Below are 144,179 nucleotides of genomic sequence, written 5' to 3' on the forward strand. Positions count from 1 at the left end.
AGATAGTTTCAAAGAAAATAACAAAAAAAAACAACAAAAAACTACGACGTTTCGATCGCAACACAAGAAATCGTCATTAGGAGAAAAAAGAGCGTGAAAGCTGCTGAGGCAGGATGTCTTCAAGTTTTCAAATGGATGTCGCCCAAGGGTCATAAACGAAGTGGGCGGGGCTAGCAGCAGCAGGGTGACGAAGCAACAAGAGAGCTTCACCATTCTTGCCCGACGAAGCTGATTGTAATTATCAGCGAAACGTCGTACTCAAATTTTAAAGAAGTGAATTATTTTGTCCTTTGAAAATCGTGACACATGTTTTACTGTTAGGCCGTGTCGGGTGGTGGAGGGTTACGACACATGTATAAATAACGCGATCTGACCCAAAAACCTATATTATTATAAATTGCTAAACCTGTTACCATCTTTGGGTACGAGAGGCATCAAGACAATTGGCAAACCTTTTTCTTCACACATGGCCTATAATGATACCAATCAACCACCAGGGGGCGACGTTGCCATATAAGATAACTCTCCGTTGCTGAGTGTTGGAAAGCAACGCTTTGGTGTCATTAAATACACCCAACCATAGTCTCAGCCAACTATTAACTGGCCTGGAATTTAAATAACTTAAAAAAAAGTTGTCTCTTGTGGCCGAAACATAACTTATTGGTGCTGTCATTAAGATCACTCAAAGCTGTGTCAAATTTTCGATTTAAGATGACAGTGGGTGTGTGGGTGACTTAAAGCACTGTTGATGTATGGATATTGCGATGCAGCTGCATTCAGAAGCTATTTAACTCCGAACTACTGCACAGTATTAAAATTGCTTTTCATATGAACTTCATTTTAGCGTGACGATTTGGTAAAAACAACCAGTGAAAGGAAAACGCACAAACCCATTGAGCCGACAGGACTCAACCCTCTAGCGTGACTGATTCATGGAGTGCAACGCAAACATTCAGGGGGGTGGGCAATAGAGTTACTATTAAACAAACTTTAAACACATGTTATACGCTAAACATAATTGCATGTCAGTTTATATAAGGTTGTACTAATTTGTTGGTGATGCTGTATTGACAGTGCTGCACAAAACACAGTTAACACAAAAAAAACCCCTCAATATATAATAGGCAACGTTTCAGGACATTAATTATACATTTTCTTTTAAGGCAGTGTGATTGATGAATGTAGCTGTATGACCTTTTTGCCAGTATCAATATATCATTCAATCCTCTCACAATATCATTATGCCAGAAAGAGAAAAGCCTTTTTGAAATAATTCAATATTCATGAATGTGTTGAGGTTTAAAAAAATATACCGAACTGGAGAACTTTTAATATAAACTGCCACTGGTGTACCTTGAACTTCTTTCGCACCGTACGTAGCCAACCGTGTTAATTCATTCCTAATCGGAGGTGTTATATATTGAACGGGGATGAGTCTTCAGCAAGGGTAATTCAGTTCTCTCCAGCCCCCCCCCCCAGCCGACCATCTTACAGGGGCTGGGCTTAACTCAAACACGGTAGTCATTATGCATCTGTGTGGTCGAGCAGTAACATCCGGGCTCACAAGCAGTGCATGGGCACATCGTGAGGTTGGCTGGCTTCCACCCAAATCCTACCACCTGCATAGTTAGCCACTTGAGCAAGTGGGATGGGGACTGGTGCTTATATCCCTGGCAGTAGGACCAGGCTATAAAGTTATATAAGTGGGTAAATATATAAATAAACCCCCTTCCTTTTTCATGGACTAATGAAGCAGTTGCGCAATTGCCCCTGACAGGAGTGTTTTGTTCTCTGTGGCTAGACTTTGAGTGAATTAATGGAAAAAAAGGAACAGCAAGGCTGATTAGAAAAACCTCTGACGAGAACAGAGCAGACAAACAAGTTATTTTACTGATTTCTGGGCTCCAGGCCAGAGGGTAAATTAACAAAAAATAAAAAAATGGTGGGAAGCTGCAGGAATAAAGGGAGGAAAAATACTTACACGAAAGTTCTTGCAAACCACCTGCTTTTCCTGAAGTGTGAGACAGACATCACCGACCTTTGACCTCATCCCTACCTCCTCAGACCGCTCACACAATAGGCCCCTGATGAACGAGTGCAAATGTCTGCTTCACGCTGGGAGCAAGCCTTCCCGTCCATCACGGTCGAGAAAACATGGAGACCTTGCCCGTTTATTATGATTTCCTTCCGCAACATTTCCGCTTTGCATTGGCCAAATAATCAGTGCGGCACACGTGCACTTGTGGATCAGTTTGCACCTACAAAATATGATCATCGATTACTTGACAATGACAAGGCACAGTCCACTGCTGAATTAAGGTCTCCCCATTCCATGTCGCGGTCATAGGGTTGTTTGACCATTCCTAACCACGCTGGCCAATGTGAGCTCAGGAACAATCCAGATAACGCGCTGATGTTTCCAGGTTTGTAGCGCAGCGCACGAACCACTGTGCCAATGCTCCGCCCCATGGATTATTTGGTTGGAAAATCAATAATAAGAACAAAACAACTTTGGCCATTGAGCAACGGGGTGGGTGGGGGTGGCAAACTCACTTATCGGGCATGTAACGTCATATATTTTTGTAATACTGTATCGCAGACCCAGGCAGGAACAAACAACTGAATTAGAGTCCCCGCTGAGGAGTTAGCAGAAGATGGCAATTGTACGTGACCTTGACTAGAGTGTGTGACGTCAGCCATCCCCAGGACTCCTGCAATCTTCGGTTCAGTTGGGTGGGTGGGGTGAGTGGGTGGGTGAAGGGCAGCTACGCTGGCCCTTAATGGGCCAATTCAGCCCCGCGGAAATGCCACGGCGGAGCCATTCAAGTAGCTCTTCCAAGGACCTACATCCACACACTCTCTCACGCACGAACACACATGCTCGCGTACACAAACAAGCAGTCAAACGGCGGGGGGGGGGGGGGCTTTTTTCTCAAAATGCATTATTAAGTGCAACTTAACTTTCATATCCCTTGGACCTTGAATGAAGGGGACGTTTCATGCAAGCCGCCACTCCCGCCACCTCCCCCAACTGCTTTTCCCTCCACTCCCTAGGGTGGCCATGGCCACTACAGCGTGCTGCCTCCCAGGGTCAGCCTGTCATGCCGACGCACAAAACACCGCCTGTTACCCCGCACTGCACCCCACGCGGCCACGTGTTTGACCGATCCAAATACACAGCCGTGCATTGCTTGCTGTCGCGCATAATTTGCGGCCAAAAAATGTAAAGAGTCAAAAGGCAGCGTTTCGCCCGTGCACTGGTGAGCATTGCATGCTGCTTCTCACCATTGACTTTCCCTGAGCCAGTGGTGGGATTCCACATTTATATGGTAGGAAAGAGTTTTTTTTAGAAAGCTTATGGTGAACTTTCAGGATGGCATATATATGGTGCTGCATTTGTAGTGTCATAAATATTTTAAACGTAAACGTTTTTTGTAAAGATATAATTTAAATCTTCAGCATGCATGCGAAAGGTACAGGGTTGAAAGTACAGTATAAAAAAAAACCTTATGTTTTCTCGTAACAATCTGCATGTGGTTAGGTCTTAACATGCATGTAATTACCACAATTTGCTACGGGCCAAAAAAAGATGAACCATGAACAATAGAAGCAGCAGCCAGGGAGGGGGGAGAGAGGTTCTTTTAAAAAGCCATGCCCCCTCTCTCTCTCTCTCCCTACCACATACCTCCTTTGCAATTCCCCACTGCTCGCAACTGAATAAGTTACAATTCTTTATATACCCAAGAAAGCCTGAGTCTCAAGAAGTTTTTTTTTAAAAAGAAGGTCCTGCTCTGGAATGTTTGCCAAATTTCGTGGACACTTTTGCGTACGTAAGGTACTCGGATAAAACCCGTGCGTAGTAGGAAGTAAGATGTAAACGCTGGACTGATGTAATCAGACACATACTTTCTATGACAAATCCTGCACGCACGTCGTTAACCTGCAAGGGTGTGTTCCAGGCACAACAATGCTCAATCTCTGCACGATCCACCAACCTCATGCCCAAGCCAATGGATACCAGTGGTGGTCCACACAGCCCGAGCGCACCTGCAATGCCATACATTCTCCTGCTCGACGAGCAAACTTGTTGTGAGCCACCGACACGTTTTGTTGGCTGGATAATAGCCCCAATTATCGCCGGGCTGCCACTCAGCACTAACAAGCAGGGCAGAGCGGCATGCTCGCTGAGAGGTGGATTTGGCGTGTGCGCACAAATGGAGAGGCCTTTTGAGAATGTGTTTTCGTAAAGTTTCAAAAATAATGCTTTTATTTCTTACAATTACACGGCAATTAAATACAACACCGAATGCAGCTTAAAGGAGATTTATCATGCTTAACAAAAAAAAGGACAAAGTAGACTGAATGTTAATTTATGAATTATATATTAAATTATTTGTTTAAACAGGGGAAACAAAAAAAATGACGGCACAGGGGCAACACGGCCGAACTGTGAATATACCACTGACGCGTTTCGTGTTCATTTCCTTCCCCCTCTTTATTGTAAGTACCATTAAACGACTGACTTTGCATAAACAGGTAGGTGATCTTCTCCCCAGCAACAAGGATAATACCATCCATCCCTCCATCACATTTGGATTCCCCAATTCATTTAGATCCTACTGCACAATTTCCACAGCACGAATCATCGCGTATCGGTTTTAATTCTATTGCAAATACTGGCGAGTGCCTAACGCACACAGTGCCGTACATTAAAATGATTCCTTCATATCATGCATTTAACTAAGGCAGGGTTTCTCAACTTCCTGTCCCCGTGACCCACTGTTCACATTTTTCCATGAACACCAATCTTCCCCCCTTCGAACACTCCCTTCACATACAAGTCGTTCCACGCTGCACGCGTCTGATGATTGGTGAACACGCCCACGTGACGAAGAAAGGGCCAATTCAAATAACAATGGAGATTCTAGATTTGAAGCTTTCGTGACGGCAAGGATTCATACTCTTAGGTTCTTCCGGTAGAGTCACGTAGGTAAAAATAAATAATAAAAAGAGATAATATAAATAATATAAATAATAATATAAATACAATTATTGATATTAATAAAAGAATAATAAAATATGTATTTCATAAGAATGATTTTATTTCTATTATTTATATTGTTTATTATTATTTATTTTTACCTACGTGACTTTACCGAAAAAGCCTAAGAGTAACAATGGAGATAATGTGCAATTTAAGTTGCATGTGTGTGACTCGCACGAAGCGGCAGTGCAGTGGTTAGCGCTCTGTGCGACAAAACCCAGCGGCTCGAGTTTGATTCCCGCTCACAGCCAACACCAGGTGACGATTATCTAAACCGGCTGTGGGTCTCCCCGAGGTCGACTCAGCCTCAAATGAGTACCTGGTGCTGTGTGTAAACATCTCCACGAGGGAGACATAGGCTGTCGGGCGTGGTGCTGGCCACCCACTCCCTCGTGTGCCGTGCCGGCCTTCATCGGTGCTCACTAACAGCACTTGCCCCTACAGTCTGTTAAGGCTATACGGGGGATCTTTGTCTTTGTTGTTTGTCTCCCGTGTGAAGTAAAAACAGCCTTTAAGTTGATGCATATCTCAAAATAAGCCAGACTCTGCTGATGAGACACTGTGCGTCGAAACCGGCCCAGTTTGCTCGTCTCGAAACAACGCAGCTGAAATCATGCACTCCGACAAGGCTGTGCGGCTGGGTCGTGTGAGAAATACTCTGACATTTTAACACGGAGAAAGGCATACGTGAACGAGGCGTATTGTCTGCTTGCTGTTAATCTGAAGCCGTGTCCTCTACGCACACACACATGACCTCTTATCTTAATTTTATTCAGAGCTCTCTCTGTCACGGGGAACAAAAACGCAGTGCCGGATTATCGTAGTAGCACAAGTAGCTACATATGCTACGGGCCCCGCACTGTCAAGGGCCCAGCGCCAAATGCTTTCAAGCTATCAATTCCGAGTCAGTGACTCTGCGCTTGCTCTATTACTGTAGTACTATACCGCCTTCAACTTTTACGAACGACTGTGTGTTTAAGGTTAGCGATTTGTCGTATTTTCTGGCTGTATAGCAAATGAAAAAAAAACAATTACTTTACTATGCGAGTTAAATATGTGTTTTAATTATTAAAGTTTTTTTTTTATTTAGGGCCCCTTTATAACATATGCTACAGGTCACGTACTAGTTTAATCCGGCACTGTACAAATGCACGCTCAAAGCACAAAGCCATGTCCATCCCGATCTGAGGTGGCGTTCTCTGAATAACGTTTTTACCAATCATCAGGCGCACGCAGCTTGTAAGTGACTTCATCTGTCATCGAACGGAGATCAGTAAACGACGTGGAAAGGCGGACAATGGTGGCTCACCACGAAACCCCGAACTACGGATTGAGGGGCGTCGCACGCGGTCCATCGCCAACACCTCCACTGATTGTCTTCAGCCGCGGCACGCGACGTCTCGCGCTTCTTGGGTTTTCGTTGATCGCATTCCTCACTTTCGGGCGCGCGAAGTGTTCACAGGCGGGGCAATGTTGAGTTTCGACGACCGCACCGCCTCGTGCTTTGAAAAGCAACTCTGGAGCGGCTGTTGTGGAATCCAGCGACGGGCGCACACGCGGTCGGCTGAACAGGCGGCCGCGCAGAGTCCGTATTGCGAAGAGTCTTCAGCAGCAGATTTGTTGACGAGTGCTTATTTAAAAGAAAGGAAAACCGCAGAGGAGTGACGCATCCCGGTAACAGCTCCTGCACGTGCTGCTCGGTCCCCCGCGTCTCAAATGATTCCGCTCTTGTTTCGCAAGCTTCGATATTCATTTGTTCTCGTAATAAATTCATTTGCTAATGTTCCGCATCGGTAAAAAAGTATGACGTTCGGTCATCGATTCCGAATGCGTAGCTATTCACACAGACATTTCTCTTAAACACAACGAAACAATTGGAATACTGCTGCGATAATGATTTAGTCCACGAGCTAAAGAGCTCAACCCTGCTATACGTCGTAACAAACTTTACAAAAAACTTTGCAGCATCGTTGAAGTTTTTCTCGTAAGGCACTTGGAGGATCTGAACGGCCGTTTCTTCTTTAAAGAAAAAAACGTCTCGCGATTGCAACAAATGAAATAGTCTAAGTGCATCTTTGGTCTTTGTACGCAGACGATGACAACGGGCGCTGGAGGGTTTGCGAGTGGGGGCTTCAGCGGCAAAAACGACCCGGAGACAACAAGGAGAGGTTCACGCCGACGTCTTCATCACGTTTCTCGAGCGCCACCGAACAACTTGTGTGCAAGTGGTAAAAACAGACTGAAAACCCAAAGTGACAAACTCTATATTACAACGAAGAAGTTCCTGTGACGTACATAACACACTGTACACAAACTTGCGCATCGTGCATATATATGTGAAAACACACACACACACGCAGATAGGCACGAGCACGCACGCACACTGATTTAACGTGTGCACGGGCGTTTTCGCACACGCGCGTGACGCTACACGGTGGTCTCGTTCTTCCAGTGGCCAGTCCGCACGCTGGCCATGCTGTCGGAGCTGAGCAGGCCGATGCTCTGCCGGCTCCCCTGAAGCGCTCCGTTCTGGCTCGCCAGGTTGAGGCCGTGCGAGCGCCGCTCCCGCGTGCCCAGCTCGATGGTGATGGTTCTGTCGGATGTCGTAGCCGGTCCTCCTCCTCCTCCTCCCGGCGCCCGGTCCACCGCCTCGGTGGACGAGGGCGAGCGGAGCGGCCACTCTGCCAGCTGGCCCGACCGCCCGCTGCCCTCGTCGCTGCTCCTGCACGGCAGCGTGCTCGCGTTGTCACTGCTCTCCTGCTGGCTCAGTCCGGTGGCCGCCGCGCCGGGCCTGGCGTCGACGCCCGTGGCCTGCAGCGCCTCGCTCGAAGCCCTGGCCCTCGCCCGCGTCTTCAGCCGGCACCTGCGGCTCCTGCCGTGGCTCGCGAGCGATGCCGACGTCGGCGCCGTCGCCCTGGCCGCCGCCGGCGCCGCCGTCGCGGCCGCCGCCGCCGGGGCCGCCGCGGCGCCGCCGTTGCCGCGGCGGCCGTCCTGGTCGCCGCCGGCCGCGAGAGCGGCGCCGCCGACAGCGGCGCGGTCGCCGCTCTCCTCGCCGTCGACGCTGGTCGGCACGTCGTACGCGTACTCGCGCAGCACGGCCAGTCGGCTGGCCCTCTGCTTCTGCGCCTGCGTCTGCTGCTGCCCGTGGGACAGCGAGCTACTGCCACCGCCGCCGCCGCTGTTGCCGCCCGCCCTAGAGCGGCTGCCGCCTCCGGATCTCGCGCCCGAGTGGCGCCCGACGTGCCCATTGCCGCTGGCTCTGTGCTGCCCTCCCTGCACCGCCGCCGCAGACGCCGCGGCCGCCATGGCGCACTCCACGGGAACGACGTGCATATTGAGGTCGCGGTCGATGGAGTGCTCCGTGAGGCTGTTGGCGTCACAGGGCAAAGGCGCCATCGGTGCCAGGCCTCGGCTCCGCGCCACCTACGGTCGGTGGGATGGCACAAAGAGGAACACAAAATTCTAGATTTGATTGTTCTCTTGCACATTGACGACGTTTGCCAATTTCTCTTGTAGCCCCGCCCACCACCCCCACGTTCCATTCACTGGCTACCACATTCAGATAAGCCCCTCCCCCCTTAACTTGTATTTAAGGGCTGGTCTCTTGGAATTTTGCCTCACTTGATGCAGTAATTTTAGCTATGACGGTCCCACCTGATGACGGAGACTTGTGTTGCCTCCGAAACGTCGTGATTTATTATTTTATTTATATTATTACTTTTAGTAATTTTATTTTTTACCTACGTGACTTTACCGAAAAAAACTAAGAGTAGGAACACAAAAATATTATTAAACATCTCATTCCATTAGTGTACGACCCTCTGTCAATACGCTGATTTATGAGGGCTTCGCCATCGGTCACGGGGTTTGTTGATCATATCACACTGGTCAGTAGCAGGTTGATGAAGGGAGAGGCCAAGAACTGGTTCAATTATCATTTACCACAGATGTCAGGTCCGGTGGGTTCTGAACGCAGTTCCCTAACCACTTCATCAACTTTTATCATGGATTTGAACCAAAATCCATATTTAACTTGTCTGCTGGACAAACACGTGAACCATATTTTGCACCTTTTGTGGCTTTGTCTGCAAATTAACGTTCCACATTGAGATACTGCTATTGCCACAACGTCGTCCAGTGCGCCACCCACCGCGCCGACGCTCCGAGTGAAACGCACGAGGGCGCGTTATCAAGAATCACAGGCAGAGAGAGGAAAGCGACGCCGCGGCAAGAGGAGCGCAGGTCACCTGCAGGTTGGTCAGCTTGCTGCCGTTGGTTGCAGTGGAGTGGGACTTCTCGGCCACCGACGAATCGCCGCTGCCGCATCCGGTGGCGGGGCCCGAGCCGTTGATGGTGAGCGACGTCCCGGACGGCAGCCTGGAGCCGGTGCCCAGCTGCAGCGTGTAGTCGCGCCCGGGGGCCCGGCGGGGGCAGCGCGCGCGCCAGCACTGCCACACGTCCCTGCGCCGCGCGCCGTGGTGCGCCAGCAGGAAGAGGCCGAGCGCCGTCGTGGAGGCGGCGTAGAGCGCCGCGTACGCGTGCGACTCGACCCTCCCGTCCCGGTGAGCGACGGCCAGCGCCCCGAAGGCCCAGGCGGCCGTCGCCGCGAGGAACGTGCCGGCCAGCCCCGCGAGGCGCGCCCCCGGCGGCAGCTCGTCCTCCGGCGCCTCGGCCGGCGCCTCCGCTTGCGACGCCGACGCCGAGTCGGTCGCTTCGGGGCGAGCGAGGGCCTGCTCCGGCAGGCTCACCGGGCCGACCGGGCCACAGCCGCCCCGTTCTTTCTCCTCTTCATTGTTGTCGTTGTCTCTGCCGTTGGCGACGGCGATGACGGTGGTGGCGCCGCCGATGGCCTGCGACTCCTTGAGGGCCTCACGTTTGCATCGAGAGCGCATCCTGCGCAGGCGGGCGAGCGCGCAGGAGAAGTAGATGCACGCGATGGCAGTGACGAAGGCTGCGGGGCCGTAGAAGGCTCCAAGGCTGGGCTCCCACGCCATCCAGCAGCTTCGCAAGCGGAAAGCAAACAATGCGGAAGAAGGACAGGCTTCAATCAATTGTTTATAAGGTGACCATTACGTGTGTAAAGATTAAATGAATCGTTTAAGTTTTTCGTTAACAATTTGAGTGATAAGCAACAGTTATTTTCAACTTTGTTGTTAATGTAGTGGTTCATTGCTGAGGTTACATCATAGCCTATGTGCCATTAGAAAGGGGTGAATGACAATGGGAACACATAACATTTTAACACGTACAAACGTTGTATGATTGTATTGATTCCCAATGCTATCTCAATGGTGCTCATGGAATGATGTAATCAGTCAGATTCAATTCAGGTCCCTTACAGAGCAGTCCAAAACTTCTCGTTTGAAAATGGCCCGGAGAAGCAGATATGCCGGAACTACTTCTGAGATCCCTTCAAGTGATCTCTCTGGTCCGTACGGTAGTGGGGCAGCACTTTCCCACTTGCTCTGCCACTGACAGCAATGCTCTTTGCATGACAGTCAAGCTGATAGTTTTCATTCTCAAAGCTGGCATTTAGCCAACCCAATCCTTAGCTTTCATTGTGAACGTAGATATCGATAATAATAGACGAATCGATCGTCACATTCCTAAATAACCACCAGCTTATTTTACCAGATAAAGCCCACTGAGCTATACAGCTCTTTTTCAGAAGTGACCTGGCCACAAATGATAGCTCAACAAAGTGGCTTATCGTGTGGAAATTTATAGCAGCAAAATAATCTAAACGCACGTTTCTAAATGTGGAGGGAAAAACCGGAGGACCCGGAGAAAAATCCACGCGACCACGGGGAGAGAGACGTGCAAACGTCAAATATACCGGCGTCGGGGTCTGAATCGAACCCACGACCTCCTGCATACCAAGCAACGTAGTTAACATCTCGCCGCCATATAAGTCGGGCGACATGGACAATTCTTTCCGTGGAACGCGCATTCCCACGCGACGCCGTGCGCCAACACGGAGCCACTCACTAGGCAGAGCTGTCGGTGCTGCCGTAGTTTTTGATGTTCGCCGCCGCCGTGATGCCGCATATGATGATGGGAATTCCTCCTCCGATCAGATAAAACCTGAGCAAAGCAAAGGGGCACCGTTAACGGGGCGCAATTCAAAGCACCGCTGGCCCTGGCCGACGGCTGCCCGCAACGTGGAACGCGCGCGAAAGATTCTGATTACGAGCGATAGATGTAGCGCTCGCTGGCACGGGCCGTGTTGTGACAGATGGTGGTGCTGCCCGCAGAGTGTGCGGGGGGGGGGGGGGGACGGTATCGCTGATAAAGTGACCCTGTGGCTCGGCTTACACAGCACCAGACTCGGTGCCTTAAACTACAAGCACGGACGGACGGTGTGTAACAACTTGCATTGTATTCAATCGAGATAGCGTAACAAATCGCAATCACTTGATTAAACACTTGGATTTCAAAAGGAATTTCTTTGTAAATAAACGTGTCAATGAAATGGAGCATCTCGGAATTGTACAATTGGATTTAGAGAGTCCCTGGGTCATGGGGTAGAAAGGACCATACTTCACCACGCTGATCAGTATGGGTTGGTGAAGGCAAGGAGCACAGGTGAGGCACCATAGAAGTACAGTGCAACAATTAATTTTGCTGCATTGCCCTCTGCTGCCGACAACCCCAGAGCTGTTAATTGTTGGTGGCCACCCATTCAAGCACCATCTCGGCTCAACGCTGCTAAGCTACCTAGACCTGACGACACATTTAACGACACACAAAGATGTGTTCATGTACAGCTGGAAGACGCAACTCCCATCATGCTTTGGATGCAAATCATTTGACAAAGTGCGATGTTCTCAAACAGAGCTGGACGTCTGGTTGGAAGATAGTTAAACATCTGACCATATCAGCCAGAATACTCCATTGCAGTGATAATTGAAACTATTAATTTTTTTACCAGGTAAGACCCACTGAGCTATGGAGCTCTTTTTCGGAAGTGACCTGGCCACAATTGATAGCCCAACGAAGTGGCTTATCACGTGGAAATTCACATCAGTCAAATACTCTAAATGCACATTTATGAATAGGGAGGGAAAACCCGGAGGACCCAAAGAAAAATCCACACGACCACGGGGAGAACATACAAACTACAAATATACAGGCGTCAGGGTCTGGATTTAAACCACGACCTCCTGTATACCAGGCGAGGTAGTTAACATCCCGCCACCGCGGCACCCCTATTGAGAGCAACAGAGCGGTGACGTTGGCGATTTGCCTCGTCTCTGTTGGGGCGAGCTCGCCTCACCGCCCGCCGCTCGTGTCTCACGTCCCAACGTACCGGAGCATGGGCCGGGGCTGCGGGCCCAGCGCGGCGTCACCGGGCTGGGGTGGCGCCCTCCAGCCACGCAGCTGCTTGCACAGGTTCCGCGCCAGGATTCCAAGCCACAGCAGCGACGCCAGCGATGCGTAGTGCAGCGCGATGCCCACCTGGCACCCGTACGACAATGACGACGACGACGCGCGTCAACGGATGGTGCCAGCGTAGCCATCGAGCGAGCGGGTGGCGCGCGATTGTAGCAGGGCCCACGGGGCAGAAGGGGCTCAGCCTTCGGGGCTACGACGAGGGACGAGATTTGACGAGGGTATCCCCCCCCCCCCCCCATTTTGCTCCTTTCACCAGCGCCGATGCTGACCGTGCTAGGCCACTGAACGGAGTCTATTGTCCTTCTAGTTCAGGGGTGGGGAAGGTCCGGCCCGCGGGCCGTGTAAGGCCCGCGAAATCATTTGGTGTGGCCCTGCCAAGGGAACCGCAGGCGGGACTCGAAATTCAATAAATCTAGGAGCAAACCTGGAAAAGCAGTTGCGAGTAGCAGCATCATCAATACCAGCAGCTAACATCAGACGCCTCACCAAAGAGAAGCAGTTCCTGCCCATCACATTAGGGGTGAGTTAATCAAATGTTTGACCAAATATAACAGGCTAATTTCTAAGTTGATAATTTTGTATGGCCCGCGAATGATGTTTAAATATCCAAATGGCACCTTGACAGAAAAAAGGTTCCCCACCCCTGCTCTAGTTGAAGCAAGGATCACGTGGTCAGTGCTGCCTTGACGGGTCTGTCCAGTGCTCGCCGAGCTGCAATAGCTTCCGGTTGCCGAACGAACACATTATGAAGCCGCACTCATTACACACACAGTGCTTGCCACTAAGGAACCACAATGCCATGCTGATATCGTCAAGGAGCGTGAACCATCACACAAACTACGGTCATCCTGGCAGTGGCTTTTGGCTAACCGTCGAACAAAGACGGTCACTGCATCGTGCACTTTCAGATGTGCTTCTGCAGCCACCTGGAACGCTCTTCCTTCTGATATTAGGTAAGGCACTGGAACTATGCACTTTTACATCTAAATTGAAAACGAATTTCTTTAGAACACCTTTTTGCGTTTAGTTCGTTGTCCTTCCCCCGCACCGTACGTAGCACGCTTGGCTACGTACGGTGCGAAAGACGTTTCAACGTACAGAGATGCCGTTGTCAATCTCCCGCAGAGAATCAAGAGACATTAACTCCAGTCGAAGCCACGACGCACATGGGTTAGATATCATTCGGAGCAGTGACTCGAGACCTTGGTTCATTTCCTGGCCACAGTCTCCATCAGCGATGAGCAGTATCTGAACTGGTCCTGGGCTGCCACCACGTTCAGCAAACCGCAAATGACATTCGTGGTGAAGTACGGTCAAACAAACTCTGTAACAGAGGCCTTCATCCATATGGCACTTTGTCAATCCACTGCTGGATGAGAGCCTCCCTACACTGCGTGGGGTTTTGGGGGCTAATCATCATTATCATCATCATCATAATTAATTATAGACCAACTTAAATCATAAACAACATCTCTCGCCTTCTCTCTTTGAAAAAATCTTCAACCGGGACAAACGAAATGAGAGTGAAAGCCACGCACGCAGAGCGAAATAAAGCCGGACAGACGATCGCGCCCACTCACGGCCTGGCAGACGACGGCGGGCTGCGTGCGGTTGATGCCTCCCGCGAAGATGGCTGTGCCGAGAGCCAGGTGCAGCCACAGGCTCAGCAGCATGTGCCAGCTCTTGTGGCCAACGCGGATCACCCTGAGCACACAACACACAAAGGATCGGGAACTCTCTCCACGTCGCCTTAAGAATTAACAGCTGGGGCAAGCGCTGTGTCGGCGAGCACCTACGAAGGTCAATGCCGCGGCACGACGGGGTGCAGTGGCAAGCATCACGCCCGGCTGTCTTTGTCTCCCAGGGATGATGTTTACAAGTACTCATTAAAAGCCGAGCTGCCCGCAACCGGTTCACTGATATTGGCCGTGATGGGGGGGGGTCACCGGGTTTGTAGCACGGTGGCTAACCCTCGACACAATTACCTCCAGACACAGTGACTCACCACCACAAAGACAAAGATTCCCCGTAAAGCCTGAACAGACTGTTGGGGCAAGTGCTGTTAGCGAGTGGCACCTATGAAGGTCGGTATGGCACACGATGGGGTGGACGGCCAATACCGTGCCCGGCCGCCTTTGTCTCTCTCGTGGCGATGTTTTACACACCGCACCAGGTACTCATTTGAGGCTGAGTCGACCTAGGGGAGGCCTAGGACCGGTTAAGATAATATAATCGTCACTGGTGTTGGCCGTGAGCGGGAATATAACTCGAGTCGCGCAGCGCGCTAACCGCTACACCACCGCTCCCCACACTCACCACTCCACACACGCATGCGCACCTCTTCTGCCTATGCCTGCCTCTTCATCTGCCAAGTGTCTTAAGTGTAGTATATACAGTGTGTTCTACCCGTGACGTGTTCGGCGTCTTGAGTAGCAGCTACATTTAGAGGCGACAAGTTCTGTACTGGCTTAGGGTTTGTGTGCAGCCAACCTCGGCACCTGGGGCCCACGCTGCCACAGGCCACTCTGCGGTGTGTGGGTCAGTGACAGACCCCTGTGACGAGTGCCGCCCCCTGACCGGACCCGGCGGTGGAACTCGGGGGCTCTGTCATCTGGCTCGACAAGACGAGCAGACGATACGATGAGAATAGCACTAAAATGTAGACGCCAAGTGAAGCGGAACTGTGATCGTCACAATCACCCCCTGTACCCATGGACAGTGCCACCGCCGCCACTAGCAGACCCACTGCCACCACTATAATAACTATGTTCACCATGAGCATTGATGAAAATAATGGATTTATGATGAAGGTGGTTCATGATGATTATTATGAATGACGATTATTGATTTTGACAATGACGATTCATTGACAATAATGACAATATTGGGCCAAGACGTCTGTACAAAGTGAGTGCGTGAAGCTCCTGGCATCAGGACTTGGCTGAGCAAACACATAGAGACTGGAGCCTAAGAGTGAGGCCATCGCAGTACCTGGGGTGGAGCGGTAATCGCATTACGCTATGAAGTCGGCGACCTGAGTTCGATTCCCGGCCCTGAGTTTGATTCCAGGCCACGGCTAACATAAGTGGCGAGTGATATCTGAAACCGCCCACCCACCCACCCACTCACCCACCCACCCACCAACTCTCTTCACCCACCCACGCTGAGTAGCCAGGTGAGGAAGGTCACACAACCAAGATGGCCGACATGGTGTGTGGAGGCCTTCATCCAGTCCTGGATTGATACGTGTGTAGTGACATGGAATGGGTCACTACGTAGAATAGCGCGGGTTGCTGGTATATAAGGGGATTTGCAGTTGCAGCAGCCCTGTCTGTCAGCAGGTCACGTGATAAGTCGGAGAGAGAGATGTAGGGCAAAGGTGATAGAGGGGGCACGTGAGGTAAGTCCGGGAACCCGTGAGTAGTTCTAGCAGGGTCGCGTGGCCGGGGCGGTGCGAGGCCACGCTGGGAGGATAAAAGGGGACCCCGAGGGAAGGGTCGGGGCTGTTGCTTGGAGTGGAAGGCTGTTAATAAATTGAGTGCATCCTACTCCGAGTATCTCTGAGTGCATCACTACACATGGGCTGTATGCTACAAGTCACAACAATAACAGCATCCTTTGAAAAACCTCGCCAAGTCTCAAGAATATTTTTCAGGAGGGTCCTGCCATGTATTTGCAGTAGTGGGCGATGTTACTGCTGCTGTATGTAATCCCAACTAAGTAATTCATAGTTACATATTCAGTATTGGATTGTTTAGCCAATACTAGTTACGTAATATTGCGTTTTTTTAGGCTAGAGGAGGAAACTGGAGAATCCGGAGAAAACCCATGAACAACAGTGGGGGAGAGCATACAAGCTCCATGCAGAAAGGCGCCCGAATTAGGAATCGAATTCAGGCCCTTATTAACTATTTTTATTTTACCAGGTAAGGCTCACTTTGCTATAAAGCTTTTTTTCAGTGACCTGGACACAAATAATAGCTCAACGAAGTGGCTTATCATGTGGAAATTAAGAGCAGCCAAATATTCTAAATGCATTTAAATTTAGAGGGAAAAACCAAAGGACCCAGAGAAAATTCCACGTGACCACGGGGAGAGAGACACGCAAACTCCAAATATGCAGGCGTCAGGGTTGGGATCGAACCCACGACCTCCTGCATACCAGGCGAGGCAGTTAACATCTCCCCTGCAGCACCCTGCTGCCCAACATAATCTGCCACAACAACGCTCGTGGCATCAACACTCGCACAGCAGCAAAGTTGTCGGCCGCACCTGTGATGCAGGACGTAGGTGGTGATCAGCGCGAGCAGGCACAGCAGCAGCAGGGCCGAGCACACGTACACGGCCGGGTGGAGCAGCCGCACTGCCGCCTGCTCCCCCGCGCCGGCCGCCACCACGTCCTGCGGGCACAAAACGCACGCACGGACGGTCGCGTCGCGGCGCGTCGGCAAGGCGACGTGTCACTCGTGTCCAAATTTTGGCCGTCTTCGTAGCCCGGCGGCCCTATGACCTCCGCTGGAACGTGGGGTCCCCGATGCAAATCAGAGGTCGCAAACGGGTTTGGATTCCTTACCCGTACCCGGCCGCACCAGGGTCGCAAACGGCTACCCGTACCCATACCCAGCCGGGTACGGGTAGCCGGGTATCGGGTAGGGTACGGGTATTGGGTACCCGGTTGCGACCTCTGGTGCAAATGCGCCGTCTGCGACACTCACAAGCTGCTCCACTGACTGAGCCCGAGAGGAGTGTTCGTCAGGCTCGATGAGCGCCACGGTGTTTGATCAATGAAGTCAGTTGCGCAACATTGGTAGCATGGGCCCTGGAGCTGAGAAATTAAATGGGGTCCCCTGTCTGATCCCTACCGCCCACCTCCCCCAATCGTATCTTGTAGCCAGGTGCCCTGTGCCCCCTCCAGCCTATGGGCTCTGGTGCAGTTGCACTGCCTGCACACTCAACAGCTACACAGCAGTATAGACCACCAGCTTCACATCGAGAGCCTCAAGACTCGTGTAGACACCAATTGACTTGCACCGAGGCTCACAGACTCGCACCGGGACGCAAACGTTTCATGAACAAGAGCGCCCAGGAGGTGGAGCGAAACGTCAGACACCATCCAGAACAACACGCGGTAAGATCCGGAACACACGTCGGAGAGAAAAATATTCTAAACTACAACTATACTATTTTGATTTTACTAGGTAAGGCCCACTGAACTATATAGCTATTTTTAAAAAGTGACCTGGCTACAAATGATAGCTCAACCAAGTGGCTTATCTTGTGGAAATTTGTAGCAGTCAAATACTATAAACGCGTGTTTATCCTAAATGTGGAGGCAAAACCGGAGGACCCGGAGAAAAATCCACGCGACCACGGGGAGAACATGCAAATTCCAAATATACAGGAGTCAGCGTTGGGATCGAACCCACAAACTCCTGAAAACCAGGCGAGGGAGTTAACATCTCGCGCCACCGTGGCGGGATGTTAACTCACCCACCGTTGTGCCTGGGATTTTGGTGGGGAGTCACAGTCGTCATCACGCTTGGTGTCCACTCATGGTCACCTGTGGCTAAAAGAATATATATTTTCGTCACTGATGTCGTTTTTGAAGACGTCGCGGAGCTCAGGGGGCGCGCACCATGAGCACGGCGTAGTTGCCGAGGCGGCCGCAGCGCAGGGTGGTGACGTTGCCCTCCGAGCCGTCAGGCCGGCAGCCCTGCAGGCCCCAGGCTCCGCGCCCGCCCCGGGCCTCGGGGTCCCACAGTGCCGCCACGGGGTCCGTGCCGGGCGAGAAACGGCGCAGCGACACGGCCACCCAGTCCACCAGGTCGTCGGCGCTGAGGCCGTCTGAGCGCAGGAGAGGGATCGCGGTGAGGAGTGGGACTGAGATATCGAGTCGTGGACGAGATCTTTCTGTTTTGCCCAACTGCGTTGGCAGTGCTGCATCAGCACAGGTAACGAAAACTCAAAACATTCGTCAATGAAACTGGCAATTGCTCTTCTTCATAGCCTGCCTGCTATGCCTGAAATGTCACCTATTTTATGCTTTTTTTTTTACTTTTGTGGCAATGTTATCGATGAACGTGCCGAGTGTCCGAGGACGTTTCTTCTTTTTTCAGGAGGGCAGTTAAGCAGCAATGTTCCTACTTTTTGACTCTGTATATATGTATTTCACACTGCCTAAACGTGAACTGTTTATGTTGTAGATTCAAATGTGTTTGTGTACGTGTCGTTACGTGTGTTTGCTCTGCATGCGTCTCTCGACTCCCCGGGACACCCTTGCAAAAAAGATATCCCAGCTAAAAATCGATATTTTTTCACGAGATAAAAATAAATAGTTCACGTGTACGTTCACGTCGGCGTTGGTGAGTGAGGCAGTGGACGGCTCCAGGAGTAGCCTCGCGGTGAACATCCAAAACGATGCCGGCGAATGATCAAAATGGGCTGCGGTGTACTGTGTAGTCCACGATTTGAGATAGAGATAGCGTAGAGATTCACCGACTTACATAAAGAACCATACACTACTAGTCTACGGCTGCAAAGTCACGTCCCATCTCGAGGCCTACCCCGTGCTACCAACCCGGAAAATATTATTGCACCCGGAACACCACATCTAGTATACCTTCCTCTGACAATGACCACTGTATGGTCCTGCTTCTAGGCCTACGCCATGCTAACAGCGATGCAGAAAACCCTCGGTGAGAAACAAAGCTGTGGTTACACTGCAGAACTGAGCAGCAGAGCAATCGATCGACCCCGCACTAAAACGTGCGCACGTTGAACTTCTTTCGCACCGTACGTAGCCAACCAAGGCCATTCGGCGGCGGTGGGGGAAGGACAATGTCCGCAGTCGCGCATCGAGCCACCCACCGATGTTGAGGTAGAGCACGGGCGTCACCACCGCCCTGCGCCGGCCGGCGTCAGCCGCGTCGGACGCGTTCCCTGCCGGCGGGAAGAGCCGCCCGTTGCGGAAGACCACCAGCTGCAGGAGGCAGGTGTTGTCTCCGGGGCTGCCGGGGAGCGGCACCGGCGCGCGGGAACCCCAGCCCGCGCCGGGTCCCGCCGGGCCGCCCAGCAGCGTCGGAGGCAGCTGCACCGACGCCTCGGCCACCGTGTTCTGGGAGTGCGGAGCGCCCGACAGAAAGCGTTTCGGTGATGCGTTTCGGTGATGCGTTCACTCGCGACGATGACCCCCCTCCACCCCCTTCCACCTGCTCTAACTTCTCAGGTGGATGAGACCAAACACGAAAGCCACAGATGCCACCGCACCTCGCCAGCTCTTTCTACCCTCCACCAAATCCTACAGGTGCTGCACACTGTGGACATGTGACCTCTAGAATCTGCCCTAATGGTATCCTGCCGTCTGCTTTTCAGGTCTTCTCTTGCCCTTGGTCACTGGACTCATGGTGACCACTCCAATGCCTTTTTGGCCCTCCCCCAATCCTGCACATACGTCCCACCCAGTGTATGATTAATATTTTTTTTACCAAATCATATCTGCAATACTCACCTGCCCATTTGAACTGTGTATTTTTACATCTAAATCGAAAACACATTTACTTAGGACTGCATTTTTCCTGTTGTTTCTCGCGGGCACATCTGAATTGCACGCTTGGCTATGCATGGTGGGGAGAGAAGATCAACGTACATAGATAACATACTGCCATGTCTTCTTGGTTCTTTCGGTAAAGTCACGTAGAAGAGAAATAATAAAATGATAAAAATAAAACATAATAAATACAATTCTCACAGTGAGAATTCTCAAAGTAAGAATTGCATTTTATTATGTTTTATTTTTTATAATTTCTTTCGGTAAAGTCACGTAGAAGGGAAATAATAAAATGATAAAAATAAAACATAATAAAATACAATTCTCACTGTGAGAATTCTCTCTCTGTGAGAAGATGAATCCCTGCAGTCACGAAAGCTTTAAATCGAAATTTATACTGACATGTGCTCTGCCAGACTTCTACATCGTGTATCCTGCCTTGCCCTGCGTTCGTACATCCTCTGGTGCGTCTGCCTAACCAGTGCCAGCCACTACCTTGCCGGGGAAGTGGAGCAGCGAGTGGGTCAGGTTTCCCGCGTTGCACTTGAAGCTGAGCTGCTGGTCAAAGCCGCCGCTGCCGCTGTAGCTTCCAGAGGCGCCGACGCTACCGCCGTCGGCAGCGAAGGCCGCGGCTTCCCTGCCGGCGCTGTCACGCGGGGCGGTCACCGCGAGGCGGTCGTAGCTCGCCGTCTTGCGGAACGCCGTGCACGTGATGCCCGAGAAGCTGGACGGCTTGATGCGCAGGGCAGTCATCGCGATGTTTGCCGAGAACTGCAGAGGAGGAGGAGGGAGGAGATGGAGCGTGGGATAGCGTGAGGTGACGACTGCTTACATGCACCTCCGATTAGCGCGGTTGTCTACGTATGGTGGTGCGAAAGAAGTCAACACGCATCATGTGTACTTGTACAGTCCCTTGTGTTAGTCTACTGTTGGACGAGGGCCCCCCAATTGCATGTGTGTCCTGCTGCTCAGCACTAAGCCCCGCGTCTCCTATTATGGTGGTCACCCAGCCCAGCAGAATCCAGGCTCAACACCGCTCAGCTTTTGGGATCTGACGAGGTCGTAAAAATGTGTTCTGGGTAGCGCTGTTGCTCTCTCTCCTCTTGCCCGTGTTTCCCTGCCCGGCCTCCCCCAGACCCCTTCTACCCTCATGTCAGTGTGTTTTTTCCTTCTAGTTTGTAACGCGTCTTGAGGTGTGATTGCATTTACACGTTAAATATTGTTCCTGTTGATTGGATTTCAAAGTTAAGTCGGGTTGCTTTTGTGGCAGCTCAACTCGGTCAATAGTTGTTGCCGTTTCTGGCTGCCTTCCTGGTCTCGTCCGTGGTCTCCCACGCCTCATTCTCTCTCTGAGTGTGATCGAAAAAAACCGTGCACGCTACAAATTCTGAATTGTATACAAAAAAAAATTCCCAGTGGCCCAGAATCGCAGCCCCAACCCCTGGCAGTAGCTCATCGGTGAGGGGTGGTGTCGCGCGCCCGGAGACCTTATTGAAGTCCTGGGCCCCCCCGAGCAGAGCCTGGCGAGCGAAGCGCTCCACGCTGGCCACGATGCGGCTGCAGGCCCGTGCCTCGGCCTGCGCCGCGACAAGCACCGTCTCGTCGGCGGCCATCGCGGCGCTCGCCATGTCCACGATCAGCTCGCCGAGCTGGGCGACAAAACAAACCCGTACTCTTAGTTCTTTCGGTAAAGTCACCATGTAGGTAAAAAATTTAAATTTAAATTAAAAAAATAAAACAATAAAATCACGACGTTTCGGAGGCAACACAAGCTTCCGTCTTCAGGTGAAACTGTCACAGCAAAAAAATCTGTATCAATATACTGGTTAAGGGGGGAGGAGCCTGGAAGGACCGCGGTCAGGGCCAGAATGAGTTAGTTTTGAGGGGAGCCCAGCAGAGATTCATGAAGTGCGCAGCCTCCAGGCACAGGCAGTCTGCGGCCCTTCAAAGCCACGATCACAAAATACCCCAGAATGCCTTTTCATCCGCACCTTTAAGAAGCAGCATATGTACAGCATTGTCATCTTCGGGGAATATGATTTGCTAGACACGGCTGGTCGAATATTCCCCTTGCTTCCCCACCTGTGGATTTGTTTTGAAGGAGATCACACTGTTGTTTTCATCTCTCTGGACTTGGAAACATCATCTCTTCGACATTGCTGTTTTACACAAAGGGTAATCGTTTTACACACTTTACTGCGCTATTCATCTTTGACGAGTACGTGCTTGGTGGATTTTAAACAAATATAGTCATATATATGTTAAATTCTCTCCTTTTGCTGTTTTACTGCCACCCACGCCTGGTGGAAAACACTCAAATGGTATTTACTTATATTTTTTATTTCAATTATAGCATTTCAATGTATTTGTATGTATGTGTACGTATAGGATGTGTGAGACATGGGATGCACATTGTGAAGAAAGACCTCTCTGTTCCTGTCCGAAAACGTCGTGAACTTCTCCAGCATCTGCGCCACGAACACAACGTCCATCTTGTCGGCGAGGCCTGGCGCTTCCGAGATGCACGGCAGCAGCTGCTGAGCGAGCGTCGGCGCCGTGGTGGCGTTCACCGGCATCTGCGGTGCGAGGAGGAGGTGGAGGAAGAGGTGGAGGTGGAGGAGGAGGTGGAGGAGGAGGTGGAGGAAGAGGAAGAGGTGGAGGAGGAGGTGGAGGAAGAGGTGGAGGAAGAGGTGGAGGAAGAGATGGAGGAAGAGGTGGAGGAAGAGGAGGTGGAGGGTGAGGTGGAGGAAGAGGTGGAGGAAGAGGTGGAGGAAGAGGTGGAGGAAGAGGTGGAGGAAGAGGTGGAGGAAGAGGTGGAGGAGGAGGTGGAGGAGGAAGAGGTGGAGGAGCAGGTGGAGGAAGAGGTGGAGGAAGAGGTGGAGGAAGAGGTGGAGGAAGAGGTGGAGGAAGAGATGGAGGAAGAGGTGGAGGAAGAGGAGGTGGAGGGTGAGGTGGAGGAGGAGGTGGAGGAGGAGGAGGTGGAGGAAGAGGTGGAGGAAGAGGAGGTGTCGTTTATTGTGAAAATTCCGTCACAGTTCCTATGATCACTGTTTCATTTTGGTGATTTCGAAAAGTTTACTGGTTTGGCCACGTTTGTTTGTTGTAGTACGGAGTAAGACTGATGGCCTTAATCTAAGTTGTCTTGTGGTTGTTGTTGTTGTTTGACTTGCATCCCACTGGGATTTTTGCACACAGCGTTGGTGTACGGTGCTTTTTTTGCAATATTTTGCTGTCTTTTCTTGGATTTTCTGTTTGCACTTAGTCACATATTCACTTTAAGATGTGTTCTTGTTCATGTTTTTTTTGTTTGTTGCGGTTGCACCCGATTCAAGAGCCGAATGGCTCACAGGGCTATACCTAATAAATGAACTTGAACTTGAACTCTCAGAGGAGACCACGAACAAGTGCCACCCGAAAGCAATGGCCTTTTCCAACCCCCAACGGCCACCTACCCTGGCCTTGTAGTGTCCATTAAATGGGGCATCGAATGCCCCCTTCATTTCAAAGAGGACATGACCCAAACAATAAACAGCTCTTATCTTGTATATATCTATAGTGTACATGCCTATGCTGTGTCTTTTCGAAGTCCGACACTGGTTTGAAATTTTGTGAATGATTAAAAAAATCAAGCAGTCGTGGGGGTTGTTTGACCATATTTCACCACGCTGGTCAGTGTGGGTCGGTATAAAGGGTTCGGGAGTTATGGATCGGTTTCAGAATCAAAGGGGCTTTCAGCTGTGGCCAGGAATCAAACTCGGGTGGCCAGGCTTACGGTGCAGTTTCGTTTCCCATTGCACCACGGGTCCACCAAAACATATCTCCATATATATAAGCAAAGTTGTAATTATGTGTGTCTGTTTAAAATGTTTAGCATACTTCCCGACATGCAACAAACTTGAAATGTGCCTTGTGGGTAATTTCCAGACTGTACAACCATGCAACAATTATAAAAATACACTTTTTTTTGGGGGGGGGGGGAGCTCAATAATGCATCTATTTTTTACACGGCACGTGAGCTGTGACGTCAAATCTGTCACGTGACCCACGCGTGTGGAAGCGTAACGCGTTGTAGTGCAGTGGGTAGCCCGCTGCGCTACGAACCCGGCGACCCGAGTTCGATTCCCGCTCACGGCCACCACCGGTGACGATTATTTTAACCGCTCCTGGGCCTCCCCTAGGTCGACTCAGCCTCACACGAGTAACTGGTGTGGTGTGTGAACATCGCCACTGGGGAGACAAAGGCGGCCGGGCGTGGTGAATCCAAGTCCCGGGCGAAGCCGGGTAGTAAAGTTAGTATATACAGTATATTTTAACATGATAGACATACAGTTTGAACATTCCTGGGGCTCTCCCAGTCAGCGATTCGTGTCAGCTAGGTCTGTTCCGAAAATATGTCCGCACCCAGCACGCCACATCCGGTCTCTGGGCCTACTCCAGACGACATTCTCAGTGAGACATCCAGCCCTGGAGCCAGCGCGGTTATCGCCCTCGTCAATTGCACGCGTGTGCGTTGACCTTCTTTTGCACCGTACGTAGCCAACCGCGTTAATCGGAGGTGCGGGGGAAGGACAACAAACTATAGACAAAACAGCTGATTTTTAAAGAAATGAGTTTCAGTTTCATTTATTTGGTATAGCCCTGTGAGCCATTCGGCTCTTGAATCGGGTGCAACCGCAACAAACTAAAAAACGCAATAAACAAAACATGAGGAGGGTAAGGAGGATGGAAGAGGGTGATGATGGTGTGATTGGTGATGAGAATAGTGAGGAGGGGGGTGAGGAGAGCAAGCCGGGTGGTTATGGTGAGTAGGGCGATGATGGTGGTGATGGTGAGGAGGGTGAGGTGGGCGAGTGAGTGGTGCTCACAAGTGCCACGAACAAACTTGCATTCCCTGTCTGCGTCTCGTTACCCAAGTGTTTAAAAAAAAAGTTTTCATTAACCATATATTTAAATAACCTCGCTCAATTCACGCAACGCTTTCGCTTTCATCCGTTGCAAACTTCAACCGTGCTGACCGTCGTCGCTGGCCGCTTGGCATTTTGGTGCCTTAGAGCCTGTGGGGTTTGGCAACCCGTCGGTTGGAACAAAAAACCCAGATCGCACAATCGCGGTGACCGTCACGTGAGAAAGCGTCGCGGCGACCGCCACTTGGCTGCACCTGAGTGAACGTGTGCAGGAGCCGCGTATGCTCGTTGGCGTACTGGCAGCTCGCGTGGTCCCCGTCCACCCACTGCCCTGTGCGGTCACACCTCCGCGACGCCACCAGCGCACCGGAACCACCACCACCACCACCGCCGGAGGAGCCACCGCCGCCGCCGCCGGCAGGGACTGGCGAGCCAACGAGCCCGACGGATGCTAGCGGCTGGTGGTGGGGGCATGGCAGCGTGGCCGTGATGCCCGCCAGCGTCCGCGGCCACCTGCCAGACATCGGCGCATTTTGTTAACGGACGCGACGCCTTTCATTCCCATTTTTACTCCCCCCCCTGGGACATCCGAGTCAGCGAAGGGCACACACGAATAACAGGCGGCTCGTTTTGCACCACTGATATTTTCCCCAAAGCCGGAGCCAGAACAAAACCGTGAAATTCCGGTGTAAACAAGACATCTGAATCTGGCTCGGGTCACGGGGTTTCTCATTTTCAGTCAGACTCGTTTCTTGCGTTCGACGTAAGGGGCACGAGCTCGCTTATTCGCCGGTGGCTGAAACAACACGTCCACCTCCTGAGCCGAACCAGGCTGGCACAGCAGCTCGGCTGTGCAGTGGAAAACGAGAGGCAGAAGGCGACGGGGTGGTGCCACCAGACGATTGGTAACCTGCTGGGCACGTTCATCGGTTGGTCCCGTCCCTCTGCTGGGCACGGCGCCCGTGCCTCTACTGGGTCACAGCTTCGCGTGAGGAATGCATAAAATTGGAAAGCTTGCGTGCCAGATGTTGGGCGGACATGTGGCGTGAATCACGGCAGGGCATGCCAGCCTCCTAATGCAAACCACCGGTCGTCTCCGGCACGGCTGGCGAAGGGGTACGGCTCTCACCGCTCGGCGCCGAAGAGGCGTTTTGTTTCGTGGATAACGGAGCGGAGTGAAACCAGCCCGATGAGCTTCGTCGTAAATTCTGCCCCCCCCCCACACACACCACCGCAGCCCCCCCCATCCCACCCCCAGGAAAGAGAGCGCAAGGTGGCCACCGCGAGGCGACAACGACAGCGCTTGCTTGATAGACTTACGGACGTGTCTGCTGTGGAGACTTAACAATCCTCCGCTTCAAGAACAACCATTTCCTTGGTGGAGAAACATTGGCGCCGTTTACAATGGGGGTTTGTGCGTTTGCATCCACGTTGCGTATGAAGCTGTCACAATTCCTGGACGTGGTGGTGGAGCAGCGATGCAGTGGTTGGCGCACCGCGGTATGAATCTGGCAACTTGAGTTTGATTCTCGGGTAACAATGAGTGGTGAGTGATACCTGAACTGGACCTGTCCCGCTCACCCCTGCCCCCATCCACCAACCCCTATTGACCAGCATGGCGAAGAATAGTCAAATAATCCCCATGGCCAATGCGGCGTGGTGAGGCCTTCGTCCATTAGTAGATTGACAAAGAGCCATTCATAATTATTATGATCATCATGAACTCATGTACGGCATATTGAAATCGCATCTTAGACGGTTCACGTTTCAAAATTGTATGTTATAACAAGTATCTGATATTGGGGTGCTTAACATTGTGGTTCGGGAGATCCGAACAAGCCTGCTCGTGACCCACATCTGTTGCTCGTTAGGCCGCTCGTTAATGTCTCCACACCTATTAATTCCAGATATGCTCCATAATCCAAATGTGTACTCGGCGGTCAAGCAGGTTACGGTATGGACGGGAGAGAAGCAGAGAGGACGAATCCGAACACATCTGGAAGCTGCCCGCATATCAAAAGAAGACTGTAAAAAAAAGAACGATAAATAACAGCTCCCAGGTCGCCGCAACCGCGTTTCTTCCACTGCCAAGTCCCACCTACCCCGTCACCTGATGATATGCATTACCCAGAGTGCATTGCAGGTGCTGCCCTCTTCCCTTGCCTTAAAATTGCTCGCAGATGCCCCAAAACAGTATGGAAACTATTACATTTCTTCTCTTTATAAAATTAAATAAAAATTGTCCCCCCTACCTACAGCCTACCTCTTCATTGCCTACAGAGTTTATTACGTACGGAGGCTTTCAAGTAAAGTCAGAAGATAGCCCGGATACTGTAGTAATACTCATGTGCAAAATATCCCGATAATAGGATTATGAGCGACACTGACGGGGCGGCGCTTTGTGGGGGGTGGGGGGGCATGTCAGTTCATTCTTCTTGAGGTCTTCAAATATTTTTTCTACACATTTGGCTATCGGCAGATGTTAAGCCATTACCAGCACACTGCGCCGGTACCTGCAGCACTCACTTTACTATCGCTCCTGTTAAAATGTCGGGTCGGAGCTGGAGTGCAGTGATCATCACACTCTGCGCTGTAGACCCGGTAAACCTGAGTTCAATTCCTGGCCATGGATAGAATTCCCAGCCATGGCTGTCTGAACCTGTCCCGGACACCTCCTTCACTGAACCGCACTGAGCGGCGTGGTGAAGCACGGTAAAACAAACCCACGTGACCAACGCAGCATGCCTAGTCGCTGTAATTTGATAAATATCAACTTAGCCAATGGTTCTACCTTCGGGGAATTCTCTAACTTTCTGCCAACCGCAGCTTGTGGCACCGGCGGTTTTCGGGATTGAGATGTCGTCGTCATCCAACGGGCATTGTCGGCTCGGCCAGAGCTCACGGACGTGGTTGGGCGCTGCAAGCCAAGCGGGAACATTTGTCGGAAGCAAGTTACGTTTGTTGGTGCCATGCGAGATGTTAACTACCTCGCCTGGTATACCGGAGGTTGTGGGCTAGATCCCGACCCTGATGCATTTATATATAGAGTTTGCATGTTCTTCCCATGGTCACGTGGATTTTTCTCTGGGTACTCCACATTTATACTCATGCGTTTAGAGTATTTGGCTGCTATACATTTCTACGTAATAAGCCCACTTCGTTGAGTTATCATTTGTGGCCAGGTCGCTTCGGAAAAAGAGCTACGTAGCTCAATGGATCCTACCTGGTAAACTCAAAATAGTTTCATTTTTTCTTGTATGCCAGGCTGCTGAGCGGGTAGGGCGATCAAACAGGTGATCGAACGGGCGAGTGGACAGGCGGTCGAGCGAGTGAGCGAGCACCTGAAGTCGCCCTTGTTGTTGACGAGCCGCTCGGCGGGGCAGTGCAGCGAGGAGTTCTCCAGGACGATGATGTCGACGGCGCGGCTCGCGTTGCCACGCGAGGTGCTCACCACGCACTCCCAACGGCCAGACATCCCCACGCTCACGTCTGGCAGCATGAGCCCACTGTGTCGGGACACGTGGTGGGGGGGGGGGTAAAGGCGAGGGAGTGAGAGGGGCCGGACAGCCGGGAAGTAGGGGCCCACGAGCGATGAACCGCGCGGGCACAAATTGGGATTGGCCGTTGGCAACGTACGGTGCGAAAGAAGTTCAAAATACATACGCACGTACGCCCATCAAGACTGAGTCTTCGTTGTTATTATCATCAGTGCCGTTATCATAACTGTCATCGTAATCATCAATTTCAAGAAGTAATCATCAACAATGTCACCATTATTGTCATCATCATCATTGTCATTATCACCATCATCGCCCAATGGCATCGTCCTGCGATGATAATAAAAAATAATAATAAATTACATTTATAAAGCTCCTCTCTACAAGGTACTCAAACCCCTGTACAGTGTAAAAACAAGCAAATAAATATGCCCATGACCAAATAAATGTTTGGCAATGCCACAATTAATGTCACTCCTCCACGTGAGCTAATCTCATCACTCTATCTCCACGGTGGGAGGTCCTTATCCCTGGAGTGTTCTCTTCTTTGGCTGTAATTATGTCGTCAGGCTTGTCCATCAGGCATCATCCCTTCGACCAATGATGCATCCCTAACCAAAGTCGACTTACTTTCCTGAACGGAAAACATTTTGCAAGTGATTACATATTAATACGATACATCCCTGTCCAAACAGTATGCCAGTCAGGCAAACGAAAGCCTCACATTGGCATTTGCATTTTAAACTAGCGTTCCGGCCTGATTCTAAACAGATGGCTGTGACGAGAGCTGCGGTCTGTTAAATAAAAAAACAACAAAAACAGTATTTCTGATCGACTCTTGCGATTTTCATGTGGTGAGCGATGCCGGGCCAGCGTGAATTGTCGCGATTTGAATTCGCGATTCGAGGTCACGATTCGCTTGCGACGTCTCGTTTTTGTGCCTTCTCATTTTTATTGGAACGTCTCGTTCGTGCGGTTTTGTTTGAGCTATGGGCCTAAATGCACACATGCAGATGTGATTTGAATAAATAATGGTTTCTCGCACACACACGATGCCGTGCACGTATTATACCATCTATGCATGTTCGTTGAACTTTTTTCGCACCGTATGTTAGCCAACCGTGCTAATCGCAGGTGCGGACGAAGAGATGAAGAATAGATCATGGCTCACAGCAGATGGAAGGTGGTGGGGGGGGGGGTGCCCAATGCATGGGCCTGCCTCTCAACCCACTCTGACCCTTGTCCCAGGCATGACATCTAACCTTCGCTCATGACCCGAGTTGACCACTACCCCAGCCGTCACCCTTAAACCTGGTTCATGAACCACGCTGACCCTTATCCGAATCATGACCTTTGAACCCGGCTCACGATCCCGGCTGACCGTTACTCAGCGCGCGACCGCCCCCCCCCCGCCCAACCTCCGCCACCCCCCGTGTGACCTCCGACCTGGAGATGAGCGTGCAGTCGTGGACGGTGCTGTTCTCAAGCAGCACGGTGGCTCCGTCCACCGTGGCCCCCACGGGGTTCCCGTCGAGGTGCCACTCCACCCTCGTGCTGGCGTCTACCCACGTGGCGGTGCACTGCAGCGGCAGGCGGTCGCCGCGGAACACCACCTGGTTCGACGACGGGATGAGCTGCAGCGTCGGCAGCTCCAGGGGGCCGTCTGCGCTCGTGATTGACGACCGGCGGAGGGGGGAGGGGGACGGTGCGGCCAGTAGAGGCGGGTGGAGGTGGTGGGGGGTGGTTTGGGGGATGGGGGGGTTGGTGGAGTTGCGGGTGGCAGAGAGAGAGAGCATAGGAAGAGAGAACGAGAGGTATGCGATGAAGCGCACGGCAATTGGTTGAAGTGGGTTTCACGCAGCAACGACGACTCACGAAGCTGCACAGAAATTAAAGAGCTTCGTGAGTGTGAGAAGGGAGGGTGCGATGTAACACAATTATAGGTCAGTAGAATTATCCGTAACAGTTCTACTGACCTATAATTGCGTGACCTATAATTGTGTTACATTGCAACCGACTCCTCCATTACCTCCCTTCTCACACTAACGTGATATTTCTACTGGACTTTTCAGATCACATCTGTGGTTTTACCCAATAGCCACAGGGTGGCTAAGTCTTTGCGTTGAGTTACAGCGACGTCCACTCACTCCCATAAATATCTGTGAGCTACAGCGACCTTCACTCACTCCCATAGAAATCTGTGAGCTACTGCGACCTTCACTCACTCCCATAGAGATCTGTGAGCTACAGAGACCTTCACTCACTCCCATAGAGATCTGTGAGTTACAGCGACCTTCACTCACTCCCATAGAGATCTGTGAGCTACAGCGACCTTCACTCACTCCCAGTGAGACCTGTGAGCTACAGCGACCTTCACTCACTCCCAGTGAGATCTGTGAGCTACAGCGACCTTCCCTCACTCCCATAGAGACCTGTGAGCTACAGCGACCTTCACTCACTCCCATAGAGATCTGTGAGCTACAGCGACCTTCACTCACTCCCATAGAGATCTGTGAGCTACAGCGACCTTCACTCACTCCCATAGAAATCTGTGAGTTACAGCGACCTTCACTCACTCCCATAGAGATCTGTGAGCTACAGCGACCTTCACTCACTCCCATAGAGATCTGTGAGCTACTGCGACCTTCACTCACTCCCATAGAAATCTGTGAGCTACAGAGACCTTCACTCACTCTCATAGAGACATGTGAGCTACAGCGACCTTCACTCACTCCCAGTGAGACCTGTGAGCTACAGCGACCTTCACTCACTCCCATAGAGATCTGTGAGCTACAGCGACCTTCCCTCACTCCCATAGAGATCTGTGAGCTACTGCGACCTTCACTCACTCCCATAGAGATCTGTGAGCTACAGAGACCTTCACTCACTCCCAAAGAGACCTGTGAGCTACAGAGACCTTCACTCACTCCCATAGAGATCTGTGAGCTACAGAGACCTTCACTCACTCCCATAGAGATCTGTGAGCTACTGCGACCTTCACTCACTCCCATAGAGATCTGTTAGCTACAGAGACCTTCACTCACTCCCATATAGATCTGTGAGCTACAGCGACCTTCCCTCACTCCCATAGAGATCTGTGAGTTACAGCGACCTTCACTCACTCCCATATAGATCTGTGAGCTACAGCGACCTTCCCTCACTCCCATAGAGATCTGTGAGCTACAGCGACCTTCACTCACTCCCATAGAGATCTGTGAGCTACTGCGACCTTCACTCACTCCCATAGAGATCTGTGAGCTACTGCGACCTTCACTCACTCCCATAGAGATCTGTGAGTTACAGCGACCTTCACTCACTCCCATATAGATCTGTGAGCTACAGCGACCTTCCCTCACTCCCATAGAGATCTGTGAGCTACAGCGACCTTCACTCACTCCCATAGAGATCTGTGAGCTACTGCAACCTTCACTCACTCCCATAGAGATCTGTGAGCTACTGCGACCTTCACTCACTCCCATAGAGATCTGTGGGCTACAGCGACCTTCACTCACTCCCATAGAGATCTGTGAGCTACAGCGACCTTCACTCACTCCCATAGAGATCTGTGAGCTACAGCGACCTTCACTCACTCCCATAGAGATATGTGAGCTACAGCGACCTTCACTCACTCCCATAGAGATCTGTGAGCTACAGCGACCTTCACTCACTCCCATAGAGACCTGTGAGCTACAGCGACCTTCACTCACTCCCATAGAGATCTGTGGGCTACAGCGACCTTCACTCACTCCCATAGAGATCTGTGAGCTACAGCGACCTTCACTCACTCCCATAGAGACCTGTGAGCTACAGCGACCTTCACTCACTCCCATAGAGATCTGTGAGCTACAGCGACCTTCACTCACTCCCATAGAGATCTGTGAGCTACAGCGACCTTCACTCACTCCCATAGAGATCTGTAAACACGCCCCTGTGCATCTGTGGTCCAAAACTATTTTTTAAAACGAAAAACTATGTTTTATTTTATTTTACCAGGTATGGCGCACTGAGCTGTGTAGCTCTTTTTCAGAAGTGACCTGGCCACAAATGATAGCTCAACCAAGTGGCTCATCACGTGGAAACTACAGCGGCCAAACACAACCAACGCACGCGACCACGGGGAGGGCACACGAACTCCAAAGACACAGGCGTGACGTCAGGGTCGGGATCGAACCCACGACCTCCTGCGTATCAGGCGAGGTAGTTAACATCTCGCCTCCGTGGCGCCCTAAGCAATGACCACCGGGAACCATTCGCTCGTGGGACTCCCGCAACTTCCACAGTGTGTCCACGTGGCGCGAGAGAGGGAGGTGGAGGATACGGCGACACGAGCCGCCGCCGCCTGCCACAGCGCCGCGCGGTTTGTTTGTGGGGGGGGGGCGTCGAGGGCTGGCGGGGGGGGGGGCAGCAGGGAAGGGGGGGGGCCCACCGCTGAGACCTGTCAGATGATCCGCGCCACCCTGGGGGCAAGTGTAGCAAGAGCCCAACCAAAACGTAAACATAAATAATGCTAAGCAAAGACATTGGCGTGGCAAAAGCAAAAATAACATAATGGGGCAATAAAAACACCGATTTGCTGGTGCGACGTTTCTTGCCGCGACGTTCGTTTGTTTGTTGTTGTTGCCTTCGTTGTTGTTGTTATTGGGTTTTTTTTATTGTTGTTTAAAGAGACTTATTTATTATTGTGCCACAGTTTGGTGCCCTGAGCCCGCGGCTTTCAAACTAAGTCACGATGATCCCAAAGAATCCCGCTTAGCCTCGTCCCAGCCACACTCATTCACACACAAGTACTCACACATAAGTACTCACAGAAGTACTCACTCACTCACACGCACTCACACACGTACTCGCACAAGTACTCACACGTACTCACAAGTACTCACACAAGTACTCACACAAGTACTCACTCACTCACACGCACTCACACACGTACTAACACAAGTACTCACACAAGTACTCACACGTACTCACAAGTACTCACACACAAGTACTCACACACGTACTCACACAAGTACTCACACAAGTACTCACACGTACTCACAAGTACTCACACACAAGTACTCACACACGCACACTCACACACAAGTACTCAGACATACTCACAAGTACTCACACAAGTACTTACAGAAGTACTCACACACGCACTCACACAAGTACTCACACACGCACACTCAAGTACTCACACAAGTACTCACACACGCACTCACAAGTACTCACACAAGTACTCACACACGCACACTCACACACAAGTACTCAGACATACTCACAAGTACTCACACAAATACTCACAGAAGTACTCACACACGCACTCACACAAGTACTCACACAAGTACTCACACACGCACACTCAAGTACTCACACAAGTACTAACACACGCACACTCAAGTACTCACACAAGTACTCACACACGCACTCACAAGTACTCACACACGCACACTCACACAAGTACTCAGACATACTCACAAGTACTCACACACGCACACTCACACACGCACACTCACACACGCACACTCACACACGCACTCACACAAGTACTCACACACGCACTCACACACGCACAAAAGTACTCATACACACGCACACTAACACACAAGTACTCACACACCCACACTCACACAAGTACTCACACACGCACACTCACACACGCACACTCACACACGCACACTCACACACGCACTCACACAAGTACTCACACACGCACACCCACACGCACACTCACACACGCACTCACACAAGTACTCACACACGCACACACCCACACGCACACTCACACACGCACTCACACAAGTACTCACACACGCACACTCACACACGCACACTCACACACGCACACACCCACACGCACACTCACACACGCACTCACACAAGTACTCACACACGCACACTCACACACGCACACTCACACACGCACACACCCACACGCACTCACACAAGTACTCACACACGCACTCACACACAAGTACTCACACACACTTACACAGGTACTCACACGCATGCACTCACGCAAATATATGCATAAGCATGCGCTGAACCAAACGCGCACTCATACAAGCACACCACACACACACCACACACACACGTGTGCATACGGACGCATTTTGACGAACATTTACACAGCGTACATTCATGCATGCTTGCATGCAATCACAAACCAAGCCAAGCACGAGCATACACGTACACACACGGACACGCGCGCACAACACAAAACACAAGCGTGCGCTGACACAAGCATCCACACGCATATGCATCCACTCAAACGCACACAAAGGCAAAGATCTTCCGTATAGCCTGAACAAACTGTTGGGGCAAGTGCTGTTAGCGAGCACCTATGAAGGCCGGCACGGCACACGAGGGGGTGGGTGTCCAACACCACGCCCGGCCGCCTTTGTTTCCCTAGTGGCGATTTTTACACACCGCTCCAGGTACTCATTTTAAGGCTGAGTCGACCTAGGGGAGGTCCAGGACCGGTTCAGATAATCGTCACTGATGTTGGCCGTGAACAGGCAGGTTTGGAGCGCAGTGCGCTAACCGCTCCACTACGGCCCTCCATCACAATGACACACACACACGTATGCACGCACACACACATACAGGCACACGAATGGACGAACACACGAGCCAGTACATCTGAGCAACATGTGAAAGTTCAACACTTTCGGGATGCGGGAAGTCTCCACTGATGTTCTGAGACTGCCCCCCCCGCCCCCGATCGGGATCGGAACTCAAACGTTCCTAATGAGAGTTGAATGCCAACCGCCCCAGACTAACACGTGCATGGTAACAGCGTTGATAGGAAAAATGCATTCAACGTGGAGCAGCCATCTGTGTGGATGCCTGACCATGCCGCGCCAGTCATGGGGGCTGTTTGACCATACTTCACCACGCTGGTCAGTGCAGGTTAGTGAAGACGGAGGCGGGTGGGGAGGGGGGCATGCCTGCTTCAGATATTATTCATTCATTCTTTGTAAGTTTGTCTTGCCAGTTGGCCAGGATTGGGCAAAACCGAGCCCACTTTCACCCAGGCAACTGGAGAACACAGACTAAGTGTTACTAACCTCACATTGAAACTAACAACGCCATATTTAGGAATTACAATTTGTCACTTGCTTCTGATATTCACCGTGGCCGGGAATCGAACTCGGGTTCCAGTTCTGTTGCGTGCTAACCACTGTGACACTTCACCAAGCAGATTGATCAAGGATGGGAGCATAGACTATGGAGCACAGTACAGTACAACACTGTGTTTTTTTTCTGCACGGGCCCCTGCTGCCTACCAAATAGCCCTGCAGGCCCCTTGAGAATGATTTGATGTACGATGGTTGCTCGTCCGAGCGCTATCCAGGCTCAACCCTCCTTAGCTTCCCAGCTCTGACGAGATGGAGGGCATGGCGAGTGAATTGGTCATTGGTAAGGGTGCAGCCCTGCAATTGTTTACTGGCAAAAGGGCATCCGCTAGAACCCACATGGTCCTCATTCGCGCATCACATTCATCACTCCACTGTCGGATGAACTTAATCCCCCCCCCACCCCGTTCATTCATCCCTCAAAGGCCTCTCTCTCAAACTCGTAAAAATCTAAATAATAATAAGGTGAAGGTGCAGCCCTGCAATTGCTCGCTCATGACACTGTTGGCGAACAGTCCCTCCTCCACCTCCTGTCCACCAATCGAGGCAGGTAACATCTCGCGTCAGTCCTTCACGTGGCTACCAGAGTGCTGGGCAATGAAGCAATGGGACCCACGGCTGGCGGAAGAGGAGGAGCGAGCACAAGACGTGCCCCCCCCTGGACGCAATACGGGCAGGGTCACAGTGGCCCAACGTGAGACAGGGGGGCAGGGGAGCAGGGGGCACAGTTCGCAAACGGGTTTTGATTCCCTACCCGTACCCGTGCCCTACCCGAAATGAGTGACAAACAGTTACTCACCAGTGACTCACGGCCTACCCGTACCCGACCGCACCAGGGTCGCAAACGGCTACCCGTACCCGTACCCGGCCGGGTACGGGTAGCCAGGTATCGGGTAGGGTACGGGTATCGGGTACCCGGTTGCGACCTCTGGCAGGGGGGGCAGGGGGGGGCAGGGGGGGGAGAGCTCAAGAAGCGTTCCGCTCTGTCTCAACTACCGCGCCGCCGGGTGACACAATGCGACCGGCGACTTCTGGATGGCAAGCCCAGTGCGTCCGCGCGTCGTCGCGAGCGCGTTGTGAGGGGTGGGGGGTGGAGGCACGGGAGATGCTCATCCTGCATAATGCAGGGGCATAATATGACTTTGAAACCCCGCCGCCCACCTCCTACGCATTTCACAAGTAGTACTAATCACATACCTGCATTTCCCATAAATATGCTAAATTCCTCTTGATATGCAAATTATTTTGTCAAGGCGCCCTTCCCCCCTTCCAACCCAGCTTAAATATACGCTCCAAGCGTGGTGGTGTTTCATTCAGACGCTGTCTCCCCGACAGACCTGGTCTTCACCTGAGGACGGCTTCTTGCGTTGTGGCCGAAACGTCGTGAAAATTGTTTTATTATGTTTTATTATTATTTTATTACTTCCCTTCTACGTGACTTTACCGAAAGAACCAAGAAGATGCTCACCGCAGTTGAGCTGCGTCTCCTGCAGCGCTCGCACGGGGAGTCCGCGGAGCGCGCGGGGGTAGGGGCATCGCGTGGGCTCCGACAGACGCACCGAGCGGTTGCGCAGGTGCCCGGGTAGCCAGCGCATCCCGCAGTCGCACAGCAACCACTCGCTCTCAAACTCCCTGCGGGGGGGGGGGGGGCAGGGGCAGGGGGGTGGAGAGGATGCAATGGGAGGATGGGAGGGAACGCACAGGGGCGGTTGGTCAATGTCAGCGGTAGTGCCGGGCAGTAAGAGATCATCCGTAGCTAGTTCGACAAGCACGTTGCAGGTCACGGCACTTCTCATTCTGGATTCATCCCTCGCACTGCTCTCAAGTACAACTCCCTCCCGTCGTCTTTTTCTCCCCGAGTTGTGACAATGACCTTGCCCACTTCAAGACGCACATCAGCGCTCATCAATTAACGCATTCAGTTGACCGCCGATTGGCATTTTGGGCCTTTGGGCCTGTGGCCTAGCAACCGTGATTGAATAATAAAAAAAAGACAAAGCAAGCAACTAAATTAATAATCTTATTTAACGAATGATCACGCGATGGCGTCAATACGGGCGTCGATTTCCATCGCCGATGACCTCTGCGACGCCGACCGCTGGCTGCTCTGTGACAAAGAGTGCTGGGGGCGTCGGAGAGGCGAGCGAGCGGTCGTGGTCGTCTAAACGTCGACGACACCTTTCGCAATTTACACGTCCTTGCCAATTAAGGCCTGACCAGGGCTTAATTTCAGCCAGGTCAGCAACCCGGAAAACACCACATCCAGTATACCACCACCACACCCCTCCCCTCTCCGCCTCTCTCTCTGCGACTGTGGCTACTCGTCACGTGTAGAATCTATTCCAGCGGTCTTACCAGCGGCCCGGAAAACATTCAGTGAGAAACGGAGCTCTGATCAAGGCGTGTACGCGAGCGTCATCAGCGTCAGAATCTTTATTTAGACTGCGGGAGGAATCCGATGAGGTTTGGAGCTCTTTTTCCACAGATGTCAAATAGGGGCGGGTCATAAAGTGACCACAACAAATAAAACAAACAGATGGTTCGGAGTGCAACGTCTAGGAAAGGAAGAAATCACGAAGCAAATGCTTTACTTTACTAGGTAAAGCCCACGAAGCGATTGGCTTCTTTGTCTGAAGTGTCCGTGCTGACACTCTGGTGGCAGAGGCGGTCGGCCTGTTTAAGATTACGTGGACACAGAGTAAGATGTCAACTACCTCACCTGATAAACAGGAGGTCGTGGGTTCAATCCTGACTCTGACGACTGTATATGTGGTGCCAGATAAAAGGGTAAAAACATATTACTATATCTTGCTACTGGCAAAGGAGGTCTCCTAGTGTAAATGCTTATACTCCTAGCTCTCAATACTCTGATAGTGCGCTGTTTTTCAGTTGTATGCCTTGTGGCGTCATCTGGTCCAACATCGGTGGAGACTAGGCTCTAAGAAAAGCCGTCTCGGGTGTGGACCAATCAATTTCAAGGACAGTGCATATCATTATCAGAGTTGTTTCTTTTTGTTTGCATTTTGACTGCTTGTGTTGTGGTTATTGCAAACATGATCCCTTGTATAAAGGTGTCAGTTTTGGTGCCAGATAAAAGGGTAAAAACCTATTACTATTACTGTATACGCGGAGTTTGCATGTCTCTCTCCCCTTGGTCGCGTGGAATTTTCTCAGTTTTTCCCTCCACATTTGGAATCATGCGTTTAAGAGTATTTGGCTGATATACATTTTTCACGCGATAAGCCGCTTCGTTGAGCCATCATTTATTATAGCCAAGTCGCTCGGTGGGCTTTACCTGGTGAAATAAAAAAAACAGTTCAATAATCTTATAGTGTATTCTTCAATGCGGTACACCCGCTTCGGGAAGTATATTCCGGGTCGCTGCTTCGTTGGAGGTGGCACGTGACTCGTCGTAGTTACGGGGAAGGCCAGAGACACCATTGATACGATGCGCTGGGCGACGGAAACAAGTCCTGGGTCGCCGACATCGACAGACCCGGCTGAAATTCAAGCCTCGCCTTGTGCCTTCGTGGTTTTCAGAAGTCAACTTTATTCGTGTTTTCCTGCGTTGCGGTCTTCAGCGACACGGAGAGACCTGGGCGACTGATCTGAAGCCCATTTGTGATAGCCAGGTCGCTTCTGATTAAGACCTACATAGCTCAGTGGGCCTTACCCGGTAAAATAGAAAATCGTTTATTTTAGCGAGTGGGCAAAGCGTGAGGACCCACGCGACCACGCACGGGCGAGACAGAGCGAGCGCCGTGCCCGTGCCATTGCACGGCCCAAATTGGTTCGGTGTTTTTCTTTTGGTCCCTTTTATACGGCAAAGCATAACGTTTCAATTCTGGCCTTCCAAACGGGGGCTAAAAAACACTCGTTTTTCCCTAATGGGTTACCGCTGGGCACGTGGGTGCGGAAGGCACTCGCCGTGCTTGTGTATCGATTAAACCGCCGGCAGCTTCAAAGCGCGGCAGCCCCGCACCTGCTGGGAATTGTACAGAGCGCGGAAGAATTCGGCCCTTTCAAACGAACCGCGGCTCCAACCTTGGCCTCGGTTTAAAACAGCTCGCTGCGCCACCCCCTGGAGGCGAACGGAGGGGGGGGGGGTCCCGAGATATTTTGGCACCGACTCTGAGGATTAAGGTTTCTTCGTCGGCCATAGGAAAAATAAAGTGCGTTTAACACTACATGTGTTCCACATTTCCGATTGGTTGTGTGTGTGAGAGTCTCTCTCTCTCTCGAGTTGCTCACAAATTGGGATTTGAGTGGCCGCAGCTGATTTGTAAACAGGATTAAACTCCGTCGTCATGTTAATTACCAGCCACCAACGTCAGAATCATCTACCCCCTCCTCTTCCACCATTTCCTCTTTTTTCTGTTCCTCTTAACATCATTATCATCTACCGACTCACACCAACACACATATCAATCACCATCAGCGTCTATGCCATCATCGTCATGAACGAGCAACATTGCAATCGCCGACACTTCCATCAATCGCCGCGTCCGTCATCGCAAAGCATCACCCGCAGTCATCGTACAACCGACGCTTTGCCGAACGAGACCCAAACGCACGGACGTCACCGTGCGGAGGGGCGCGCAACAAGACGAAACAAAAGGAAACGTCAACATTAGACAGGAACACTGCCCAGGGCCAGGCGAAGCACGCAGCAGCGGCGGCAGTAGTACAACAGCGGCAGCGGTGGCGACGGACGACGAGGAATCTCCTGCGCCGCCTCCGCCCTCAAATTCTCAAAACCCTCCACCGTCGACGCAGCCGCCGCCAGCCAAACTTAGCTCCCCATCAGCCGCCCGGTGCCACGCGGAGTCCCCAGACACGCACGCGCGCACGCACGTGCACGCGCGTGCATGCTCGCAAAGATCCCCCGTGAGTGGGTATCGAACTTGAGTCACCGCAGTGTACGGGGCTAACCGCTACAATACCGCTCCTCGCAAACACGCGTGCAAACACAAAGACGCATTACATGCACGCGTGCACACACGCATGCATACGAACATATACACGTGCACACGCGCGAGCGCTTGGGTCCACTCGTGCCAAATATGGCGTGGTGCGTAATGGTCAGCAGCTGCCGCTGCCGGGACCGGCCGCGTGTCGGAACGAGCGGTGTCTGCGTGTTCATCGTAAAACCAAAAAAATACCCGAGGATCGGCTGCAATTTCGTGCCACGGATTCCGTGTGTGAAACATTTGCCGCGCTTGCGTGCGTGCGTGCATAGCGGTTAGCGCGGTGTGCTGCGAACCCAGTGACCCGAGTTCGATTCCTGCTCACGGCCAACACCAGCGATGATTATCCGAACCGGTCCTGCGCCTCCCCTTTGTCGACTCAGCCCTAAACATCGCCACTTTGGAGATAAAGGCGGCTGGGCATGGTGATGGTCACCCACTCCCTCGTGTGTTGTGCCGGTATTCATGGGTGCTTGCTTAAACAGCACTTGCCGCAACAGTCTGCTAAGGCTTTACGGGGCATTTACGTCCCTTTGTTTTATTTACATTTACCTATCTTGCACCGAACATGGCGCGTGATTACGATCATCGGGCGTGATTACCAGTGCTTCAGCAAGGGCCAGCAGCTGGGAGCTTCACTTGACGTTTTAATCGCGCATCTCTGCGCTGCATTATTTCTCGTGCCGGGAAAGGGTTACGATAACAGCGAGAGAAAGGGACCGATTCTGCAATGCGAAGCACAAAAGGGGGGTTAAACAAACAGGCTTAGTCCAGAGTAGAACGCAATGTTGACTCGCAGGCGGAAGGCGGAGAGAAAAAAATCTAGCCACTGAGAGTCTGGGACTAACCCTGGTGTTCTCATCTTTGGCAAAATGAGCCAATCTTTCTCCTTTGGCCAAAGCGGCTATTGAACAAAAAAACACAAATTATGTTTATTATTGCAGCGCCATACTCCAACTCACCCCATGTTTGGGTTTCAGGCCGTGGAAGATGTATTTCTTGTTAACGTGTAATGATAGGAATAAAAAGAAAAACGGGGGCTCCTAAATCACGGTGCACTGGAAGTTCCTGGGCCACTTGGTTCTTCTCCGAGCCGGAGTGTGATCGCTGTGACTGGCCGTCGTTCGGTTTGTGCCGCCGTGTGGCTGTTGATGTGTTGCTGTGCCGCCGTTCCCCACGTGAAACTCGACCGTTGTGGCCTCTCAGCCGCGGTGGAAATGCAGCTCCGTCATCGCACACTGAGAATGTTTCTTTGTGCGCCATTTGGCGTCATCTGGTCCAACACCATGTGAGACTAGGCTCTAAGGAAAGCTGTCTCGGGTGTGGACCAATCAACTTCAAGGACAGTGCATACATTATCAGAGTTGTATTTTTTGTTTGCATTATGACTGCAGGTATTGTGGTCTATGCAAACATGACTCCTTGTAAAAAAAAGGTGTCCGTTTTGTTTCCAGATAGAAGGGTAAAAACCAATTATCATATTTTTTACTGGCAAATGAGGTTCCAATAATGTTTCTCAAGTTGCAGCTGCTGCCGCTGGAACTGCTGTTGTTGTTGTTGTTGTCACCTCAAGCCTCTGGCAAGATCACCCAGAAGCCACTCCGGCAGCCTTCACTCAAGGTTTTCGAGATAAAAAAAAAAGATGCGGACAGTCTGTTCTCCGATAGAGTGGTTGAAGAACATCGTGTAATGGAACAATCGCGTTATAATATATAATATAGGGTAAAGCACAGTCCGCGAGAACACGTGAGATGCGAATGCAGATTTGAACAAAGACCGAGGCGCGTGGGTAGCATCTAGAAGCATCCAGCAGCATCCCGCCTTGTGTGATGCTACGCCGATATTCTTAGGTTTTTTCAGTAAAGTCACGTAGGTAACAAATTAAAATTAATACAAGTAAAACAGCAATCGTGCTGTGACGGTTCCACCTGAAGACGGAAGCTTGTGTTGCCTCCGAAACGTCGTGATGTTTATTTTATTTTTTATTTTACTTTAATTCATTTTAATATTTTACCTACGTGACTTTACCGAAAAAACCTAAGAATATGAATCCTTGCAGTCACGAAAGCTTCAAATCTAGAATGCTACGCCGAGGCAGTCGTACAACCCTTTATTTCTACTCACTCGATCGCGATATATGGAATTCGCATCCCCGTTACAAAAACAATCTTCCCGAATACATCTACCGTGTTAGATCGAATTCGCGTTATGAAAACAACATGCGTTGTAGGATAACAGAATTAACTTTACAGCGCGAAGTTAAAGATTCCATAACCAAATCACCCGCAATGCACCAGCAGTCACGCCTGATTTCACAGACCAAGAAGAGTTGAGCTGAGCACTTGCCAGGGAGGCTGTCTCGGAATACCGGGCGTTGTCGGCTTGAGCAACGCGGTGGCTAAAATATGGCAGCACATCAATGGATTCCTGAATCTATCTAGAGCGGAGCTTCGAGTGCTACCAGCTCGGGCTGGAAACCCGGGGAAAAGATCGTCAGAGCAAAGAGCGTCCGAGCGCTTCAAGATATTCCAGCTTGAATTGAACGTCCGTGTCTATGTGTTGTCTACGCTGCCCCTCTTTGCACGCAAGAGTTTTCTCCGGGTACATCGAGCTTCCTGCCACATCCCGCACGCTCGTCAAATGCATTTGGCCAAACATCCCGAACACGGGAGAGGCTCCAGAAGAAAAGCGTGAAGGCTCAGGGAGGCTTTCTCGTTGCGTCGTCGCCCGAAACGACAGTTCTTGAGCAGCGCAGGGTGCTTTAATTAAATTCGGAGCCATTTGTGTTTGTTACGCGGGGGACGGCACGTGACATCGACCGGCACCAGCGCCGCGTTCGCCAGCGGACTCCGTCACGCATCAGAACCCGAGCCGCGATGTCTAAAGAGCCGTGATTAAAAACAAAACCGCAGCAACAGGGCGGCACAGCTGCGGAGGATCGCTTTACTAAAGCGCAATTAACCAGGAGGGATCGCCGGAGCGAGTAGCAAAAAACATATAATAATAATAAACGACTATGAACAATAATCTGGCTCCGCCTGAATCGTGCTCCAAGGGGATGGCTCGTGGAATAATACCTGGCAACCTGCACACACGCGGTGGAAAATATCCTCGCCAAGCCAACTCCTGCGTGACCACGGACCGCCGCGACGATCTATACACCACATCCCCCCCTTAAACACGCACGCCACACACAAAAACAAAGATCCCCTGTATAGCCTGAACAGACTGTTGGGGCAAGTGCTGTTAGCGAGCACCTATGAAGGCCGGCACAGCACACGAGGGGGTGGGTGGACAACACCACGCCTGGCCGCCTTTGTCTCCCTAGCGGTGCTGTTTACACAACATTCCAGGTACTTATTTGAGGCTGAATCGACCTAGGGGAGGCCATGTTCAGATAATCGTCACTGGTGTTGGCCGTGAGCGGGAATAGAACTCGGGTCGCCGGGTTCGTAGCGCAGCGCGCTCGCTGCTACACACACACACGCAGGTCCCCCTCCTACACACACACACGCGCACCCCACACACACAACCCGCCCCCCCGGTTGCCGCCCCCCCCGGTGTTGTGGGCTTCGGCGAATGCGGCTGCTGGCACGGTGTGGACAAGTGAGGTCCTCTCCCGAGCGGCGGTGTCTTCACCTGCCAGAGTGGCGAGTGACGCCGCGGCTGGGCCGGTCGGAGCGACTCCCTTTGTAGCGCTAATGAGGGATCTGCTCTTGCACGTGCCACTGGGTGTTGATACATTTATATATATTTATTTTTTAAAACACAATTATTTCACCATGCCGGTCGTGATGGACTGATGAATCATTGTGAACTGGTGAAGCCGGGATGCTCAGGGTCAGGTCGGATATATCGCTCGCCACTGATGTTATCCGTGGCCAGAAACTGAATTCGGATTTCCCAAGCCAACAACACCGATAATATTCGTGCCAAATCTACTCAGCAGGCTCAAGCCAGCTTAGCTGCTGAGATCTGATGGGCCGCGGGCACTTGCAGGGTGATCTGATCACCTGAAATGTCCTGTATCTGCCGCCCCTGCCAGCGGTCTTGGGCTGTGGTCGTCCTCGTAACAGAGTTGAGACGCTCAATGGAGTCTTGTCAGCTGATATAATTATGATAATAGGCAGTAGATGGCACAGTTTTGAAATTCCCTGGAGAAAAATAACAATAAAATAAAAATGGGCGGATCAGCTCAGGGCACTGAACCGCTGAATCGGTGAAACTTGGTTCAGTGGCGATCGCACCGAGCGTCTCCGAGCCGTGCGCTGTGTCGTGCCCTTCCCCTTCAATTCCGATTAGCACGGCTGGCTATGCACGTTGCGAAAGAACTTTGACGTACACACAAGCTGTTCGTGCACATGCACACGGGCGTACCGGCGCACGTGCGCACGCGCGCGTGCGAAACGCACGTCGTTCGTATTGTTGTAATTACTGCGTGCCAGGGTGCAATTTTCAGAGCTGGATGGGACGAAAGTGAAAGCCAGCAAAAGCCATTTGAAAAGTCACTGCCCAAAGGATTTTTGCGGTTTTCATCTGGACACTGGGTTTATATATATCTTCTATTCCAGCCCTGATCCAAATAACCATACTCGGGCCAATCCATCTGCTTTCAATAAGCGTGAGTAGGGGGGGGGGTGGTGGCTGCGATGTGGCTGCAAGGCTCCGTTTTTACCCAGGGAGATCGGCGTTCAGGATCGGTGCTCCGGACCGACTCGGAGGGAGTCACCGGGGTCGGATTCCCCTGAACACGCGACCCCCAGCCGTGCCCGTCCGTCCACCCGCCCTCCCGCCCGCCGACACAACCACCCTCGGTGTAACCGCACTCGCTCGTGTTTATAGAATTACACCGGGGGGGGGGAGGGAGGGTGGCGGGCGGGCGGGCGGGCGGGCGGGCGGGGCGGGGGTCATTTTTTTTCCAGGTCATTTTGATCAAACGACGATTCCGTGGGGAGAACGCCGCTTAAACCTGTTCAGAAATAAGTGAATTACGTCGCGGCTTTTCTTCGTGCCGTTCTCCTGCCGAGCGCTGCGGAGAGGAGGTGAAATGCAATACTCTCGCAAGGTACCACCACCGCTGGCTCCGCTTTGCACATTTGCGAGGCTGCAAGGCGGAGCAGTAAATTCCAGGAAGTCGACTTTATACCGGGCCACATGTGCGGCGTGGCAAAGAGCGAGGCGTAGCGGTAAAACGGGCCGAGGATCGGGCCCCGCTCTGCACCACCGTGCCTGCTATCTGGGCGTACGTTTGGACTTCCAATGGTTTCCGTTTCGTGCGGTTGTAAATGACTGGGGCTGCCTCTTAACTGTAGATAAGGGTATGTAAGATGGAGCGATGAGATAAACTCATGCGTATGAGCGAGATAGGGGAAGCAGTGCTGGAACGTGAGCGGTGGTGATGGCGAGCGGTGGCTTTCATCCAGCAGTGGATAAGACAATGGCTGATGATGATTATTATGATGATGATGATTAACAGGTAGTTTGGAGGTTCAAGACGATGAGTGACATCAAAGCCATTGAGTCAGAAGTGCTGGGTTCAGTTTTGGTCCTTACGTGCACCGAGCTCGATTGGGTATCAGCCCGGTCACCAATGACACACAACAAAACCACGCTTGGTTTAGACTTGAATTTGACCTTTTCACAGAGCGTATTCAGTGGACACACACGGGCACGCCAACTCGCTCAACTGCACAACTGATGCAAAACAGAAGCCAGGCTCTGCGAGGATAAGGAAGGCCCTTACAGGATGTCAGGAGCAGCAGGAGGAGTAGGAGGCCTCTGATGTCCCTTTCGGGCCAATCTGCCGAAGCGAAGCATTTCTCTGCTTCGTCGGGAGTTTCGGAAAAGGAAAAAGGCATCGCTCTGCCCCCCGGACGCGGGTCTATAATGGGTGTAAGAATCGTAGGACGAAAATAAAAGGCAGGTGCGCAAATAGCCGTCGCGCGGGCACGCACGTACGTCGGCACCCGTTGGTCACGGCGAAGGGCGGCGAGCGGGAAGTACTCACAGGAACTTGAGGCCTTGAAGGACGTCCAGGGTCCCTTGGGGGATCGTGTTAAAAATGTTCCCGGACAGATTCCTGCGATAAAAAAAGCACACAGCCGCAAAAAAAAACCCCAACAACAAAAGGGCATTAAATTGGCACCGTGCACCCACTGCAGAAGTAGGAAAAAAAAATTCAAAGGTGAATGGAAAGCACAAGACGCATTTTCGGTGAATGAAATGCGTCGGCGTGGTGTGGGTAGGGGTCAGCGCGGTTGAATTTGTGGCGAACTGACCACGAAACAAAACAATTACAACCGGATTCTAGATTTGAAGCTTTCGTGACTGCAAGGATTCATATTCTTTGGTTTTTTCGGTAAAGTCACGTAGGTAAAAAAATTAAAGATTTAAATTTATAAAAGTTAAATAAAAATAAAATAAAAATCACGACGTTTCGGAGGCAACACAAGCTTCCGTCTTCATGTGGAACCGTCACAGCACGATAGCTGTATCAATACGATAGCTGTATCAATACTTGTGACCAGGACTTTATGTGAAGGAATGACACAAATGCACACGCTTTCTCATTAAAAATAGGTACATTTCAAAATATCACTGTTCTGGTCCCAAAAGCAAAGTTTGTAGGGAATAATAGCTATTTTCTGTACTTTTGAAGCATAGGCAATTAGAAAAAAAACACAGGGACAAAAAAAATGTTGTTACACAGTGTAATGTTGTATAGTTCCTTCAGGGTTTTCCCTTCACAGCGTTAGTTTTTTCTGGTGTATAAGACCCACTTTTCCCCCACTGTGTTTTAAACCAAAACATAAAATGGGGAGGTGGGGGTTGTTGTATAATCCTATAAGCATGCACGCGTGTGTACGTGTGTATACGTGACGATATTTGTAAAACATCATCGACACCAAGGATGAGAGTGGTCGGACCGCCACCGTGTGCCTCCACGTGCGCGGGTCGCTCGCGATGCCCCGGGTTACCGCAGGGCGTGCCGCGGCCTCTGCCACGTGTTTTGTCGTGGGGGTTTTTGTTTTTCTTTCTTTCTTTCTTCCCTCCCCCTTCCCTTCGCCTGGCGGAGGAACGCGAGGAACGCCCGTCCGGTTGCAGCCCCTCGGCGGGGTCGGCACAAATGAGGGGCAAGCCGAGCTTGCCACAATGACAACGCTTGACCGTACTCTTCACAAGAGATGCGCTTTGATGAAATGTTGGTATTAAAAAAAGAAGAGGTGTTAAAAACTAGCTTTGTGTTGATTTTTTTGTTGTTTTTAAGGGACGGCCTCTCCTCCCGTCTCCTTCTTTCCTCTGCCGCGTCTTTAAAAAAAAAAGTAAAAAAAAAGAAAATCTTTACACAGTCCGTTAAAACTAAAACGTTGAGAACAAAGTACAACTTCTGCAGCGGGGTCTTTCAGACATGCAGGAGAGGCGCGCAGGCCGCCATTCACCGTCGCTGGCATTTGTGGAACGGTTATTTTCCACATGAGTGCCAAGAGGCCTTTCCTTTGTTTGTTATCAACATTAAATGAAACATCGGCAGCGGGAATGAGGGAAGGAATACTCGGTCAACAAGGCCATTCAGACTACATCTCATCAGGGGAGAGAGAGAGAGAGACAAAGTAAAGAAAGTTAAATTTAAAGCGCTTAAAATCAGTACCTTCATTCTATTATCGCACAATGGTAGGAAGCACTCGAGGCTTTTTTATTCTCGTGGTGTAAGGTGAACAATAAAACAAATTCAGGGCTAAGGGCTAGAAAAACAGCAATTATAATGTCCTGAGTTTATGATTATTCATCATGAATTGTCACCCATTATATTTGTTCATTATTTATTACGCCTATGAAATATGTAAGCATTATTGCGGTTTTTAGTTATGGTTTAATTTAATCTATATCTCTAGTTTACAATTGCCACGTTGGTCTCCCTTGCAAATAAGACCTTGCGTCCCAAAGGGTTTTCACTTGATTATGAAGAAATCATGTTGTTCATTATAGAAAAAAGTTATTGAGTCTTAGTTTAAGTTCCAGATTTGAAGCTTTCGTGACTGCAAGGATTCATATTCTTAGGTTTTTTCGGTAAAGTCACGTAGGTAAAAAATTAAAATTAATAAAAGTAAAATACAAATAAAATAAAAATCACGACTTTTCGGAGGCAACACAAGCTTCCGTCTTCAGGTGGAACCGTCACAGCACGATAGCTGTGTCAGCTATTTTTATTAATTTAAATTTTTTACCTCCGTGACTTTACCGAAAAAACCTAAGAATATGAATCTTAAATTTCGATTTAAAGCTTTCGTGACTGCAGGGATTCATCTTCTTGGTTCTTTCGGTAAAGTCACGTGGAAGGGAAATAATAAAAGAATAAAAATATTATTATATTATTTTATTTTATTATGTTTTATTTTTATTATTTTATTACTTCCCTTCTACGTGACTTTACCGAAAGAACCAAGAAGAATTTGAATCTTAGTTTAAGCTTCCACCTCCTCTATAATTACATCGCTGCCAGCGTCGCCTCACGAGATGGAGGCATTCCCGATCGGAACTCGGCAGCGACGAGCAGCCGTACCGACCTCTGCCAAAAGAACAGCCGTGGAAGGGGGCGTCATAGAACTACTTCTGAAGTCACATCGTGAGACCTCTCTATCCACACTAGCGCTGCACCTGAACTAGCGCCATTAACCTAACCATAAACGACGAGCAGCAGAAGCAGCAGCGGCGCTCGGCTTGAGGATAAACCCACGTGCACCTATGCTGGCGCAGAGAGTTGTTCCTCGTAAACAACCTTTAGAGTCCGATCTACAGTTACGCGTAAATCGTTTAATCAACTTATTCTAATTCAATTAGCTTGTCGTGCTTTGTGTGTTGGGGGCCACTCTGACCCTGCTCGCATTGTGTCCAGGTGCTCCCTCCTCCTCTTCCGCTAGCCGTGGGTCCCCGGGAGCGCGTCGCGTCATCGCCTGCGTGCGTGCCTCCCTTGCAGGGCCATTATATCTGATTGAATATTTCCCGGCTCTCCGATGGCCACGTGATGGGGTGCCGTGGTGGCGAGATGTTAACTACCTCGCCGAGTATACAAAAGGTCGTGGGTACGATCCGACCTTGACGCCTTCATTTTTGGAGTTTGCATCTCTCTGCCAGCGGTCATGTGGCTTTTTTCGCCGGGTGCTCAGATTTTTCCCCTCCACATTTCGAAACGGATTGTGTGTTCAACTTTGTTTGCACCAAACGTAGCCAACCACGCTAATCGGAGGTGCGCGGGAAGGACAACAACAACGCGTTCAGAGTATTTGGCAGCTACATTTCCACATAAGCAACTTCGTTGAGCAATAATTTGTGGCGAGGCACTTCTGAAAAAAAGGCATACAAGCTCACTGGGTCTTCCCTAGTAGCATAAAAAAATTGTGTTTACTGGTTACATTCCTCGAATGTGGTTCGCAAGCTTCGGAAATATGTTCCGGGTCGCTGCTCGCCTACAGGTGGCACGTGACTCGTCGTAGCCACGGTTCAAGGTGAGAGGCACACTTGATGTGGTGTGCTGGGCGCGGAAACACTTTGTCCTGTTGGGTCTGTCGAGGTGGCTGACCTCGACAATGAGGCCCAGCTTTGTGCCTTCGTGGTTTCCAGACGCCAACATTATTCGCGTTTTTTTCCCTTTTCCCCACGATTTCTTTCCTCTAGCGATGCGGAGAGACGCGGTGGCTGAATTGAAGCCCCCCAGGGCTCTAGACTTGGGGGGGGGGGGGGATCTGACGGAGCGCCCTGTTGCGCCCTGAATCGCGGCAAGCGGTTTGCGAGCGGTATGTGTTTGCGCCGACCGAGGGTCAACGTACAGTCGCGTGAGGCTGGCGAGTCCCACAAACGTCTCCGAGCTCAGGCAGCCGATTCTGTTGTTAGAAAGATCCCTGCAGGAAAACAAAAAAAACACCAAGAAATCTCCGGCAAAAAAGGTTATTTTAGTTTTGTCTCGAGCCAATCGGTGTCCGCGTGTGTCGTCGTGCCGTGCGCTATCCGGCAGTTGAGTCGCGGGAGACGAGCAGATATACGTTCGTGGTATTGGAATAACATTTAAAATAATAATAATAATGCCCTTTGCTCACGCAATACATTTTTTACTGAATCTCAAGACTCGTGTTCTGCGCTAAGAATCCTTAAATTATAATTTGACTTCAGGTGGGAGGAAAGGAGTGTACCCTCCCTGAGTGAATCCATCAAGCAAGCATACGAGGGGGTAATACTCAAAAAGTAGATTTTTTTTTATAAACCATTACTGAGCTGGAACATCTACGCAGCTCGCTTGCGACCGCATCATCGCGAGCTCGCGAGAGGCACAGACCCAACAAGTGTAAGAAGCGGCGGTGTGTGATTTGCATCGTCTCCTCCAGGTACTCACAGCCGTTTGAGCTCGGACAATCCGAGAAAAGCCCCCGGCTCGATCGTGCTAATGAGATTGTTCTTGAGGTCCCTGAAAAGAAGAACGTGGAACAGGACACACGCACGCACTCGTCACACAAGCGCAGTACTCACCGACAGGGAGCTGCCTCATCGGGCCGGGGTTGGAGATCACAACAAGCAGTTACCCGTGTACGTTGTTGATGAGCTGAGTCTGATAATTGTTTTTTTACCCTTTTATCTGGCAACAAAACTGACACCTTTTCTTACGAGGAGTCATGTTTGCATAGACCACAATACCTGCAGTCATAACGCAAACAAAAAACATAACTCTGATAACGTGCACTGTCCTTGAAGTTGATTGGTCCACACCCGAGACAGATTTCCTTAGAGCCTTAGGACAGTGCACATTATCAGAGTTATGTTTTTTTGTTTGCGTTATGACTGCAGGTATTGTGGTCTATGTAAACATGACTCCTTGTAAAAAAAAGGTGTCAGTTTTGTTTCCAGATAGAAGGGTAAAAAACCAATTATCATATTTTTACTGGCAAATGAGGTTCCAATGGTGTAAGAGCTGAGTTTGTTTTATTTTTATAAAGGAGTCGTAACGATTAAACCCCAATCGCCTCCCCAATCCCCGTGGTTCAATGATCTGTGACATAGCTGGGCAGCCGCGGTGGCTATGCGCGTGGCCTGTAATCCAGCACTGTACAGGCAGCAGCGAGTGGTTGGTGGATCACTGCACTCATGTCGCTCAGCTACCTTCCCCGTGGGTGATGAGGAGGTGCTGTACGCTTGTTCATACTCTTTTGTTTTGTCGGTAAAGTCACGTAGGTAAAAAACATAAATAAAGTCACAGATAATTATCGAGACGCTTGAAGACGGAAGCTTGTGTTGCCTCCGAAACGTCGTGATTTAATTTAGTTGTTTTTTCATTTTTCTTTTTTTACTTTTACCTACGTGACTTTACCGAAAAAAAACCAAGAGTATGAATCCTTGCAGTCACGAAAACTTCAAATCTAGAATTAATGCTGCACGCTTGTTCACCAAGAGAAGACGGTACAGCAATGTTCGGACTAATATCGCCTGTCCCTTCTGTACGGGATCGAGCGTTGCCTTCTCGCACGTCCGTGCTTCTGTATGGGGTGCTCCAGGATACGCCCGCAACGTAGGGACGCTCATTGATCGGCTGAACACATCTTAATATGTAGAGGACTGTAGAGTTTGGGTATTTTTTGGCAGCGCTGGCTCAACCACCTGGCTGCCTTCCAGCTCGTCTGTGGTTCCTCGCGACTGTCAAATAATTAATCATCAGGAACGCCAGGCTGTGATTCTGTTCATGAATATATTCGGGAAGACAACATTGAAACAGTTTTCATCTTGCAGCTACTACATCACGAGATTGTGACACGTGGCGATGGCTCGGAGATGCCTTGATCCAGCAGTAGATAGATCATGGGAGATGATGACGACGACGATGATGATGATGGTGATATTGTTCCTGTAAGGGGCTGTGGTAAACTCGACTCGCCCACGCTGCATGAAAGCTGCCGATGAACCCAAGATGCTCAAACCACGTGATGCGTCAATCCCCGCGCGACGCAGAATTAACTCAAGACACAACCTCTCAAAGCAAGCACCGCAACCTTTCCAAAAAACACACTTGGAAGCCCTTATCAAAATAAGTGAGTACAACTGTGAAGAACCGCGATTAAAAAAAGATAAAAGGGCTCAGCGCTAGTTTGTTCTATGAGGCATGCGCTTAAATTGTGTTTCAGGTTTCAAGGACAGGTTTTTTTGCATGCGGGGGAGGGGGGTGTGGAAAAAGTAGGTGAATTCCTGCCGTGTGGATTATACCACGGGGGCTTTAATTTCAAAGACGTCACGTACGATCAATGGGCCAACAATGATACGTGTAGGCAATTGCTCGAAAATCCCGCCGTTATTTTCGTCGCTTGTAAACCCGCCACACTTCCAGCGACACCAACTCGCGCCTCCTCGCGTCAGGGGCTCGCCTCTGCAACGATCGTGCAGTGAGAGACCAGGGACACCCTCAGCCCTCCACCCAGTGGCTTGACCAGCAAGCCCTCCCTGCCCCACCACATGGCCCCCTTCCACGGATCACACATCCATCACCCCACTCAGTCGGATGAACATCAATATTTTTCCCCCTCCCCTTTCATTCGGCCTTCCAATGCCTCCCTCTCCAACTGGTTTCGAAACCTTTTTTTGTCGTTGTAAAATAAACAAAAAACAGCAATAAGGTACAGGTGCAGCCCTGAAATTTCACGTCACACGGTACTGCTGGCGGAAAGACCCTTCCTTCTCGAGAGGGTATTTGGCCTACTTCTTCACACCGGCCAGATATCTTGCAAGAGGTGTAAAGTACCCACACTTTACTCTGCCCGGCACGAGCTGTCGATCGACAGACCGTGGTTAACCCATCGTGCACTGCTGTGATCACTGGGGCGATGGGAGCGATGGGCGAGGAGGTGGATTGAAGAAAACTTGCACCATCGCCTCAACTGACATGCAGGGAAATCGAGCCCTGGGTCCCAGCGTGCTATGACACCACGGCAACCATCCAATGGAAAAAATAAAGTCATTTATTTATCTGGGAAAGCCTCGCCGAGTCTCAAGACTCTCAGTAATTTTGGATGTTTGGTTAATTCTTTTTTAAAAGAGTGTTTTTTTCTCGTGGAAGGAAACCAAGAGCACAGGAGAAAGCTTGTGCGTACAGAGGGATACGTTTGAGTGAAGTCGAAGTGGATTTGGAACACGAATGATCCCCGTTTATCCAGTTGCCCGGCTATTTCACAAGGGAGATCCGTGGTGCGTGGGCACAGCATCAGCAGCAGCAGCAACAAAAACACAAAATATTGCAAAGAGTTAGTGCAGGGTCCTCAAGGATTATCGCACGACTAACACACGACAGTAATAAAACAGCTGTAAACGAAATACGCGCAAATGAAAATAAAATATGAGAGCAAGACGTGCCGATACAACGTTCGGTATAGGTGCAAATAAAGCTCTGTGTTTAGGTTTGATGAGGAAATAACGAGGGAGCGTCCCGGGAGGGAACCAGGCGGTAGATGAGAGCAGCAAGCGATACCATTCATACGGCTCACAGAGACGGGTGCACAAACACGTGCGCTGGACTGCTGGCCACTGGCCAATTCTCAGGTCCCACGGGTTTGGGAATTTTACAAACCTGAGCCTATTCTATCTAGTCCAGGCTCAACACTGTCCTCTCCTCTGCCCGTGACTGTCTCTCCCCATCTATCCGTGAATCCAATTGGACCTCACTTGAAATAACTACTTCGTTTAAGGAGGGCCCTGCAATTGGGATGCTTGGCTAACATCAACTGGCAGCGGGGAGCTACATGAATCCGCATTGTATCGCACTGTAGCATTTGCCTTTACTTCGCTGGACTATCGGTGTAAATATTCTTAGGTTTTTTTGGTAAAGTCACGACAAAACCTAAGAATATGAATCCTTGCAGTCACGAAAGCTTCAAATCTAGAATATCGGTGTAAACCCAAAGCTCCTCTGTGCCTCGTGCCTCCCCTCCGCGCCCTCACCCCTCAACATTCCTTCCCTCTTTTTCGTTCACGGCCGCACTCCCGCCCATTCACCCCTCGACTGCCTGCCCTCTCCATCCTCCATAAATATCTTTCCCATAACTGCCCTCGATTCCATCTGTGTTTCCTTCCGCCTCCCCTGCCCCTCTTCGCTTTGGCTCAATCAGCTCTCCTCCTCCTCCTCCACCTCCTCTCCTCCCACCACTCCCCTTGAAGTCATCTTCAGCAGAGTCTCGCTCATGAATCTGGAGCCGGAGCCGGCGCAGAACGCCCCACGCACACCAAGACGCGAGCGCTCTCCACACCGCCTACTCGCCGAAGCCTCGAACTCAGTGGAGCTAGGATCCCCTTAAGGACGCCACCAAAGCCTCAGCGACCCCCATTATAGTTCGGCAGCGGTGCCGCAGAGCCGTAAACGGCGGTAGTGGGGTAGCAAGGGCGGCGACGGGGGGTGCAGTGCGGGGTTGCCCTCGGCCATCGTCGACTCCTTTGGCTGGATTCTCTCTGTGGGCCCCTTTACGACGCCGGCAGTCGCACGCAGGGACTTGCAGACCCCCGACTTAGACCGAGACGTGGACTGAGGCGGCGCGTGCACGCGACCGCATCGCGCGACGCTCTGCGGAAACGGCGGCGCGGAGTGTTGCTTTATGGAGAAGAAGCGGTCTGTCGCAGACAGAGGCAAACGGGAAGAATGCCTTTGAACCTGAACTTTAATAGGGGGGCAGGTTGCCGACAGCACGGATGACTGGGGGATAGGGAAGTTCCAGAGCGTGGATGCAGCAGAGGAGAGTGAGAGAACCCCACCATCTGTGGCTGGCGCATTCCCTCGCCTGGGGACTAGTGGACGGGCAACAGCTTTGGCACAGGATGCATTTTTCATTTTATTATTCTTGTCTGGCTCGGGAGTTATTTTTATTTTAAGGACAAGTATTTGCTTCAAGAGGAGCGGCGTTTTGCCAGAACGTTCCGCTGATGCGGAATGTCTGAAAATACTTGTGTGTGCGTGCGTGCGCGCGCGCGTGCGAGCGCGTGTATTTTTCTTCGCCCAGCGGCTGGAGGGTACAAATTAAGAGTTTACGCTCTTGCGATAACGAGCGCGTAAACACCGCCGACTCAGCATCTCCGGCGTAACTCCGAGTCGAGGCGACGCTCGCGATGAAATTGGCAGCTCCGCGATAAAGCACGTGTTCGCGTGGCATTATTTTTGGGGAGACCGTTTTGGCGAAACGTTTGTTCAACGAGGGAGGAAAAATAGAAACTTCACGCCCGCAAGACCGTTTTCTTAAGTCGGGCCAGCTCTCAGCTGCGTCGTAACGAGAATCGCGTTGTTTTTCTCTCTCATCCCGCGGCTCCACGCTCGGCGTCGAATTCCTTGAGCATCAGGGGGAATGTCGCGCTTAGCGTGAATGTCCCCTGCGGACTAATCTGATTCAGCTGGCACAATGCAAAGGAGAGGGGGGGGGGTGGCAAGGGGGTGGTGGTGTGGGAAGAGGAAGGGGGGTCCTCGTTCACGCCCGACACGTACGGACGGACTCAATCCGAAGCACGGATGGTTGACGAGACTGAGACTAAAATAAAAATCACGACGTTTCGGAGGCAACACGAGTCTCCGTCATCAGGTGGGACCGTCACAGCCAGATTCGCTGCATCAAGTGAGGCAATGATTCAAGATGTAATCCCTTAAAAGCAAGTTGAGGGGGGAGGAGAGGGGGGGCGGAGCTCATCAGAATGTGGTAGCCAATGAATGGAACGTATCGGGAGGGATGGGGGCGGGGCTTTAATTTAATTTTAATGTTTTACCTACGTGACTTTACCGAAAAAACCTAAGCATATGAATCCTTGCAGTTACGAAAGCTTCAAATCTAGAATTAAGAGACTGGGACTGCTTTCGCGAACTATCATCAACTTGTCGGATGCTGGCGTGTGGTGCGATCGGCTGTCGAGTGACCGCGCTCGCAAATTCAGAGGTCGCCGGTTCGATTCGATCCACCCCGCGCCCCGTCCCCCCACCACGGTGGCGTGACAATTTGAAACGACGGGAAAGTTCTCTCCCCCATCGCCTCTGTCCATCCAGCGGTGCGAGTAGACCGCAGAGAGTCGAGGGGCAGGTTGCGTGTGGTGGGGCAAAGTGTGGGTAAACAGTGCCGGATTAAGCTAGCGCGGGGCCTGTAGCATATGTTATAAAGGGACCCTAAATTAAAAAAACACGTAAATATCAAAACAGAAATGTTTAATTTGCATAGTAGTTTTTTTTTCCATTTGATATACAGCCACATAATACGATAAATCGCTAACCTTAAACACCCAGTCGTTCACAACAGTTGAAGGTGGTATAGTACTATAGTAATAGAGCAAGTGCAGAATCACTGAACCGGAATTGATAGCTTGAAAGCATTTAACACGGGGCCCTTGAAAGTGCGGGCCTCGTAGCTACTACATATATAGCTACTACACATGTAGCTACTACACATGTAGCTACTACACATGTAGCTACTTGTGCTACTAGGATATTCCACACTGTGGGTGACCACCGCCTCTTCCGAGACGGTCTGGCCAGCGTGGGCCGAGTTAGGCAAAGATACTCTCAGGCAGGGGGGGGGGGGGGCTCTCTTAAGCCTCCTCGAGTGGAGGCCCTTCCACCGGCAGTGCCCAGAACAAAGTGGTTTCAGGGTTGCGCCTCTACCCGCGGTGCTGCTGCACTGCTCTTTGTGCCCGCGCCGTCGTCGGGCACGTCGCCCTCGACACGTCGCCCTCCACGTGCCGGGCAGCTTATTCGGGACGTTCGACGTTCGATTCCCAACACACGAGAAAGCCCCCCACCTCCCCCCAACCGGCGAATTGCCCTCACTTACTTCGGAAAACAAAAACAAAACCACCGCCTCGCGTTGACAATCCTTAACGTGACGTAACCCGCCAAAAAAAAACTCCGAACGTTCCCCCCCCCCCCTTGCCCTTAATGAGCGCAAAGTCGTGAGCGGGGGACGCGGGCACCCCCGGTGGTACCGCGTATCACACCCCTCCCCCTCCTCCCTTGTGTCTTGCCAGAAGCATCTCGGCGCAGGCTTGAGCGGACCCCGAGAGCGGCTCTCTCTTTACCTCTCGCTGGCTCGCTGGCTCGCTGTTTCTCTGTCTCGCTGGCTCGCTCTCTGCGTTCTCGTTTAGGAGGACGAGCTGACCTGAGGCAGGTCCTCTGCTGCTCCCCCGGGGGTATTGTTTCAGGTTAGCGTGACCTCGGGGAGGCCTTCAACGGGATCCTATTTCAGGGCCGAGTTGACCCCAAGGCAGGAACCCTCTCTGCGATCTCATTTCAAGACGGCTGCAGCCGAGGGAGGTCCTCAGTGGGATCCCATTTCAGGCTGAGTTCACCTACGGAAAGTTCTCACTTCCCACTACTATAGAGGCCAGAGTGGAACTTGATTATATTGCCTTGTGCGACGGTTCCAACGCCGCCAACTTCACAACTGTGATGGATTCCTGAATCCATCTGTGCTTAGCTTTGGGTGTTCACCATCTTGTGTGCGTGGATAATTGTTTTATTCCAGGTACTCCGGTTTTCCCCACCCCGCACCAAATCCAAACACTCATCGGAAACGGAATTGCCCCAACATACCCGTCGCAGGACCCTCCTGAAAACTGCTGTTGAGACTCCCCGAGGCTTTCCTGAGCCACTTGCGGCGCTGTCGTAACAACATCCGCACGGAACTCAAGACTCGGCTAGGGAAATGCACATCTGTGGCAGAGTGTCAAGTAAACAAAAAAAAATCTTCACATTATTTTAATTCCTTCTCAATTCAGCCCACCCACCCACCCCCTCCCAACAAAATCAAGCGAAATGCACAACATACTTTCATGTGATTAATGCGCTCCGCATTACGACTTGGGACGTGTAGTTCGTACACATGCTGCAGCTATTAGAGCCCCTATTTTTACTCTCGGTGGCGCAGTCACAAACACTCGTGGAGTCATTAACGTTGGCAGGCTGCACTTAAACTTTTCATAATGCACGCCCTAGCCCCCTATCATGCTGAAAAAAGCGTTGTGATTGTAAAAAAAAATATTTTGCCGATCAGATATCAGGGCAAAGCCCCGCAATTCGTGAAGATGATAAATATATTTTTTTAAATGAAATTTCTACCACTGCTTTACGTCATCTGCTGCGCTGTAAAACGATGGAATCGCACACCAGACTGAATCACCGATCGGAGATTTGCTCATATATGGTCACCGTGGATCGTTAATCGAGATTAATGGTATCGATGGCGCTCAGTCGATCCATAACACACGTCAACATATACCGGGGTCAATTTTAATTTGAGGGTTAATCGCCGTGTCGATTCGTTGCTAATCGATCCATGGATCGAGTGATGGTCTGACACGCCCCCCCCCCCCCTTCATTTGATTGGCCTAATATCAGCAAGATCGGTGATTGCGTCGCAATCAGCTTTTATTTTAGCACAGCGTAATCTATTATTAAAAAACCCCTGCGTTCCATTTGTCCTTCAGCTAAATTATAAGAGCCTTTCAAATAGGCCTGAATCGAAAAGTTATAGAAAGTGGACCCCCCCCCCCAAGATGTGGAGGTAAAAAATTGATCCAACAGGTTTACAACAACATTGGAACCTCATTTGCCAGTAAAAATATGATAAATGTTTTTTTTACCCTTTTATCTGGAAACAAAACTGACACCTTTTTTTTTTACAAGGAGTCATGTTTGCATAGACCACAATACCTGCAGTCATAATGCAAACAAAAAACATAACTCTGATAATGTATGGGACAGTGCATACATTATCAGAGTTAATGTATGGGACAGTGCATACATTATCAGAGTTATGTTTTTTGTTTGCATTATGACTGCAGGTATTGTGGTCTATGCAAACATGACTCCTTGTAAAAAAAAAAGAGGTGTCAGTTTTGTTGCCAGATAAAAGGGTAAAAATAAACAATTAACAGGTTTACAACAAATTGCACATTATGGCGGGACCCCGGGGCCCCGAATGAACGGAAGTCAAAATCGTATTTAATTAAAAAAAATGTTGGCGACTCCGTCCCACCGCGCACATGAACGCCGCGACCCGCCTGGCGCGGATCATTCTGTTGTCACGTGGTGTCCATGCGCAGCAGCAGCGAGGACGAATGTGCACAAGAGCTGAACAAGCGAATGCACTCCATGCTCGGGTATGAGCAGGATCATAAGGGGCCGTCCATAAATGACGTCACGCGATTTTGGACGATTTTTGACCCGCCCCCCCCCCCTTCGTCACACGGCGTCACAAAAAGTCAGATCCCCCCTAAAATATGACGTCACAAAGCTCTGCCCCCCCTCAAAATAAAACATGCTTCAAATCGCTTTAAACTATTGTCATTGTAGTGCGTATTTAATGTGGCGCTGCACTCTGATGTTGTAGGAGAAAACATTTATTCAAACATCGATTCAATTAAGTAGAACGTGTTGTCTATATTCATTTAAAGTTGCGCATTTTTATGTGACGTCACATTTCTCACCCCCATCCCCCCATCGTCACACATCGTCACAAATGTTTGACCCCCCCCCCCCTAGGTGCGTGACGTCATTAATGGACGCCCCCTAAGTCTTATCCAAGCTGCTCAAACTGCCTACACGACTTAAGTCCTTTATTTGTCATAACGGCGTGCATAAACTGCTCTCGTATCTTCATTATTATTTGTGACTACCAATGTCTGCAGCCAGGATCAATCGATGACAATCCTATTACCTGCAGATATTTAACAGATGAGATGCGTTGCACCGTTAATTCCTCCTGTTTGATAATACTTCTCTTGTCCGTATGCATCTGTGCAGATAGGTTTTTTTGCGGTTAAGCCATAGTCCCCACATACCGCTCGGATCAATGCGGATAAGAGGAGCGGCGACCCACTACTCTGTAGAGTGACATTGGTATAACCGCTTGTTACAATATGAACTGCGCATTGAAAACGCATACTATTTTATGTATTGTTTTACAAAGTGTGTTCACAAATCCACACTGAGAAACACGATGATTGACAAGGGGGTGTAAATTATTTTTTCGATAGTGTATTTAAATAGAGGTACTGCAGGTAAGTAGTTTTCAGTTTTAAAGGCAAAGTTTAACAAGACAACACTTTCCACCATACTTCAAATCTATTGGTGAAAAAGAGCAGCAAAGTTTTTGTTTACATCATAATATAAAATGTTTATGCGAGAGCCGGGGGCTTATGGGACCCCGGTTCCCGCCATAAGGTTACATTTTCGACCCCCCAAAATTTTTTAAATAACTCCTCCCCCCAATTTTATTTATTTATTTAGTAGGCATATTTACCTACACACCCTACATACAATAGAGTCAGTAATACAGTATCTGCACACCCTACACACAATAGAGTCAGTAATATCTACACACATGGGGGGGGGGGGGGGGGAGGACATCAGTGGGGGCGACGTGCAAGGCGCTAAGCACGAAGATGCCCGCCGCAGGAGTCAGAAGGAGAGGTCACGGAAATCACCGATCAGAGACGTCGCACAGACTGCATTGCGTGCCACGCTCTTGCGGGCAAGCCAAGCCGCGATCCGTGCAAGTGGGTGGGGGGGGGGGCTGGCGGGGGGGGGGGGCTCACGCAAGCAATAGCTGAAGGGAAACGCGGAGGTAAAAAGTTTTTTTTGCGTCGCAATTATTTTTTCCCGGTTTTTGCATGTACAAGCGCGAGTCGTGCTCACGTGATTTGATTCGCAGAAAATAATTTTAAACAAAAATTTCCTTTTAGTCTTGGATACATAAAGTCTGAGAAATGCCAAAACGCTTTAACGTAGACCCACATATGGTCGGTTTGCGCAATTTGGGCCTTAAAAACATACTCGCAACTTGCGAATGTTTCGTGGATTAATTACAGCCACGAGTCACATTCCACGCTTCCTCTGCGATCCGCGACGTTGTTGTGGATTCATGGAATCGAGCGGCTCTTCTTACTCTCCCGTGCTCCACGGGACTCCACGTCGGCGGCAATGTTTCGAATTGCGATTTGGTCTCTTCCACCGCGATGTGCCGCAGATTGCAGCGTGCGCGTTGACGCGGCCCTCCCCCTGTGAACGGCGACGGTTGGACTACAGCCGCGTTGGCAATTGCTTACCCATGACTGCTCATGACAAATGTGTCTCGGCTCCATCGGAATCATCTCTTTCGCGTGCCAATTTTCCATGCAATCGGTAAAAGAGACAAAAGTGTATTCAAGTTACGATCCATCGTGATGCGTTATGGCACGGAGAGAAATGACGCTGCGTTTAGCCTGCACCGCACGGCGAACGTGGCCATCCGAGTTCAAATCCCAGCCACTGCCTGCACCGGGGATGAGGAATATCCGAACTGGCCTTGGGTCCTGCCTTCACCAAACCTGCATTGTCCAGCACGACGAAGTACGGTCAACCCCCCCATCGCCCCCCCAAATCGACACGGTATAGAGAGGCCTTCATCCAGCAGTGGAATGGCAAAGGTCTGTACAGTGCTGCCCAAACCAACGTAGCCTTTTGGGGAGTTAATCTGTTTGTCTCTAATTAGTGTAACTTTTTCTGATCCGCAGTTTTTTTCCTTTCGTCTCTAAGTGTCATTTTAAGGGTGCTCTTCTCCCCGCTGCTTTGGACGCTTTTCTGCTTTTGTTCATCCAATGTTTGAGCAACTGAGACGTAAATATTGATGCGCGCACAATGACGCGCAATAAGCCCGATTGCGCAAGTTCGCCGCTGTGCGTCATAGACGGCTGGAAAACGTGGCCAGATCGCACGCTTGTCAGGCAAAATAATCCGTCGCCTTTCCTGTAAACGTACAACACTCTGCATAATTAAAGTGACAACAAAATAATTGACGCAAAAAACAATTACATTTCATAACCATGAACACTGCCCCCTCCTCTCACGCCCACAATGAACGCCCCCCCCCTCTCCCATAAAAATAAAAAAAATACTTTTTTGACTACGAGCCAATCTTTTTTTTCCTCCGCTCTAACTAATTGGAACTGGCCCCTAATTGCTGAAACAATCAATCGTTGCGCTGCTTTGTCTGACGCGCAGTGGCGGGGCAGCTGCGTGGAGAAACAAAATAACGCGAACAAATGGGGGGGGGGGGGGGGCGCTAAAACTTCACAGCTGTCGGCACAGAACCCATCCCACGCAAACCCTCACCGCCAGGCCCCGTCCCCAGACATTCATTAGGGCTCCGTCTCCCAAACATCGGCGCCTCGCCTGTTAACAAGCGCCGAGGCCGCATTACCAAGCATCTCGCGTAGGCGCGCAACAGAAGTAGCGCTCGCGCGTCCGCGCACGGACAGACGTAGGGGACGAGGGGCCGCTGCCGTCCCCGGCGGAGCGACGCGGCCGTCACGTCGCCGCCGGGCGCCTCGCCGTGTCGTGCTTGCGTTGCGGTTCACCCCTCCGCTCATCTCCACCACGACCGCCAGCGTCAATCGTCGTCGTCATCTCGGTGTCTCTCTCTCTTCTGTGCGTCACGTGCGCCGCGCGCGGCGCCGCGTGTTATTCTTGCGCGTATTATTTAGGCATTCCGATATTTTTTTGGTGAACTGACACAAACAGAAAAAAAAGCCAGAGTAACCAAACCCCGAAACAAAACAAAAAACAGTCTTGCCCTGGGTGGTGAGAAAATAAAAACCCCATTGTTGTCATATTCTTTTTCTTTTACCTTTGTTTTGTGCCCGGAAGGTGCTGTTTTTGTTCCCAAATCTAATCCATCCACAGCTCAGCTCCTCAATACCTGGGTTCAGCACCCCCCCCCCCCCACCACCACCACGACGCCGTCATTGTGAGCGCCCCCTCGGTGAAAGCAAGGCCGCCGGTCGGAGCGAAAGGCACGGCCGTGCCAAAGGTCCGGGCGAGATTAGGAGAACGAGGAGGCCGGGCCTTTTGGCCGTGCAGTCAACCGTTGCTCCTTGCAAGCCTTGGAAACCGGCCATCCTCCAGCGCTCTCTCATTTCGAGGGTCGCTTCCTGCCGAATAATAGGGGGTTAAGGGTTGGCAGCGTGGGGCTGTTGTGGCCCAGGACGATCGCCACCGCGCGCGCGCACCGGAGGAGAACCCCTCGAGCCGCTGATTGACAGACGGTTCTGCTCGGGGCGTTGTTGCGCGCCAGCCTTATCTCGAAAGGGACAGAGCCGGGGGGGGGGGGGGTGGGAGGGGGGTGGGGGGTTAAAACTAAAAATTGCAAAAGGGGGGAAAAAAGGGAGCCTGCCAAATGGACTACACACGGCTCGGGAGGAGCGTGTTAATGGGTCCCCGAGCTCCCAGAGTCTCGGCGGACAGCGCCGTGTCGACGGATCAGGAAGGAGGGTGCATGAACCCCGGGTAAGTGTGTGCACGCACACACACGCGCATTTCCCAGCTCCCCCTGGGCCACTCGCCCACCTGCCTGCTTTTAAATTCCGACGACAGCAACTTTTCGTGGGAGTGGGGGGGAGGTGGGGGGGGGGGCACGGCTTTTTCATTTTGTGAATGCGCTGGGCGGTAAAACGGACCGATGTTTTTACGTCGCTGCTGCTTCGCGTGCTCAGCGTGCCGCTACCAGTGCCCAGTAGCGAGGTAGGCGGGGGGGGGGGCGACAGGGGGTAGGTAAGTGTGGGGGAGCGGTCCCTTCGGTAATGTCTGTGCACTCAGAAAAAAAAAACACTGAAAAATAATCCCCGGGGCAATTGGAGTGAATGAGGCCGAGAAGACGAGAAGGCGAGATGGCACGGAAGAGCGTGCCGACAAGTACGCATTTCCACGCGACCTTTTTGAACCGCGGTGCTCCTTCATCCAGAGTGTCGCCTGCGATATGAGCCGGCTACACGCCACTACCGCGACGGCTCCCGGTGCAGTCACGCGGTGGGAGGGGGGGGAGTGGAGGTCGGGGAAATGATTTGATTCTTGTCTCGGTGGGTGGTGGAGGGGGGTGGGTGGGAAGCGTCACTCGCCTTGCCGCCCTGCACCGTTACACGGTTCGGGCACCCTCGCGTCGACTCGCCCTAATGCACGCGTGTCACGCGCTCGCTCCACGCGCGTCGAGCTGGGGCGTAATGCACTTTAAGTGCGCGTTTAAGAAGGCTATCTCACTCTGCCTGCCTCGTTGCTAAGCTGCAGAGCTTTGGATTTAATAAAGTGACGGCGAAACGCGATTTAAAAAACATTCGCGGGGCGGGGCGGGCAGGGGGGGGGGTAGTCTCGAGATGCGCGCTCGTTTATAGACGGAACGCGAGCCGAAAATCGCACCCAACGCACAAAATGCGAATCCCTCGCTACCAAGTGTTAACTAAAACGTCTCTCGCTTGTTTTTTTTGATCCACGAATGACCGCTGCGAGTTCTCGCCGAAAGCCGCTCGACGACTGCGGCGGGGATTACTGGCCGCGGGCTAATTTGTAAAAAAGGCCATGCGAAAACGATGTATTTTTAGCGTTGACAAGTGTTGTTGAGGTCACGCTCCATCTGTGTGGAATATCGCCACTCACTCGACAGCTGTGAGTCCTCCAGAGCCTCGCACCCCAGGCCCTGCGACGAGCACAACCAGCCGCCCGGGCAGCCACTGCCACCGACGTTGATCGTTTATCTCGGACTTCAATGCGGGCAACGAACAAGACACGAAAGGATCCCAATGCTCGTGGCTTAAGCAGGAGAGTGTGCAGGCGGTGCAACTGCACTGGGAGCTATGAGCCAGAGGAGTCCAGGCACCGGGCTACAGAGAGGATGGAGATGGGGGGTGGGGGAATTGAAAACGGGGTCCCCCATTCCGTTCTTTGCACCACAACCCATTCCAACGAAGCTACAGGGAGGTGCCCACACTTTACGCCAACACGCATCTAACTTAAAGCAGCGTAACACATTTACCGTCAGGTGGACAGCAGCAATGACTGATTTAAATATGCGGGAACACTTTTCAACCATTTCGACTGGGATTGGGGGAGTCTAACTCGAACTTGTAAGACTGGCGGTTACGGAGGCATGTCAGTATTTATAGAGTGGAGGCTGCCAACCGTATGATTTCTCCCGGTTATCATTTTTTGATTTGAACAAATAAACCCCACGGTTTTCGGTGGAAAATTAATTCCCATTGCGGAAAGCGCGACAGACGATAACCCCCGCCCCCCCCCCAAACATGTACACGTACGCTTAAAAATGTGTGTTTTTTTAGACAGAGGGGTACATGAAAAAAAGTGGAAACACGAGCCGTTCTCACAAAGCACGGGGGGTGAGAGAGCCGAGCGGCACAGCCGACCGGCGACACAATGCTCCCGGCGGCAGCCGTGGCGGGCTCGTGCGTGCCGGAGATCCGATGTGGGAACAGCTCGGCGGGGGGCAGGGGGGGGGGCGGTAGGGGGGCGGGCAGGGGGGGTAGGGGGGGGGGCGACCACGTGTCCCGCCTCGACGGCCCGCGTGGTTTCCGCGTCCGTTGCAGCACCGGGCCCTTTAACCGGCACATCCGCACCACCACCCCCCACTCCCTCCTCCGCTGCCACTCTCTGAGAATCCAGAGAGTGACCGCTCCCACCGCGAGCAAACACCGCGTGCGTGCACGCGACGACGACGGTGACCTCGCGCCGCGTCGGGTGCGAACATTCAAAGTGTCAAACAACGGGGGGGGAGGGGCGCAGGCGAGAGGGCGAGGGAAGAAAAGTCATCTCGGCTTACTTTAATTCGCGAGCTTTTGTCGTGACTTCTGTGCGGAAGGCGAGCCGGTTCCATTGTTGCAGCGGGCCTTTGGGATTAATAAAGCGAGCATGAAACGTCAAAGTGATTTCTTGCTCGATGGAGAGTCGAGGCATTGGTGCTCATCTTCCGTTTACAGCCCTGAGCCATTGCTGGAAACTCCACATTCATATGGCCGGGACTTGAACTGGAAACCTTCCCATTGCGAGCCACTCGCTCCACCGCTGTGCCACTCGGTCGGATGATATGAAAATAAAGACGTGAAATAACGGAAGACCAACAGAACAAGAATATGAAGGAGTGCTCTCAAGTGATACTTTTCTTCCTTAAAGTAATTAGTTCCACGAACGCATATGTAGCAGACTTGCAAAAAAGAAACAATGACAACGATAGCTGAAGGCAACAAAGGCAGTGGACACCTCCCTCACCCCCCCCCCCCCCCCCGTTGGAGAACTGGACTGACAGCGTCGTTCTAGAGACTTTGGGTCGATGCAGACGACTGTCACGGACGCTACATTGACTAAAGCTCTTTTTTGACAGATGTCCAGTCGGAGCAGGTCACAACAAACATAAAACAACGATAGGAGTGCAAAGTATAGGAAAGGTAAGCATTGAGTGGGGAGGACTCTTGCTTGTGACCCATGAAGCCAGCAGCCTTTTCCACAGAGTGGGAGAGAGAGAAAATTAAATGGCATTTGTTGAGAATCTTACGACCGCGACTTTGTAGTGGCCGCTAATCGAGGGATTGGAACGCGGCCAAATTCGTCATCCACAGCCGCGCTGTTTGCACTATTACGCCAAAGATTTTTACATATTTTTTTTCGTGATATTTCCAGCGAATTAACCGTGAAGAGCTCCGGAGGAGAAAGCGCGCGGCGAGCGAGTGCTGCGCTCCGCCGTTCCAGCGCAAAGACGGAGGAGGAGGAGGCGGCGGCGCGCGGTTAAGTGGGGATAATGTTTCAGCACGGCCCCTGCCGCCTTACGAGCGAGAGACGGGGCCCTCTGCCTCAACACCAAGTGGAGACAATTTCATCAAACGGGTAAAAACCCACTCTGCCCTCCCTGCAAGCAAATAACAAAAAAAGAAAAAGGAACACGCCGTCGCTCTCCGTCCGGTCGGAGAGTGGGGCCGGCAAATTGCATTTGCATCCAGCCGCGGTCGCGAAGTGGAAAGCAATATAGGCGGGTGTTTGTCGGCGCGTCTTTCAACAGATGCCATTTCAGAAAGTGCATTCTCGTTTGATTTCGTCGGCGCAATGATACAATTTGTCTTCATTTTAATTTCAATCGCAGCCTATTTCGCCGCTGCACACGCATGAAGGATATTCCGTGGGTTGATTGTTGGATTTGTGTGTGGTGTGGTGTGTGCATGTGTCACGCTATGAAACGTCCCTTTGCCTCTGGCGTTGGGGTCAGGGCAGCCGGCGTCAGAGTCCCACGTCTCTAATTGGGATCGGGATTAAAACTGTTTCAAATTCTCACCGCAAACCCCCTCCCTCCCTCCCTCCCTCCCTCCCTCACTCCCTCCCTCCCTCCCCCACCCACCACCCCCATCCCCACTCCAGTGAATTCCCTTCGTTTGCCCAACGGAGGCTAAAGGAAGCCAACGACACCGGGGTTTGATTTCAGTGTTTTTACAGCAAACAGACACGGATCCGCCGATCCACCCCACTGGGGCCCACCTCCTCCGTACAGCACCCCCCCCCTCAACTCCCTCCCTCCCTCTAGAGCCTCAATGTTTAATAAGATCTGTTAAACTCAGCCAAACCCCAAACATGGGAGAGAGAGGGATTCAAAACAAACAGGGAAATCGTCGTCCAACGTGCGCTCGAAGGCTCGAGTGGAGGACGACGACTGATTTAATAGGAGTATCCACAGCGCCTCCCACCAACGGCGTTGCCAGTAGCGGTTGTTGGAATTAATTCGACGAGACCCGTTGGTAACAACAATAACAACAAAAACTGTCTTCAGACTATCGCTCAATCGCCCATGACACTCCTCCGCGCATGATGCATTTTGATTCTCATCCCACCGCAGCAGATTCACCAACCGCACCGATTTGAACAGGTATGTGTGTGTTTTTTTGCCGAATTTTAAAACACTCTGAACCGCATGCCAATTCATTAAAAGCAAACTAAACCGCTCCATTATATGTTTTATCATTAATTACTGAATAACATTCGAGGATGTGTTTTGAAAATCTGCGTGTGCGGCAGCCTCCTGCGTCATGGGTACAGTTGGAAAGTAGGTCACTGCGCATGTGCAAACAACCAATCAACGTTTGGTGAAGAACTGCATTGTGGTCCTCTCGTCTTACATCACAATCAATGTGACCGACTTGCAAATGTCTAAGGTGACAAGAGACCCACAATGCACCTTTTCACAAAATGCCGATGGTTTTTGCATGATGCACGGAATCTTTGTGCTTTTTACACAAATTTGTGCGGCTTTTTTGAAGATTATGGTGTCCCAGCCTGCACTATCGTTCTGTCATTTGAAGTATGCCACTATCGGCATTCTCGATGGTGATCAATTTGTGAAGCGAGTAGCATAAGGCCTAGGAATGAGGGTTAGTGTTTCATAACGACCCAAGGTTAGCAAAATACGCACTTATCATCTCAAGATTCCCGATCACTACGCACGTGGCAGATCACAAATGAGGACACCACACCATGAATACTGAGGGACACACATTGTCCGTGTTCACCTTCAGGACCTGCCGATAGCTTTATCCAGTTTGCCGGCACGCTGAGTGAGGTGTGGCAGCTGGGACACCGGGGTGGAAGACGAGAAGCTGCAGCTGCCGCGTTGCCACCGTGGCAAATCACCGTCCTGCGCTCATTTACAACGTCGCTGCCGGAGCGCTAGACCCGCTCGCCAACCTCCACGGGCGCCGCGGTAGCTAGGCGATGTTAACTACCTCGCCTGGTATGCAGGAGGTCGTGGGTTCGATCCCAACCCTCACGTCTGCTGCTGTATATTTGGAGTTTGCATGTTTTCCCCGTGGTGGTGTTGATTTTTCTCCGGGTCCTCTGGTTTTCCCTTCCATATTTATAATAAACATGCGTTTACGGTATTTGGCTTTATAAAATGTCCACGTGATACGTTACTTCGTTGAGCTATCATTTGTAGCTAGGTCGCTTCTGAAACAGAGCTATATAGCTCAGTGGGTTTTACCTAGTAAAAAAAAAACCCTGGCGCCTGTATATTTGGAGTTTGCATGTTTTCCCCGTGGTGGTGTTGATTTTTCTCCGGGTCCTCCGGGTTTCCCCTTCCATATTTATAATAAACATGCGTTTACGGTATTTGGCTTCCTTAAATGTCCACGTGATAAGTCACTTCGTTGAGCTGTCATTTGTAGCCAGGTCGCTTCTGAAACAGAGCTATATAGCTCATTGGGTCTTACCTGGTAAATGAAAAATAGTTTTCAGTTTAGTTTCAACCTAAATCACTGGGCCATACGCATGAAGAACCTAAGACGTGCCTCAAACTTCAACAGCATCGCTCCCGAAGCCCTCAACCCGCTCAGCTGCCCTTCCCCCAGGACTCCACTTTAAGGAGACCCGGTCAATAAAGATCCATACGTGAATGGCGGGGAAATGTGCACATTGAGGGGACCTGGGAGAGAGATAGGGCTTAAAAAAAAAGCTTTTTTAGGGTCGGAAATGTTTGACTTGAATAGGTAAAAGCTCGGCATGTGAACTATCTTCCCTCCCCGGAAATATTGTCACGGTCACAGCATGGGGAATGGGTCACAAACCGATGTCGAAGTCGAGTATCTTTGTCTCATTTTGCCCGTCTCGTTCGCATTGCATCTCTTTAGTCTCGTTTGTGCAGTTTTGATCACCCCATGAGTCTATGACATGTAACTTTCGCATATCATTCGCACACGACTGTTATTCATCAATTCTGGCGCGTCGAATACGGCACGCTTTCACCACATGCCTAGCGGAAGCCAATTGCAGAAGTCTCTTTTTGCAGGCGATATCTGGTCCATATCCACGTGTAGGGCTGTTACGGGAGGGCTGTAAGTGCATACGATCCAATGGGTAACAAACACAGTGGGCGGAGTTACGGGAGTACACGGGGGGGGTGCCCGCAGCGACGTCCGCATCAGGCAGCCTGGGGGGTTGTGATCCTGATGGGGGGTATAAAGGGGGAGGACAAAGAGAGCTCGGGGCTCAGTCTGGGAACGAAGGAGGAAGAGTGAAGATCCTCTAGCTAGAGCCCTGGACTCCCCTCGACGCCGCCCTTGTCAGGGCTGCAGAGGAGCGAGCCAGAGGCGTGGTTCCGTGAACCAGGGTTAGACCCTGGGACTCCGGAGACCGTAGCCCGACTCACCAGTGTCGGGCCAGTTAGCCTCCCCTAGCTCGTTAGAGGAGGACTTGGGGATAGGTGAGATTAGCTAGGGGGTATCCCCAGTTATCCGGGTGAGGGGGCCGCTACCCCCTCTAGTGTTGTCCTGTACCGATAAGCTGAAATAAATATACGTGTGCCTCAACCTGGGTGTCCAGCGTCTTCACCGGTACTTCATCTGGTGTCAGAAGTACTACGGACATGGAAACACGTCAGACAGCTCGAGCCAGAGTACCGGAGGAGGACACTGCTGAAGTCGTTGAGCCCGAGGCGGCTCACCAAGACATGGCGCAGCCGGGGGCCGACGCGTTCCTACCGGGGCATCGGCATGAAGAGGGGCCGCAGCCAGACGCGCTACGGCTGGCTCACGAGAGACTGGCGGAGCTACTGTACGCCGCTGCCGCCACGCTGGAAAACATCACGCGGCTGGGGGCTGGTGGTCCACCACGGGGCGAGGGGAGCCGTCAACCTGAGCGCCTTCCCGCCATTTCTGAAAACTCAAGCTTTGAATTTCCCGCCATCGTCACGGCAGCTGCGGAGGGCGTGGCCGGGCTCAACCTTGGGTCCGACACCGCTCTCGCTGGGACAGCTGCGTCATCTCCAGCAGAGGGAGCGTCATCACATCCGCGACAGGCGATTCCATCTGCCATTCGCGCCGACGCACAGCCGAGTCCCGGGGATAGCAGCCTACAGACGTCCAAGGCGAACGCTGCGCTACAACAACGGCTGCCTCCGCTTAAAGAATTTGTTGGTGCAGAGGGCGACTGGGGCGGCTTCCAGCGACGCTTCATCGCCCACCAAGAAATGGCAAGGTGGTCCGACGATGAAGCCCTCTGCGCGCTGCCGGCGCTCCTCGACGCAGACGCGCTCGCCGCCCTCACATCGGCGCCGAAAGAGAAGCGGTCTACTCTGCCGAAGGCACTACAGCTGCTGGCCGGGGTCTATGGACCTTCAGCGGAATGCAGAGAGCGGTTCTACGAGCGCAAGCGGGGTGAGAAGGAGTCGCCCCTGGCATACAGGACGAGCCTCCTAGCGCTGGCTAAGACGGCTTTTCCCCGTATGGACGACGATGGCGTGGACGCGATGGTCACGGAGAAAATACTCCTCCTGGCAGACGACCTGGACATCGCTGTCGTCGCACAGGAGGACGCCGAGATGACCTCTCTTCAGGCGGCGCGCCTCCTTCACGCCAACCTTCTGTCCCTGCGGCGGAAAGCCAGCAGGGCATCGGCAGGGCGTGCGGTGGCTGCAGCCACCCTTCCGACGGAGGAGCTCTTCGCCGTCGACCATCGACGGCAACAGGCGCAAGAAGTACGGTCGGCCCGGGACGGGTCAAGCCGTTTCAACCGCCCGTCGTCTCCACCGGGGCTCCCGCGGTGTTTCAACTGCGGCGTCCGGGGCCACGTCGCCTCGGGGTGCCGCTCTCCTCGACAGCGCGGGACGACGGCTCGACGGGACGCCGGGCCTCCTCCTCCCAAGCTCCAGCAACATGACCCGGCGAGTCGCGGCACCACACATGTTTGGCCAAAGCACCTACCCGTTGCACGCTCTCGCACCACAACAAACGGGGGGCCGATGTCGCGTTGCGAGGGGCTAACGCGGATCACTGCGGGGACTCAAATCGAGCCCAAACAGTGGTCCGTGTTGGCCCATCGCGTGGTAGCCGCGTCGTCAGGGTCGTCGGCCGTAGTCGGACACATTGACGGGGTAGAAGTACGCATCTTGGTCGATACGGGGGCATCGGCGACAATCATTTCGGAATTAATTTACAATATTCTGCCCGTACAAAGCCGGCCTTTACTGCCGGTTAACGTCCCATTCTATGCCGCTAACGGGGGCTCTCTCGGCATCATGGGACAGATTCGAGCGCAAATTTCTATTGGGGACATCAAATTGTCGGGGCCGATTTTCGTTTCCTCCTCGCTGGCGGTTCCGTGCCTGCTGGGGACGGATTTCTTAGGTAAAATGCCCATTCGTATTTTGATCGACCAAGGATGCATTGAGCTTCCATCGGGGCGGCGCATGGCGTTCCTGCCATCCCCTGCGGCAGCTCGGTCGGCGTTCGCGACGGTACCGGCGTTCGTCGTTAAAACTGTTCGTGTGCCGCCGGGAGCTCAAATGCTAGTGCCTCTGAAACTTCGTAGGCCCTTCGCTAAGGGCATAGGGGATCAGGGTGTTTTGCTGGGACCGTCTAGGGCCGGGGTTAATGGGCCTCATTTGATTCCGGCCCAGACCGTCGTAAGAGGGGACAGGGACCCTTTCATCGCGGTCCTCAATGTGGGATCGCAGACGGTGGTGGTTCCTCAAGGGACGGTGCTCGCTCACGCGACGCCAGTGCCCTGCGAGGAACCTGTCGCGAACCACGTTGGCACTGCTTCCCGGATGCTCCCACATTCGGACAGCGATGAAGGGTGGATCGACGCGCTTTGTGCGGGATCGACGGACCTGACAAATTCAGAGCGCCAACAGCTTAGAACGCTACTGAGGGAATTTTCCGACGTTTTCAGTCGTGATAAATATGATTTGGGTTGCACTCACCTGCTGCGTCACCATATTGACACGGGTGACAGCGCGCCAATTCGCCAAAATCCGTTTCGGTTAAGTCCCGCCGAAAAGGACCATGTCAAATCGGCTGTTGATGACATGTTAGCCGCCGACATCATTTCTCCCTCCACCAGCCCGTGGGGAGCGCCGATCGTCCTGGTTAAAAAGCAGGACGGCTCGTTGCGGTTTTGCGTTGATTTTCGGCGCCTTAATAAAATTTCGGTTGCCGACGCATACCCGCTCCCGCGGATGGACGAATCGCTGGACGCTTTGGCGGGAGCGCGATTCTTCTCCACACTAGATTTACTTTCGGGATTCTGGCAGCTTCCTCTGGACGATGATTCTAAGCCTAAAACTGCTTTCCGTACACCGCACGGCCTGTTCCAATTCAACCGGTTGCCGATGGGCTTACACTCAGCGCCGGCAACTTTCCAGCGATTGATGGAATTGGTTTTGGCTGGATTGCAATGGGAATCGTGCCTGATTTATTTGGATGACGTTATTGTCTTTGGTAAAACTTTTGATGAACATCTCCAGAGGTTGCGGGCGGTTTTCCTAAAGATGCGGGCTGCTAATTTGAAATTTAAGCCCCAAAAATGCCATTTGTTACGCGAGTCGGTGCGTTATTTGGGGCACATCGTAGGGCGCTCGGGTATTGCTACCGATCCCGCCAAAACGCAGTGTGTCAGCTCCTGGCCGACTCCCACCTCGGTGGGAGAGGTCAGGAGTTTTATTGGCTTCGCATCATATTACCGACGCTTCGTCGCTAATTTTGCAACGATTGCCAAACCCCTACACGCGTTAACATCTAAAGGGGTTCGGTTCCACTGGGGTCAGGATGAGGAAGCTGCTTTCTGCTCCCTTCGGGACGCGCTGGTGAAGGCTCCTCCCTTGATTTACCCAGATTTTTCGAGGCCGTTTTTGCTCGACACCGACGCGAGCAACACGGGTATTGGAGGCGTGCTTTCCCAGGTGGTTGACGGCGTGGAACGGGTGGTCGCGTACGGCAGTCGGGTGTTGTCTCCAACGGAGCAAAGATATTGTGTCACCCGTAGGGAACTGTTGGCAATTGTCTATTTCATCCAACAGTATCGCCCATATCTGTACGGTCGGCATTTCACCGTCCGCACAGATCATGCGGCACTGCAGTACGCCCTGAAGGTTCAACAGCCATCGGGACAATTGTCCCGATGGCTGGAGGTCCTCCAGGATTTCAGTTTTGAAACCACTTATCGTAAGGGCGTTCGCCACACCAACGCTGACGCTCTGTCACGGATGCCAACCGCCTCCGAATGCGCATGTCTCCTGGGGTCGGGGCGTTGCAAGCCAGTAGGGGACATGATGGTTCCGGTCCTGGCGGCGGCCGCCGACGATGAAACGGTAGTCCCCATTGATATCGCCGAACAGGGGAGAGATTCCCTGCTTGGATTGCCCGTTGATGAATGGGGGCGCCTCCAGTTGGAGGATGCCTCCCTCCTCGCGTTGCGTCGTCGCGCCGGGGAGAGGGGGCGTGTGACGGGTCATGCCGACGCATGGGAAACCCATGCGGGCTTGCTTATGCATTGGGACGGGAAATCCCAGCGTCACCGGCTGGTGGTCCCTTCTGGCCTACGAGGTAAGGTGGTGTGGGCTGCTCATGAGCGCCTCCTCCACCTAGGTACCCAGAAAACACTCGCCTTGCTCCAGCTGAATTTTTTTTGGCCGGGTATGACAAAGGATGTCACTGATCTGTTGGCGGCATGCCCTCAGTGTGCGCAGCGCAAACCACCGGCACGGGAGTCGAACCCGCCCTTGCAATCCATCCAGGTCTCCAGAATAAATGAACTGGTCGCACTGGATATTCTGGGGCCATTCCCCGCCACCTCCAGGGGAAATAAATATTTGCTTACTGGGGTCGAATATTTTACGCGCTGGCCTATGGCCTGGCCCCTGGCGAATCAGTCGGCAGCAGCCATCGTCGACGCCTTTGTCCAAGGTTATGTCATGGACAAAGGTGCCCCGGAGCGGTTGTTGACCGACCAGGGTAGAAATTTTTCGGGGAAACTCCTAAAACAAGTCTGTGATCTCCTGGGAACGAAAAAAATTCGAACCTCCCCCTATCACCCGCAAACGGACGGGATGGTCGAGCGTCTGCATCGCACCATCACGTCTATGTTGTCGCAGCAAGTTTCGGACTCACAGGCTGATTGGGACTTACATATTCAAGGGGTTCTAGCGGCATACAGATTGGCTCCCCATGCTGCGACGGGGTTTTCACCTTTCTTTCTTATGTATGGCCGCGAACCCGACCCACCTGTTCGGGCACAGTTGCAGATCCCCGTGCCGCTGGGCAAATCTAAATTGGACGATCACGTTAAATTTAATCTTGACAAACTGACTGAGGCGCGGGATGCGGCGAGGCTAAATTCTGACAGGCGTCAGAAGGCGAACGAGCGCCTCAGACTGGCTCGCGCGCACGTGCTGCAGTGGAAGCCGGGGGACAGGGCATGGCTGCACTGTCCCCAGGTACCACTCGCGACCTCCTCTAAACTCGTACGCCCGTGGCGGGGCCCCGTCGAGGTTGTTGAGGTTTTGAGGCCTCAGTGCGTTCGAATCCAATGGGGGAGGCGCCGGTGGTTTGTACACCCCTCTAGGCTGAAGCCGTTTGTTGCGGTGCGGGGGCCCACGCCACGCACGCGAGGCCAAGCATGTGGGGGGTCGACCGACTCGGAGGGTCCGTCGCTGCTCTCGCCTGATGTGTTGCCGGCTGTCCCACCCACAGGTGTACCGGGAATGACGGGCTCACGCCCTGGAACCCCCACAGGTGATGCCGACAGTCGCGCGACTTCAATCGCGACCTCACCTCAAATGGGACAGCCGCCACCGGATGGTCCGCCGTCCGGGGTTGCCCCGTGTGACGGGCCTGCGGCAAGGACGCGCGCTAAAATGCGCAGACTCTTATAATATACAGCAGGAAGAAAAAAAAAAAAAAACTTTTCTTATTTATTTTCCTTCACGTGTCATGGTTACTGTATGCTGCGTCGGTGGTGTGCTCCTTGCACACTGAGTGTGTTGTGTTGTGTGGGCGCGGTGTGTGTGTTGTGGGTGCGTTGTGTGTCGTGGGTGTGCTGTGTGTGATGGGGGAGTTCCTGGCTAGTTGTACATACGTGCTTACGGATTTCGTATTTATGCGGGGGGGGGGGGTGCGTCGGACATTCCCTTCGGGGGTATGGTTGTTGTTCTTGTTGTTGTTCTGCTATTTGCATTTTGTTGAAAAAATGAGGCACACACGGGGTCGAGGGGTAATTGTTCCTTTATTTGGAATTGTTGCAGCCGGGACGGCTGCGAGCTGTAATGGGGGGGGTGATGTAGGGCTGTTACGGGAGGGCTGTAAGTGCATACGATCCAATGGGTAACAAACACAGTGGGCGGAGTTACGGGAGTACACGGGGGGGGTGCCCGCAGCGACGTCCGCATCAGGCAGCCTGGGGGGTTGTGATCCTGATGGGGGGTATAAAGGGGGAGGACAAAGAGAGCTCGGGGCTCAGTCTGGGAACGAAGGAGGAAGAGTGAAGATCCTCTAGCTAGAGCCCTGGACTCCCCTCGACGCCGCCCTTGTCAGGGCTGCAGAGGAGCGAGCCAGAGGCGTGGTTCCGTGAACCAGGGTTAGACCCTGGGACTCCGGAGACCGTAGCCCGACTCACCAGTGTCGGGCCAGTTAGCCTCCCCTAGCTCGTTAGAGGAGGACTTGGGGATAGGTGAGATTAGCTAGGGGGTATCCCCAGTTATCCGGGTGAGGGGGCCGCTACCCCCTCTAGTGTTGTCCTGTACCGATAAGCTGAAATAAATATACGTGTGCCTCAACCTGGGTGTCCAGCGTCTTCACCGGTACTTCACACGTATAACACTGAGCCAAAGGAACAGGATACAAACAAAGCAACGCAAAAAAAACAATTTCGTCGACAACCATTCGCAATGAATCCACAAAATCTTTGCCAAAGCAAAGTGACCGCCGCTCAGGTCTCCCCGTGGCCTGTCGGTTGGTTACCGGCCCGAGTTATTGGCTCGACGAAAATATGAATCTGGTCGTGAATAGCAACGAAAGCACGCCCCTGGGCGCTCAGACGCTGGGCGACAACGCGGGTGACGAGGAGGGCTCAGTCCGCAGGGCTTCCGAGCTTAGCGCCTGCCGGGCCAGACGCCCACAAAATCAAATCCGTTACTCGAGTAACGCTGTGGGGGCTGGCGGGTGGGTGGGTGGGGGTGGGGGGCCCACTGCAGATCGGGGCAGCGTTTCATAAAAAGTCAGCGGATTTCTTTTTTTTTCTTGGATAAAGCAAAAGTAGCCTTTAGTCTATAATGATTACAAACACTTGCATTTAATGGGCGAAAAATGCGGCGTTCTTGTTCCGTCGTTTGCGACCGAGGTGGCACTTCATGGCATGGGAATGAATTGTAAATTAAAAAAAATGGGACCTAATAAATGCAATTCCCAACACAATCCCTCCTCGTTTTAGTCACGCTCACGCCCGCCGCTGTGTACGCCCGAAACGGGCAAATCAGACTTAAGCCATGGCGAGGGTTTGGGGCTTCAGTTCGGCCGAGAATAGGACATCAAAGCGAGCGAGCGGCCCTGTAGGAATATCACCAGAGAAAGGACGCTAATAAAATAATTAAAAAGTCGCCACTGCGGCGTTCAGACTCTCGAAACCGATATCCCGACGCCAATTTAAGTTCAGTCGTCTTTTTATTTTGCCTTAACACAAATCAGGGCCTTATGTTTAGTTTCCTGTCAGCAGGCACGCTCGAGTTCTCCGCCCCGCTCGTTGCTTTATTAGAAGCAGCTGGCCTCCATTTGCCTGCTCGTTGTTTGTTCACAAGGGGGGTATATGTTATCTTTACGGGGAAACCATTACCTCCGTCCGTCCTGTTCGCTTTTTTTTTTGCTTTTTGGCAAAGGCGAGCGGGCTGTCTCCGTGCTCTGCCAGTGCCCTTTCGACCACGGCGGTGGTGGTGGTGGTGGCGGTGGTGGCGGTGGCAGTGGTGGTGGTGGCGGTGGTGGCGGTGGTGGTGGTGGCGGTGGTGGCGGCGGCGGTGTACGGCGCGGGGTGGAATCGCGTTTTGGCGCGGGCCGATGATCGAGCCATCGAGAGTTTGGGTGGCGCTGCGTCAACGCGAACGGATGACATCATGAAGGAAGGAGACGGGTAAAAAAAAAAATCTGGCAAAAAAATGTAATGAAGCCAATGCGGTGAAAGCACAACCGCAAATTAGCGTAAGTTTTTTCCCCACTGTCTACCATCACATTTTTTGGGATGGTCCGTGGTTGGCGTCAGACCGCGGTGCGTGCGTGTTGAGAACTTATGTCGCACGACAGAGTGGTCGGCTCTCATTCGAGACGAGCGTCTTGAACAGCTCAACTCCAAGGCCAGCATCGTGATGTTCAACCGCATCGCAACTACACTTTTAGAATAGCGCAATTTGCGCCGTCAGCTGTTACTATAGTTTTTTAAAATTTAAATTGGTGACAACTGTGCACCAACATTTTGCCATGGGCCTTGTGGGACTATGTTGGTGGGCAACATAGGACAGTGCAGCCACGATCATTGTTGTACTGTGCTTCTACGGTCCCGTATATATATGCTCGCCGCCTTCATCAACGTGAGAAATTGACGAGAGTGGTGAAGTATGGTAAACTAACCCCCACGGAGCGCACGACCTGGGGAGACCGTCATCCTGCAGTGGAATGACAAACAGACCGCAGATGAACGTAACAAAATGTATTTTTGTTACTTTCATTCAACTCGTTGGTCGAATAATTTACATTTCACGGAGACATAACATCCTAGTATTTGGGTTTCATTTCCGTTGGTTTTGTTTTGCAACATCAGCCGACAATTTATAAAGTTATGGAATAATACGGCTCCGTCTTTACGTTGCATTGTTCCCGAGGCAAACTCTCTCCGCGTGATCCAGTCTCTGCCGAGAAGCAGTGCTGAGAAAGACTCTCGGAAGGGGCCCAACAACAACATTGACATTTCTAAATTGGTAAAAAAAAAATTGCACGTTGGATTTAATCCGAGACTGGATTTGCATGCAATGCATTATTGCTCTTGGGACCAATGTCCCATGGTCTCTTTACCATGCAACGTGCAGCAAACGGTGATGCCCTGAAGTAGACATTATCCACGTTACCCAATATCAGCGACATCCAAACCATAAAACGCAAACAAATGCGCTTGTTCCCAAGCATACCAATGGGAATCTTGGCTTCTCTTCACATAAAGAAGACCCCCCGTGTAGCCTTAACAGACTGTTGGGGCAAGTGCTGTTCGCGAGTAGCAACCTATGAAGGCCGGCACGGCACACGAGGGGGTGGGTGGCCAGCACAATGCCCGGTCGCCGTTGTCTCCCCAGTGGCGATGTTTACACATCGCACGAGGTACTCATTTGAGGATGACTCGATCTAGGGAAGGGCCCAGGACCGATTCAAATAATCATCACTGATGTTGGCCGTGAGCGGGGATCGAACTCGAGTCGCCGAGTTCGTAGGGCAGCGCGATAATCGCTACACTACCGCTCCCCAGTCTTCATAGGGTATACGCACGCGCAGAAATAACAATATGTTTAATGTTGTAGTGGGTGGACATGAGAAATCTGCAACATCAACTGCTTTCATTCGTGTGCTGATACACGAGCTTAACACGCGACGTGAAGCTACAAGGCCTAGAAAAAGGCTCGTTTTATTTCCACACGCTCTGACCCCGGGTTAACCTGTGCCCCACTACAGCTCTACACTCAGCCCACCTCACCCTAGAGCGCCGACATTTGTTCAGGTAACGGATTACATTCCGAAGTGCACTTCTCCGTGTATCACCAAACTCCTGGGGCATCTTTGCTTTCACGCTTTTACCAGCGAAAGTCTCTTCCACGACGGGCTAACGCTGAATATAACGCCATTTGACGGGCACCCTTTAATTCGAATGTTGCTGCCAATTCTCAACCATTGATCTATTCGGTGCGACGCTGGAATGGAAAGAAAAAGCACAACCCCCCCCCCTCCCCCTTCATCACCCCGGGGGCTCAATCGAGCAAGAGATCCCAAAACTTGAACTTGCGTCCCGAGTTATTTTCGTCCAAACACCGTTTACAAAACCGTTTTCCTCTTTCCTGGTACGGAATCGTAAACGGGATGCCCCCGCTACGTCTCGGCACACGCGTGAGCGGAACTCTGGCAGCGCCCGCGGGGTTTTACCTTACACACACACACCCTATCACTTTCACCTTATCCCTGACCTCCCCCCCCCCAATCACTCCCCATCACTGCGCGGCGCATCGCGCGTTTGTCCCGTTTAACCCGAGAGGGCAAAGGGTTCCCACCTCGGACAGATTATCCGGGGCGCGAGATGGTAGCCGCCGGTTGCTCGCACCCCCCCCCCCCACCGGCTCGCCATCCCCGGCATTCCGTGGAACATGTTGTCCGATCGTTTAGGAGGAGCACAGGGCGTGGGGCAAGGAAACACCCAACGCCGCCAAGGTCACCGCTGCTGCTGCTGCAGCTCGCTTCTGCTGTCTCCTCTCGAGCCACGAACTCGGTCGACTCTGGTTTCGGTTGCGAGGAGCGAGGGTGCGTGGGGGGTGGCAGGCTGGAGAGGCGGGGTTGTTTTGTTTCGTTCTTTCCCTTCTCGTATTATATATATAAAAAATAACTGCAGCTGAAAAAACACCCGAGCGTACGAAATCTGAAATATGCCGAGAGGAGACGCAAGCGAATTCCTGGCACACGCTAAAAAAAAAATCCCCAATTGTTGTAAAACAATGAAAATGTTACATATTCCCTTTCTTACATCGATCTTGACGGGTTTAGTTTTATTGCTGACACATGTAGTTATGTACTTTTGCCGATGCGTGTGCGTTTCTTTAAACGACCGGTAGCTGATTGAATAACATTTGTTTTACGTGCTATACTGTATGTTTATAATTTTATAAATACAGTGCCATACAATATTTTTTATGACTATTGTTTTGCTCACGTAATTTTCAGTCCTATATCAATCCACCACGGGATGAAATATTCCCTACACTGTGTTAGTCAGAGGAGTTATTTGACCATACTTCACCAAACTAGGCAGTGTGGGTTGGTGAAGGGTAAGCCTAGGAACAGATCAGACAACACTCGCCACGAATATTATCCGTGGCCGGGAACCACCTTCATTTCTTATCTAATATATGTTTAATTATTATTGGGGCTTCATCTTATAATTAGTTCACTGTGGGGATGATCAGATTTGTGACAATTTCATAAACTAAACTATTTAAATTTTTACGAGGTAAGGCCCACTGAGCTGTAGAGCTCTTTTTCAGAAGTGACTTGGCTATCACAGATGATATCTCAACAAGGTGATAACTTTTTAATTGTTTGTTTTGGTGCCATTTCGTAAATTGTTCATTCATTTTAGATTTTAATAAGGGTTTCATTTGCTCGGTAAAGACAGTATATGGGATTTCGTCCTAATATATAATAAATGTACAGCGTTATGGGATGCTATTAGCATGAATGACACTATGTAAAAGAAAGTAGTATTACTTTGTGCAAATTTACAGCAGCCAAATATTTTAGACGCATATTTATAAATGTGGAGGGAAAACCCGGAGGACCCGGAGAAAAATCAAAGCGACCACGGGAAGAACACGCACACTCCAAATATACAGCAGACATCAGGATCGGGATCGAACCCACGACCTCCTGCATACCAGGCAAGGTAGTTAACATCTCACCTCCGCGGCACCCCATTGCCACCAGGCAGAAGATTGGGGCCTTGTAATTCAGTTAATACAGCAATGAGTTCATCAACTGGAGTGAATCAACTGACTCTCGACTGCCCAAAGACAACACAGCCACAAGCAATGCCGCCACAACCATCCACTCTCGAAAAAGATACCAATACGACAGTGCCTGAAGCTTCGAGCAATGTTTTCATTTTCCTTTCCAGTGTGCGTGTATGTTCCCCACTGAAGTTTTCACCGTTTCACTTTCAAGTGTGCTCCCAAAAACCAATACAAAGACCCCAGCGCTCCACCGTACAGGCATGGCATTTACGGCACAAAAATCACTACAAGATTCGAGCCCGAGCTACCGGTGGCCGGCCCACCTGCGGTGCCTTTAATGTATTATTGATCAAGCCCAGGAAACGCTTCAAGCAGAATAAAACATCACCTGGCCGCGCTGAAAGGGGGGTGCAGTGTGCGAGAGTGAACCCTCCAATCCCAGGGCTTACCTCCCCAATCCGGGACAATGCTGTCACAATCCCACCACCATGGGCCCGCGCCTGGCTTCACTTTTGTTTTCCAAATCCTTGCAAAAGAAAACTCGGCCCTAAAAAAACTAAAACTTTTCCTTCCACCCCCCCCTTCCCAGCTGCCGCATGGCTCGCGCCGTTCAGAGAATAAGAAGAAAGCGGGAAAAAAAAGGAAATTTGAATTGACAAAGGAAGTTGACTTCTGGACACTCTGCGAGGACCTAGGAGGCAGGGCCTACATTTTAGCCGGGTCTGCCTGGGTCGTCTTCTTACCCAGAACATGTTTACGCACGACCGGCACACCACGTCCAGTATGCCTTTCGCCTATGGCCGCGGCTGCCGGGAGTCACGTGGCCAAATGCAGTTTGCGAGCGACCACAATAAAAATTTTATTCGGTGACAAATTCGGCCGCGGGCTTGCAAAGGCTACGGCGACATTTACCCGCCGGTGTTGAAGCGGCCACGTGCAGGCTGCAGAGGCGTCGAGAGACGGAGAAAGCGCAGCTGCCGCCACCTGACAGGTGGAGCCCGACTGAAAGCCGAGGCCGGAATTCCCACCTGTGAATTTGAAATTTCCTGTTTTGAGCCAGATGAAAATCTGCAATTTTTCCTAATGGCTTCTTGACGTTGTCATTAAAACCACATCGGGAGAAAACATTCCCCTTGGATGCGAACGGGGATAAGAACTTTGGGGATTTGTGCTCGTTCAAGCTACGCGTGTCACGCTTTAACATCTCCAAACGCGCAGCCCCTTCCCTCCCCCAAGCCTACAATCCAGTCCTGCACGCTCCCAGCATCCGCCAGGCGGAGTCGGGATTCCGATCAGATTGCCGATATCATTCCGCCGGGACAGTGGGGGACGCGGCGAGGCAGTGGTCGCTTAAAAGAACGCAGCACTCGAGGCCGACTCGACGGGAGCAGTGCGAGCAAGATCTGAGTGACTCTGCGCGACGAGAAACGATGGCACGACTTGGTGTGTTCGGGCAAGAGCACGAGGGTTGGATGTATGTATGTATGGTGTATGTATGTACCTATGTATGTGGGGAGCGGTCGTGTAGCGGTTAGCGTGCTGCGCTACGAACCCAGCGACCCGAGTTCGATTCCTCTTCAGGGCAAACACCAGTGACGATTACTTGAACCGGTCCTGGGCCTCCCCTAGGTCGACTCAGCTTCAAAAGAGTACCTGGTGCGGTGTAATAAACATCACTACTCGGTGGCGGTGCTGGCCACCCACCCCCTCGCGTGCCGTGCCGGCCTTCATAGGCGCTCGCTAACAGAACTTGCCCTAACAGGCTGTTAAGGCTATACGGGGGATCTTTGTCTTTGTTTGTGTGTGACAAGTCAGGTACTCACAATCTCTCCAAGTAGTTCAGTCCATAGAAGGAGCCGTTCTTCAGCTGAGAAATCCTGTTGTTGCTAAGGATCCTGGAAACGAAAAACAGAGACATCACAAATTTCAAACCGTGTTCAGGAGAGCGATGGGCAGGCCCGTGGCGCGATTAAACATTTCATTAAAAGGGAATTAGATTTTAAAAGCCTCGGCGGCACCGAGTCAGAGAAACCGCACGGATGATCGTGCTGGCAACTCGCAAAGAGAGGTCTCACTCAGCAAGGCGCGGGGAACGGCGATAATTCGACCAAACTCATTGCGATAAAGGCGCGGGCAAGACGGGGGCGAGTAAACAGATAATGGCTTTGCGGAATTTCTGACTGACGAACGCTACTACGGGGGAGATGCTCGATATCAAAACTGGCGTGCTCATGTGTGGCTTTGCAGACAGAAACAAAAAAATAACTGAACAATTGCGAACGTGCCATCGCAATTTTTGCCCAAACTAATTGAATACTTCCAAGGACAATTGCGCGTCGGGCCAAGCGGTTGATCAACGCTTGTCCGTGATTACCCCCGAACTTGTTTGAATTTCGAAGCTCGCCTCTCTCACAGCGGATAATTCCGCCACCAAGCTGTCAAAGCACAGAGGGGCCGGCAATCGCTGAGAAAATCAAGTAACGGAGCCGTCCCTTCACACGTCCTTAGACAAATAAATCAGGATTCCTCCGGTATCGGCTTTCCGAGGCGACCTGCTTCCCCCCGCGGCTCCTTCAGCTGTCGCCATGAATCACGAGCCGGAGGGGAGGTTCCCCATGGCTCTGAACTTTTGTGCCGAGAGGGGGGGGGGGAGAAAAATATCTTGGAACGGGCCCTGGTGGAACGTTTCAAAACCCGTAGGCAAGCGAGAGAGAGAAAAAAAAGAAATGTTGTTTTTAATATTTGTAGCAGACAGGTCAAAGGTCAAAGCTTCTCCCAGCTCGAGCGGAGCACACCGCAGGGCTCATCATCTCTGTCGGGACCCCCCCCCCAGCCAGCGGTGGACATTCCACATTCCTATGAACAGATTGTCTCCGCTGTTGACTTTGAACAGAAGTACTCGTTTTAATGACCTCTCCAGAAGTATGATGAGTTGAGTTGATCCCCGACCGCGATTTGAACCCGCGACTTTCAGATTGCCAAGCGAGCGCTCAGATGACCGTGGCCACCTGAACCAACAACATTCGTCAGTCAACGTCACCTTCGTCATCCACTGTTGGATGAATGCCTCCCCCAAGGCTCCGTGACGCGACAATCCATCTAGACGCCTTGCATACGAGCCGATTTCATCGCTCCATCTCTACGGTGGACGATGCTTCGGCTACCACCCTGTCGTTTGTAGTCTGAACCCGTTGGGCCCACCGTCCCCTTCCCAGCCATGAGACGTCATCCTGCCCGAGCCCACTCTTTTCGTGAGCGTCAACCCTGACGATGTCTCTAGAACTTGCGTTCGTTCGTTAATTCTCCAATCCACGTGGCCCTTCCTCCCCCCCCCCGTCTCTCTCGGGTTTGTTCATTCCAAGCACGGCCACCACCTCTCCACGCTTCTTCCACCCGCACTTTTTTTTTGTTATCCCGGCCGCGTGGCCTTCGGTAAATCTCGGTCACAATTAAAGGCTTCAATCGGCAGGCGCGCCCGATGAGAAAAAAAAAGATGCGCGCCGTGACACGACCGCGCGTCGGGATCACGCGCGAGCCATCAAACAAAGCACTCGAGGGAGGGAGGGAGGCGAGGTATGCGATGTGGCCCAGGTGTAACTCGTTATTAATTACAAATTCCAGCACACTCTCTAAGCCGGCTTCTGGCTTCCAGGAACTTTAAATTGGTAATGCGGAACATGCCTTGTCTCAATGACACTGGCCAATGCATCCAGCATTACGCCATCTGGCTGACAGTAATGTTTTTAGTTGGAGATTTATATATATATTACTACTCATAGTCACTGTCTCATAATGTGCCATCCAAAAACATTTGGTTTCGGTAAAGAGGATATTGTACTTGAGTGAAAAAGTCATTATTTTGTGAAATTATATTCTCAGTGTAATCCGGAACAGAAGCGAGGGACTGACATTTGCAGGAAATTAATAACGTAAAATAACGAAACTTTACAACCACTTAATATATATATCCACTGAAACGCAGCCACGGTTTACAGGATATTAAAAGGAAGAGCGTTATTGTGTACGACGCAGTGAAAGCCTTCGGGAGGGATCTCTGCCGATCTTTACGAAAGGGGGCATTCACTCGCGGAGCTTGTCTAATAAAACAGCATCTCTGATTGCCGAGATAACAGCGGAACTCAATGAAAACTTTCATGTAACATTTTTTTGCGGCTAAGAATTCGCGTTAAAAAAACAACAACAACCCCCACTAGGCTGGGCGGCGCTCAATCCAAAACAAATCCATGCCATCGCTCGGACGTTCCGGTTATTACACGCGACGACGACGACGGGGGGGGGGGGGGGAAGGGGGGGGGCACCGGGACGTCCCGAGTGATGGGACGCCCCCACCGACCGACACAATCAGGCGCGGTGCTCGCGCAAAATCTGGCGGCATTTCAAGCGCTCGTCACGTGGCGTCACGTCACGTCACGTGCCCTCCCCGCGTGTTTGTGACGCCGTCGGCGAGTCGCGTGGCTTTCGCGAAACCGCCCGCGGCCTCGTGCAAGTCCAAGTCTGAACAATGATGTCGCCGTTTGGGCTGTCGTGGCGTCCCCAGATTTTTTCATTTCGATGCCTTTCTTTTGTAAATCTCACCCGACGATGTTTTGGAGAAGCACCGGAACGCACCGCCCGAGGCAGTGAGCCTCGTGATACGAGCTGACCAATTCCACGATTCATCATCGTCGTCATTATGATCCTGATTATACTTATGGGATGTCATCGTGAAGGCGGTTATTTACAGCTTTAAAAAATCGTGGCTTTTAATAAGATGAGAGAACGGTTTGACACTCAGATGAAACTGATTGCACCATCACCCTCCCAGCGTGGATGGAAAAGTCCGTTCATCTGAGTGCGTTTGACGCCGTGGTGTTTGATCGATAAAGGTTGGACTAATTGTGTACAAATGAATCGAGGTCCACATTGGTTGACAGAATATGCCAAAAGGCCGCTTCATTCATGTATACCCAAGACGTTAAAAAGACTGAAATGTAGTCCAACATCACGGAACATCTCCGGTGCCATCTCTCCCCTCCGCCTCTCCTGCCAAAACGAAAAACTCAAGGAAAATAAGTCACACTCCGTGTTGTGAACTTTTCCAACACAAACTGTAGCCAAAGCCTTTTTTTCGTCCCCACAGAAGCTCTGAAGTTGAATAAAGTAACCAGAATTTATCCGGCAAAGCCCCTCCGAGTTTTCAAGGCTCTTCTTCAGAAGGGTCCAGCTCACTACTACGTGGACACTGCACGCCTCAACAGCCCCTCAGAAAAAAATACAAAGTTCCCCCGTATAGCCTTAACAGACTGTTGGGGCAAGTGCTGTTAGCGAGCACCTATTTAAGGCCGACACGGCGCACGAGGGGGTGGGTGGCAAGTGCCACGGTCGGCCGCCTTTGTCTCCTGAGTGGCGATGTTTGCTACACACCGCACTGGGCACCCATTTGAGGCTGAGTCGACATAGGGGATGCCCAGGGACCGGTTCAGATCATTGTCACCGGTGTTGGTGGCCGTGGGCGCGAATCGAACTTGGGTGGGTGGCCAGGTTCGTCGTGTGGCGTGCTAACGGCAGCACCACCGCTCCCCGACACGATTCACGGACACCTGGTGGGGCGTGGCAGCCACCCGCCCTAAGGACTAACCAGGATGAACGCGGCTTTTCTTCCGAGATCCAACGAGACTTGGGCGAGCACTTACGATGATTTGGTCGTGGGCAGAGGAAGCAGGGTAAGAAAGTTCCTCCTAATCCCGGCATTTAATTCCGATTCTTCTCCTTTATCTTCTTCCCGCAGTGAAAGCGTAACAAAGGGGAACTGCTCACCCGGAGCAAGCCTCGTGGTTTATTAATGCCGATTGTTATGCTAAAGCACTCGTCTTTAGTCGCCCCGCAATGGACATATTGCACATTATCCCGTTAATAATCTCGGCTCAAGTGGGCTCGTGATTTGCCCCCGGCCAACAGAGGCACGCTCCGCGCGCGCGCGCGCGCGCAGACAAAACACGAGGGGGCTTGTTTAACACAACAGCTCCCCGATCCCAGAGTTTGTTTTCGGATTTGGAGGCGAGCGGGCGGCAGCACGAGGCAAGCGTCAGGGCGGCGGCGGGGGGGGGGGCGGGGGCGCAACGGTGAATGTGGGTCGCCTGCAAAGTGCGGGCAGAAAGAGTTGCGGTCGTTATCTACGTCGGAGGGGTAGAGGTGCGGCTCTGAAATGTCTTGATCTGTTGGAACGACCTCAACTACAGGGAGTTCTAGAGAACCTCTAAATGGTGATTTGGTGTTTTTGGCCTACTCTTCCACGCTGGCCCTGATGTTTTGAAATAATGGGGTGGGGGGGGGGGTGGAGTATCCATGTTTTAATCCACCGCACGTGATCTGCCGACCAACTAGCCGTGGTGTGCTCGTTGTTACAGTTGGGTGGACAGAGGTGGCCATCATTGCAAGCTGCCCCCCTGGGAGATCAAACTGAACTGGCGACCTCAGCATTTTCAAGTCCGGCGCGCTGCTAGCCATGACACCACAGAAGCATACGACACAGCAAAAACGAGCCGCTATTCAACGATCGATTGCTTAGGCTAAATGAATATTTATCCGTTCCCATTGATTGATTTTTCTTAATTAATTTAAAGCCAAGTATGATATGTTAATTTCTCTTCCCGACCCTTTGCCTCACTGAGAGCCAATATGTCATTCATATACCTTAGACCGCCAACCGCTCATTAACACACACCTCATACAACAGTAGAGAGATCATGGCTGATGGTAACTGCGTCGGTTCTGATAACACTGGTCAACAAAAAAAAAACATTTTTTTCTGGCCTGGACTTTTGCAGCTGTTTTAGACTAATTTCAGGGTGCTGATTCCAAATCTGATTTCAAATTTGCTCTATCACATCATTTTTATTATATCGGCATACCCCATTTTCATTGATTTTACCCGAAATTAACTGTCACTTATGATTGCAAGTTGTTGCGAGTCAGTGACTGCTTTAGTGTTAAAATATGGTGCTTTATTTAAGATTTTTTTTCTGCAGTTTTTATTGAAAATGCAATATTTGATATCTCAAAAACCTGATGTGATAGACAAAAACTGATGCCAGATTTGGAATCAGCACCCCAAAATTACCTTAAAACCGTTGGAATACCTTATTCCAGAAAAGTGTGTTGACCAGTGTAATCGAACACAGCGGTGGGTGACCAATTCATTACTGAGAGCCGCATTGGACTCGGAAGATAGCTTTGTCGGAGCCACGGGGTGTTGGGGCAAATCCTGTTAACGAGCACCTATGAAGGTCGGCACGACGCACGAGAGGGTGATGTGGCCAATAACCACGCCGAGCCGTCTTTGTTTCCACAACGGTAATGTTTACAGCTACTCATGTAAGGCTGAGTCGACTTAGGGGAGGCCTCGGACCTGATCAAATCATCGCCACTGTTATTGGTCGTGAGCAGGAATCAAACTCGGGTCGCCGGGTTCGTAGCACAGTGGGCTAACCACTACACTACCGTTCCCCACACATTCACACACACACACAAACACACATCTTAAGTCACGTGTGCCACTGCAGGAAGCCCTTGCAGTGGCACAAGTGACCGGGAGTGCCTCCAGCACCTGGTTTGTGTGGCTTGCGGGTGACGAAGACATATTTGCGATAGGCCTCGTTTGGACGCGGGCCTTTCTCGCGGGCCGTGGGTCGATGCTTCCCCTCCGCTCGTGTTCCCGAGACGTTCTCGTCGATGCGTGGCCACGGGAAGCAGAGGCGACGCAAACTTCCCGGCCACGCGCTCCCAGCTTCCTGAGCCGACCCCGTTCGCACGTGGGCGAAACTCGCGCGGCAATTTGTCTTACGTTCGAACAAGCAAAAAAGTTACGAAATAAGGAGTTGGCATGCGTGGGGGACCTCAACTCGCACTTGTCAGTGGAATGTGGCGAAGGAAGCCAAGGGCCTCTCAGTGCCGACAGCTCTCGTTTAGCGAGCGTGAATGTCGACCAATCGTAGGGATGCCGACCAATTAATGCATTTCACCGGCAGTTTTTATTCTCGGGGTTGACGGCCCCCCGCACCCCCCCCACCCCAACCCACCCGCCTCTCTGTCGACAGCGGAGGGTGCGAGCACCGGGGGGTGCAGAGAGACGAGGGCGGCCGTGGGACCCCACACGGCGAAGGGCCCCAGAGAGGCCACCGCAGCCACGCCGGACACTTTTAACCTCTTGCGAGGGTCACGGCCTTGCAAAAACATCCCCTAAATCCTTTTCCCTCCACCACCCCCCCCCCTCCCTCCACCGGAGACCCAGTCCAATACCTGAGAAACACGAACCGCCACAAGGCCACGCGAGGTTTGTTTTTCGAAACCGCGGCACTCAAGACCGGGGCGGCTCTTAATGGAAGTGGAGCACTCGGGCCGTGGCGCTTGTTACGTTTGGCACACGACGTCTTCGACGCGGTGATTGACGCAACGACGCGATGAACCTGGCGGCGTGAGTTCCACTCCCGGCTGCGGCTAACGTTACAAGTGGCGAGTGATGTCCGAGCTGCTTCAGCACCACACGTCCAACCTCATCACCACACCTCACCAACCGGCACCGAACAACGCGGCGATGGATGGTCAAACTGCCCCCGCGCGCGTCCAAACGTCTGACACACATCCATGCACGCGAAGTAGACGGCTGATGTTGCATTCATCATCGGCGGGGAGCGGTGGCGCCGTGGCTGGTGAACTGCGCGACGAACCCGTTGACCTGAGTTCGATTCCCAGCCGCGGCGAGCGGGTGGTGTCTAAACTGTTGAGAGGCGGCGTGGCGAAAGCCTTCATTGAGCAGCGCATTAACAAAGGGTTGTGTGATTCGCCACACGCACGTACGCGCGCAAGCTGAAAGCGTGGACCTACGGGGAAGAATACGATACGTGACGAGAAGCGCACGCCCGGGTTCGGAGTGTGAGGTGTGGTGGTGGTTGCGGGGGGGGGGTCACGATCGCGAGGACCTCCGCCGACAGACGCGCGCACAGAGAAACGCCCTCTCGCTCCGCAGTCAACAGCACGCATCTGCGTGGGGGCAGACAAACGAGGGTTGATTGCGGGTTCCTCTGTTTAATTTTTTTGTTAAAAGATGTATTTTATTTATCTCGGTTGAGGGGCCTTGTTCTGGCAGCGCCTCCACGTCAAGAGACCACCATCACCACCCCCACCACCACCACCACCCCCACCACCACCACTCCCTGCCCGCCCCACGCCGGCTTGACAGGGGGGGGGGGCACCGACGTCGCCGTTGTGCGTGGCCAAGCGCTCGCGGCCCTTGCGACGTCCACACAGGCGCCATTCACGGCAGCGTGCCCGTGCCCCCCCCCCCCCCGCGTGTGTGTTTAAGAGGGTGACCCTGAATGGGGAGCCGCTGTGGGCAGAGGCGCGCGCGGGTTTCTCATTGCCCTGGCAACGGTGCCACGCGCTGCGCCTGGGGGAAGGGGGCGACGCGGATGCCACTCGTGAAGAACTCCTCGGCCGGCACGAGCCCAACGGGGGGGCAGAGGCGTAGCGAGGGGGGGGGGGGCAGGGGGGTACATATGTCCCCGGGCGCCAAGGTAAAGGGGCGCCAAAATGAGGCTTACAACGTTACGTTATAACTTATTGCGGCGGGCGCGGCAGCCTGAAACTACTGCACAAATCTACACCTCAACCTAAAAGTTTATATATATTCCGCCACACACAGCCTACATGTCATGTAATTACATTTTGGTATGTGATTAAACGGGGGGGGGCGCCAATTTTACAATTTTATAGTTCGTCCCCGGGCGCAAAATATCCTAGCTACGCCACTTGGGGAGGCGGGGGGGGGTTGAGACGCGGGACGAACGAACGCGCGCTCGGGCGACGAAGACGAGCCGATGGCGTTCGGCTTCGGCTCACTCCTCCGACGTTGAGAGCTCGCTACGTCGCAAGCGTCACGAGGGAGGCGCCCGACGGATTGGGGAGGCTTTCGTCCCGGCGGTGGATTGACCGTGGCTGATGATGACGACAATGATGAGATTATTTGTCCTGTGCTGCGCTACAAAACCACACCCCTTTATTTATAAATTGCAGCACAGGCGAAATCAACGAACTTTTTATACGCATTTTAATTTTACTTGATAGATTATATTGGACATCACACCGCCTATGGAACAACAGCGTGATTGATATCTGTTGTAACAAAAATTAACCTGAACAACTAAATTTTTTTTTTAACAACCGTCTATCAGACAATGCCAAAAGGCACCCACTTCTCCTCAAACCTCTGACTCTTGAGGTGACAATTTAGATTTTACGAGGCGTCGCGCATTAAAAGGGGCTCTCGCACAAACACTCGTCACCCTCTCTGCAGATGCTCACCTGGTGAACTCAGCCCCCCCCCATCAACAGACACATTACACCCACGCGTCAGGGACGTCGTGAGCGCACGGCAGTGATGCGCGCTTCAAGAGTGATTTTCTTCACTTTAGAAACAAACAAAAAAATCCCGAATAGTCTCCTACAACGCGAGTGTTATCATAACGGGAATTGGATATAACGCGATGAATGTATTCGGGAACACATTAAAAAGCATATATAACGCGTATGCGAATTGGCTATAACGCGATTGAGTGAACGAAACTCCGTCGCTTCAGCATAACAATCGGCTGCCTCGACGTAGCGTCACACGAGGCTTCGGGATGCTACTGGACGCTTCTAGATGCTTCCCAACGCGCCTCAGTCTTTGCTCAGCCTGCGCACGCAACTCACGCGTTCTCGCGGACTGTGCCTCACCCTGCATTACATATTACAACGCGATTTCTCCATAACGCGGTGTTCTTCAGGAATGCAGCTACCACCGCGTTATAGGAGAAGAATAAGAGACTGTATGCCAAGCAGAGAAACCGAGACACCATTGCACGTTGTCAGTAGGCCATTGTTAACATGCGTTCTACAACAAACCCCATTGACTGTGTTGCCACAACAACAATAATAATAACAGCAGTAGCAGCACGTGGAGAGAGAGAGAGCGGACGGGAGAGGGCCGACTCCCGTTCCTCGTCAAGAAGTTAATAGGTTTTTATCACGCAAACCGACCATCACCCACGGCCCTGGCCATGTTTATTACATTACAACATGCGTTTGGGACTCTTTTCTCCCCCGTAATTTTTATTTATTTTTTTACCCTCGAGTTTGTTGGAAGTAAAAAAAAATCGATGTTTAGGAGTAAGTTTGCTGATGTTTTGTCTCTTTCGTTGGCTCTTTAATTGCTCCTGTTTCTGTTTGTTTGACCCCCCCCCTTCCCGCCCGGTCCAAAAACATTGCAGCCGTATAGACGGGTCGAGGAAGGCGCTGTTAGCGAGCACCTATCCATGCCATCGCCTGGCACGCCCCAGCTGCCTTTCTTTCCCCATTGCAGACGTTTACACACCGCATTAGGTACTACTTTATTTTTTTGGCTGACTCGACCCAGGGGATGCCCGTGGACCGGCTCAGATATTCGTCACCGATGTTGACCACGAGCGGGAAATCGAACTCGGGCCACCGGGTTTCGAACTTGGGTTTGACCGAGTACACACGCAAACAGACTTCACACGGTGCGAGCGGTAGAAAATTAGAAATGTGTAACACCAGCCTTTTCATTCGTGCGATGAAACGAGAGCTCGAAACGAGATGTGGAATTACAGCGCACTAGGTATTCACTTTAAGCCGAGTTGACCTCGGTGAGGACGGCATCGGATGGAGTAATCACAGCGAGGTTATTCATGCGCATGTTCACGCGGGCCACGGTGCGAGAGGGCGTGCACCACAATGCCGCCGTTCCTCATGGCTTGTGCGCGCACACACACACACAGAAATATCTCCCATAGAGCCATGCGGACGATTGGGGCAAGTGCTGTTAGCGAGCACCTATTAAGGTCGACACGACAGGACGGGTGGCCAGCACCACGCGCCCGTCGCATTTTGTCTCCCGAATCCGGGAACCGAATTCGGGTCGCCGGGTTTCTTTGCGCAGTGCGCTAGCCACTGCATCGTGGAGGTACACACACAAAGACACGAGGGGTTGGGTGAACAACCCCACGCCCGGCCGCCTTTGTCTCCCTAGTGGAGATGTTAACACACCGCACCAGGCACTCATTTGAGGCTGAGTCGTCCTACAGGAGGCTCAGGACCGGTTGTGAATTGAACTCGGGTCGCTGGGTTCGTAGCGCAGCGCGCTAACCCGCTTACCCTGCCGCTCTGCACGCGCGCACAGAGACGCGCACAGAGACACCCACATCCCCCACGAGTGCTCTTCCTGTCCGGGTGCGTCGCTCCCCCCGGCGACCTCTCGCTGCCGGCACACTAACGAGCGAGCGAGCTCCTCCGCACAGATGCGCGCTGCCCCCTTCACCGAGCGAGGCCGTTTCCGACGACGAGGATGGCTGCAAGAGCCGCTCTGTCCCCAATGACCTCGTTAGAGGGGCCAGGCCAGCCCCCCCTCCACGACCCCCACACCTCCCCCCCCGTGCCCCTCTCGGATTTCGTTTCACGCACTTCCTTCGCCATCTCCTAAACAGGATGGGTTTGAGGCCCGCCCCAGAAAAAAAACATCGCGGAATTTCCATAGGTATCGAAAGAGAAAAAAAAACCACCACCACCACACAAATCGGAAACGACTCCCGCGGGGTTCCCACGTGCGAGAGCGGCAACGTCGGCGACAAAAAAAACAATCAGTGCCACTCGGGGCAGTCACGTGACGGGCACCAGCGATTCGAGGCCCGAGGTCGCCACGATATTTTTTTTTTAACGAAGCGAAAGCGTTCGCGGCTCTTGGTGCCAGCCTGCCATCAGAACCCAAAGCGTGCGACGCCGCGCGGCAGCTTAAGCCGTCACTTGCGCGACGATTATGCAACGCGAGCTCGAATTCGGCAGCCACCAGCCGACGAATGATTGTATCCGTCTTATGTTTTTTCTTTTCTTACGCGCGAGGTTCAACGAATGGCAGAGGTTGAGGGCGAGAAGAGGAGGAGGGCAGTGGTGATGCCCGCGAGGTGATCACTCACGCCGCATTCCTGCCGTGCCCGAGATAGCATTTATCTGCAACGTAAACAACGCGGGAGAGACCTGGAGCAGAGGCAAACACTACTGCTCCCTGCAAGGAGATTAGGTCAGGGTTGTCTCGGCAGATTTCTAAATATCGCCGGCACGCTGGTCTTCTTCCACGAACAGATCCCGGCCCAACACAGCCGCTTGTGTTGTCCAAGAAGGGGCGCCACTCTGAACGGCCTACTGCGGTTCGCGTGTTAACAAACAAATTGAATGAACACAAATATAACAACGGCCTTTTGTTTGCGATGATGTGGGACACGGAGCGGTGACATCGGTTTGTGTGAGGGTGCCGGGCGGACGATTGACATCGCGGGATCGTGTAAGGTGGCAGTGGCTTGGGTGGGGGGGGGGGATTCATCCAGCAGTGGTTCGACCGTGGCTGAAGACAAGTTTCAAGTTTCATTTATTAGGTATGGCCCTGTGAGCCATTCGGCTCTTGAATCGGGTGCAACCGCAACAAACAAAAACACATGAACAAGAAAACATCTTAAAGTGACTATACGATGATTAATGTCGTGAGCGTGGATGAGGAATCGGGCACACCGAGTTGCCGTTTGAGATTTTCTCGGAAGAAGCTGCGCGCTTTGCATCGTTTTAAGCTTATTATCAGGCCCGATGGTGTAGTGTGCAGTCTCCAACTATTATTCACTCAATCTTACTATTTAGGTGCTATGAAGAAGGCACCATCGTCTGAAACGTCGCCGGTTATTTATATTTTTTCCATTTTAAGGTCACATGGTGTGGTTATTGATTCATGCGTTGAGGGGTTGTGTTGTTGCTGTATGATTTAAGGATCGTTTGATGGGACTGATAGAATTTTGGGAAAATCTGCACACGGAAGAGGGTCATCTGCCCTGCCCCCTATTAGCACTCCACTCTGCAACAACACTGTGCTGCATTGGATAACGGAATGCTGAGGATCAATATATAGAAATAATTTAATATAACATCCGAAATACCATGAGTGGCATCATTAAAATGCTGTACAATTATTCGTCCTGGTTTAACATTTTATAATTTCAATAAATGTTTAAACTTCAGTATTAAATGATAATGAAGTCCACGTTGACGTTACGAACTTGCGGAACGTGACCCTGATTTTCAATGAGCTGAACAAACTCCTCCCGATTCGTTGAACCTTTTTTCAAGTTGGCTTGTTAAAGGAAGCTACAGCAAAAAAACGAGAACTCTTTTCGCTACACTAATAGACTGTGTGCTCCAGTTGAGTTGTGTATGCATTGTTGAACATACAAATTGCATTTTGCAATTGCTGAGGAACCACAGACAAAGCTGAAAGGCAGCAGACAGAAGGTGAGCCGGTGCCAACAATTATCCAGGCTCCGCTGTCCTCTAAATTTTCAAAATAATGCATTGTTATTATATCACGCTTTTACCACGCTCAAAGCATCCAACAGTAAAAAAAGTATTCAGTATTCGACATGCTAAAACTCTATTACATGAAGAAGACAAAACACAATGGCAGCAGCATTCAAGGGACGGAATATACAAGGCGAGAGAGGAGAGGAGGGTGATTCAAGCCACATTGCACAGACGAGTTTTTAATTGAGATTTGAATGTGGAGATTGACTCCGCGGATCGATCTGATCTCAATGGGCTGTGTGTTTTCCGACAAAAAAACAAGAGTGTTTATACACGTGGGAGCAGCTGGAGAAAGCCCACGCACACGAGGGAGAAACACTCGATCCCACCTAGAAGGGACAGTCAATATTCGTCCACACTTTTCTGTACCGCATTCTCCTGGCAAGCCAGGGTATGGTACTTTGACACCCAGGGAAAGAAGAGTTTCTAAAAAACAAACGTGTGTGATCCACCAGCCATCATCTCCACGGTGCTGGATTACAGGCGCGCATCGTAGCCGCCACTAGCCCTTTGCCAACGCGCCGCTGTTTGAAAGCCTCCCCATGCCGTATCGGTGAAGTGTAACCACGCTTCGGCACGCTGGCCAGAGTTGAGCTGGTGAAGCGGTGGTCCAAGACCGGTGCAGATACCAGCCGCAAGCCAAATCTGGGATCCGAACTCTGGCCACCTGGTTCCCAGGCGCGGGTCGAAAACCGCCAGATCACCACTCCCCCGCTTATGAACAACTCTTGATCATCTTCGTTCTTTATTGTCTACCATGCTTGACTTCAACATCAATTTACAAGAATCGTTCAAGGGAACTGCAAAGTTAGCAACGAAAACAATGTGACCCACATTTTTGGTAAAATAAAAAAAAGCGAAATCCCTTGGGATTCACAAACTCCCCAAAAACCGACAGACACCTTCTCTGTAAAAGTCACCCTAACCACCTCAGCCACCCAGCCCCCACACCCTTCCGGAAACCGGAACCCCCTCCCCCGCCTGCCCCCCCCCCTCGCCTCCACTCCACCTCCCCCAGCTGGTGGAACTCTGCCAACACCAAATCACAGCCGCGGGGGGACGTTAGGTGAATACGTTCCAGCTTTCCGGCCAACTTCCCACTGAGCGGAGTGAGCGGCGCGCGTTTGTGGCGCGGCCCACGCGATGCCTCGTGCCGCCCACTCGTGTTGGTTGTAAGCGGCTACTGGACAGAGCCAATGACGTGAACAACATCACCGAGTCGACTTTATATATACAACAAAAATATATATCCAGGTTTGGTCCTTGCTATGTGTGGCACGCATGGGTGGCACAATACGATGTGCTCTGAGCAGGGAGCGTTTCAAAGTACGCACGGACATGTACCTACGTCATCGCCGTATTATGGTGACGCGTCTCGTGGTGCCACTGCAGCGGCAAGGAATGGGTGGAATTCGAGAACAGGGAGGTCAGCACGACCTTTCGAGCATTTTCTGTCTACCCAAAAAACCTTTGACCACTTCTCACGTGAACATAAATACAGACATATAAAACACACTTGCGTGCAGTCCGTGCATAATTCTATAAGATAAAAAAAAATGTTAGACCTTTTTTTTCTGCGCATTACCCTAAGAACGTTAAGTTTTCTCAAGAAATGTTTCACAGCAGTTCAACGTTCATTCATATATGTCATTGATGAGAAAAACACAATCAGAACGGAAATATTAACGCCAGCTGGAATACATCTCATAGCACAAAAAATGTGAACATTGCATCGTCTACAGGTGCAAATCCTCTCCGCAATATGGAACTCCCAGAGGCATATGACCGAAGCGAACATTGATGATTTAACCATACCGATGAGTTCCAGTGAGGACGAAACCCATCTACAGTTGTGCCTTTATTTGACTGCTGCCTGTTGTTGGGATGGCCGCATTTTCTCAAATCTTTGAGTGGGTGCTCTAAACGACAAAATGCCCAAACGTTCCGTTTCTTTCGAGCTCGTGAACTGGCTAAGGCAAGGCAAAGCTGCACACCTTTGTGTGTTGTGAAATCTATGAATACGTGGCGCGTGAGGGTAACGCTGAGTTACACGGGTGGTGGTGGTGGTGGCTACGCGCGCACTGTGGAGGCGAGAGTTGCCTAAATCACACAAATGTTGATATCAAACTCCCTCCCCGTGGGCGTGGAGGAGGTGCCGTACCCTGGCACGCCAACTGAAGGCTGTTTTCAGCAAATGTGGACTCCACCTTTTCCATATGTCAGGGCTAGCAGGTTGCCCCCTACGAGCCCGTGGGTTTTCTCCGGCTGCTCTGGTTTCTTGCTACACGTAAACACTCATTCATTGGCCCAGAGCCGGCCCAGCCACTAAGCGACCCTTGCAATTGCAAAGGGCCCCGTGGCCAGCAGAGGGCCCCCTAGAGTCACTGCTAGCTAGTGGGTGAAAAAAATCATACATCAAAGGGGCCTCCAACCAAATTTTGCTTAGGGCCCCCAAAGGTCTAGGGCCGGTTCTGCATTGGCCGATAACCCCTCGATATCGAGAGGACCGCAGAGCGTGGGCAAGTCGTTGGTAGCGCCAATTCACTGCCTGGCTGCTGTCTTGCTGCTCGTCTGTGGTTCCTACTCACGCCTCTGGGTCGTCCTCTCTTTCTCTCCGAGAGCGAGTACAGCGCGGCGGCGCTATAAGTTGTAACATTTATTAAACGATTCTGCCAACAAAGACGCGAATCGTCCGCCGCCCCGCGTTCTGCTCGGGGCCCGCGCGCGGCGTCGCGCTCCTCGTCAAGTCCGCGCTGGACGGGACTCGACTCTTGGCTGAGTCTTAGAAACTAGCTGGCGCATTCCACGAGTGAGATGGAGCAGAGACGGGAATTGCACCGCAATAAATATCTTAATTAAAAAAAAACCCGTAACAACTCGCGAGTCCCCGGTTCCTAGAAACGGTAAAAACACCCAGCGGCTACGTCGACGTAGTTTATTTTTATTTTTTTTCGACTGTGCACAGATAAGACCCGTTAAATGGCTCTTCTGAATTATTTAAGAGGCCCGTAATGCATGGCCGTAAATTCCTTAAGGCATGTATTTTACAACAGCACTCGGCTGGTCTGGACGCGGAATGGCACTCCAAGTATGTTCGGCGAGAAGGGCTTCCAGGCAGTCGATAATTTCAAAACTTTTAATCGGAGCCTGCTCAGTGTCGTTTAAGGAGTGCAAGCCAGACATGAAATAGGATGGCACCTCGGAATGCAATGGACAAAGGCTCGTGCGTGCGCACGCGCGCGTGTGTCTGGAAGTCCGCGTAAAGGGCGTGGATGTGAGTGCGTGAGCGTTCGTGCGCGCGCGGCATTTGCATCTCACGCCGGGGAATGCGTGGAGTGCATTCGCGTGTCCGTGCGTGCGTCCGTGCGTCCGCGCGTGCGCACCTACGAGCCCCTGTGTGCTTTTGACATCGGAGAGTGCCGGTTACTGGACGTCAAGGTCGACGGGCAAACCGTATGTCACTCGCCAGAAGCACGTGTGCTTTCAAGTTTATTTTCGCAAGCGGAGGTTAGCGGAGCGCCTGTTTTGTATCTGCGCGGGTGCGCCGACGATGAACTGACGGCGAGCGAGATTTAGAAGGGGCGTCAGATGCGGCCTGCACAACGCACGGGTTCCTCGGCCTCGAGCACACGCGGCGCACGGAGAGAGAGACTGCTCAGTGGGGCGGAGGGGGGCGATTTAGTGGCAACGAGCCGCGCGTGAGTGCCGAAGAGACGCGCACCTCCGTGCACTTGGCACCACGGCTGGAAACATTCTCTAATTATTTTTTTTTTCTTCCGTAGCGTGCTGGGCTCCCGGTCGAGCCACCTTTCCCCGGGCGGTGAAAGTTCCACGTAGCGCAGTGATTCACTTTTGAAGAGTCTTTTCCCGAGGCACTTAAGAAAACATCCCAGCGCCGGTGTTTAAAGTGAGGATGCTGTCGCGATGATCTGGCGTGTCCTGCTCCGTGAAGAGTCGCAGTCGCTGCGACTTCGTTTTATTTGCATTACAAATTTTCGTCCCATATTTCAATCGTTCCATTGGTTGGCATTTCGTGAGAGGAGTGAATTTACGTTCGAAACTCTGTCATGAAGCAGTGCCCTAACCCCATGATCTCTGGAAGGTGAAGGCAATGAATTGCTCTTGGAGTCTCTCAAATTGCCTTGCGTCCACACTGGGTGGCACACCATCTCACAATCTCTGCCCGGGGCGTTCATCGCACAGGGCCTAAAACGGCGAATTGTTTTGGTTCCTAGAACAGGGCAGGATGAGCCAACCTTATGAACGAAACCACATTTGATATCGTTACTCTGTGAAGTTAACGGTGGCTGGACTCAACCCGTCAAATCGCCACGCTGAGAATCCCGTTTAATAACAGGCGGTGATGCAAAGCTGGATACCACCCCGGGCTCGCAGCACCACCGGCACACGCACTCTGACGGGCCATCAGCTCCACGAGCGGCTCAGCCGCAGCTCGTTGACGACACGGACGTATTCTACGCCGACGGTCAGCAATATCACCGCGCTATGGAACGTTATGAACTAAATGACAAATCCACAAGGAGACATTCTCAAGGTGCGCAGAGCATATATCGGAATTGTTGGCAACACGTTCAGCTGATATTCTAAACATTGCACGAATTCCAACGCTGGCGGTGGCTTGATGTCACGGATAATGGGCACAGCCGTATGTCACGGGTGTATCCACGCCGACAGTGGGATGTTGGTACAATACGATACATTGCGGGTGTAATTTATTGGGCATCTAAATGCGACCGCATCTCAAGAAGTTGTACGATAAGGAAGACGTGTGCCTCGTGGGACCATGGGTTGGCTACGTACGGTGTGAAAGAAGTTTAGCATGCATACATACGTGCAGACAACTTTGAAAATGGTCGATCGAGGCCCAAAATGATCATTGCACATTAAACGTAGAATGAGCGAAATAAATAAATAGGCAAATCTCCAGTCTGATATAGTTTCAGGATGAAAGAAAATCTTTGCTCAATAACACCATTTCGTATTGCACCGTAATGAGTTGTTCAATATCGAATGGTACCCAGAAGATTGTAAAATTGTCATTGTTCTACAGTACTTCATTAGAATGAATAGCAGGCAATTAAAATTCACAAACACGTTTTATTTTCCCCGCTTGTACGCACGATTAAACATTTCGGGAGAAAAAAATCAGCAGTCCGTTGGGAGGAAGGTGCGTTTCCGGCTAATGTCGTGGCGGCGGCGCAGCTATCATCGGTGCCGACGGTGCAACTGCAACGGTGCCTACAGAGGCCACAGGGAGGGCCCGAGGGACAGGCGCTGGGCTACGGAGAGTTTGGGAGATGGGACATGGGGGGTGAGTGGTGGGGTGGGAGGACTACATTTAATTCCTTGCAACAGGGCCCAAGCTCTGCGGTCCTCTATATATAAAGATCTGTTCAGCTAATTAAGAGTGTTTGTTTTTCCGCGTGGGAGGAAACCGGAGCGTCTGGAGAAAATCCAAGCGCGCGAAGGGGCAACACTTTATCCCCGTACAGATGGAAACAGATGGCGGTCAATCAATTTTCTGTGCTGCTTTCTTCTGCCAAGCCAGGGTATACAACCTCCTCGACACCCACGGCAAGGGAGTTTCACCAGATTTGTGCGGTGATTCACCAATCCTTGGTGCCTTCACAGGCCATGCGAATAGCCACCACCACCACCTGGCCACAGCACGATCGTCCTGAGGCACGTGGCGGAGAAAGGAACACAAGTGCAGAGAGGAAGAACATTTCGTAATTCTGCTGACACGACACAAGAGTGAAGTGGGCATCTGTCAGAGATGAGGCCGCTTTGCTAGTTTGTCTGCGACGATGACGAAACTAAACCAATTCTCAACTCTTTGTTATTTTACTAGGTAAAGCTCACTGAGCTATATAGCCCCTTTTTTTAGAAGCCACCGTGCCACAAATGATAGCTCAACGAAGTGGCTTAGCGCGTGGAAATTTACAGCAGCCAATCACTCTGAACGCGTGATGTCGATTCTAAATGTCGGTGTGGAAAAACCGGAAGGGACCCGGAGAAAAATCCGCGCGATCAACGGCAGAGAGACACCGCAAACTCCAAATAAACAGGCGTCAGGGTTGGGATTGAACCCATGACCTCTTCCTGTACACCAAACGAGTAAGTTAACATCTCACGAGCGCGGCGCCCACCGTTGTTGTCATGACGACGGGACAACAACAGTGGGATTCGCGTTTAGCCCACTCGACTCAGCGTCAGGGCCGGCGGACGAATCAGCAAAATGGATTTTCAAGATTTTTTTCAAGGTCGCTTTCGCCCCTTAACGGGTGTCAAAACGACGCCGCGTCACGGGAGCCAGCGGACGACCCGTGGCTGTCCACGCAGCCGGGCTCAGCACGCGAAGTGGTGGAATGAAAGCCGACATCGGGGGATGATATTGCGAGCGAGAGAACAGCGGATTCGCGGCAATCTCCCCGAAATCCGCTTCAAGTTTGTCAGTCGGAGCCAAAGCCGCAAACTGAGCCCGCTGATGACTTAAGCTGACGCAAACGCGACAAGCGTGCTGCCCGCCAGGCTGCTACACGCCCTCTTTGCTTGCGTTCGATCGCCGTAGCGCCTGCGTGGCAACGATTTTCACGAATTCGCCAACAACAAGCACGGTGGCCCGGGATGCACCACGGAGGTACAGGCCGCATCAGCGGAGCAAGATAATCCACCGGCGGGGTGACGCGGTAGGCATGGGCCCTGCTGCAAGGAAATAAATCCTTCTCCCCCCACAAATCGTCCCTATTTTCATTTTTCTTTCTATTCCCCGGTACCTGTGGACCTCTGACCCATGGGCCCCATTCCGGTGCACTTGCACCACCTGTAGACTCAACAGCTAAGCCGAGGGGCTCAATTTCAGCCGGATCTGCCTGGGTCAACAACCCGGTAAATATTTCCGCAACACGGCACACCACATCCAGCACGCGTCTCGCTACGGCTGCAGTTACTAGGCAGGTGTTTACTCTAAGACTACCGGAGACTCGGAGTAATATTTTTTTCTCCAGTGAGAACTGAAGCCCTCTTCCTGCCTCTGTCGAAGCAACCGGAGCCCACGTGGTTGGTAACGAAGCGCACAGTTTCTGAGACAACTACAAGTGGAGGTGACGTCACCGACGGCACTTGTGCCATGCTTGGTGCACTTTTGAGGTCACGTGAAGTGTCGAAGGCCCGCTGGCAAGAGGTCACGAAACAGACCCAGGTGCCATGGGTTGACTGACTGAGACGACTGGCAGATGCACCAACTGTGTGGCGAGACAAAGATTCCCCGTATAGCCTTAACAGACCGCTGGGGCAAGTGCTGTTAGCGAGCACCTATGAAGGTCGACATGGCACACGAGGGGTGGGTGGCCAGCACCATGCCGCCTTTGTCTCCCTCGTGGCGATATTTACACGTCGCACGAGGGACTCGTTTGAGGCTGAGTCGACCTAGGGGTGGCCCAGAACCGATTCAGATAATCGTCACTGGTGTTGGTGGCCGTGAGCGGGAATCGAACTCGGGTCGCCGGGTTCGTAGTCCAGCGCACTAACCGCTACACTACCGCTCCCCACACACCGCCGTGAAACACACACACACGCCCCACACACACCACACACACACACGCCCCACACACACACCACACACACACACCACACACACACACCACACACACACACCACACACACACACCACACATACACACAACACACACACCACACACACACAACACACATACACACAACACACACACACCACACATACACAACACACACACACACCACACACACACACCACACATACACAACACACATACACAACACACACACACACCACACACACACACCACACACACACAACACACACACACACCACATACACAACACACACACACACACAACACACACACACACCACACACACACACCACACATACACACCACACATACACAACACACACACACACCACATACACAACACACACACACACACACCACACACACACCACACACACACACCACACATACACACCACACACACACCACACACACACAACACACACACACGCCCCACACATACACAACACACACACACCACACACACACACCACACACACACACCACACACACACACCACACACACACCACACACACACCACACATACACAACACACACACCACACACACACCACACACACACCACACACACACCACACATACACAACACACACACACCACACACACACACACCACACACACACCACACATACACACCACACACACACCACACACACACACACACCACACACACACCACACATACACACCACACACACACCACACACACACCACACATACACAACACACACACACCACACACACACCACACACACACCACACATACACAACACACACACCACACACACACCACACACACAACACACACACACACACCACTTACACACCACACATACACAACACACACACACACCACACACACACCACACACACACACACCACACACACACCACACACACACTACACATAAACAACACACACACACCACACACACACCACACACACACCACACACACACCACACACACCACACAAACACAACACACACTCACCACACCAACCCACCACACACACACACCACACATACACTCCACACACACCACACACACCACACACACCACACACACCACACACACCACACACACCACACCACACACACCACACACACACCACACACTCCACACACACACACGCTACAGACACCACACACACCACACACACCACACACACACACCACACACACCACACACACCACACCACACACACCACACACACACCACACACACCACACACACACACGCTACAGACACCACACACACCACACACACCACACACACACACCACACACACCACACACACCACACACACACCACACACACACACCACACACACCACACCACATACACCACACACACACCACACACACCACACACACACACACGCTACAGACACCACACACACCACACACACACACACCACACACACCACACACACCACACACACCACACACCAATTGGACAGCGTTCGACGAGCGCCTCCGCGTCTCTGCGCCGACGCCGCTCTGCGCGCGGAACTTTTCAGACGAAAGGCGGCGGATTTGCGTGTCGCGAGTGCGGGGGCGGTAGGAGGGGGGGGAGGAGGGTGGTGGTGGTACGAATTCTGCCGCGTCAGAATGCCTCTCCCCTCTCTTTCTCTCTTTCTCTCTCACTCGTGCGGGATCGCGTCTTTCTCCCCGTAAATGCCAAGGCGTGCCACCGACGCCTTCAGATTCTCTCTCTTGACGTGCAAGAGTTTAAAGGGGTAGGGTAGGGTGGTGGTGAGGGGGTGCAAGATCGAGGAGAAAGAAAGGGGCACGTCACCGCGGCGAGCCTGTTTGACGGGTCCGGTGCAACAATGTGCCGAGCTGCGTCGTGAACGCGGCCGCGCTTCCGTACCCAGCAAACGCGAAACTTTGGTTCGACGTTGGCTGAACGTTGCCTGAACGTTGGCTGAACGTTGGCTCATAGTTGGCTGAACGTTGGCTCATAGTTGGTTGAACGTTGGCTGAACGTTGGCTGAACGTTGGCTCAACGTTGGCTGAACGTTGGCTGAACGTTGGCTGAACGTTGGCTCAACGTTGGCTGAACGTTGGCTCAACGTTGGCTCAACGTTGGCTCAACGTTGGCTCAACGTTGGCTCAACGTTGGCTCAACGTTGGCTAAACGTTGGCTCAACGTTGGCTCAACGTTGGCTCAACGTTGGCTCAACGTTGGCGCAACGTTGGCTCCACGTTGGCTGAACGTTGGCACCGACGGTGCCAACCGCACGCCCAGCGTTGCGCGCCTGCAGACGCAAAGTCAGAGGCCTCTCTTCGCCCCGCATCGCCACGAGGCGTGCGCCTAAGCAAAGGAAGAGACGTCGTCGAGAGTGAAGAGGTCCGCTTACGCGCGCACGTCAATCCGCGCTGCTGGCTGAGGGCCTCCACTCGGCGTGCGGGTCGCGGGGGTCACTTGACCACTCTTCGGTGTGGACCGGTGAAGATGGGAAGCAAAGACGCTGGAGCAAAATACAGTACAACAATGGATTGTGCTCCACTGCCTTCTGCCGATAACAATAATATGTGTGGCAATTTATTGAGCGGCGCCGTAACAATTTTTTTTTATCTTAACTACTACATTTTTTTTTACCAGGCAAGGCACACTGAACTATATAGCTCTTTGTCAGAAGAGAACTGGCCACAAATGATAGCTCAACGAAGGGGCTTATCACTTGGACATTTATTGCAGCCAAATACCCTAAAAGCAGCATTCTAAATGTGGAGGGGAAAAGCGCAGGACCCGGACAAAAATCCACGCGACCAGGGGGAGAACATGCAAGCTCCAAATATACAGCAGGAGTCAGGGTCGTGAGTGAACCCACGATCTCCTGTAAACCAGGCGAGGTAGTAAACATCTCACGGCTTCCTCCCACGCATCCTACGGCACACGGCTTAGCTTCCGAGATCTCACAAGTTAAGTACCGATTCCTACTTTACGAGGAATATGGAATTTCCAGCACTGGCTCAGTACCAGCAACAACAGAGATGAGCACCACCCCCAAGCTCGTGCGAGCAGTCAGACTTCGACTTTTGAACCAATTTTGGAGGGGAGGGTTGGTGGATTACACACACACACGTAGAATGAAACTCCCAAATCCACCGGGCCTCAAGGTGGCCAAGAAACGGCAGTACAGCAAGTGGGCTCTTGCTGCCATCTATGCCGGGCCATTCGTCTTATCCACCGTGTTTCTGTCGTGATGGCGGTTCTCCCGTCACTCTGGTTTCCTCTGACACGACACCAAACGCTCGCTCGTGGAATTGGCCAAACGTCCCAATGTAGCGGGGCCCGCCTTGGGAAAGAAAACTGAGACTCGGTGGGGCTTTCCTGGGAAGATAGAGGGCGAGCTTATCATTGCTGTGACATTACATCACCCACAACTTCACCAGGCAACGTGTCGCGTTGTGGATGCATTTGGTGCCGCGAACAAGCAACCGCTCTTCCCTTTCACCACAGCGCTCAACTTTGAGCGGTGAACTCATGCGCGCGTTAGTCAAGGGCCGCGCATGATTCAGCACATTGCAGGTCTACCAATCGTCTAAGGTGGTGGTTCCCAACCTTATTATGTGTGTTGAACTTTATTTCGCCCCGTGCATAGCCAGCCGTGCTCATCGGAGGTGCAAGGGGAAGGACAAGAAATGAAACACAAAAAGGAGTTCTAAAGAAATGAGTTTTCAATTAATCCGGCGTTACACCGTCAACTCTCAAAATGTTTACTCGGGACAGGAAAAAAAAATATGACGGATTGGTTTGGTGATGCTCCATTGGCAGCGGCGCACGACGCCGATGATGATGCCTGGAAAGCCGAATGGAGTTTTCAAGAAGTCGCAAGCACCTCGTGACAGAGACGACGACGACGCCAAAATATCCCCGGCTTCGATCTCCCGCGGAGTTTCTGGTGCCCCAACCCCGAACTAATCTGCTTCCGCACACGAACCACAGATGCAGCATATGCGGTGATACTTTGATGATGATGATGCACGAAGGGGGAAATTTAAAAAACTCAACTCTCCGACAGTGTCCGGCGACTGGTCACCCCAGAATAGACCGCGGAACATTGAACGACTCGATGCCCGAGTCACATACAGGGGGTGGGATGCAACGTCAGATCGACTCCGCTAATCCTCGACCACCTCGCTGCAGATTCACAGCGCTGTTACCCCTCGACATCGAACATCAGCCATAAGGGGAATAAGCACATCGCAAATAACAACAAGCTCACACGCGTGCAACAATAACACCGCCTCATTATTTCTTTCAAAGGGGTTGTCAATTACCCAATAGCTACTATTAGGTAACTAGTTATACGCCAATTAAAAAAACATAACTGGTGATGAGAAAACCATTTTCAAAAACGTAACTCTCATCAAGACCCCGGTAGTTGTAAATTGGAGTCTCCAACCCTTCGTATCCACTCTCTTTGGCCATTGCTTGAAACATCGCCTACGACTATCACGTTTAAAGCCACACAGTGTTAGCGACAGATGCATTGAGTTTTTTTAGTAAAAAATATCATCATAATAATCTGCTGTTCTGTGGAGAGAAAACAATCATCCGACCTGCAGCAGTTCCGCGGACGACTTCCAACGGCCCTGGTTTGGAGTCACCGATCGACACCGACCTCCACTGATCTAAAAGCGTTCAGTGTTTATCCACAGGTGCCTGTGGACGCGTAACTAACAGTGACCTGCTTGGTCGTTTAAGGTAATGACGAATGATGCTGAAAAGGGGATTGTTGTGTCAATCTGTCGTCTGACAGCTCCCACGTCTTGATTAATGGTAACGGAGGGGGAGAGAGAGGAAAAAGAAAACAGAAATCTGGTGGATAATCGTTTTGCTTTCTTTGGGTAGCTGCACTTTCGCAATTTCCGATTCTAACGGAGTAAAATGAAACTCCCACACGGTAACACTGCTATTCAGTAGTAACAATAATAATGATGATGATGTGCGGGGCATGGTGACGGCCGTGGTTAGTACACCGCTGCCCTATGGCTCAGATGGGCTTGATTCCTGGCCACGAATAATATCACCGCCGAATAATCAGTGGTGATGTCTGGACCTGACCTGGGTGGTTCCTTCACCAATCTGCACAGATCAGCGTGCAGGTTGGTGACCAACGTGGTGACGGGAGGCCATCATCCAGCAGTGGACTGGCAAAGTCCCTCGAAACTCAAGACTTGAAATATACTCTTAGTTTTTTCGGTAAAATCACGTAGGTAAAAAATGAAATAAAAATGAATAAAAATAAAATAATAAAAAATCACGACGTTTCGGAGGCAACACAAGTCTCCGTCATCAGGTGGGACCGTCACAGCCAAATCTGTGATTTTTTATTATTTTGTTTTTATTAATTTTAACTTCATTTTTTACCTACGTGATTTTACCGAAAAAACTAAAGAGTATGAATCCTTGCAGTCACGAAAGCTTCAAATCTAGAATCAAGACTTGAAACTCAAGATTCTTTATTTCACGAAGGTCACGTTCCGGATGTTTGGTCATGCCCTAACTGACACGCCACAGCCTCTCCTACTTCACGTGGGGTTTTCTCCTGCTACTCCGGTTTCCTTCCACATGTAAACACTCGTTAATTGGCTGACAACACCTCCATATATCGAGGACTGCAGACCTTGGGGAGGGATATGGTGCCTGCTCACCGCCTGGCTGCCTTTCCTGCTCGTCCGTAGTTCCTCACGCCGATGAGTCGTTCGGTCTTAGCGAGAGCGAGCGAATACTCTAATGCACTTTACAAGTTGTTATCGAGTATAACTGCAGGGGTGTAAATACACTCAATGATGGGAGAGAATTCCATTCCCATGGAGTGAACGTAAGTCTCCCTGCGGCTGATTAACGTGGGAAAGTGGCCTCTGTCACGGGGAAAAAGGGAAATGTCATTTGCAGAGTTGGCCGACTGGCAGTGAGGGCTACAGTGCAGGTGAGAGACAGGAATTAGGCTAGAAACAGAACTTGTTTGAGAGTCAGAACTCTGGGGAGAGACACAACTCAGGTGAGAGCTCTGGGTGCCACAGTCACACACGCGCACGGACACACACACACGCACGCGGGGCTGTATAATCTCCCGGATACATAACTATCTGCTAAGCGGCGCATAACAATTTCCACCGTGGCCTCTATTTGCCGAGAATAAAGCCAGAGTAAAGAGACGGTGTTTGTGCAGCGCGCAAGTCCCCTCGTATCTCACGGCGAGTGTGAATCCGGCTTATTTAGACAACGGAGAAGTGCGTGGACGAATGGATCACAGCAGACGCTACTTAATCACCGCACGCGTGAGTGGCACACACGGAGGGAGGGGAGCCACCACCACCAATTATTTGAGCGTCACACAATATCATCTAGCGAATAATTATCTCGCAACTGGCCCCGTGGGGGAATGGGGACGTTTGGCTCAGACGAAGTAGCCAAATTAATAATCTAACGTTTGAATTATGATGTACTGAAGCTCTATCTTGACCGATCAATGTGCGTGTCGAATGGAACAATGCGTCTGCTTATGATCGTGGGGAGCGGTGGTGCAGCGGTTAGCGCGCCACGCTACGAACCCAGCGATCCCAGTTCGATTCCCGCTCACGGCCAACACCGGTGACGATTCACTGAAGCGGTCCTGGGCCTCCCCTAGGTCGACTGAGCCTCAAATGAGTACCTGGTGCAGTGTGCAGTGTCTAGTAAACATCGCCGCTCGGGAGACAAAGGCGGCCGGGCGTGGTTTCTGCCGACCTTCGTAGGTGCTGCTCGCTCCCAACAGTCTGTTAAGGCTACACGGGGTGGAGGCGGAGGGGGGGGGAGGGGTGATCTTCGTCTTTGTTTCGTGGAGGAATATTGTTGAATGTTAAGCACAGAAATCGTGCCTTTGTTAATCACGTGCCGATTGTGCGGCCGTGAAATACAAACGAGCACCGAGCAGAGTGCGCTTACGTAACCAACAAGTGACCCCCCCCCCACCCCGTTTTGGTTAGGCAGAGAGATGAGTCTGAGAAGCCCTTTAGTCGATAGAACGAACGGAGATGTTAGCGGCAAACACGGCGACACGAGAAATACTAACTTGAGTTTTGCTTTGGGAAAGATGTGTGGAGAGAGAGAGAGAGTCGAAGTGTCGCGCGAAGACGCAAGACGCAGCAGACTCGCAGTGCCTCCCTCTCCAAGTGATCCCCTTTCGTGATGGTCACGTCTGTCAGCAGTGAGAGGAGCGTCACGTTTTAGCTCACGCGCTCATTGTTGTGACCGTTCGAGACGATGTTACTGCCTGAGTTGCAAATGAAACCCGGGCTACGCAAAGATGACAACTTTGTTCCGGGGGAGAAAAAATATATATCTGTTCGCGGACCACCCACGAAGGACGCACACCAGGATGACGATGGCGAGCGACGTGTGTGATGCATCGTTGTCAACCGATTGTGAAGTTTGCTTCGGGAAAGGTGTTGCGGAAAGATCGAACGGCGTGCGAAGACGCAGAACACACGCGCGGACATTGCGTTCCGAAACCCAACACGCAGATTACACCTCATCTGTGACTACACTGACAAAACAATATCCGTTTCTTTCTATATATAACACTCTCCACACTCACTACCACACTCCACTCTCCCTACCACACTCCACTCTCTCTACCACACTCCACACTCTCTACCACACTCCACTCTCTCTACCACACTCTCTACCACACTCCACACTCTCTACCACACTCCACACTCTCTACCACACTCCACTCTCACTACCACACTCCACTCTCACTACCACACTCTCTACCACACTCCACTCTCTCTACCACACTCCACTCTCACTACCACACTCCACTCTCACTACCACACTCTCTACCACACTCCACTCTCTCTACCACACTCCCCATACAGTGCAGTACTCATCCCGACAAAACGATATTGACTCGACGCTCCAAGACACCGCACCACTCTCTATCCCAGACTTGAAGTCTCCCAAACTCGCCCACATCCTCCCATTGCCACGTAAACCTCCCGTGTCTTCCATCGCCCCCCCAAATCACCCACACACCCCCCAAACACTCACCCACCACCGGCACCCACACAACCCTTCTTCTTATTCCGTCTACCTTCAATTCCTTCCCTTAGCCCCCCCCGCCCCCAATCGTCTCGCGCCAGCCCCCCCCCCGCCCCCCCCCCCTACTCACAGCGTGACGGTGCGAGCGGGCAACACGCCGGGCGGCAGCACCTCGCCGAGCGAGCCGCTCGAGCAGGTCACTCTGCGCGCAGCCGCGTGCCGCGCGGGCCCCTTGGCGCGCTCCTCGGCGCAGCTGCACTCGTTCACGGCCAGCCCGGAGCAAGCGAGGGCCCCCCGGGGGGCCGCGCCCGGCCACGGGGTGGCGAGCAGGAGGAGGAGGCCGAGGGTCAGCGCCGCCGCGCCACCGAAGCCGCCGGCGGTGTCGGACGTGCGGCCCCGCGAGGAGGAGTCAGCGCCTCGCTCGGTCCGTGTCGCCATCGGAGCGGCGCGGAGGCGCTCGCTGCGCTACTGCCGCCCCCACCCCTCTTCTTCTCTGCCAGAGTCGGATCGCGACCCTCCAACACCCACCCCACCCTCTTCGTTGGGGTCCACACCTCCCTGTTCCTCTGTCTTGGTGGTGCCCCCCCCCGCCCCGCAAAACGGTGTCCACGGTCCGCTAAACAGCCCCCCCCACCACCACCACCACTTCTGTCGAATTCAGTTCGCCGTCTCCTCTTCTCGCGCTGCTCCGGCGCTGTGTGGCATCGTGGAGCGCAGCAGCAGCAGCGGCAGCAGCCCCGGAGCGCTGCTCTTGCGCACGCTATATATAGACACACGTGTACACACACACACACGCACGTGTACACACACACACGTGTACGCACACACACACGCACGTGTACACACACACACGTGTACACACACACACACACGTGTACGCACATACACGCGCACTGTGCGTGCGACTCTATTCCTGTGTGCGCACGCCGCTCTGCCTGCGCAAGAAGACGACGACTACTTGACTTGCCTGGCGCGGTGGCGTGTTAAAGAGACCGCTGCCCGTGGCGGCGTTTGGTTGCGGGGTCGCGAGCAACAGCGGCGGCGGCGGCTACGGCAGCAGCTGCGAAATGTCTCGAGGCAGCCCGCGCAGTCTCGAAGACGAGACGAGTGCGTGGACGGAGAGCGAGGAGGCGACGCCACCCTCCCCTCACCCCACCCGTGGCCTCGCGCTCTGCAACGCTGCGCTGATTGCAGGCTGATGCCGCAGCGGTAACAGCAACCACGGCGTAGCAGCAGCAGCAGCAGCAACAGCGACAGCAGCCACGACTTACAGCTGTGAGTTGTATAGGTGTAGTAAAGGTAGTGAGTGCAGGGTAGTCTTTATAAGTTTTCGTCACCGCCTCTCCCCGTGTCCCGCCCGCCCGCTTCCCCCGCCCGCCCGCCCGCCCGCCCCGCGCTCCCTGCCTTGGGAATAACGGGGCCTCCTCCTCCTCCCAACTCCGCTGCTGCTACTGCTGCTGCTGCGCTCCCTTTCCCCCCCTCCTCAGGGGCCTTCTGTTACACAGAGAGAGAGAGGAGAGTTAACCCCGCTTCAGTGGCGTGGCTGTGGAGGGCGCAGGCGGTGCAATTGCGCGCCGGTGCTCTTCCTGGTTCAGCAGTTCCACTGCTGGATGATTTTTTCCACCTGAGGATGACTGCTTGTGTTGCGATCGAAACGTCGTGATTTATAATTGTTTATGTTATTTTTCTACCTACGTGACTTTACCGAAAGAACAAAAGAGTATAAATGAATAGGCTTCCCTCCTCTGGCATCGGTTGACGTGTTTTAGTGGGTCGGAAAATGTCCATTTAACCGGGATTTTGAGAAACGTGAAGGTGTTAAGTGTGGGGGTTTTTTCTCCGTCAACCAGGTTAGACCAAGTTGATTCGCCTAAAACCTGTTTGTTGTTTTTTCTATTTTGTAGAAACGCCAATGGGGAGGAGAGACGCGATCGTTAAAATCAAACAAAACAGTTTAACACGTAGGCTGTCGCGACCAATATTATTCATAATTTCGGGTTTCTTTTTGGGTTAGATCGCTTAAATATAAATGCGTCGTGAAACCCGCCACCACCTGACACAGCCTATTAGGGTCCATCCATTTAGTAGGTACGAAAAAATCTGTCAAAACTTGACCCCTCCCCCCCTCCCTGTACGCACGCGGACTTTTTTACACCCCCCCCCACCGAATCCTATAGAACGGCCGATATTTAATCCACGCAGAAACGATCAAGGATTAATAATATTAACGTGTTTAAGCAAACAGATAGTCCACCGCCGGCTGCATTAAAGAATTAAGTCGCGTACCTTGGCCACTTATTTTGCTGAGCTGCGTGACAGCTGAAGACGCTGAACTGTGGCTCATTTTAAGGCCAATGTAGACAAATTATTATCGAGGCTTCACCCCCCTCCGCCCGTTTCCTCTGCGTACATTGTCAGTAGACCCCCCCATACGCAAGCGTACGCATTTGGGTTAACCCCCCTCCCCCCTCCATGCGTACGCACTAAATGGATGGCCCCTTAGTAAGGTATGTCACGTAAACAGAACGTGCCAATTCGTCACTAGTACAGCCGCTGTGTTGGAGAGTAAACCCACAACATTTACAAGCTGAGTACGACGTTTCACCAGTAAATGCAACTCGCCCGATGATCAACATACATCTCTGAAAATCAGTGGTGGGCCCTTGATTCAGCAACCTGCAACTGAGCAGCGCTGGTGAGGCATGGAAGACAAACAACTCCCAACGGGGAGTTACGTCGCTGGCCCGAGTTCATTAAAAGGTCGCAGATAAGTTTGCAGGACTGACCGAGCAGAGCAAATTAACTTCTCTATTGCAAGCGAATTGGGGTGTGAGATTTACGACCTGTGGCCGAAAATTAATAACTTGTTAAAATAAAAAAAACATCACAGAGAACTTAAACAAAAACACGCGTAAAGTATAGAAGTCATTCACCCCTCTGGTATGTCAACAACGTTTTGGAGCCACATTGATTAACTTGTGCGATACAGCCGACGCACATCGAATCGACAATGTCCTCCCGTCGTTGGTGATGGAAAAAGACCGGCAATTTTGTTCGGCAGAAATCAAACGAGGGGGAACATTCGCCATGTGAATGTGGCTCCTTGCCGGGCTAAGTTACGTCCGAGTCCGAGTGCGTTCGCCCCTGGACGGAATCACCCGAGAAGCGTCCCCGTGTCGTCGTATCTCGGAAACTAAGCTGGGATGAGTCTGGATCTATTATAGGAGCCCTTCATCTCACTGTCATTCCATCAGCTTTTGGTTTCTGTCCCAGAACCGTTAAATGATATTTAAGGTTCATACTCTTAGTTCTTTCGGTAAAGTCACGTAGGTTCTTTCGGTAAAGTTACCTACGTGACTTTACCGAAAGAACTAAGAGTATGAATCCTTGCAGTCACGAAAGCTTCAAATCTAGAATTGACATTTAAGAGTCATATAAACCCACGTGCTCTCATATTCTTTGCGCTAGTCTTGCATGGATTGTCTAGCCGAGTGGTCGGCAACCAGACCAACTACAAGTAGCGGCATTTTTCTCGAATTCGGTCCATAAAAAAGAAAGGCCCTCAATATTTTCAAGAGCCGCAACGCACCTGGTGAACACGAAACGGTGGCTCCCTAATACACGACGCGTCACGAAGCAGTCCTTAGACGGCCGCACGCGGCTCCGCAGCAGCAGAATGCCGACCGCCGATCTCGCATGAGAGATCAGCATGTGTCACGACGCCGGTTGGTACCGGTCGCATAAGTTCGATCCCCGTTAAAGGCAAATTGCTGTGAGCTGAATGTCAGTGGGAGAAATATACGAAATGATGTATGCTTGTTCGGAGGTGCGTGTTAAAGATCCTGTGGCAATATTCGCAAGAGTAAGTCACGGTGTGCCTGCTTCTTAGTTGGAAATCAATATTATTCGAAGCTGCTGCCGGTAGATTAACTGTTGAAAGAACACTATCTCTTCCCCCGTAATCGACTGGTTACAGATGGCACGTGTATCCGCTTTAGAGAAAACGTGCGTACAAAGCCACGGCGATGTTCTGTCAGGCGCTGTGCAAACAATGGGAAGAAGGGTCGTAGGGCTCTACATGGAGAGAGACAATACGACACGGTGGGAGACACAGAGGCAGAGACAGAGAGTTAAATAAACAAAGGAAGTGAAAGATGCAGAGAGAACAACGGATATTTTTTTGGTATAGACATAGACCAACACAGAGCAGTGTCATAAAGAGGGTGTTTGACCATGCTTCACCACAAAGGTCATTGCAGGTTGGTTAAGGGGGGCGGGGCAAAAGGGAGGGGGGCAGGACCAGTTCAGATATCGCTGACCACTGACACAAGTTCGTGGCTGGAATTGATTATCTACGCTGATGGTACACGCGTTGAACAGCACGTCTAACGTCTAACACGTAAGAATCAAGGGCTCGACATCGCTCTAACTGATGTTAACTACCTTGCCTGGTATACAGGAGGTCGTGGTTTCGATCCCGACCCTGACGCCTGCTGCTGTATATTTTGAGTTTGTGTGTCTTTCTCTCTCCCCGTGGTCGCGCGAATTTTCTCCGGGTCCTCCGGTTTTGTCCCTCCGCATTTAGAGTCAACGTCACGCGTTTAGAGTATTTGGCCGCGATAAATGTCCACATGATAAGCCACTTCGTTTAGTTATCATTTGTGGCCAGGTCGCTTCTGAAAAAAATAACTGTATCGCTCAGTGGGCCTTACCTGGTTAAGTAAAAAAGAATAGTTTAGTTTTACGCAATATATTCACAAGGTAATACACAATAACAATCATTCCTTTATTTGAATCGCGACAATTCATCGAATTCACCAGGCTTGGGATTGTTGTTAAGGGGCGGGGGGGGGGGAGCAATCGTTACACCCGTAGTGAAATAATAAAGGGACTGAGTGGGGTCGCTTTTGTGAGCTTCTCCTACTGCAGATTTTAATGAACTCTCCATCAATGAAACACACCCGAACCAATCGCAGCCTGGCAAAGTTCCAAAACGTTCCACAGCCCCCCCCCCACTCGATTGACTGCCTCCTCCTCCTCCTCTTCTCCCCCGTCTCCTCGTCCTCCAGCTCGATCTGCCTGTCTGGCGTAGAGACGACTCGAGACATCGCCCTCCTCCTACTCCCCGCGAAGGACGCCCTTTACAAAATCCACGAGCGGCCTCGAGAATGGAATAGGTTACTCCGGACGCAAGGGCTTTTCCCTGGATCAACTCCTAATTTAATCTCTCTCTCTCCTGGCACTCTGCCACAAACTATATCTCCCCCATGTGCGACTCAAGCCCCCCAGTGAATTATTTTGTAAAAATTCCCTCCTACCACCACCACCACGCCGCTTCCCCACCACCACCCCCCGCCAAACCGCCACCCCCCTCTACCGACGACCATCGCGACCTCGTCCAGCACCCCGGCTCCCTCGTCTTTGTTTAAAAAAAAAGAGCCAATTAAGAGACACAACGCTCCAACGAGGCAGAAAATATGAGATGCGTCCCCTTTTCAATATCGCCATCGCAGAAAAAAAAAGAACACAATAAGTCAGATTTTTGTGTGTGTGTGTCGCATCTCCCTCTCCCTCTCTCTCGTCTGGACGATATTCGCGGGTGAGACGGCGTTCCATGAGGATCGCGAAACAAGGCCACGCATTGTCTGCGTGCGGTGGGTGGAGCGGTGGCGCAGTAATTAACACCAGGGGTGAGTGTTATCTGAACAGGTCCTGGCCCCCACCCCTCCCGCCCCCCCTCCCAACCCCCACCCCTTCGTCTGCCCCTCCACCCTCTCTACGCCGTAATAAATAATTAGTAAAAATACAAATACTTTATATAAATCACCACATCATCAAAAAAGTTTTAACAACGGCTGTTTCGTGATGATGATGAAATAATGCCTCCAATAATCTGGCCAACCATCTAGAGCAGGATTGTCTTAAAATAATGTTTTGAGGCTCAGGGAAGCATTTCAAAGTTATGTTTTGAGCCCCATACTCATTTGAGTGTGGGTCAGTGGTCATCATTTATTTATTAACAGCCCTAAAATAGTCATGGAAATTCCACATTTCCATGGTGGGAGCAAGTCAATATTCATAAAACGCACGATTTGCCTTTAAACTCCTATTGCCAATCATACAATCTGTGCCACCCAGTGAGATGTGATACGTAATAATGATGCCCATTTGAAAAACACCGCACGGTGTTCACGCACTCGTGATCCACCGACCTTAGCCTCCACAGTCCTGGTGTTACGGGAGTGCATCACCAACGTCCGAACATAATAAAGGTTCATCAGCCAATCTGCTGCTGGATGCAAGCCTTTCGAAGCCTCCAGCATTCCTCGTGGTAACAATCCACCCAAACAAACGCTAACATTGTTGTATAAATCATTTGTTGAGCGACATATGTTTTGCTATTATACCTCTGCAACCCAAATGTAGCATTTGTGGGTCAGACCAATTGAAATATCATTTATATTCATGCAGCCGCATCTAAATGCAACCACATCTCAAGAGAGTGTACACAAAATTGAGATACGGGCATCGCGGGGAAAGGCAGCATATTGATTTATTTTACAGAGAGAAAGAAACAATTCCGTCATGGGCATCTCAATTCTTCGGACGAGACCGCAGATGGCCGTGAATGCTTACTGGGTTTTGGGGGCAGTGCTTAAATGTTGGATTTGGAGGGGGCGATGCAGCCACGGTGGTGGTGGTGGACAAGTGGTGTACGCGTTGTGGCTGCGTACGGTGCGAAAGAAGTTCAACAACGTACATGCAAGTAGAACTGGACGACGGACCCGTTTTAAAGGGCCATGCATTTTAATTGTAATGGTATTGGCTGGGGGGGAACAGTGGGGGGGGGGGGGCACCTGGCTGGGTTCAAAGTTGAGCTCCTCCGCCACTGGTTTTCCGAGTTTGCAGCGACGTTCGTCAAAAAGACTCCGTGCGGGCTCCGACAACGAACGCCGCCGCCCACCGCCGTCATTCCCCTCTCTCGCGCCCACGCTGTGATCTCAAGTTGAACATCGCCGCAGCTCAGCCGCAAGTAATGAATTAACATGTTAATCATTTCCGCATGAGTTAACCCAAATTAAGGTTACAGGCGCCCCATAGTTGGACCCTGTATATTCATTCTCTCGTAACAGTCTCGCAGAGGCCCCTTTTGTTGAGTCCGTATCCCAGGGAGCGCGCGGGTTTTGTTCTTCTGCCTCTGCTTTCTACCCCGGCTCGGTTTTTGCCGTAACTCTCTCCGTGTTTACACAAACGCGGCGCTGTGGATATCCACCGACTGGCGGTCGTTTAATTCGCTCCTCGTAAAAATGCGACGCAGTCCTGGTGACGGTTACGATGCACTGCGGTTCTTCGTAAGTTAGTGTTGTTAGAATTATGATTGTCTTATATCATCGCACGGCACATCGTTTGCATCACGCGTTCGTTCGAGGGATTAATGGGATCTGATGGGATACAGTCTCAGTAGTGATAATTAAAAAACAATCAAATTTAATAACAAAGAGTAAATTACCTTTACGACCAGGTTAGCAGGTGAGTTTTCGTTATCATCATCATCGGCCATGGTCAATCCACTACTGGATGAAAGCTTCAGAATCCGAATCTTGACTTAAAGACTGGAGGAACCCCATGAGCGAGCTATGATGCTCTTTTTTAACAGATCTCCAGTAGGGCAGGGTCAAGAAAGTTACAATACATACAAAAAAAATCGATAGTAGTGCAAAAAGTCAGGAATATGTTTATTTATCTATCAATAGATAATATATCTACCTACAAATTGCACAAGGACATCAATTCCTGACGATTTTTGCAACACTAACTGCAAGCTCGGGCAAGGCAGCAAAACAGCAACAAAAAGAGGCCCAGATCACACCGAGACAACGCACAGTCCCTCAATAAAACCGCACGTTACAACTGAACTATCGATACTAAACGGGTAAGGATCGCAGTTACAAATCACATTTGCCAATGCGATTTGTATCCAGCACAAATCCTCTGCTTGAGCATATTTCTCTATCCTGTGATGTAATCATCTATTCATCGATGTTGAACTTCTTTCTCACCGTGCGTAGCCAACCGCGCTAATCGGAGGCGCGTGTATGTGTGTTGAACTTATTTCGCACCGTGGCTGGGGAAGGACAGCAAGCTCAACACTCATCCATCCAGCGTCCGCACACCCTGGCTAATTAAATGGCTCCATCCATCATCGCCAGTGGCAGTTGGCGAGCCCTCGCCGAGACGAAAGTCTCCTTTTCAGGGGGAGACGTGCAGATGACAAGGACATGGGGAGTGACGGTTTATTCATCTATGGCTTGAAAGTTCTAGATTTGAAGTTTTCGTGACTGCAAGGATCCATACTCTTGGGTTTTTTCGGTAAAGTCACGTAGGTGAAAACAAAATAAAATAAAAATAAAACAACTAAATTAAATCACGACGTTTCGGAAGCAACACAAGCATCCGTCATCAGGTGTGACGGATGCTTGTGTTGCTTCCGAAACTTTACCGAAAAAAACAAATAGTATGATTTGAAATTGATTAACTTTCATCCACATTGACGGTCTTGGAGACCTTTGAAGGAGGTGGCGGGCACAAAGGTGACAAGGGTGTACAGCTTGTTGGGGGGGGGGGGGGAATCTTCATCCTCATCCCTCTTCCCGGAGAGCCGCACACGGATCCGGCACGGCACGTCCCGCACACGCTTGCTCCACACCGCCTTGTTGAGACGAGTATCGATTCGAGCGTCGGCAATGCCCATCTCCTTCTCGGCAAACTTGCGAATCTCCTTGATGGCGCTGGGAGCACGCTTCCCGAAGCCAATGCCGTGGATGCGCTTGTGGACGTTGATGGTGTACTCGCGGGTCACCACCTCAATCTCAATTTCGGAGCTTTCGTGACTGCAGGAATCATTCTTTGGTTCTTTCGGTAAAGTCACGTATAAAGATAAAATAATAAATTAAATAATAGCATACTACGACGTTTCGATTGCAACACAAGCAATCTTCATCAGGTATAAAAGAAATAGCAACAAAAATCTAACCAGAAAACTATAGACAGACATACAAGCAGACAGACATCACAAAGACACGCAGAGAGAGAGAGAACACGTATCAGCACAAAGAGAGAGGTCGTTTCTGTGACGAGGCCTTAAATATAGAGAGGGGGCGGAGAGAGGGAGGGGGCAGAGAAAAAATTAGCATGTCAATGAGTGGACGACGACGTGGTTACTAGGTTATTTAATTTTAGTGTGTCTGTCTCCTATTTTTCAAGCTTGCGTACCGTACCACGTCGTCGTCCACTCATTGACATGCTAATTTTTTCTCTGCCCCCTCCCTCTCTCCGCCCCCGCCCCCTCTCTATATTTAAGGCCTCGTCACCACCTCGTTCATGGTGGAACGAGTCTCTTTCTCGCCACTCTTCTTGGCTGGCGTCATCTTCGCGAGAGCGGGGAAACAATACACGATATACGAGTTTAATGACGCGCAGCCGAGCGATACGAAAGGTGAGATGCCGTTTACATTTGAAACGTGGCGGAACGGTTGAAAAGTTTTTGACTGGCGAAACTGAATTTCAACAAGTGGCACGACACGTAGCGGTGTGATGTATTCAATCCCCGTGCGATTCAATGCATTGTCTAGGTTCGGGGTACCGATACGAGTCAGAAAATCCACTGTTTGTTTCACTTGTGGTGAATGGTGGCGCCATGGCGCGCACCCATTGCACACAATAAACTCACGGGTCGAAAAACATCGATGCTCATGCACGACTTAATGAGTTCATCGTGAGCTTCGGAATTAGCATGAATCGATTAATCAGTGGAAAGGCGTACATTGAATATACTCCGTTTCTAAACTTGTACAGCCTAAGTGAATCACGATAACGGCTCACCCCGTTGTCAATCTACTGCTGAAATAAGGCCTTTCCCTTCGCTTTTTCAGTCATGAGGATTGTTTGGCCATACTTCGCTGCACAAGTCAGCGCGGCTTTGGCGAAGGATGAAGCCCCAAGCACCAGTTCACATATCGCTCACCCCATTAATGTCATCCATGTCCGGAAATCAAATTGTCTGACTCTGCACCACTGCTCTAACCTTAGGGAAGCGATACAACCCCCACCTCCCCCATAGTTAATTATTTAGAACCCTTTATAAACCTCATTTAATTAAGGCGGGCATAACCAGGCAGTGCAGTGGAAAACATAAGCAAAATCTTGGGGTGGGATGAGTGTCAAATTACTTGGGTCATTAGCAAAGCATTGTCAACCCACATTGAGCCATTGAGTTGCGTGTGAATGCACACACCTGCTAAAAATACCGTGCAACTGCCGCGCCTTCTCTCCCTACCTCCACATGCCTGCGGGATCTGGCTTTTGTGAGGCTGATTTGGGGAGGTGTGTGGGGGGGGGGGTAGTGGGAGCAGTGGTGGAGGTGGTTAAAGAGAGAGGGAGAGAGAGAGAAACCCCTCCAACAATACAGCATGACAAAACCCTTAGCATTTCTCTCTTAATGTAATCTCTTTCATGCGTTCTCTGCGCCATATGTCTCTCACGCTCGGCCTGCTAAATGAGGTTTTATGTTTTAAAGTAGATTTTCTGTGAAGTTGTTTCTTTGGGTGTAACAAAAAAAAAATCACCCCCAATGTCGCCACTCGCTACATCGACACATACGTGGGATTATCACGGGAAGCTGCTTCGTTGCCGGTGTTAGCGCAGTCATACAAACAACTATACATTCCTCTTTATGAAATTTGCAAGCGTTACACGGCAACGAGAGATGGTGACGGCTCGTGGAGGCCGTCATCCAGCAGTGGATCAATCATGGTGTTTTTGTTGTTTTGGTTAGAACGCCGGTTCAGTCGTTAACGCAAAAATCCCAGCTCAATTCCTGGTCACGACTCTGCGTCATTGGTGGCGAGTGGCTGCCTGAACTGTTCCGGCGTGTACCCCTCATCCACCAACGCCACGCCGAGCAGCGCCGTGAAGTATGGCCCCCATCCAGCAGAGGATTGACAAAGGGCTGTGGAAAAGAAAACGCAGCAGGAATAGGATAAACAAAAAATATATAACGGAGAGCTCAACGTAATGCTGTATACACGACCGCTAATAATAGAGACAAATCAGCAACGCTTCGCGTGATTCAGCAAACAGGTGCTGGAGAGCGTTCTAAAGTTTCCCTGTAAAATGAGACCAGGGCAGGTGCCGGGGTAAGGTAAGCGCCGGGATTTAGCGCTACGACAAATTGGGGGCAGTTAGAGCCGAGGATGAAGGAGGAGTTGACTTATTGGAGGCACCGTGGACTTGATGGCGTCGTCCCACGTTCGTTCCAGAGCCATTTCTGCTGCCCTTACCTTGAGTCGAGCGCCGCTTTAACAAAAAAGAGAAACACACGCGCACAAAGAAACAATCCCTGATTTAACTACGTCGCTTATCAAAGAGACACGGCCAAAACCTGACGATAATAAAACCGTCATTAAGTACAAACAGGCACCGTGAGCCCTATGAAGACGACACATTTAATGGGCAAGGTTTTTAATTTCGTTCTCCACCTTGTTTCAGGTGCCTTCTGGTCGAGCCGGATTCAATTAACGCAAACATTCATCTCTTTTAAACAGTTTGGTAAGAAACGTTGAGGGGGCTGTTTAACCCATCACAGCCTATTTAAGGATATGCAGATTAAAGGTCATGAATTATGCATAGCCACAGTAATTTATTAATGAGGTTTTTTTTTTTATTTAATGGTCAAGTTAGCGAAAATCGCATGGAGATTTGTTTTATTTGCATTTATTCCACTGCACTTAAACTAATATTCGTCAATTACCAATGCTAATAAAGATTGTAATTGGATGTGTGCTTGCTTCTGAAAAGTCCACTCTCTTAATCTGTCTCAATTGCTACCGCTGCCGCTGTGTTTTCAACGGAGTCATTCCGAGGTCACGGATGAAAATGAGCGGATTGATCTCATGAGGGGTTTGTTTATTTTATTTCGGGTCAAAACATTTTTAAATAATGAGTAAAATAACAATAGCGGTAGTAATGATAGTGAAAATATATATATAGATAAAAACATTATCGCAAAGCGGTGGATTTTATGGGGCAAAAACAACATTAAAATAAAAAAATTGATCGTTTTCCATCCGGAAATCAATAGTTCCAGCCGCCTCAAATCAGCGTGTTTATCTGACCAAAAAAAAATTCCGCTTCAAAAAAAGAGAAAAAATGGGAGAGGAAAAAAATCCCACTGAAGTGTAAATGTGGCCTTTTTTTATTGGCGTAATAAATAATTCATTTTAAAGAGGCTTAAAGGCCACGGAGCTATCTCGGCGCAGGCCCGATCTCCCGCCTGGTGTCCCCAGGAAGCACCCCCCCCATCCCCCCCCCCCCGCTGTGGCTCTGGGAGACTCGTGGGGGGGAGATAACGGCGGCGCAAGGGGAGGGCATCGCCCAGACCGACACCGCGGCTATTGCCTCCTCCAGCCGCTGCCTCCCGTGCCACCGATAGCGGCCTCTGCGCAAACCGTCACAGAGGTCCTCGAGGTCCTGAGCGAGGGGGGGGGGGGCATTTGTCTCGTGTGTGTGTGTGCACCCAAGTGTGTTGTGTGTGTGTGCACCCAAGTGGGTTGTGTGTGTGTGTGCACCCAAGTATGTTGTTGTGTGTGTATGTGTGCACTCAAGTGGTTTGTTTGTGTGTGTGTGTGCACCCAAGTGAGTTGTTGTGTGTGTGTGTGTGCACCCAAGTGGGTTGTGTGTGTGTGTGTGCCCACGTGTGTTGTGTGTGTGTGTGCACCCAAGTGAGTTGTGTGTGTGTGTGTGCACCCAAGTGAGTTGTGTGTGTGTGTGTGCACCCAAGTGAGTTGTGTGTGTGTGCGTGCACCCAAGTGAGTTGCGTGTGTGTGTGTGTGTGCACCCAAGTGTGTTGTGTGTGTGTGTGCACCCAAGTGAGTTGTGTGTGTGTGTGTACCCAAGTGTGTTCTGTGTGTGTGTGTGTGCACCCAAGTGTGTTGTTGTGTGTGTGTGTGCACCCAAGTGGCTTGTTGTGTGTGTGTGTGCACCCAAGTGTGTTGTGTGTGTGTGTGCACCCAAGTGGGTTGTGTGTGTGTGTGTGCACTCAAGTGGATTGTGTGTGTGTGCACCCAAGTGAGTTGTTGTGTGTGTGTGCACCCAAGTGGGTTGTGTGTGTGTGTGTGTGCACCCAAGTGAGTTGTTGTGTGTGTGTGTGTGCACCCAAGTGTGTTGTGTGTGTGTGTGCACCCAAGTGGGTTGTTGTGTGTGTGTCCACCCAAGTGTGTTGTGTGTGTGTGTGTGCACCCAAGTGAGTTGTGTGTGTGTGTGCACCCAAGTGGGTTGTTGTGTGTGTGTGCACCCAAGTGTGTTGTGTGTGTGTGTGCACCCAAGTGTGTTGTGTGTGTGTGTGCATCCAAGTGGGTTGTGTGTGTGTGTGCATCCAAGTGGGTTGTGTGTGTGTGTGCACCCAAGTGGGTTGTGTGTGTGTGTGCACCAAAGTGGGTTGTGTGTGTGTGTGCACCCAAGTGAGTTGTGTGTGTGTGCACCCAAGTGGGTTGTGTGTGTGTGTGTGCACCCAAGTGAGTTGTGTGTGTGTGCACCCAAGTGGGTTGTGTGTGTGTGTGTGCACCCAAGTGCGTTGTGTGTGTGTGTGCACCCAAGTGTGTTGTGTGTGTGTGTCCACCCAAGTGTGTTGTGCGTGTGTGTGTGCACCCAAGTGTGTTGTTATGTGTGTGTGTGTGCACCCAAGTGGCTTGTTGTGTGTGTGTGTGCACCCAAGTGTGTTGTGTGTGTGTGTCCACCCATATGCGCTGTGTGTGTGTCCACCCAAGTGGGTTGTGTGTGTTGTGTGTGTGTCCACCCAAGTGGGTTGTGTGTGTGTGTGTCCACCCAAGTGGCTTGTTGTGTGTGTGTGTGTCCACCCAAGTGGGTTGTGTGTGTGTGTGTGCACCCAAGTGTGGTGTGTGTGTGTCCACCCAAGTGGCTTGTTGTGTGTGTGTGTGTCCACCCAAGTGGGTTGTGTGTGTGTGTGTGCACCCAAGTGGCTTGTTGTGTGTGTGTGTGTGTCCACCCAAGTGGGTTGTGTGTGTGTGCACCCAAGTGGGTTGTGTGTGTGTGTGTGCACCCAAGTGGCTTGTTGTGTCTGTGTGTGTGTCCACCCAAGTGTGTTGTGTGTGTGTGTCCACCCAAGTGTGTTGTGTGTGTGTGTGTGTCCACCCAAGTGGGTTGTGTGTGTGTGTGTCCACCCAAGTGCGCTGTGTGTGTGTCCACCCAAGTGTGTTGTGTGTGTGTGTGTGCACCCAAATGGCTTGTTGTGTGTGTGTGTGTCCACCCAAGTGGGTTGTGTGTGTGTGTGTGCACCCAAGTGGGTTGTGTGTGTGTGTGTGCACCCAAGTGGCTTGTTGTGTGTGTGTGTGTGTGTCCACCCAAGTGTGTTGTGTGTGTGTGTGTCCACCCAAGTGTGTTGTGTGTGTGTGTGTGTGTCCACCCAAGTGGGTTGTGTGTGTGTGTGTCCACCCAAGTGCGCTGTGTGTGTGTCCACCCAAGTGTGTTGTGTGTGTGTGTGCACCCAAGTGGCTTGTTGTGTGTGTGTCCACCCAAGTGTGTTGTGTGTGTGTGTCCACCCAAGTGTGTTGTGTGTGTGTGTGCACCCAAGTGTGTTGTGTGTGTGTGTGTGCACCCAAGTGTGTTGTTGTGTGTGTGTGCACCCAAGTGGGTTGTGTGTGTGTGTGTGTCCACCCAAGTGGGTTGTGTGTGTGTCCACCCAAGTGTGTTGTGTGTGTGTGTGCACCCAAGTGTGTTGTTGTGTGTGTATGTGTGTGCACCCAAGTGTGTTGTGTGTGTGTGCACCCAAGTGGGTTGTGTGTGTAGCGGTGAGAAGGCATGCAAAAAGATGCATCCATCCATCGATGGATTTTTAAAATAGATTCCTATGTGTACGGTACGTGCGTCGGGTCGTGCGTGTGTGTGTGGCCATTGATTAATTATTAATGATTTATGCAAAGTAAAGAAGGTGCATCCGAGGGGCGGGAGGAGAGGGGGAAAAGGTGGAATTTTCCACCCCTCCCCTTGAATTTTGTATACGGCCGTTGTATGTCATAGACCATTCATTTTTGAGATGTTTCCTAAACATATACGATTGCATTTCTGTAAAACTTATTTACAACCTAGTACTATTGGTAGGAAAACTATCCCCCCCCCCCCCCACCGAAATGTTTTGGCTGTTGATGGAAAGTATACATTCATGTGTGATGTTACGGCTCTCGGAGCCATACGAATGAGATAGAACGAATGAAAAACCAAACAAAATTGAGGCAGCAAAAGTGAAACAAATCAATTCTTGGCTCGAATCGCGACTATTTGTCAAATGTATTCAGGAAGACGATCGTTGAGACGTACGCTAGAGTTCCAACGCGCCACTCCGCTACGGTCCCGATGGCCTGGCTCTCAACGCTCGCCTCTGCCAATCATCGGTGACAAACTCCCAACTTGGTTTGGGCCTCCAAGAGATAAACCCAAGACCCAAGCGTCAACTGGCCAACACAAATGCTGGGTTGACAAAGTTAGTCGGTTGTGCCGGACTTAATAGGTGCTCACAAACCAGTAATTTGGTGAAACACGTGGCACATTCAGAGTCAATTAAACTCCCTGCAGCACAATTTGGCTCAACCGCTTCCACACCTACAGAGACAAAGATATAATTATGCGATTCTATCACTCAACATGATACGCGGGCAGACTCTTCACCTTATCAGTCCAGCTCCTGACCATTACAGTGGCCGGTGATGTATGCAGTCAGCTCTCTTAGAGGAAGGGCTTTAAAAATAGCACCGCCCTTTCCATAAAATAAAAAAAGAGCAGGGGCACTTTTGGGATTGCGGAGCGCTGAGACTATGGCTTAATAATACAAAATTAATAAGTGATACATTATTTTGCGCTAATTGGAACATGTCATGTTTAAGTAATGCTATACCCTCTGCAGATGTGTAGATATACATACACACATTTCGTGCAGTTCATTAACGTTTTGCGCCGCCTTAGTTTTGAAACTGTCAAGACCGGGGCGATTAGAAAAGGCTCCATTTCACGAATGTTGAATGTTAAGCCGAGGACACATTCCAAAAAAAAAAAAATCCTGAAGAATCGCACAACTCAAATTGAACGCATCCTTCGCACGCACATTAACGCGGCGGCCGCCGGAGATATCGCGTTCCGTGAAGCGGCGGAACATTTCTTCGCGCGAAGGGCGCCGTTTGAGTCGACAGACGCCACTCGAGCGCACAAATGAGTTCGCTCTCATTCGGCCAGGTGGCTCCCGACTCTCCGTCGTCCCGCTAGTTTGCCCCTCCGACCTCGAATTCCCATTTCAGAGTCATCTCAGGCGAGGTTAACGAGGTTCAATCCCAAATCTTTATTCACCGACGGCTCGCTTGCTCGGCCGTTAAATGTGGGCAAAAAAAAGTTTCCGGGGCGCGCGTTCTACTTATCTCTTCGCGAGACGGGTGGCTTGTCTGGCAGAACGTGCCAAACGGGATTGCGACCTTTGTGCCGCATTCAATCTCTGTCCTTTCCTTCTGCCGCTTCAGGAAACATTTCCACCGCTCTGGACATTCGCGCCGACCGCGTGGAACACCTCCGAAGCCGAAGGCAGCGGATACATTGTCTGCGGTAGGGGCCACGGCCACTCGGGTGTGGGCGGCGTGGCCCTGCCGAGGCGGCTAGGGCTGACCTCCGATTCGCACGGTCGGCTACGTACGGCGCGAAAGAAGTTCAACGTACACGCAGAGAGCGTGGCGACTCGGGCGACACACGCCCCCCCCCCACCCCCGACGCGGCGATTTAGGCTAACGAAGCAAATGGGAACGCTTTTTGAGAAAAATAATGGGACAGGATGCATGTGCCTGCGCCGAGTTTGCTGGTTTCCTCGCTGGCGGCTAGCCACGGAGTGGCTGCCACAACGTCACGCCTTGGCAGCGTCAACAGATGCCAAGTCGCCTTCAGTGCACAGCGCAGCTGCCGGGGTCTTTGAGCAGACATTACGTCATTCCAAATGGATTGTACCGTGGGCTTATTAGGGTTGTGATTTTCCTCACCGGACCTCCGAGGACTACTTCTACTCGACACCGCGCGTGCGTTGAAGACGCGCGCGCGGTGGCGCGTAGGAACGCGTCCGTCCGTCCGTCCGTGGCGCGTTCGTCGATCCATCTTGGGTGGAAGGCCACGCGATGCGGTTGTACCGACGCACTTCCGATGTTGACCTGCGCGCCGAAGCGGCCTGCGCTCTCTCTCTGCAACAACACTCTCTCTCTCTCCCGATTTAATTGGTCCATTAGTCTCCCGTTCCGTGCCCGTTGTGTTTACACACTGGGGGCAGGCCGAGCGAAGGCCCCTGCGGCATTAAATAGTGCCATGTGGTTAGTTTGGGCTCTGCACATGGCCATGTTAGTGTATTGCTAATGGAGGTCAGCTGCTTCAGAGTGCCAGGAATTCCAGCCGCGCCTCGCTCAATCTTGCCCACGTCGCTAAAGTCTCGCAGCACTTTTTTTTGCTGCTTTCTGAAATTCACCCCCCCCCGCGCGCCCCCTTCTTCACCCCCCACTGCGTCCCCCCCCCCTCAACCACCCCCCACCAGAAATCACAACCCCACGTCTATCCATCAAGCCCCTGTCCCCCCCCCCCCCCTGTTCAATGCAGATTAATAACAACAAAACTCTTTTATTCACAAGGGAATAAAACAAACATATATTTAAGTGGAGGCTCAAACAATGGCCTTGCTTCAAAGCATATGGTTGATGCACGTGCTATGTGCAACCATGAAGGGCCATGGCCCAAAACATCACCTGTTATAGATAGATGTTTTTTTCTAGGGCAGTGTTGTTGCGAATGTGTCGCGTTTATGTTACTTGCACTTATACACGACTGCCAACGCTGCAGTGTAACAAATAATTGGTTTCATTTCACCGACAATGCTCCACCAAAACACACGATGAGCTTATATAAAATATAATTTTTGTTTTTCAAACCATACCGAACTTTTTTTTTAATTCTACATATCCTTTCTTTTAACTTTTCCAAACATTCTATGTTCTCATTTGAATTTTTTTTTTTATTTCTGGCCTCATCTCACGAAAAGTTTATCCTGCTGTGTCAAAACTGTTAAATTGATGATGAAAAACACACACACATGTTCAGGCAGTGGCGACTGTGGGAGTTGGTTTTCACGTAGTGGAACATGCTCAATTTGTTCCCGAAGCAAATTCGGATATAAGAAAAAACTTTCTAACCAGGCTCCTGCCTTAATCAGAGATGCGTCTCAATGTCTTCCTTTGCAGTGAAACCAATCCTGCTAAGATAATGTCAAGCACTCGGGCATTCGCTCGTTGCTTTCCAGATCCTTCCATGCAGTCGGACATATGATGCACATACACGTTCTATGACATTGTATACAATTTTCGGAGTGAAAAAAAAAAGTTAAAATTTTCAATTTCCAAAGGTTTAAAAAGTCACATCCATCGATTCACATGAGGAGCAGCCAGAATAGCTTCACGTTCCAAATACAAAGAACCCACTCATATCAAGTTATCTTTGATTGATATTGATACAAATAAACAATTCGAGTCTGCGCACACCACACTGAAAGCGTTTCACTTTGCTATGACTTTCTTGATTAAAGAAATGCAAAACAACCGTAATTTCCACCCCAATAATAATAATAAAAACATTTGGCAACGCTGCTACGTTGATAGCGGTGCATAAGCACAATCAACAACAACAACAACCCCCAACACATTCGTCAGCAAACACTGCGCGTGGCCTTAAAAGGAAGAAAATAATAGGAGACGTTTCGTGCAATGAGCCTTTTTCGTAGTGCTTGTGCTATTAAAAATGTTTTCCTTTTAAGCGCAGCGGTGTTATTTGACGAATGTGCTTAGATTTTTTTGTTGTTCAACTTTTCCGAAGTTATTAATTATCCTACAAGTAGCTTTAGTGTCTGGGAATGTTGATTGCTGGGCCCCACGACTCCCGACGGCACCCACCCTCCCCGCCCCGCCCCCCCTACATTAGCTCCTGAGAAAGTCCAACCGCTCCCCCCCCGCCCCCCACGACTGTCTGGGGGAGCTGAAGGCACGCTACTGATAGCTGGTGGCTCCCTCTCGCAGGCAATGTATATTTTATAAGCGCGACCAGACGCACTTTGGCCAGATTATAAATATACTGCGAGTCAATTATGAACTTCCTGCTGCACGGGCAGAGTTCAAGCGGAGGTTCTCCCCCGGGCTCTTAAAACTTTCATTGCAACCCAACGCCGAATGAACTTGGCCTCGCAACTAAAGGCGGCTATTGTCAGTTTTAGCCGCGACTCGATTTATTGTGCAGTCTTTGAGACCGGCGGCGGCGGCGGCGACGGCGATTCGCGCGATAAGCCGCGAGCGAAACTCCGACCACTCGCGCGCACAACTCGATTTCCAGCAGAGTTCTTAAAAAGACAAGGATGGGGGTGGAGTGGGGGGGGGAAACATCTCCTTGGGCTGTTGTTGTTAGCTGTGAGCGACTCGAACAAATAAATAACGTACACAGCAATCCACGGAACCGTTCCGCTAATGCGCCGCTCGCGAATGTTTAAAAAGCAATGCGAGGTTTACAAACCCTCCTTCAAGCCCCCCCCCCACCCAAAAACTGCCAGAACTAAACGATGCACAATGAGATTCTGCATCTGCGCGGAGTTAGGAAAACTAACAGCGGTTGTTATTCGTGCGCGCGTGTGCGCGTGTGTGGCTCGACACGTCGCCGACGTTTTCTGGAATCGCTTTACGACAAATGTTTTTGATAAGTGACATGTTTGTGTACGTGCTCTTAAAGCGGTCGTTTTCCTGCGGCTCGTCAAAACTGTGCACTCCGGCCTGTCACGAGTTTGCAAGCCGTCGTGCGGCGCGCGTCTCTCCGTGTTCGAGTGGAGAGCCGCGGGGAAGACGGAGGTGGTGGAAGCGTTTTAAAGCTTTCGTGACTGCAGGGATTCATCTTCTTGGTTCTTTCGGTAAAGTCACGTAGAATGGAAATAATAAAAAAACATAATAAGATAATTCTCACGACGTTTCGGCAACAACGCAAGCAGCCGTCATCAGGTGAAGACCAGGTCTGTCGGGGAGACAGCGTCTGAATGAAACAGCATGGCGCTGTTTGGCCGAAACGTCATGAGAATAATCTTATTATGTTTTATTTTATTTTGTTATTATTTCCATTCTACGTGACTTTACCGAAAGAACCAAGAAGATGAGGTGGAAGCGGTTTAGCGCTGCACTGCTCTGCGAGCTCGGAGACTCGAATTCGACTCTTACTCACAGCACATGTCGGTGACGAATATTTGAACCGGTCCTGCCCCTCCCCCCTCTCAATCCCACTAGGTCAACTCGGCCTGAAATAAGGACGCGGTGCGGTGTGTAAACATCAGCGCTGGGCAGATGAAGGGTGGCCCGGGTGTGGTGCTGGCCACTCCACCTCCTCACGTGCAATGCCGGCCTTTATAGGTGCTCGCGAACATCGACTTGACCCAACAGTCTGTTGAGGCTACACGGGGTAGTTTGTCTTTGCACGTATTATTTAATACTGGGTGAGCACTCATTCCTCTGTTCATTGTCCTCGAACGAGATTGAAGGAATTGTACAAAATGTACAAAATTAAATATAAACCCAATGCCCTTTCCACACAATGATGTATAAATATGAATCATAATTTATAACCGTTTCTCGACCCATGCCACATCCATCAATGTGGATTGCTTGACAATATTCCGCTCACGCTGGCCATCGTGGGCAGAGTATGAGGGGTAATAGGGTCCCAGGACCGGTTCATGTATTACTCACTATCGCGTATGCTATTCGGGAATCGAAGTGAAAACTGCCGAGTTCATAGCTCAAATTCGTTCAAACGACCGCAACCACCGCTCCACTCCCCCACACCTCCCTCTCGACTTGCACTATACAGCTACAAGCGAGTACACGACATCGATTTCCCACTCGAAATGCCTTACTCGCTACTTTATAACCCTCGTACTTAAAAAAAAAAGATAAATCTATACCACTGCTTTAATTAACCTTTGTTGGCCGGCAATGGAGGTGCAAGAGGGTGAACCAAAATAAGAAAAAATATTCAATCGAAGCCGTGTCGGAAGCTGGGGCCCCCTTTAGGACAGCTGGTGGCCTCTGATTCATACGGTTGGCTCTGCAGTGACGAAGCTGGCACATTGTCGACAAATACACTTTTCAGCAATTGGCGATATTTTGCACGGAGCGCTGCGAAAAAGCTGCTCCGAGCACGCGTGCCACGGTGGCTATGAGATGTTAACTACCTCGCCTGGTATACAGGAGGTCGTGGGTTCGATACCGATCCTGACGCCTGCTGCTGCTGTATATGTGGAGTTTGCGTGTCTCTATCTCTCTCTCCCCGTGGTCCCGTAGATTTTTCTCTGGGTCCTCCGATTGTTCCCCTCCGCATTTAGAATAAGCATGCGTCTGGATAATGTGTCTGCTATAAATGTCCACATGATAAGCCACATCGTCGAGCTGTCATTTGTGGCCAGGTCGCTATATAGCTCGTATGGGCCTTACCCTGGAAAAAAATAATAGTCAAGTAGTTTTTAGTTCGATGGCGGAGACATTTCCCCTCCGTCCATGAGGGGACAGCCGTTTCGCAAAGTGCCACGGAGAATGTCACCACGCACCGATCGCCACCACCACCACCACCATCATCATCATCATCCTCACCAACATGTTCACCATCATGTTCACCATCATGTTCACCATCATGTTCACCAGGGTGGGGGGAAGGGTGGGGTTGGCAGTCCCCTCCCTCCCCTCACCGTTCGCCCCTCCAGAAGTGACCGCTCGGATGTTTGCGTTTGTTTGTTTGTGTGGCACGGCGCCAAACCCGCAGCACGAGGGGAGGGTGTCAAGGTGACGGCGGTGGTTTTACTCTCCACCAACACACAAGCGGTGTGCTGAACGAGTAACGAATTGGCACGTTTTGTTTACATCACCAACCTCACTAATTGTCTGCGTCGGGTGGTGGCGGGCTTGCCGACACATTCATATTTTTACGCGATATAAGCCCCAAAAAAAGCCCTATTATGGATATAGTTCACTAAAAGCCGAGTACGTGTTCAAAAGAGGACACAATATGCCTCATTCGGGCGTCAGTACGTCTGCACTACGGCCGTGGTATACCCAACAAGTGTCAGCGGCCCCTTAAATGCGTTTGCCGGCACCGTTTTAGTTTGAACTTAATTAGTTTAGAGCTGCCACATTTATTTTTATTTGGGAGGGGTGGGGGTGGGGGGTGGGGGCTGCGTTTCATTAGCGCGGGGGATGACGGATGGCTGTGATTGATGCCGTTTGTCAACAGAGTTCGTGCCGTGACGGATGAGTGGCGGTCCTAAAACAAACACGCGCTTGTTGCCCGAACCCTTTGCCGAAGGCAGAGGGGAGCACATACGTCGCGGGGGGGGGGGACGTAGAAGTACAGCTCAACAACGGATTCTGCCGCGCCGTCGTCTGTTGCTCACTTCGCAGCAGCTGCTGCTGCAGCCTGTAGCACCTGTTATGCAGCGCACAGCGGTCGCTCAAATAATTATGCAGGCCCGTTATCTGCTTCGGCTTCTGTGGTTCTGACGAGATTCGGGCGCGTTCTGCAGCGATATTTGACCAAGGGCCCTCTTAAAATACTGCATGGTCGACAAGAACGCTGCCTTCAGTAGCAATATATGTGATTGGCAATGGCTCTTCTTCAGTTTAACACATGAATAAGGGTCATTACCCGAAAAGTCGCCTATTACATATTGCTGTCTCTTTAAGGCAGTCTTTATCGACACGTTGAGTGTGTGCCTGTTAGCCCTGCTTGTTTGCGCACCACTGCCAACGCAGCAGCAGCAGAAGCAACAGCGTCAGCACCAACTAATGATTTGTCTAAATTCCCGCGCCTCGAGTAGATTGGGCAACTTGGGAAGGTTCACCAACGGAGCCAATCGCCCCTTTTTCTCCAAATCGGCGAAGATCGTCGAGAAGATCGCCCGCGCAAGAGGCGGCACCGCGGGGGACATTCGCCGTAGACGGGCACCACGGGACTCATTGAGGCGCGCGTCGTCACGAGACGTTCACGCGCCCTCCCTCCCTCCCAGCCAGCGACGCACTGGAGGGCCTAGGAAATCGCCCCAAGCGTTTTGTAATCACACGGGGCACAAACATGCCGTGCGATCTCATTGGCCCAATTTGGGGCTGGGTCCAAAAATCTATTTAACTAACTCTTTAACTTACTAGGTAAAGCCCACTGAGCTCTATAGCTTTCACAATGATAGTTCAACGAAGTGGCTTGTCCTCATGTGGAAATTTATCGCAGCCAAATACTCTAAACGCATGTTTATAAACGTGGAGGGAAAAAGCGGAGGACCCGGAGAAAAATCCACGTGAACGTGGGGAGGGAGACACGCACACTCCAAATATACAGCAGTAGGCGTCAGGGTTGGGATCGAACCCACGGCCTCTTCCATACCAGGCGAGGTAGTTAGCATCTCGCCACCGCGGTGCCCATAAACAAATTGGCCATTGTGGAAGCATTTTTGGGGTTGCTGAATATTGAGAGCGAAAAATATTTTCATAACAAAGAAAACTGCTTTATTTTGCCCTGATCACGTTGGTAATTTCCCCACACAGACCGGCGCACTGGGTATTTGCGCCCTTACTCTTAGGTTTTTTCGGTAGAGTCACGTAGGTAAAAAATAAAATTAAAAGTTAATAAAAGTAATAATGGAAATAAAATAATAAATCACGATGACGGAGACTTGTGTTGCCTCCGAAACGTCGTGATTTATTATTTTATTTTATTTCCATTATTACTTTTCTTAACTTTTACTTTTATTTTTACCTACGTGACTTTACCGAAAAAACCTAAAGTATGAATCTTTGCAGTCACGAAAGCTTCAAATCTAGAATTTGCGCCCTTTTCACGCAGGTAGCCTCCAGCCGACCTCACGGCCCCCGCTCCCGGCGGCGCTCGAGATGGTTGGACAGCATCCTCCTCCTCATCCTCCTCCTCCTCGCTCGCCCTCTCTGTCTCCTCGCGCAGATGTTAAGTTGGCGATCTGATGGATGGCGCCAAGTCAGAGGTGGCGTGCCACGAGCCGGCGGGCACCAACATCAACGGAGTTTGTGTAGCACGATGGAAATACCCCGAGAGGGAGAAAAGAGGCAAAGTGCAAAGGCATCAGTGAGATCTACCCCTGCGTAATCATGCGGCGGTCACATGCAGGCGCATGGACATTTCCCCCCCCCCCCACCTTTGTTATTATTCTTGCCCGGCGTTTGGTCGGAGTTACCGTGTGTGTATGGAACGTGTTCCCTGCTCCGTGCTGGTGTTTATACACCGGCGCAGCCACAAAGCCAGCTCAGCCGGGCGCTCAAGATGGATTTCATTTGAGGCATTTGATTTGAAAATGGCTGTTTCATGCCCAAAAGTGTCCCTCGGAGAGCTTTGCGATGTGCAAAAAAAACTTTCAAATCCTCCCGGCTAACATTCGCTGTCGCTCGAGATACGATCGTCGTCTTCAAAATCGTAAATATTTTTTTTCTTCCTCTGGGAGGATTGCGGCTAAGGGTTATAGCCGTTGTTTGTTTATGTGGATGGGTCGGTCTGTTTCGAGTTAACTGTAAAGCGAGCTGTATATTAAGCGTGTTCATCGCGCCCCGCACTCCCCTTCCCCTATCCGTCTTCCCTCCGGTTTCCCTTTTGGCCGCGCTCCCAAAAAACACTGCATCTCGACGAAGCTCTTCGATTCACGGCCATTCGAAACGCATCAATGCGATCTTTACGCGGCTTCGAGAGCGCTTGCTCTAAAATGATTGCATCCCAATCAGTAATTGCGATGCAATGTATTCATTATTTTTACATCCTTCTCCATTCTTCCTTGCAGCTATTTCGCGCCACTTTGTTATTCCGGGAACCCTCAGACATCCATTTTTACTCGTGAGCTGGCGCTCTTTGAACAATGTCAAATTAGATCGGAGGCACAAAGGTACATTTACGAAATCATGCGTAATGTCCCGCAACCTCATTAATAGCCGTGTAACATGCGGCTTTGTAAGTTGCACAAATGTAAAAATGTTTGACTCAATGCATACAATTCTGAGGGGAAAAAAAACCACCCGATGATGTTCAAATATAAATTAATCAGTGGCCGTCTTCCTAATTGTGCCAATTTTATTAATTGTTTCACTTCTTTTGTGCGTCAAGGATTACATTTTCTGCTTTGCTATTTCTTTCATTTCGTCTCTTTATATCCGATTAATCCTTCATTCAAACTGCCAGGATGTGCATGATGAGCACGTGTGTATGTATGCTTGGTGTCCTCGCTAACAGCACTTGCCCCAGTGGCCCAACACTAGATCGATTACGCCTTAAATGAGAACTTGGTACCACGTAGAAATCATCACCACTGGGTGCGATTCTGTCGCTACCACCCATCGCATGCCATGCCGGCATGAATGGGTGCTCGCTATCAGCAATAACCCGAACAGTATGACTACACGGAGGATCTTCTTGGTTCTTTCGGTAAAGTCACGTAGAAGGGAAATAATAAAATAATACAAATAAAACATAATAAAATAATTCTCACGACGTTTCGGCCACAACGCAAGCAGCCGTCCTCAGGTGAAGAACAGGTCTGTCGGAAAGACAGCGTCTGAATGAAGATGAATCCCTGCAGTCACGAAAGCTTTAAATCGAAATTTACACGGAGGATCTTTGTCTCGGTGTACTCGCATCGATGCATCTGCAGTGCGTCCGTGCGCACTTGTGTGTGTGTGGGAGGGACGTGGTGGTAGTGGGGGGGGGGGATATGCGAGCGAGATTATCTTCGCATCTTCTAGACTCCGAGGAGAAGACCACGGTGTCACGAGTTTTGGGACAGACACGAGCGGATTTCGTTCCAAATTGGGAATGACGACCGGCGTGCCAGAGACGACGTCAAGAATAAGCCGATTGTTCCACGATTTGGAAAGGGGAAGGGAAAAAAAAGAGGTTGGCTACAGTGCCAAATAAGAGGCTTTTCATCGGTCCTCCGTGGCGATGATTGGCACCTCGTGGGTCACTCTGTGGCGTTAGAACCCCGCCAGGCCAGTTGCTACTACACGATCTCGCGCAGGATACAAAACGCGTGCGAGTTGCGGAGTGACGAGTGGAGATATTGTACACGCTGCCACTCCTGGCTCGCAATGAAGGTGCTGTGAAGGTTTGGCAATTTTATCGATGTAAAAGCAAAGCGAGATTCTGTTCTTGGCAGCGATGGCATCATCATGTTTAGGAGCTGAATGCCACTGTTGAGGTCTGCTGGTTACAACGAGAGGGCTGCCGAAGAGAGAGAGAGAGTTCGTGTCGTTTTGCTACCCCCCCTTCCTCCTTTGTGAAAGGTGAGATGGATTGTGGCATTGTAGCACCATGAGCGGTGAAGACAGATTGCGGAGGGTTTCATCAGGCGGTGAACTGACCGTGACCATGATGATGATGACTTGAACTAAGGATCATATACAAATACTGAGTGCGGATCGCTGAGGTCCCTCGGTACAAGTTCTACGTTGAAATTGGATTTCATTCGGAGGGTGCGATGGGCCAAAAATACCCACCATAGAAATTGGTGTTTACACTTTATTGAGCTGCAACAAGCCAGGGGCTGTGTTGACAGACAAGCGCTCATCTGTACGGCTGAGATAGAACTCCCTGTGGGTGGGTGAATAGGGCCGATTGAAAAGCCATCGGGAGAAGAGTCCCACAAGCTTTCTTTCCAGGAACATTCCTCGTTTAAGGTGGACTCCAGCTGCCGTCAGCAGGAGTTTAAAAAAGTTGAGCGATACCTTACGCTTAGATTTAAAGCTTTCGTGACCGCAGGGATTAATCTTCTTGGTTCTTTCGGTAAAGTCACGTAGAAGGAAATAATAAAATAATAAAAATAAAACATAATAAAATTATTCTCACGACGTTTCGGCCACAATGCAAGCAGCCGTCTTCAGGTGGAGAACACCTGTTCTTACGCCTCTCAGCACGATGGGTGCTGTATATATATACAAACATGTACAGCCCAGTGTGTCAAGCAATCGCCCCACGAAGGCTTACAAGTGCTGTACCGGTCATGGGGATTTATTTTTTATTTTTATTTTAACCATGCTTCACCGTACAGGCTAGTGTGAGTTGTTGCACCGGTTTAGACGTCGCTCGTGTTGTCGACGGGGAACCGAGCTCAGGTTGGCAAGTCCAAAGCACAGTGCGAGAACCACTGCATCACCTTGCAGAGGGACAGCCACGCCCAGTCGTGCGACTCCTTTCTCAGGAGGGTCCTACGTTTGATTTTCATTCGATGTTTTCAGTCAATTCATGGCGAGTATTTATTATGCAAAGTGGGAGGAGAGCGCAGCACCCCTGGAAAAAAAACCACCACGCCTTGCCCAAGTGGGGCCAACAACACTCTGACCATTTGAGGTGAAGTATGGTCAAAGCACCCCACGGCCAGTTTGGCTTGGGGAGGCCTTTATCCAACAGTGGAATTGACACATTCTAGATTTGAAGCTTTCGTGACCGCAAGGATTCATACGAATAATCAGTGGCGATGTCTGCACCGGACCTGGGTGGCTCCTTCACCAACCTGCACGGATCAGCGTGCAGGTTGGTGACCAACGTGGTGACGGGAGGCCATCATCCAGCAGTGGACTGGCAAAGTCCCTCGAAACTCAAGACTTGAAATATACTCTTAGTTTTTTCGGTAAAATCACGTAGGTAAAAAATGAAATTAAAATTTATAAAAATAAAATAATAAAAAATCACGACTTTTCGGAGGCAACACAGGTCTCCGTCATCAGGTGGGACCGTCACAGCCAGATTTGCTGCATCAAGTGAGGTAGGGATTCCAAGATGCAAGTTCTTAAATACAAGTTAAGGGGGAGGAGAGGGGGGGAGCTTATCAGAATGTGGTAAAGACAACTAAAAGTAGGAATTGCCACATGTCTGTAAATATTTTTTTTTACGTGAATGCGTGAGTATTTTTTATTATTGCTTATTTATCAAGGAGAGCCACACTGAGTCAGATGACTCATTTCAGGAGCGTCTTGCTACACTGGGTGTTTAATGTATGATGAACTTCTTTAGCACCGTACGTAGCCAACCGTGGAGAAAACCCACGCCTTGCGTGACAGGGCAACGCTCCATCCCCGTACAGACGGAAACAGATGGCGATTAGCCCACTCCCGGCACTGCCTTCGCCTGGCGAGCCAGGGTAGATGGCACCTCAATGTCCACAGGAAAAGGGAGTTTTACAACATTTGTGTGGTGATTCAGCAACCCTCGCTGCTGCCTCTACAGTGCTGGATTGCAGGCAGCCGCATTCGCAGTGATTTCGTTTTCAAATGAACGTTGAGATAGTAGCTCGTCTTTTGCTCACTGCCCTGAGCCAGTGGTGAAAATTCCACATTCCTATGGTGGGGGCGAGTCTACCACACAAAATGGTTCTTGTACAATTATATATACATTGACAAAGATCCCCCATATAGCCTTAACATACTTTTGGGGCAAGTGCTGTTAGCGAGTATCACCTGTGAAGGCCGGCACGGCACATGAAGGGATGGGTAGACAGCATCACGCCCGGCCGTCTTTGTCTCCCTCATAGCAATGTTTACACATCGCACCAGGTACACATTTGTGGCTGAGTCGGCCTAAGGGAGGCCCAGGACGAGTTCAGATAATCGTCACTGGTGTCGGCCGTGAGCGGGAATCGAACTCGGGTCACCGAGTTAATAGTGCAGCGCGTTAACCACTGCGCCACCGCTCCCCTTATACACGTACACACACTTGTATTAGGTAAAAAAAAAAGTTCGAAAGTTGAAAAGTAACATCGACACAAAGCACAAAGACACGTGCACTTGCCTCTTGGGAATAAGTGTTTATACGACTTCCTGGGGTACCTTGGGCAATATTTCGAGCCGTAAATCACAAAAAGGCCATGGCCAACTCTGAGGCCCTTTATGGGCCGACAGCTTTTCCAGAAATGGGGGGCGGAGTGGGGTGGGGTGTGAGGGGGGGGGCTGTTGGGGCGGCGGGGGGAATTGTGGGGAACCTGGCAGCAGTGTTTTATGACTCTTACGAGGTGCAGGAAATGGTGAAAATGTCGCTGGCATCAGACCCTGGGGATGGTTCCGAGAGGACCTCGCGCTCCTCACGGCACGCACATCAACAGCGCTGTGTCAGCGCTCCGGCAGTAACAGACAGCTTCGCTACCGCGACACTTTTACGACTCCCGCGATCGGTGTGAATAAGTTATGACGACGGCAGGCAGTTGACTGTTTTTTTTTAAGGATTTAAAGAAATATATAGTTGTTTTTTTTACGTCTCTCAACGTGACATTTTTTTTCTCAATACTACACGGTGGAGTCGAGACGAAAAACGCATCTTTCAAAGTACCTCTCGCGATTCTCACATTCGACAGCGATAATACGAACAAGGCTCGTGTTAACCAGGTAGGAGACGAACGCTGAAAAATGCGCCAAAGAAGATGATGCAGAGGCCCATGCGAGGCATGATGCTGAGAGTGAGGAACATGAACGCGTGACTGAGAACACGCGCGCAAATGTAATATTAGAATCGTAACATTTACTCATACTGGAGGAATTCGAGGAGCTATAGAGCTGGTGGTGTTCATTCAGACGCTGTCTTTCCGACAAACCTGTTCTTCACCTGAGGGCGGCTGCTTGCGTTGTGGCCGAAACGTCGTGAGAATTATTTTATTATGTTTTATTTGTATTATTTCCCTTCTACGTGACTTTACCGAAAGAACCAAGAAGATGAATCCCTGCAGTCACGAAAGCTTTAAATCGAAAGCTATCAAGCTATTTTTCACAGATCTCCAGGAGTTTCACAGATGTCCAGCAGAAAGGTGAGTGGGCTTGGGCACTTAGATGATGACCGGTGGTCGGGACTAACAAAGGAGTGGCAGCCAAAGGTGGGAGAACACAGCTGAGAGGATGATCACCGTGGAGACTGGGCAATGAGATCAGCTCCTGCGCAGGAGTGAGAAGGACTCTGGTATCGCGGGACGGCGAGAGATGGCCACGGTTTGGGGAGGCCTTCATCCAGCAGCGGATTAATCATGGCTAATGTCAATAATGAATAAGGTGACATTCCATTGTTATATATTTGTTTTACAGGAGTTACATCGGGACGGTTAGAGGCCAAAATGAAACGCATACCGTGTTGATGTAAATGGTCAAAATCATTGCCTTCTCATTTTTGCTTATTGTTGATGATGGAGGCCTCAGTACATTATTAGCGGCATTCGAACAATAAAAAAACCCAAGAATGCTCACCGACGCGTGCATTGCAGGACACTTGCCGCGACTCAGAAGCGGACTCCGTCACTGGCGGGCAACGATCTGTTCTTGACATCCACTTCACAACAGCAGCAGCCGCCGCCGCCGCCTCAGCAACAGCAGCAGGTGCCCTTTGGTAATGAAATCCGCCGAAAATTTGCGTAGGTGGCCGTGAGAAATGAACCGTTACGGCGGTGAAAACCGGCCAAGCGGCAAGCCCTCTGACCCCCCCCCCCGCCGCCCTGGGGCTGCTCAGCCGGTCACGACGACGACGACGGCGGTCGAGCCTCGGGCGTGAAAAAAAAAAGAGCGCTCGGTGTTTGCTCTCCAAATGTGGCGAATTTGTACCCATCCATCTTCAGGGTTCCTTCTTGAGCTCAAGAGCTACGGGGGTGTTTTTTTCAGTGAGCGGGGCAAACTTTCCTCCACCCCCTCCCCTGTCCCCCCAGAGCTGAGCTCACGGACAAGGGGCCCAGAGGTGAGACGCTCGGTCGAGTTTGGCCAACATTGCCAAGGGCCCTCAGCCGCCACTCCAACAAATGCAAGCCGCTGTGGTGGCGTTCTCTACACATGAACCATCATAACATTCACTACCATTCCCCTCCCACCGCTTTTTTCCCTTCAAGGTATGGCCAACTGAGCTAAGATAGCTCTTTTTCAGAAGAAGTGACCTGGCCACAAATGATGTCTCGACGAAGCGGCTTATCGCGTGGACATTTGTACCGGCAGCCAAGTACTGCAAACGTGTGACGTGCAGGGAAAAACCGGAGGACCCGTAGAGAAATCCACGCGGCCATGGGGGGAACATGCAAACTCCAAATATACAGCAGCAGGCGTCAGGGTCGGGTTCGAACCCACGACCTCCTGTATACCGGGCGAGGTAGTTAACATCTCCGAGCCACCGTGATGATGATGAGAGAAAGACACGCAAACTCCAAATATTCAGCAGGCGTCAGGGTCGGGATCGAACCCACGACTTCCTGTATACCGGGCGAGGTAGTTAACATCTCCGAGCCACCGTGATGATGATGAGAGAAAGACACGCAAACTCCAAATATTCAGCAGGCGTCAGGGTCGGGATCGAACCCACGATCTCCTGTATACCGGGCGAGGTAGTTAACATCTCCGAGCCACCGTGATGATGATGAGAGAAAGACACGCAAACTCCAAATATTCAGCAGGCGTCAGGGTCGGGATCGAACCCACGACTTCCTGTATACCAGGCGAGGTAGTTAACATCTCGTTACCCCCACGATTCTCCTCCCAATCAAAAATCGGACTGAACTTTGCGACACTCCTGTGCTCTGGGCAGCGAACCGGGCTGATGTGGTCCGTAGGAGAACCACAAACACTCGGGGGGAGCTGTGGTGGCACTTGCGATGTTTGCTTTTTTTGTTCTCATGCAAGAGTGTCCTTCATGCTGCTTATTTGTCTTGCTGCTGCTCTTGCCGAATGCGTGCAACGAAAAAACGTCGGGCGCTACAACTTCGCACGTAAAAAGCTGGATTGTGTGCACGTCGGTAGCACATCGCAGAAAAACGAAGCCGCGCTGGCGATGTGTTAACTACTTGGTATGAAGGAAATCGTGGGTTCAATGCCATCCCTGAAGCCTGTAAATTTTGAATTTGAATGTTTTCCCCATGGTCGCGTGGATTTTCCCCCTGGGTCCTCGGGTTTCCCCCTCCACACTTAGAATAGACGTGCGTTTGGAGTATTTGGCTGCTGTACATTTCCACATGATAGGCCACTTGGTTGAGCTATCATTTGTGTCCAGGTCGCTTCTGAAAATAGCTATACAAGCTCAGTGGGCCTTACCTGGTAAAATAAAAATGTGGGAAATACTTTA

The 144,179-nt window shown here is 51.3% G+C and overlaps 2 protein-coding genes across 2 annotated transcripts; both read right to left on the bottom strand.

Annotated features, from left to right (window-relative positions):
• Positions 1–4,238: 4,238 nt before the first annotated feature.
• Positions 4,239–112,456, bottom strand: LOC144721528 (adhesion G protein-coupled receptor A3-like). The gene is made up of 20 exons (XM_078599202.1): positions 112,081–112,456; positions 83,649–83,720; positions 50,859–50,930; positions 50,299–50,370; positions 46,482–46,553; positions 36,976–37,139; positions 29,833–30,049; positions 28,231–28,395; positions 25,144–25,402; positions 22,412–22,561; positions 21,473–21,634; positions 20,481–20,756; positions 19,307–19,553; positions 18,075–18,283; positions 16,712–16,839; positions 14,020–14,143; positions 12,354–12,502; positions 11,033–11,128; positions 9,292–10,045; positions 4,239–8,467 (listed from the first exon to the last, which is right to left on the bottom strand). The coding sequence occupies exons 1-20, from the start codon at positions 112,386–112,388 to the stop codon at positions 7,472–7,474; spliced, it is 4,692 nt and encodes a 1,563-aa protein (XP_078455328.1). The 5' UTR covers positions 112,389–112,456; the 3' UTR covers positions 4,239–7,471.
• Positions 112,457–120,488: 8,032 nt separating this feature from the next.
• On the bottom strand, positions 120,489–121,378 carry LOC144721818 (large ribosomal subunit protein eL31-like). Its single transcript, XM_078599739.1, has 2 exons — positions 121,325–121,378; positions 120,489–120,813 (listed from the first exon to the last, which is right to left on the bottom strand). The coding sequence occupies exons 1-2, from the start codon at positions 121,376–121,378 to the stop codon at positions 120,490–120,492; spliced, it is 378 nt and encodes a 125-aa protein (XP_078455865.1). The 3' UTR covers position 120,489.
• Between the last annotated feature and the right edge of the window lie 22,801 nt (positions 121,379–144,179).

This window comes from Lampetra planeri, chromosome 12, assembly GCF_965212315.1.
Source record: "Lampetra planeri chromosome 12, kcLamPlan1.2.h2, whole genome shotgun sequence".
Taxonomy (NCBI): Eukaryota; Metazoa; Chordata; class Hyperoartia; order Petromyzontiformes; family Petromyzontidae; genus Lampetra; species Lampetra planeri.

What these genes read in the sequence shown, in the direction of transcription:
- LOC144721528 (XM_078599202.1), bottom strand. Translation starts at nt 112,388, where the DNA reads ATGGCGACACGGACCGAGCGAGGCGCTGACTCCTCCTCGCGGGGCCGC. An exon ending in CTGAACTACTTGGAGAGATT is followed by an intron (nt 50,931 to 83,648) that starts GTGAGTACCTGA and finishes TCTTCTTTTCAG; the next exon opens with GGACCTCAAGAACAATCTCA. An exon ending in ACCTACGTCCTGCATCACAG is followed by an intron (nt 14,144 to 16,711) that starts GTGCGGCCGACA and finishes TTGTGTGCTCAG; the next exon opens with GGTGATCCGCGTTGGCCACA.
- LOC144721818 (XM_078599739.1), bottom strand. Translation starts at nt 121,378, where the DNA reads ATGACGCCAGCCAAGAAGAGTGGCGAGAAAGAGACTCGTTCCACCATG. An exon ending in CTCGTTCCACCATGAACGAG is followed by an intron (nt 120,814 to 121,324) that starts GTGGTGACGAGG and finishes ATTGAGATTGAG; the next exon opens with GTGGTGACCCGCGAGTACAC.